The sequence below is a fragment of the Entelurus aequoreus genome, linkage group LG11, assembly GCF_033978785.1.
Source record: "Entelurus aequoreus isolate RoL-2023_Sb linkage group LG11, RoL_Eaeq_v1.1, whole genome shotgun sequence".
In the NCBI taxonomy this organism is placed as follows: Eukaryota; Metazoa; Chordata; class Actinopteri; order Syngnathiformes; family Syngnathidae; genus Entelurus; species Entelurus aequoreus.
Window position 1 is genome coordinate 42254976 of NC_084741.1, and position 144179 is coordinate 42399154.

The 144179-nt window shown below is 36.3% G+C and overlaps 3 protein-coding genes across 4 annotated transcripts; all 3 read right to left on the minus strand.

Moving 5' to 3' along the window:
• Nucleotides 1–3192: 3192 nt before the first annotated feature.
• On the minus strand, nt 3193–4472 carry lg11h11orf96 (linkage group 11 C11orf96 homolog). Its single transcript, XM_062064260.1, has one exon. The coding sequence runs from the start codon at nt 4360–4362 to the stop codon at nt 3982–3984; it is 381 nt and encodes a 126-aa protein (XP_061920244.1). The 5' UTR covers nt 4363–4472; the 3' UTR covers nt 3193–3981.
• Nucleotides 4473–26967: 22495 nt separating this feature from the next.
• On the minus strand, nt 26968–54728 carry alkbh3 (alkB homolog 3, alpha-ketoglutarate dependent dioxygenase). Of its 2 annotated transcripts, none has more exons than XM_062064261.1 (10): nt 54657–54728; nt 50958–51038; nt 50069–50178; nt 49955–49989; nt 49828–49875; nt 43669–43772; nt 37734–37822; nt 34646–34855; nt 32281–32379; nt 26968–27582 (listed from the first exon to the last, which is right to left on the minus strand). In XM_062064261.1, the coding sequence occupies exons 1-10, from the start codon at nt 54658–54660 to the stop codon at nt 27457–27459; spliced, it is 906 nt and encodes a 301-aa protein (XP_061920245.1). In that variant the 5' UTR covers nt 54661–54728; the 3' UTR covers nt 26968–27456. The 2 variants fall into 2 exon arrangements, with proteins under 2 accessions (XP_061920245.1, XP_061920246.1); XM_062064262.1 differs by lacking the exon at nt 54657–54728 and adding an exon at nt 54363–54519.
• A 1943-nt stretch (nt 54729–56671) lies between these two features.
• Nucleotides 56672–111777, minus strand: hsd17b12a (hydroxysteroid (17-beta) dehydrogenase 12a). The gene is made up of 11 exons (XM_062063320.1): nt 111430–111777; nt 73460–73506; nt 70882–70957; nt 70408–70515; nt 66899–66963; nt 66778–66822; nt 66520–66554; nt 61715–61796; nt 61570–61635; nt 59427–59576; nt 56672–57600 (listed from the first exon to the last, which is right to left on the minus strand). The coding sequence occupies exons 1-11, from the start codon at nt 111605–111607 to the stop codon at nt 57460–57462; spliced, it is 993 nt and encodes a 330-aa protein (XP_061919304.1). The 5' UTR covers nt 111608–111777; the 3' UTR covers nt 56672–57459.
• Nucleotides 111778–144179: the final 32402 nt, after the last annotated feature.

The window sequence follows — 144179 nt, forward strand, 5'->3', positions numbered from 1 at the left end:
AGTTTTTCAATCTAATTTAATTTTTTACACCTTACAATTTTAAGGATAGCTTGCTTTGAAATGAGCCGAGCAGATATTTAAATATTCATTTTTATTGTAACAAAATATTTTTAGAGTATAGTATAGTATATTTGTTCCATGATGAAATAATATTAAACTTTAAAATATGCAATTGCATGCAGTATATGTTTTTTTTTTTACTGCTTTAAAATGATTACATTTTCTAATCAGACTATTCATGATTAACTTAATTTATTACTTGCTTGTATAATTTAACTCAAGAAAAGACCCCAATATTTTGACAAAAATGCACTTATCTGCTTGCAGTTTATTTTTGGGAATAATCGCATGAGTTAACTCACATATATTTGACAGCACTCCGTTTTTTCGGTAAAAAATGAAGGAACAAACACTTTTAGTAAAAAAAAGGAAAGAGCTGTATTGACTGTATTATGTCCAAGCTTTTGCGGGCCAGACGTGGCCCCTGGGCCTTGAGTTTGACACCGGTGCTTACAAACATGGACACAAGACGTTGGTGAACGAAATCGTCTCATCAACACGACTCAAAAGTTCACCGGTAGAAGATCCCCACTGCATTTTGGAGTGTCATGCTGGGTTAATATTGTTTTTGTATGCACGTCAAACAAAAAGGCCTCTGGCGGGTCATTCAGATACAATTAGGATGTTAAGCGCGTGTTACCTTTTTGTTCTTCCCCCTGCAAGTGGAATCACTAAGCAGCTCCTTCCATCCATCCATCCATCCATCTTCTACCGCTTCAAAGCAAATATTATGTGAAGGAGAGCGCCGTGTGCAGTAATTGGATGTCAATAAAAGCGCAATGACCACAGACTGTTATGATTATGCATAAATTATGCACAAAAAACACAATGTACCACTCAGTATTTATTAATAGCTGTTGCTTCCTTCCTTTCTTCAGTATAATGAAATATCCTTTTTTTTTAGCTGTGTGCATGTGTGCTCCTGTGTACTTACTACTTCTACTGGGTAGAACAGGTATGGAGCCAAAACACACCCAGTAAAATTTGGTATCCCAACAAATTGACATTGTAGAAAAAGCCGTAATGGCACCGAAAAACAAGTTTTGGCAACAAATGTGAAGTGAAGTGAATTATATTTAGATAGCGCTTTTTCTCTAGTGACTTAAAGCGCTTTTACATAGTGAAACCCAATATCTAAGTTACATTTAAAGCAGTGTGGGTGGCACTGGGAGCAGGTGGGTAAAGTGTCTTGCCCAAGGACACAACGGCAGTGACTAGGATGGCGGAAGCGGTGATCGAACCTGGAACCCTCAAGTTGCTGGCACGGCCACTCTACCAACCGAGCTATAAGGCTATAAATACAAACACTGAAAAAATACATTTTTGGTGGATATAATTGTTTGTATCATGACATGTTTTCCATGCCAACATTCATATGTTTGTGCACTTTTGTAGTTTTTGTTTGTTTCACAGGTTTTTATTTTTAACTTTTTTTTTTTCCCACATTCGTCCACAGGCACCCCCGGCCCCATGTCAAAACGCTTCCATTAATTTGAAACCGTAAAAAAAAAAGAAGCAAAACTCTAAAAAAGAGAAGCGAATGTGAAAAAATTTAAACAAAACAAACTGAAACACAGAAACAGTAAAAGTGTACAAAAATAGGAATATTGGCATCGAAAACATGTCATGATACAAAAAAAAATATTGTACTTTTTCAATGTTTGTATTGGTTGCCAAAACTTGTTTCGGTGCCAATACAACACCCCCCCCCCCCCCCCCCCCCCCCCCCCCGATACCCAATCTTACTGGCAGTGTTTTGGCTCAATAAACAAGGAGCCTTTTTGAGTAAAGTGATCACTGCTGCCACCAAATGGCAGGTCTGTGTATCGTTCTAACATGAATACTAGAGAGTACACAAAAGATAATGAAAATCTCCCCTGCTTCTCAATTATTTTTTGTCAAAATACAGTCAGTACATGGCCTGCTTGCATCATACCTTCTATTCTCAGTTACAAAAACCATCTTTGTACTCCCACTGCAATCTGGGTATTAAATAGTATCATACGTCAATGTACTGTAAACTTGTGTTTAGGTTTTAAAAGCCCAAGATCATTTAAATGTTCCTTTGTATGCTGTGTAAATATTTACAATCAATGTGTACCATAAAGCATAACAGATAAAGGTAAATAGGATACGTAAGGAACGAGGTATTCTTGAATTTGAACTTTTAAATGTGGTTTTGTGTGCGTTATGTTCATACACAGTATATATTATTCCATCATTGGGTTATACCATCATACCATATACTATTCAGCCTACTGTCCTCAGTTTTGGTTTAGTTACAACAACCATCTTTGTACTCCCAACTGGGTGTTACGGCACCATGAGTCAAAGTAACCTTGTATATAGCTTTGAAAAGCCTAATACCATTTAATTATCATTACTTTGCCGTGTACACAGATCCAATTAAAATGTATTTTAAAGCATAGTAGAAGCAATAAATACATGAATTTTTGATGTAATAATAATTTAATATATAATAATAATATTAACTTTATTACAATTGTGTAATTGCATGATGTAGTGTGTCAAAAATTTTGCAAGTGTGAAAATAATGTTCAGTTTAACAGTGTTTATTGTTGTAATTTTTCAAATGACTGAATTACCAAGTTAGTATTACTTTTCTTCTGTATTGTGTGCTTTTTTCCTTTTTCTCTCTCTCTTTCTCTTTTAAATTGTAATTTTACTGCTTTTTAACATCATGGCCAGAGGACTACAGATGAAAACTAGCCTTCTGGCTAATTCTGGCTTTTTTAAACCATGTGTAGTCATGTGTTTTTATAAAATTGCATTGTCCCCTTTGAAATAAACTAATCTAATCTAATCTAATCTTATTTACAAACTACACTTTTTTTTTACACCATTTGATGCATACTGAAAAGTCAAAATATGCAAGGGGCAATTGTGATATTATATTATAATTTAAAAAAGAGGCTAAAAACTATTTTTTTACAAATATATATATAATGTAAGTTGTAGTTGACTAAGTATGTTATTATTAATCATTATTTTTAAAGTATCAGCCTTTACATTGCTATTTTTTGCTGTTTTTCTTACACTTTCACTGTTGGTATTTTGCTGCATGCCGACAAAACTCGGCCTGCGGGCCGCACTTAGGACACTCGTGGAAGTAAGGATACTTTATTGTCATCGCACAAGTACAACTGAATTTAATTTCCGGCCCAGACCCGTTCAAGAGCAGACATACATTGTACAGGGTGACAGAACAGGAATGCCGATGGGTCGCCACAAACAAATTTAAACCTTTCACTGTCATTGTCCATTTTTAGTCCTCAAATTCGTCGTGCAGAGCAGACAGCGTCTCCAAGATGTTGTCCAGTTTCCTGGTTTACATACATGGCGTTAACATTCATCTTTACTTGACTTTCCCATCTAATAGTGAAAGAACTCCAAATATTTATTCAAAACATTGCAATTAATACAAAGTATATTTTATATCAAGTACAGTACAAAGGTTACAGTTTGCTACAAGAGTCGAGACGACTCTGCGAGTCAGGAGCAGGATAAAAATCTACATTCCATTTGGTTACAAAGCAAAACAAAAGAATAAATATTTTTTTTTAGAAAGGAATCTTTTTCGTTTAATATTCACACAACAAGAGCGCAAACTCTTGTCAAAGTTTTGTCTCGAGTGACAGCCAGGCCACTGCACGTATTTACAACATTAGCGGAGCGGCTACTGGCGGCCCGGGACTTTAGGAATACAAAAAAACAAAACAATGTCCACTTTCAAGTGTGCCTCTACGGTAGAAAAAGGAATAGATTTAGGAAAGCTTGTTGCTACCACACTCCTCACGTCTACGCCGCAGTACTGGTGCACGTCCAACGTCGTGTACTGCAGGTGATGTGTTAGTAGGCACGCCGGAAGCTCGCTTCGGGGCGAGAACGTCCCCAGGATGCTCACTGGGTGGAGTCGGAGTCACTGGAGTCCAGGCCGGCCTGCGCGTGCGACGGGGCGCAGTGGCGGTGGGCGGCCGGAGAGCAGTGGAGGGTCTGGGTGCTCCTCCTCAGGTTCTCCAAGGACTGCAAGAAGGAGCGTCGCGCCCGCTCCTCCTCCAGCGGCGAGGAGCCCTCCTCCTCCACCTCGGCGATCTCGGCGAACGTGACCGGCTGGGTCTTGAAGCGGGCCTCGCGGGGCCGGCGGGCGCGGCTCTTGCCCCTGGACGGGCCCTTGGGGACGGGCAGCTGCTGGGGGAACTCCTCCATGGCGGAGGACATGAGGTGGGCTGGGAGGACGTGGAAGCCGGACGGCTCCATGGCCATATGACGCACGGCGGCCATTGCTTGGAAACACCAAACTTTCTCGGAAAAAAAACACAGTCCGGTAGGAAACCTTCAAGTCCGGCACACACAAGGTCTGAAGCGAGTCTAAAGCTTCCGGTCTGACTCGTCTTGGGTGAAATCCTGCAGCTCTCAGCTCCGGTTCTGTCTTTTATAGCAAGTCAACCCGCCCCCTTCCTCTCTTGCTCTCCATATATGTCCTCCGCACCGTCCCACCCACTCCCACCCCTTTGCCTCCTCACCCGGCAGGATTCAGTCAGCCCCCTCGAAATAAACACGTGGCTTTGAGGTGCGAGCATGGCAACTTTGATTTACGGCGAGCCAACCGGCCAGAACAGAAAAATATTGGCAAAAAAACCTGAGAAAGTTTGTGTGAGAAATGCTGACAAACCAGTTCTTGTGGAGTAAAAATGACACACACGCACACACACACACACACACACACACACACACACACACACACACACACACACACACACACACACACACACACACACACACACACACACACACACACACACACACACACACACACACACACACACACACACACACACACACACACGCACACACACACACAGGTTATCATTTGGAATGCGGACCAAGTTTTTGATCATCACTTGTGGGGACCACCCTTTCTACAGGTTGTGGAGGCATAACATTTTTTAGGTAAAAGGGCCACTGCACAGTTAGCTCTAGGGATGTCCGATAATGGCTTTTTTGCCGATATTCCGATTTTGTCCAACTCTTAATTACCGATACCGATATCAACCGATACCGATATACACTGTTGTGGAATTAACACATTATTATGCCTAATTTGGACAACCAGGTATGGTGAAGATAAGGTCCTTTTTAAAAAATTAAAATAAAATAAAATAAGATAAATAAATTAAAAACATTTTCTTGAATAAAAAAGAAAGTAACACAATATAAAAACAGTTACATAGAAACTAGTAATTAATGAAAATGAGTAAAATTAACTGTTAAAGGTTAGTACTATTAGTGGACCAGCAGCACACACAATCATGTGTGCTTACGGACTGTATCCCTTGCAGACTGTATTGATATATAATGTAGGAACCAGAATATTAATAACAGAAAGAAACAACCCTTTTGTGTGAATGAGTGTAAATGGGGGAGGGAGCTTTTTTGGGTTGGTGCACTAATTGTAAGTGTATCTTGTGTTTTTTATGTTGATTTAATAAAAAAAACAACAACAAAAAAACGATACCGATAATAAAAAAAACGATACCAATAATTTCCGATATTACATTTGAAAGCATTTATCGGCCGATAATATCGGACATCTCTAATTAGCTCATACACGTCTTTAAATCTGTGGATTGATGAAGTAATGTGCTGATCATTCTTACTGGGGACCCTGTAGAGTTAATATGGTTCATGGGGACCAAATTTACAAACCCCGTTTCCATATGAGTTGGGAAATTGTGTTAGATGTAAATATAAACGGAGTACAATGATTTGCAAATCATTTTCAACCCATATTCAATTGAATGCACTACAAAGACAAGATATTTGATGTTCAAACACAAACTTTTTTTTTTTTTTCAAATAATAATTAACTTAGAATTTCATGGCTGCAACACGTGCCAAAGTAGTTGGGAAAGGGAATGTTCACCACTGTGTTACATGGCCTTTCCTTTTAACAACACTCAGTAAACGTTTGGGAACTGAGGAGACACATTTTTTAAGCTTCTCGGGTGGAATTCTTTCCCATTCTTGCTTGATGTACAGTTTAAGTTGTTCAACAGTCCGGGGGTCTCCACTGTGGTATTTTAGGCTTCATAATGCGCCACACATTTTCAATGGGAGACAGGTCTGGACTACAGGCAGGCCAGTCTAGTACCCACACTCTTTTACTATGAAGCCACGTTGATGTAACACGTGGCTTGGCATTGTCTTGCTGAAATAAGCAGGGGCGTCCATGGTAACGTTGTTTGGATGGCAACATATGTTGCTCCAAAACCTGTATGTACCTTTCAGCATTAATGGCGCCTTCACAGATGTGTAAGTTACCCATGTCTTGGGCACTAATACACCCCCATACCATCACACATGCTGGCTTTTCAACTTTGCGCCTATAACAATCCGGATGGTTCTTTTCCTCTTTGGTTCGGAGGACACGACGTCCACAGTTTCCAAAAACAATTTGAAATGTGGACTCGTCAGACCACAGAACACTTTTCCACTTTGCATCAGTCCATCTTAGATGAGCTCGGGCCCAGCGAAGCCGACAGCGTTTCTGGGTGTTGTTGATAAACGGTTTTCGCCTTGCATAGGAGAGTTTAAACTTGCACTTACAGATGTAGCGACCAACTGTAGTTACTGACAGTGGGTTTCTGAAGTGTTCCTGAGCCCATGTGGTGATACCCTTTACACACTGATGTCGCTTGTTGATGCAGTACAGCCTGAGGGATCGAAGGTCACGGGCTTAGCTGCTTACGTGCAGTCATTTCTCCAGATTCTCTGAACCCTTTGATGATATTACGGACCGTAGATGGTGAAATCCCTAAATTCCTTGCAATAGCTGGTTGAGAAAGGTTTTTCTTAAACTGTTCAACAATTTGCTCACGCATTTGTTGACAAAGTGGTGACCCTCGCCCCATCCTTGTTTGTGAATGACTGAGCATTTCATGGAATCTACTTTTATACCCAATCATTGCACCCACCTGTTCCAAATTAGCCTGCACACCTGTGGGATGTTCCAAATAAGTGTTTGATGAGCATTCCTCAACTTTATCAGTATTTATTGCCACCTTTCCCAACTTCTTTGTCACGTGTTGCTGGCATCAAATTCTAAAGTTAATGATTATTTGCAACAAGAAAAAATGTTTATCAGTTTGAACATCAAATATGTTGTCTTTGTAGCATATTCAACTGAATATGGGTTGAAAATGATTTGCAAATCATTGTATTCCGTTTATATTTACATCTAACACATTTTCCCAACTCATATGGAAACGGTGTTTGTAAATGATTTTGCATAATTCACACAAATTTGAACGTGACTACTGAGGACCATTTAAATTTTTTTTTTTTAAAAGTTCAAATTAGATGTTAAACATGTTTACTTTTCAGTAAACATGTTTTATGGGCCAAAGCTTCAAAATCACTTAGGCATCTTCAGAATGGATCTGACTATCATTTAAAAAGGTTTCCCTTTAGGGGACCTGTGTTTTTGTCCCCATACCGTCAGAGGTCCCCTAAAGGTGACTGTGTAAACAGAGCGATGTCCCCATTAAGTAAGCATTGCTAGAACACACACACACACACACACACACACACACACACACACACACACACACACACACACACACACACACACACACACACACACACACACACACACACACACACACACACACGGTGATGTGAGCCGATGGCATCATCGGGAATGACGAGATGGCTTGAGCGTGGTTTGTGTCACACAACTCGGCCGTAAGTCGTATCACTTCGCCTCCCGTCTATTTTTAGGCGATCCGACGTCCCAGCAGCTGCCCGCTCACGTGACCTTTAATGACAGTCGTGTTTACGATACACGCCACATCCCCACAATTTGCAGATTTCTTGTCTAAAGAATGGCTTTTTGAATAGTCATCCATCTTGCTGTGGTCTGGATCGTCTGCTGATCCTGAGCCAGTGCAGGATGGATATATATACAGTCGCGGTCAAAAGTTGACATACACTTGTAAAGAACATAATGTCATGGCTGTCTTGAGTTTCTAATAACTCTTATTTTTTTGTGATAGAGTGATTGGAGCACATACTTGTTGGTCACAAAAAACATTCATGAAGTTTGGTTCTTTTATGAGTTTATTATGGGTCTACTGAAAATGTGACAAAATTGGTGCAGTTCAGCTAAATTTGTTGGTTTTCTGACATGGACTTGTTTCTTCAGCATTGTCCAAAGTCAGGACTTTGGGAAGGCCATTCTAAAACCTTAATTGTAGCCTGATTTAGCCATTCCTTTTACCACTTTTGACGTGTGTTTGGGGTCATTGTCCTGTTGGAGCACCCAACTGCGCCCAAGACCCAACCTCCGGGCTGATGATTTTAGGTTGTCCTGAAGAATTTTTCGTCGGGACGGACGGGTTGAGGTAAGGGGGGAGGGGGGGGGGTGTATATTGTAGCGTCCCGGAAGAGTTAGTTAGTGCTGCAAGGGGTTCTGGGTATTTGTTCGGTTGTGTTTATGTTGTGTTACGGTGCGGATGTTCTCCCGAAATGTGTTTGTCATTCTTGTTTGGTGTGGGTTCGCAGTGTGGCGCATATTTGTAACAGTGTTAAAGTTACGGTCACCCTCAGTGTGACCTGTATGGCTGTTGAGCAAGTATGCCTTCTTCACTTATGTGTGTGTAGAAGGCCGCATATACTGTATTATGTGACACGTTGTTTGTATGGAAGAAAAGCGGACGTGACGACAGGTTGTAGAGGACGCTAAAGGCACGCCCCCAATATTGTTATCCGGGTGGAAATCGGGGGAAACTCGGGAGAATGGTTGCCCCGGAAGATTTTCGGGAGGGGCACTGAAATTCGGGAGTCTCCCGGGAAAATCGGGAGGGTTGGCAAGTATGGATTAAAGGCCTCACCTTTTCTCCTCCAAACATAATGCTGCGTATTGTGGCTAAACAGCTCAATTTTTGTTTCATCTGACCACAGAACTTTCCTCCAGAAGGTCTTATCTTTGTCCATGTGATGTCAGATAAAACAAAAATTTAGCTATTTGGCCTTCATGCGGCCCCTGAGCTAAAATGACTTGGACACCGCTGATGTAAAGTATTACAGTAAATGTAACAGTTGCAGAAAAAAAAGGGCAGCTAAAAATATAGAGTAGATCAAGCAGAAAATGTACATTATGAACAAAGAGAAGTAGCTAACATAGAAGCGGTCGGACAAATAAAAAAAAAAAATTGAGACTTCCTGCGGGCCGGATTTTGGACGCTGATGTAGATAATCATATCTGCTGTACAGATTTACTTTAGAAAAGAGAAACAAGGTTTCCCCTTGATGTAATTGAATGTGGCGTGCCTCCAGAGTTTTTACATTACCGCCACACCTTGAAAATAAGGTTGTTTTTTTTAAACCTGAAAACAAATTAAAGTAATATAATGCATTGTAGCCCCCATGAGAAATCGCACAATATTTTTAACTTTTATTGCCAATCTTATGATAACCAACGGCACAATTTCAACAGGTTTTACCTCTAATGCAAACACTTTTGTCTCCAGACACACAAAAACACTTCCTCATCCTCCGCCAATCACCTTTCAGGCACGGACTGTGTGTTTGTAAACATGGGAAAAACTGACATCAAATCCAGACCACACGGACATAAAACATTACCACCAGCTGGTCGTTACAGTATTAATTAATATCTATATAGCCTATTATTTGTGCACTATTGACAAGTGATGTACCAAAAACTTGACCACCAAAAAAAGATGCCAACAAAACGCACACCATTGTCTGGAGCGTTGTCTGCGATGTGGATGTGATTTTTAGATATATTGCAGATATACCCGCAAACAAAATGTGCAAATATTAAGAGTACTTTTAAGAAGAGAAAGTGAAACTAGAGCAACAGCGCCAAGCAAGTGTGACGTCATGCTCGCTTCAGCCTTTTTAGTCCGAGACATCGAGGGACAGAAGTAGAGTCTCTAAACACGAGCACATTCTACAATAACACCAGAAGAAGATGCTACATTTGTTGATAGTTGTTTTTAATTAAAAAAAAAAAATAAAAATCATTAAAAATCTCAACAAAGTACATTGTACAAAAAGCAGCGACAATTGAACAAATGACAAAATAATAAAACACATTTGTTAATACTAATTATTATTAGCAGATTTATTTTTAAATGTATGTATTTTTGAGCCTCTTTAAAGAAAAAATATCATCATAGCAAATGATGCAAATTACATCACGGTGACCACGCCCAGGAATGTAGTTAATCATAGAACTGGCACCCGATGTTATTAAAAAATTACTGATTTTGAATCGAGAATCGTCTTGAAATGAGAATGAATTCTGAATCGAATCAAACGGAATGTGGCGCCGAAGAATCACAGCAAAGCTGATCTACTAAACGTGTGCAAAGTGGATTGCGTCTGTTAAGTGAGCAGAATAAGGCGTGCAATCCATTTTGTGTCTCTGTCTTCATTATTATGCAAAATATATACTGATCTTCAAAACGCCCACAATACTGGGAGCAGAAGATGCAAATATACGTAATGTGATTTATCAACATTTATCAGCGTTTTGCGGGCACTATTTTGCCTTTTATTTAGCACGTGTCAGAAGGAGGTGCAAACAACAGAAATGTGTGTCAACATTTTAGACGCCCATAAATAAAAAAATATTAGACATTTCGTCTATTCAGCAATTTCCTTTTATAATTGTATTGCTGCTAGATGACTTAAGGGGCTGATTCCTTTTTGTGTCTGCTGGCAATTTTTTTTTAATGTTGTTTTTCTTAAATTTAGGAAATATATATATATATTACTACATTATAGCGCCAACACGAAAATACATCTTTCATTGTGCATTTTTCATGTGTTTGAGTCATTCCAGACACTCGAACGCGCTGGTGATGCGATCCACAGTCTGGCACACAGAATTAAGTGTCAGTGTGCATATGTTTCTGCTGTCTGGATAAAAGGTGTTACAGCTTACAGGTAAAGTGGTAGAAAATGGATTAGAAAGGACACATTTCCAAAAAATAATAATTTAAATAAATAAATAAATATTTTGGGTTTTTTTTTTTACTTTAAAAAAAAAAGTGTAAATCATGTATTTTTTTAAATTTTTTTTAAAACTTTTTTCAAATTTTATCTTATTTTTTGTACTTTTTTTTAATTTTAGAAAAGACAGATTTGAAAAAATAATACAAAAGAAAGGACAGATTAAACTTTTTTTTTTAAAGTAAAATTAAAAAATTTTTTTAAAAAAAATTATATATATATATATATATATATATATTTTTTTTTTTTTGTATAACTTTAAAAAAATAGATACATTTGTTTTACTTTTTTATTTTATTTTAGAAAGGACAGATTTTTAAAAATAATCAAAAAGACTTCCCGCGGGTCAGATTTTGGACGCTGGCGGGCCGTATCCGGCCCGTGGGCTGTAGTTTGGGGACCCCTGATCTAGACACAACATATTTGTGGAATAAGAAAATGAAAGTTATATCTAATAATATATATATTTTTTTCTTCTTCAAAATGCTGAGCTGCAGGCTAAAAATGGCCGCCAAACTGCACTTCGGAAAAAAGAGAATAAGACAAAATGTTTACTTTGTTTTTTGTTTTCATTACATATCTTCTTTTTCAGCCTTGTGAGGGTTTGTGACCAAAACACGAGCGTAAACAAACGTGCGGTCCAACTTTCTAGGAAGGTTTGCTCACTATGTGCCCGCCGTGCAGGTAACCACGGTAACCCAAATGTCAGGACCAGGGCGAAGAAGACCCAAATTGGGAAGTCACAAATCTTCAGCACCTCGTTGTGGTGCAGGCACGCATACCGGCGTGGACCGTATGTTACAATTTATTGGCAATATAGCCAGTGGCAAAAAGAGCAGTGCAATTGTAGCACAGTGTACAACATTTAGTATTTAGGAGTCCAAATGTATTGAACCGTGTAAACATTTAAGCAGAAATATTGCAGTGTGGTTCACATCTTGGACAGCAAGGTGCAACCTGGGTGTTAAAAGCATTCAGCAGCCACACAAGCATTTTTTTTATTTATTTATGTTAAATTGTGAAAAAAACGTATGTCCTTTGTTGTAATAGGAAACGTAAAGACATTTCGGGAATTGCGCATGCCTGTATATAGCCAGTAATTGTCATGTCTTTTTCCGGGGTAAACAAATTTCCAAAAAGGTATGAGTATCGGAAAAAAAAAATCCAAAAAGTGATAAGTTTTGAATTTTTTTTTCAAAAAAGTAATTGACATTAAAAATAAAAATATCCAAAAAGTTTTCGGTATAAAATATATATATATTTTTTAATTGGTATTGTTAATAAAACAAGTACTCATATCGGAATAAAAAGAAAATATCCCACAAATCAGGTATCAGTATAAAAAGAAGTCTGAAAAGTAATTGGTATCGGAATTTAAAAAATATATTAAAAAGTAGTTGGTATCGTATTAAAAAAAAAGTAAAAAAAAGTATTTGTATCGGTATGAAAAAATATCCCTCAGAAATGACTGTTATCAGTATAAAAAGAAACATCCAAAAAGTAATAGGTATCGTAATGAAATATGTTCAAAAAGTAATGGAAATTAATATTGGAAAAAAAAATCCAAAAAGTAATCGATGTTACTAAGGAAAATAAAAGTCCAAAAAGTTATTGGTATTGCAAAAAAATTCTAAAAGTAATTGGTATCTTTTAAATAAATGTCCAAAAAGTAATCGTATTGGTTTAAAAAAAAAAAAAATCCCAAAAATTATTAGTATCAGTATACAAAGAAAAGTTCAAAAAGTAATTGGTATCGGAGAAAAAAAACTGTCCAAAAAGTAATGGGTATCGGTATCAAAATTGGTTTCCAAGAAGTAATTCATAATACAGGTAATGACAAAAAAATTTCAAAAAAGTAATTGGTATCAGTATTAAATTTTTTCATTTACATTGGTATTGGTAAAAAAAAGTCGAAAAAGTAATCAGTATCGTGTTGAATGAAAACATCTGGTATCGCCCATCACTCCAGTGCTGGAGTCAACAAATACAGATTTCCCCATACAACAAGCCCCCCGCCCCCGCCCCCTGAGAGATAGCGCAGGGAGACACGAGTTATTAATAAAGTTGGAGAGTGGGAAGTATGCACTGTTTGTACAGTGCAGCCAAAAAGATCAAAACAAGCCATGTTTATGCTTCTTATTATTCATCAGACCTATTTCACCAATCGTTGGGAGTTGTGCACATTAATGTGAGCCCAGTAGTTATTATCATCAATTAATTATGATGATTTATCCAATTGAATGCATACACTTGTGCAATATAATAATAATAATAATAATAATAATATATACTCATAATGTATATATGGATATCAAGGTGTGCAGAATTATTTAGCAGCTTCTGTGCTTGCTGCCGCACAAAATGATGACTGGGAAAAATAAAAGATCCAATCCAGTTTTTTCTCTGCGAAACGTCAACATGCCCTGATGGCGTGTCACATGACCTGAGTGGCAGCTGGCTGTCCTACGGCACGACTGAGGTCATCTTGTCCGTTATTCCAAAATTAGAAACGGGGCACCCTCTGATACCGGTACACGTTCAAGCGATGCTGCTTTTAAAGCCAAATTGGTCAACAGTCTCCAGAAGTCACTGAGCTCACGGCAAAAGCATCTCTTGTTCCTCCCCTTCATGACGATCGAAAAAATGAACTTTTATCTGGAGTTTTGACCTCTGCTGTACGCCGTTTTATTGGGGCAAACCCTCAATCTACTAATAAAAGTTTCAATCAATCAATCAAAAACCATCTCGCTAGCTTACTTGTTGTCACTTTGCTGATAATCTTATTAGCTTGTCTTGCAACTCATTGCAGCGTTTAGAGAGAAATGTTGATTAGATCGTAATTTTATTGATATTTCATCAAAAAAACGCGTAAGTGATTTTTTGACGCGGAAATTAAAGTTTAAAAATGCGGAAATTGCACATGCCTGTATACAGACAGTAATTGTCATGTCTTCTACTGGGGTAAACACATTTCCAAAAAGGTATCAGTATCGGAAAAAAAAATTCCAAAGAGTAATAGGTTTTAAATAATAAAATTAAATAAGTAATTGACATTGAAAATAAAAATGTCCAAAAAGTAATCGGTACCAAAAATGTCCAAAACGTTATCAGTATATAAAAAATAAAAAAAATTGGTTTTAATATTTAAAAAATGTCCAAAAAGTAATCGTATTGGAATGAAAATAAAATATCACACAAATTGTTGGTACCAGTATAAAAAGAAGTCTGAAAAATAATTAGTATCGGAAAAAAAAAAAATCTAAAAATTAATGGTTATTAGTATGGGAAAAATGTCCAAAAGTAATCATATCGGTATCAAAAAAAATTATGTAATAGGTATCGGTATCGAAAAAAGTGTCCAAAAAAAAAAAAATTGGTATCGGTTTGAAAATAAAAGTCCAAAAATTAATTAGTATCGGGAAAACAAATGTCTAAAAAGTAATGGTTAATGGTATAAATTTTTTCCAAAAAGTAATATGTATTGAAATTTTTTTTAAAAAGTAATTGACATTGAAAATAAAAAGGTCCAAAAAGTTATCTGTATAGAAAAAAACCCAATTTGAAATTGGTAGAAATATTTAAAAAATGTCTAAAAAGTAATCGTATCGGAATAAAAATAAAATATCCCACCCATTTTTGGTATCAGTACAAAAAAAGTCTGAAAAATAATTAGCATCGAAATTTATTTCGAAAAATTCATGATTATTAGTATCGGAAAAATGTCCAAAAGTAATCGTATCAGTATAAAAAAAAATATCCCAAAAATAATTGGTATCGGCTTAAAAATAAAAGTCAGAAAAGCAACTGGTATCGGGAAAACAAATGTCTTAAAAGTAATGGGTATGGGTATTGAAAAAATGTCCAAAAAGTAATCGTGTCGGAATAAAAAAGAAAATATCCCACACATTTTTGGTATCAGTATAAAAAGAAGTCTAAAAAATAATTAGCATCGAAATATATTTCGAAAAAGTCATGATTATTAGTATCGGAAAAATGTCCAAAAGTAATCGTATCGGTATCAAAAAAAATATCCAAAAAATAATTGGTATCGACTTAAAAATAAAAGTCTGAAAAGTAACTGGTATCGGGAAAAGAAAGGTCTAAAAAGTAATGGGTATCGGTATCGAAAACATTTACAGAAAGTTATAGGTATTGAAAGAAATGTTAAAAAGTAACTGGTATTGAAAATAAAAATGTCCTAAAAGTAATCAGTATCAAAAATGTAGAAAAAGTTATTGGTATGGAAAAAAAACCTAATTTGAAATTGGTATCAATATCAAAAAAATTTCCAAAAAGTAATCGTATCGGAATTAAAAGAAAATATCCCACACATTTATCAGTATAAAAAGAAGTCTGAAAAATAATTAGCATGGAAAAAATTTCTAAAAAGTGATGATTATTAGTATCGGAAAAAGGTCCAAAAGTAATCGTATCAGTATCAAAAAAAATATCCCAAAAATAATTGGTATCGGCTTAAAAGTAAAAGTCAGAAAAGTAACTGGTATCGGGAAAACAAATGTCTTAAAAGTAATGGGTACTGGTATCGAAAAAATGTCCAAAAAGTAATAGTGTCGGTATAAAAAAGAAAATATCCCACACATTTTTGGTATCAGTATAAAAAGAAGTCTGAAAAATAATTAGCATCGAAATTCATTTAAAAAAAATCATGATTATAAGTACCGGTAAAATGTCCAAAAGTAATTGTATCTGTATCAAAAAAAATATCCAAAAAATAATTGGTATCGGTTTAAAAATAAAAGTTCGAAAAGTAACTGGTATCGGGAATACAAATGTCTTAAAAGTAATGAGTATTGGTATTGAAAAAATTTCCAAAAAGTAATAGGTATTGAAAGAAATGTTAAAAAATAAATGGTATTGAAAATAAAAATGTCCAAAAATTAATCACTATCAGTATCAAAAAAAAAAATTGGAATCGGTATTAAAAAAATAACTCCAAAAAGTATTTATCAAGAGTAATGATGTCACACTTACATTAAATATGTTAGACAGTCTGTACGGTGTGGTACGAATAAATGTGTTACATCGGTCGAGATCGATGACTATTGGTATTCTTTATGACCTACCAAAAAATAAGGATTAGGAGAAAAATATGAAATGTAAACATTCTTATTTCCAATGTAACCTTCCTCTGAGTATAACCCCCTCAGCTTTCAAGACAGAAAGGATTCAAACAATGTAAACAAAATTGGAAAATCACATTGAACACTTAATAATCTCTAAACTGCAAAAGTAAAGAATGTGTTACACGACATCGGATCAGTTTTATCGTCTTTAATGCACAAAATGATTAATTGTTAACTTTTTTTTTTCCTAGTAATGAAGAAGAAGTGGAAGAGCACTGACGACACTGGCACACCCAGAAACTAAATCCACTCAGTCCACAGTATTTCATGGGAGACACAACACAATACAACCAACATGGCCGCTTCTTTAACAAGCTGTGTAAAAGAGGACAAGTGATGGTGACGGCACACAAAGGAGGAGGAGGAAGAAAAGGAGGGTCAGGTCCAAATCGGTCAGCTCGTTCTCAGGGAAACTTCTCAGCAAATCCCAGCGTGACTTCTCACGGCCCTTAACACACACTTTTACTGTCCAAACTGTTCTTGTTGACACCAACTTCTGTGTCCCCTTCCTAGAAGAGATCCTTCTAAACATCCTCTCGTTATCATAACCGATCTCTGACAAATTGAAAAAAAGCTTCCAATATTTATGTAACAGTCACGAGAGTGGTCTCCAGCCCAGCAACAGCTGGCAGAGGTAAGCGGACCAGGCAGGAACGCTGCGGGATTAAAGACTAAATTGGCCCTCCGGTAAATGGAAGTGTTTTCCAGCTCATGGCGGCAGCAGTCGGCAGCTGGAAGGCAAAATTTGGCTGCTGGGAAGCTTGTTTGCTTCGCTCTAAGCTGCTTTGCCCAAAACAGAAGCAGGACAGTGCTGCTGATACTGGAAGTCTATTACCTCCACCAAGGAAGTCCACCTATTCATTTGCTTGTGGGGAAACTTCCTGGCTGTCATATAGAGCAGTGGTCCCCCAACCACCGGTCCGGGTCCGTGACGCATTTGCTACCGGGCCGCACGGAAACATTAATTAATTTATAAACTACCGCATTTTATCCAACTGAACTTTCGTCTGTCCCTCTAAACCGAGGGTCGGCAAAGCGCGGCTCTCGAGCCACAAGCGGCTCTTTAGAGCCGCCCTAGTGGCTCCCTGGAGCTTTTTCAAAAATGTATGAAAATGGAAAAAGATGAGGAAAAAACTTTTTTTTTTTGTTTTAATATGGTTTCTGTAGGACAGGGGTGTCCAAACTTTTTCCACTGAGGGCCGCACACTGAAAAATCAAAGCAAGCGGGGGCCATTTTGATATTTTTTATTTTAAAAACCAATACAATAAATGTATAAAAAAATATACATTTAGGCCGCCACTCAGGCTTGATCCCGGTGAACTCAAAGAGTTTTGGTCAAAAAAATATAAAAAATGTGTCATTATTTAGTATTATTATAATTATTATTATTCAAAGTTTAAATCTCTAGATCAACATTAGGTCTATCTGTCAAAAAAACGTTTTTAAACATTTAAGTTGTATGCCCTTTTTGTCAAAGAAAACCCAGGTTTTTTATGGAAAAAACCCCACCAAATATGCAATATTTTCCCCCAATTAAATTTTAAAGTAGAATATTTGAGATTATAAAATAATTGGAGCCTTAAAAAGGTCAATAACTCATAACAACATTGAAATTTTTTGAGCAATGACACACGCAAAAAAAAATCCCACTAAAATTATTGGGGATCCAAAAGGGTCCTACTCAATAAAGTGTTAAAAAATAAATTATACTTTTTTTTTTTACTGATTACTTTTAGCACAATAATCTCGAGATCAGCTTCAGATCCATCCGTCAATTCTAAGTTTTATTGTTTATGTTTTTTGTTTGTTCGTTTTAGGCCCTTCTTTTAAAAAACAACAGCTCAGTTTTTTATATGGCAAAAAACAAAATATGCAACATTTTCCCGAAAGAATATCTCAAAGTGGAATATTTAATGTGACGTAATTGGAGCCTTGAATAGGTCAATAATTCATAATGACGTTGATTTTGATTAAATATTATTTTTTAAAGAAAGAAACAGCCTACATGGCAGCTTTGTGTTATTAGAGTAAACATTGCAATATTTTCTTGTTACATTTCATCTGTTTGCTCTTTTATACCACATTTGCTTGGGTTTTTTTATCGTATTTTTAGAATGTGTCGTGGGGCCCTTAAAAAATGACCTGCGGGCCGCAAATGGCCCCCAGGCCGCACTTTGGACACCCCTGCTGTAGGAGGACAAACACGACACAAACCTTCCTAATTGTTAGAAATCACACTGTTTACATTAAACATGCTTCACTGATGAGAGTATTTAGTGCGCAGCATTTTGTCCTACTAATTTCGGAAGTCCTTGAACGCACCGTAGTTTGTTTACATGTACACATTTCCTTGATGCTGCCACAGTAAGACGTGTTTTATCATATGCCACTCCTTCTTTGTCTCTATTTGTCCAACAAACTTTTTATGCTGTGCGTTAATGCACAAAGGTGAGCTTTGTTGATGTTGTTGACTTGTGTGGAGTGCTAATCGTGCATATTTGGTCACAGAATGACTGCAAGCTAATCGATGCTAATATGCTGTTTATGCTAGCTGTATGTACATATTGCATCATTATGCCTCGTATTTCAGGTATATTTGAGGTCATTTTATTTGCAGTTTCCGTTTCCTTCAACTTGAACACACGCATCTTTACCTTTGGCCCTTCTAAGCCAGTAATTTCCAGGAGTTATCTCACCCTCTGAAAAGCCTCCGTTTTAGTAATGTTTTCCAATGTTGTAAAAATGTGTAGAATAAATATCACATTTCAACATTTCTGTCAACAAAGATTTCCATCAGCCTGCGACACAGTCATTTTGATAGTAGGCTAATGTAGCTAATATAGACACTTACATCATGTGTTGCCTTCATTATAACACTTAAATAAAGCTTTAAATTTTTTGCGGCTCCAGACAGATTTTTATTTTTGGTCCAATAGGGCTCTTTCAACATTTTGGGTTGCCGACCCCTGCTCTAAACACACCAATAAGCTTGTTAATAGATGTATATTACAACTCCTGATAGGAAGTCGCCATTTGTTATAGTACATTAATGCACATAAATGAACATATAAAATGTTACACAAAGGCTAACTTCCATCTGCAAGGTCATTGTATATAGCAAGGGTTCTCAACCTGTTTGACCTCGGGACCCTACTTCTCAACTACAAAAGGGCCTGGGGACCACTCCAATATTAACACTGAATTAGTAATCTTACTCTTGATTTTGATCATATTCAATAACACAAAATACTTAACCTAACGTATTTTTCGGACTATAAGGCGCACTTAAAATCCTTTCATTTTCTCAAAACTTGACAGTGCGCCTTATAACCCGGTGCGCCTAATGTACGGAATAATTTTGGTTGTGCTTACCGACCTCGACGCTATTTTATTTGGTACATGGTGAAATAATAAGTGTGACCAGTAGATGGCAGTCAGACATAAGAGATGTGTGTAGACTGCAATATGATGGCAGTCACACATAAGAGATACGTGTAGAGGGCAATATGACTCAAGTAAACAAAACCAAAATGTTATATGTTCCATTGAAAATATAGAACGTTACACATGGCTCTCAAAAATCTATCAAAATGTTTTATTATGACTTTGGTAAGCTATGAAGCTGCACCGCTTGATGGATTGTACTGTGCTTCAACATACGAGTATTATTATGGTGTGTGTATAAGGTAAGATATATTATCTGTAGTTTTGTTTCGCAATATTATGCAAAAGCAACTTTTCTTACCGTCTGACCTGTATTTGGGATCTGCATAAGTCATGAAAATTTGCGCGAGTCCGCCTTTTTAGTCTGTGCTGACACCGTAGTCGATAATCTTCTTCTTTTTCTCAATCTTCTTGTTATGGGACATTCATCCTCTGCTGTTGCCATTTCTAATAGAAAGTAGTGTAAAGTTCTTACTTATATCTGTCAGTAAACTCACCATGAAAGCGCTAAAACATACCGGTGTAATGACTTTACATAATTCACCCAAGGAACTTTAGTTATGAGAGTTCTGGGCGGACGGTTTTTCACGGGTCACATTCCCGGCGTTGTTGTTGCACTAGTTATGCACAGATGAGGAGATGCTGCTCCGTTATTGATTGAAGTAAAGTCTGAATGTCATTAAAACAGTTAGCTCCATCTTTTGACACTTCTTTCACTGCCGTCCTTGCACACTACACCGCTACAACAAAGATGACGGGGAGAAGACGCTGCTGAAGGAAGGTGAGCAACGTAAATAAGACCGCCCACAAAACGGCGCATCCTGAAGGGACTGTCAGAAACTGGCTTTAAGATGATCTGTAAAACATAATCTGTGCAACATTTTGACCAAAGAACCACCATTACATGTTATGTAAACCACAAGGAAGTGTTTTCAATTTAGAAAAAAATATATATATATAACCCCCCTAATGCGCCTTATAATCCGGTGCGCCTTTTGTATGAAAATAGACCTGACTTGACCCGCTCATCGGCAGTGCACTTTATAATCCGGTGCGCACTATGGTCCGGAAAACACGGTACTCACAGTTTACTACCTTGTAAAATTATATAAAAGCATGTGTTAATCACAAAGATTATTATTAATATAACAAATAAACCTTGCGCTTAGGTCAAGCTGATTTGAAAAAGAAGTACTAACCAAATAAACAATACGTTTACATACAATATGTATTATGTTCTGCTAAAAGAAATAAGCTAAATTAATAATAAATATGTTTCAAAACCTGGGGCGAGGTGGCTCAGATGGTAGAGCGACCGTGCCAGAAAACTTGGCGGTTCCAGGTTCGACTCCAGCTTCCGCCATCCTAGTCACTGTCACCGTGCCCCTGGGCAAGACACCTGACCCACCTTTCTCCCAGTGCCACCCACACTGGTTTAAATGTATCTTAAAGGCGTAGATAATGCGTTTCACTATGTAAAGCGCTTTGAGTCTCTAGAAAAGAGCGCTATATAAATATAAAATTTACTTTACTCGTTAATTCACAAATCGTTGAAGTCAATCAAAACTTTTTTATTTTTTTATTCTGGCACATTGATGCACTTTAAAACTTTTCTGTTACAGACTAACAAGTTGATCTATATTTCTTTTTGGTTTTCTATAGCAATGATAAAGATACAATGGTATGCAGAGGTGTACTTATAACAGTTTTATCGACAAATGATACTATTTATAGTCGTGTTTTCTTTTTTCTAACAGAAAATAATTGAAAAGAACTGACACTTATTGCGTACTGTATGTCTAGCTTGTTTGCTATTGCGTGCTTTGCTGTTGTGCAGCTGCTAGCTCCTACCATGTTTTTTTTTGCAATCAAGCAGAAACACAACACGAGGAAAAACATGAAAACAAACGATAACACCCCAATGTCAAATAAAAAGATTTTTTTTTTTTTGCAGAACTTTGTCGTCGAACGTTTGCTCCGTCACACACAGCTCCGTAAACAAACCCCCACTCTGCTTTGTGCTTCCTGGAGCTGATGTCCCTACGATAACCGTAATGACTCGTAAAGCACGGAATATTTACCTTAAGAAACCATTGGAATGACTTTGATAGTTCAGGACTAGTTTGTCAGGGTTTTAAAAGATCGTATGTGTATACGCCTAGAACAGGGGTGTCCAAACTTTTTCCACTGAGGGCCGCCCACTGAAAAATCAAAGCAAGCGGGGGCCATTTTGATATTTTTTTATTTTAAAAACCAATACAAGATATGTATAAAAAAATATACATTTAGGGCTCCACTCAGGCTCGATCCCAGGGACCCCAAAAGGTTTTGGTAAAAAAAAAAATTAAAAATGTGTCATTATTCAGTATTATTATTTTTATTATTATTCAAGTTTTAAATCCATAGATCAACATTAGGTCTGTCAATATAACATTTTTAAAGATTTAAATTGTATGCTCTTTTTGTCAAAGAAAACCCAGTTTTTTTATGGAAAAAACACAAAATATGCAATATTTTCACCCAATACAATTTTTAAGTGGAATATTTGAGATTATATAATAATCGGAGCCTTAAAAAGGTATATAATTCATAACACCATTGATTTTAATTCATTATTATTTTTTGAGCGATGACACTTAAAAATAAATCACACAAAAATTATTGGGGAACCAAAAGGGTCCTACTCATTAAAGTGTTAAAAGATAAATTATACATTTTTTTTACTGTTTACTTTTAACACAATAATCTCGATATCAACTTCAGATCTATCCGTCAATTATAAGTTGTATTGTTGTTTATGGTTTTTGTTTGTTCGTTTTAGGCCCTTCTTTAAAAAAAAAAAACAGTTTTTATATTGCAAACACAAAATATGCAACATTTTCCCCAAAAAATACCTCAGTGTGCAATATTTAATGTGACGTAATTGGAGCCTTGGATAGGTCAATAATTCATAATAACATTGATTTTGATTCATTATTATTTTTTAAAGAAAGAAACAGCCTGCATGGCAGCTTTGTGTTATTAGAGTAAACATTGCAACATTTTGTTGTTACATTTCACCTGTTTGGTCTTTCATACCACTTTTTCTGTTTTAAATTTTTTTAATCATATTTTTTAAATGGGCCGTGGGGCCGTTAAAAAATTACCTGCGGGCCGCAAATGGCCCCCGGGCCGCACTTTGGACATCCCTGGCCTAGAAAGAACAGAATTGTGCAAGAATTGCCCTTAGAACCAAGAAAGGTTCTTGTCTGTGTTGAACAAAAGAAACGAGAGGACATGCTCTCATGTTCAGTGTTGTGTTCTCTTCCTGCACATGCGCTGCCAACCTGGGCTGCCGGTGACCCCGACATGAAAGAGTCATTAGAGGAACCGCGGGGTTTCTCACGCTCACCTCCACTGACAAAAAGACTGGCAACGATTACTGCTGCACCTCCTCATTAAAGCATTACCTTCACACTCCTTCAACTGCACACAGAAACTCAACCTGCCGCAACAAAATCTGCCTGGAGATTTCTTTTACTTTCATGTCAGGCGACCAACCGCAGTGTTCGATTCCAGCAAAACGACGTGAACAGAACTCGAGTTAGGAGTGACGTCTGTGTGCACACGCAGTATAAGGCGCACATCAACTCCACAGAGTAAACACATAAAGGGCATATTTCGGTCGTTTGTGGTCATTCTGGAAGTGACCATTCTTTAGCGAACAATTCTTATTTTTTGGCAGCCGGCCTTTACACGTTACAACACGCTTGGTCTGCTAGAGAATAAGAAGACAAAGCAGGAAGGATCAGTTGTTGCCAACGTAGCGTCTTTAGCCCTGTTTACACCATAGACATCTTATAAGTAGACGCAGCATCGACCGCTACTGCCTACTGGCGCTGACGAGATGCGGGGTCGCCATCTTGGAGTGGTGATCCGCTCCACTCAGTGCAATTCATTTGGCAGGAGCAATGAACTGTCAGCACATTTAATTAATCTTACCTCACTGAATACCACTGATTTTCACGCAGTTTTTTGTCATACGTGTAGCTATGATAAAGGACACATGTTTTGGCGTGTTTTATTATTCATAGTTTGCTTAACAGAAATAGAATATTCTTACATGCTATAAGTGACCAGACGTCCGAGATCAAAACTGGGAATATAATCCCAAAGAAGGGGAAAAAAACGGTGAGCTATTTTTAAGTTCAAGAAACAATATGATTACGTTTTTTATACATGCGTATATGCTACATAAACAATGTATGAATACATTATATATCTTAGGGACCTATAGACTGTATCTCTGTTGCTGCAGCAGCAGAGTTTATTCTGTCTTGACACTTTGTATTGATATTTTGTATTACATTTTTCCCTTAAATTATCATGTTTACAGTTATTGCTTTATATGTATTTTTTATGTATGTCGCTTTGGATAAAAGCGTCTGCCAAATACTTAAACATAAACATATATAAACACCTGAAAGTCTTTATATCAGCTAAAACCACCAATCTGTTTCACTGGATTCAGAATAAAACCAAATTCTGTCTTACAATCTTTATCTTCATCATTTATTTCAACTTTATGTTATTCAATATGACATTTTTAAATTTAATTAATTTCATTGACAAGTAATTCTATTATGGTCATACTAGTTTGCTAGCGGCTACGATTTCAGTACTATTGAAGATCTTTGCTCCTTCTCAACTCTGTGGTAATATTCTTTTCACAAATTAAAACCAATTGTACGTTAATGTTAAATCTACTTGTGAAAAGTAATCCCCTAATTCCTATTTTCAACAGTCCACTCATTTGAGCAGGAAAACGCTGAACACCATCTTTGTTTGTTTTCTACCTGTCAACTGTCAGTTTAGGCTGCTCGCCGGCTCCTCATCACCACTTCAAGATGGCGGCCGAATTTCTGGCGTCACAAAAGCCAATGCTGCGTCTACTTATAAGATGTCTATGGCTTACACTGCACACCAGTGGTAGCCATTTTTGTGTTATTTGAAGTTATCCAGTACTGCATATATTAATAAGTTACCGTATTTTCCGGACCATAGGGCGTACCGGATTATAAGGCGCACAGCCGATGACTGGTCTATTTTTTTTTAAATTCATATATAGGCCGCATTAAAGGAGTCATATTATTATTATTTTTTCCTAAATTGAAAACACTTATTTGTGGTCTACATAACATGTAATGGTGGTTCTTTGGTCAAAATGTTGCATAGATTATGTTTTACAGATCATCTTCAAGCCGCTTTCTGGCAGTCGCTACAGGATGCGCCGTTTTGTGGGCGGTCTTATTTACGTGGCTCATCTTCGACAGCGTCTTCTCCCCCTCATCTTTGTTGTAGCGGTGTAGCGTGCAAGACGGGAGTTCAAGAAGTGTCAAAAGATGGAGCTAACTGTTTTAATGACATTCAGACTTTACTTAAATCAATAACGGAGCAACATCTCCTCATCCGGAAACAACCACACCGGAAATGTGTCCCGTGAAAAACCGTCAGACCGGAACTCTAATAACTAAAGTTCCTTGGGTAAATAATGTAAACTCATTACACTGGTATGTTTTAGCGCATTCATGGCAAGTTTACTGACGGATATAAGTAAGTAATGGCATTCTGATTCCTGGGGTGACGATTCAATTCAGAATTGATTCTTGACTCAACACAATTCTCAATTCAATGCATTTTTTGCTATGATAATTATAATGAAACTTTTTCAAAAAGGGTTACAGGTTAGAAAAGCTCCTTCTGGTTGCATGGAGATGGCCTGAAAACGTCTTTATAGAAATTTATTTTTTGTAATTGACTTTTGAAATTTATAAATAGATTTAGAATCGGGATGAAGAAGACTCGGATGTGAATCGTTTTTCTTTTGTGCACCCTTAATAGACGTGTTGTATATGAAAGGCAGGGTGTCCCGCAGCGCTTTGTTGTAAAGGCGGCCGCCTTAACAATGAAGAGCCACCGCCTAAACTAAAGTCTTAACAAGCTGCTCCGCTTAGTTCTGCCTCTGTCAGTACGTCTCTGCAACACCCAGCATTGTCCCACCCACAGAACCATCTGATTGGTTACACGCAGAGCGGTAACAGCCAATCAGCAGTGCATATTCAGAGCGCATGTAACAGCCAATCAGCAGTGCGTATTCAGAATGCATGGCGTCAGTGCTCCTTTGGTGGCGTGAGCAGAAAGGTAAGCAGAAGGCAGCAGACTCTCACCAAATTATAATAAACACTTCCAAGTCAACTACCAGTAACATCACTATGAGCCCGTTGACGTTGTAGAAACATAAGCGGCAGCTCAGCTCGCTCGCAGTCCTTGAGGTGAAGGCTAATTAGCTTTTAGCGCAACGTTAGCTCAATGTGCGGTGTATGTGTGTGTGTGTGCGTGCGTGTGTATTATGGACAGCAAAGCCCCGTCTGTCTGAGAGAAAGACAAGCATTATTGACCTACAGTTAACAACCAAGTTATTTCACTTTACCTTTTTCTGTGTTGATTGAGCTGTGTTAAAGCAGCAAAAAAGGACATTATATTAAATGAAGTGTTTCCTGAAGCTGTCTCTGAAAGTTGATATAATAATGTAACTGCATTATAAAGCCTACATTAACTCCATGGTGTTCAGGGATGAATAGTCTCTCCTATTGCTATTGTACTATTTTTTCAGCTATAGTTACATTAATCATTAGTAATGTAGTAGCCTAGTTTTGAATGGCAGGGTCCCTGCTGTCACATGTTGATAAAAAATAACATTTACATAATAAAAATCAACTACAGGCTTCCCAAATGCTGTAATAAATTAAGCCTGATGAGTTGAACATACTGTATGTCAGCATGTGGCCCCACTTTTAACTCTTTTTTTCAAACACTTATTGCAAATGCTTACTTACAGTAAGTCATTAATTTAACTTTGTAAGTCATTATTTTAGCATCTCAGGTAACTAGGACTGTTTTGTTTTTACTTTACGGAAAAAATATCGCCATTCAGCAAATGGAGCGGAAAACACAACCAAAAGTTGTAGGCTTCTTCACGCGACGAAGCCGGCCTACGTCACCACAGTCTGTAGTCTATTGCCCCCCCAGGCTGTGGTGGCAGCGACGAGGTGGAGACATGATGACGACAGGCCGAGTTACACCGATCCTTACACCCACCCACCCCCCTTCCCCGGTCCTCTCCCCCTTAACTAACACATTTTCTGGGGGAAACACTGAAAGGTGTTCTTAAATTACTTCTGTTGTGTTCTGGAGCTACCGGTATATCAGATTAAAATTCCATTCAATTACCTTGACCTTCTAACATAACAGTAGAGGAAACATTAAAACTGCAAAAAAACAAAACAATTTTAGCCAGCTTTATTGCTTAGTGAAAACAAGGATTTTATAATTAAACAACAAACGTTATCACATCTTTAGTATACAGTTACAACAATGGTTGGCTAACATCTAAGCTGTTGGTAATCCTGGAACAAATGCAACTTGTGCAGATATTTAATATATCGTTCATTTTTTTGTTTTGTTTTTTACAACCTCACCACTTAGTTTTACCGCGCAGAACTTTGACACAAACTTGACCACACTTGATCGTATATTTGAAAATATCGTTTTAGATAAAGGTGTGGCACAAATGACATTGTATTCCACCTCCAAGACTTTATCAGCAATTGTTGTGTTTATAAAACAGCCCGTGTTGTGTTCACGGTTCCTTGCGGGGACGGAACAAGGGAAATGTGTCGTCACTTTTACCTGGAGGGCGAGAGTTCATTGCTGCTCGGCGGTGAACCTCAGCTTGGTGCCCGGCCGGTGACCCTCTGGCTCAGGGTGGATGCTTCTGAACGTCAAGTTGATGCGCGGGCCTCGGTCATGGTACTCTTTCGCCACCTGATGCTGAGACATATACCGGTACCAAAAAATTAGGGCGCTCCATTTTTACGTGCGGTCTCTCTAATTCTTGTTGGACAAACACTGTGTGCCTCAGAATTGCCAGGGGACGGTTGCGGTCATTTTCAGCTGGTTTAGCTGTGCTAGTTGCTGCGTTTCAATGGTTTACTGGGATGTCAAAATCTTCGAGTTCCTAGTCAGAGGTTTTACCTGGAACACACCTCGAAGTCGATCTTTCTACTTGGAAAGTCCTCACCATACTTGGCTTTCAAAGATGGCTGCTCTGAATGTAAACAATAATAAAAGCTCCTGTAATATCCGTTATTAGGACTTCTGACTAGTTTTTGCCACACAATGACTAGGGTTCAGATTTGAATCAATACCGGCAATCAAACCATTTTTGTGAGTGTTAACAAATGTTTGTTCGTAAAATAACATTTTTTACGTAACATTTAAAAATGAGTTGATTATAGAAACTGTGCTGTTCAGTTGTGATATTTCTTATTACATTTGAGTCTCACTTGCAATGCAGTTGCACTTTCAATACTTCAGATGGTAGTACTGTATAGGCCAGGGGTGTCCAAACTTTTTCCACTGAGGGCCGCACATGGAAAAATTAAAGCAAGCGGGGGCCATTTTGATATTTTTCATTTTCAAACCATAACAAAATATGGATTTTTTTTTTTTTACCTTTAGGGCTCCTGGGGACCATAAAGGGTCTCAGTCATTAAAATGTTAAAAATAAGTCAAATTATTTTTTATTTTAACGCTTACAGTAATTCTCTATATCAACTTCAGGTTGATAAGAAGTAAAAAAAAAAAAAAAAAAAGGTTTTATGTCTTTTTTGTCAAAGACAACTTGGTTTTTTATAGTAAAACTGAAATATGCCGTTTTTAGTAATTAGAGCCATAAAAGATCAATAATGCAGGACACCATTGATTTTAATTCATTATTATTTTCGAGTAATCACAGTGTAAAGATAAATAAAATCCCATTAAATATATTTGGGATCCAAAAGGTGCCCCACTCATAAAGTGATACATTAGTTGTTGTTTTTTACTTTCAACACTTAAGTTACGAGATCAACTTCAGATATACTGTATCTGTCGATTTTACGTTTGAACTTTTTTTATTGTTTGTTTTATGCTCTTTTGTCAAAGAAAACCTGATGTTTTTATATGGCAACCACACAATATATGTAATATTTTTTACAACACAAAACATTTTAAAGTGACATTTTTGAAGTAATTGGAGCCTCAAAAATAATTCATTATAACATTGATTTTTTTGTCTTTTTTTTGAGCAATGGCAAAAAAAGAAAAATTAAGAAAGACAAAAGAAAAGAAAAAAACAGCCTGCATGGCAGCTTTGTGTCAACATTGCAACTTTTCCTCGTTAGATTTCACCTCATTCCACTTTTTTAAAAATGTTTTTAAAAAAAATTGCAATAGCTGCTCGCTGTACATATCCTACGAAGTCAGACCTACACTGTTTCAATGTCCATTTCTCAGATTATATAATTGTTAATGACTGAAGTGCTGATAGCAACCAAACCTAAATCCCCCCCCCCGCCCCAACCCCCTCCACATCCCACCCCCCGGATTGTAAATAATGTAAATAATTCAATGTTTATACTCTGATGACTGTATTATGCTGATAGTATATATTTGTACCATGAATTGATTAACGTGGACCCCGACTTAAACAAGTTGAAAAACGTATTCAGGTGTTACCATTTAGTGGTCAATTGTACGGAATATGTACTGTACTGTGCAATCTACTAATAAAAGTTTCCATCAATCAATCAAAAGCATTTCCAGAATGTGTGGCGGGCCTGTAAGCAATTAGCTGCGGGCCGCACTTTGGACACCCCTGCTATAGGCCATCCATGGTATGTTGTCTAACTAGGAAGTAGCTTCTTCTAGGAAGTTGAATGTGTTATGTTACGCCCTATAAAGTGTTTATACTGTAAGTAATAGGCTTATTAAACACCAGCTGTTTGATCGTAACGTTCATCTTTGGAGGTGTTGAAATTGCCATTTAAAATCATGAATGCTAACAGTAGCCTCTCTATGGCAAATTCAATGTAAATTAGCATCAAGCTAGTGCATTTTGAAATTGGGCCTTACTTTCCATTGGAGCGTTTTCTACCAAGCGTACTTGCTTTGCTGGTGTTGAAAATTGAAACTTGAGTGATTGTTTACGTGAGCCGCTGTTTCGTGTGCAACTGAGGTATCGAAATAAGGCACCATTTCATATATATATATATATATATATATATATATATATATATATATATATATATATATATATATATATATATATATATATATATATATATATATATATATATATATATATATATATATATATATATATATATATATATATATATATATATATATACACTACGCAATCAAATGTTTAAATACACTTGTAAAGAACATAATGTCATGGCTGTCTTGAGTTTCCAATAATTTATACAACTCTTATTTTTTTGTGATAAAGTGATTGGAGCACATACTTGTTGGTCACAAAAAACATTCATGAAGTTTGGTTCTTTTATACATTTATTATGGGTCTACTGAAAATGTGACCACATCTGCTGGGTCAAAAGTATACATACAGCAATGTTAATATTTGGTTACACATCCCTTGGCAAGTTTCACTGCAATAAGGCGCTTTTGGTAGCCATCAACAAGCTTCTGGCAAGCTCCTGGTTGAATTGTTGACCACTCCTCTTGACAAAATTGGTGCAGTTCAGCTAAATTTGTTGGTTTTCTGACATGGACTTGTTCCTTCAGCATTGTCCACACGTTTAAGTCAGGACTTTGGGAAGGCCATTCTAAAACCTTCATTCTAGCCTGATTTAGCCATTCCTTTACCACTTTTGACGTGTGTTTGGGGACATTGTCCTGTTGGAACACCCAACTGTGCCCATGTGCTCCAATCACTCTATCACAAAAAAATAAGAGTTGTAGAAATTATTGGAAACTCAAGACAGCCATGACAGTATGTTATTTACAAGTGTATGTAAACTTTTGATTGCGACTGTTTATACACACACGTTTTTTTTTCTTCTTCAAAATCTGTCCTGTCCAGCCACTTTAGTAAATGTTTGAGTAGAATTTTATTAAACAAAGCCTTTAAGGAGGAATGTAGTTAATCATAGAGCTGGCACCCAATGTTATTAAAAAGGTATTGATTTTTAATCGAGAATCAATTCTGAATCAAATCGTTACCCCCAAGAATCGCATCAAATCAAATTGTGTGGTGCCCAAAGATTCACAGCCCTAATACTGACACTATCTCTCCTGTAACGCCCTTCCATCTCCACTTCTTAAAGTTTACTAAGCACTTATATCTTGGGGTTCTTTAAAGCTAGCTTAGCGGTTAGCTTTGCTAATAGCATGTCTCCTCCTGGCTTGCTCTTGGCGTGTAGCAGGTTTAGCCTTGTCCTCCAGTGATAATACTACTGTATTTTTCGGACTATAAGTCAGTGATTTTCATAGTTTGGCCGGGGGTGCGACTTATACTCAGGAGCGACTTGTGTGTGAAATTATTAACACATTACCGTAAAATATCAAATAATATTATTTAGCTCATTCACGTAAGAGACTAGACGTATAAGATTTCATGGGATTTAGCGATTCTGAGTGACAGATTGTTTGGTAAACGTATAGCATGTTCTATATGTTATAGTTATTTGAATGACTCTTACCATAATATGTTACGTTAACATACCAGGCACGTTCTCAGTTGGTTATTTATGCGTCATATAACGTACACTTATTCAGCCTGTTGTTCACTATTCTTTATTTATTTTAAATTGCCTTTCAAATGTCTATTCTTGGTGTTGGGTTTTATCAAACAAATTTCCCCAAAAAATGTGACTTATACTCCAGTGCGACTTATATATGTTTTTTCCTTTTTCATTATGCATTTTCGGCCGGTGCGACTTATACTCTGTAGCGACATATAGTCCGAAAAATACGGTACATGATATTGACATTCAAGATAAGCAATGCAGTTTATTTGCCACAATGAAGGTGAATATTAGTATCTTGGGGAAGCGGCTCCACACTGTGTGTGGAACCACGTAATTACCTGCTAGCGGCTTGGGACTGAAAATAAATACATCGTTGTGGGTCTGGGTTCTTACGGGTTAAGAGGTGTATCCCCACACTTTTATCAACATCAAGTGCGTGTCAAAATGAGGAGAGAGCTGAAACAAATGAAGTCCCGTCAGACTGAGTTAAATAATGAGCGGGGGCTAGTAAACGTCAGTGTGCGTTGCAGGTGTCTTTGTGAGGTGGGAATCATGGGCCGCGTGACCCCTCCCCCTCTCGGCGAGACCCTAAAAGCGGAGTTAAACTTTTGTTGCGACGCCGAGGGAGGCGCGCCATAAAACACCTGTGACCTTCTCCTTTTCTCTCGTTTCGACTCCCTCAAAGTGCAACCCTCTGTGTTCCCCCCTCGCTCGTTTTAATATTAAAGACAAGCGGTCGTGTAAATCCTCGTCGCTCAGACAGCGTGGCGGCCATTGTTGCGTGTGTGCGGGAGAATCAGGCCGCAAAAACAAACTCTTACATCACCTTTGACAGATTTTTCCAACAACATGTTCAGGATTGTTTGCCTTGGCGGAGGTCTGAGCGCGACTGAGTCAGGAAGTATGCTGAATCAGGGTGACAGGTGGAGCCTACCTGCCAATCGTCCTGTGTGGCTCCGTCCATTATGAGCAGCGTGCCGTGATCCAGAGGAACCCTGATCTGCTCCACGTACGTGTAGTCACCGTTCTCCTCCTGTAACGTCACAAATACGATGCATCCCACACACACACACACATAGATAGAATCATCATCATGTGTTATAGCACAAGCTATCAATTACGCAAGATGAACTGACACTTGTGCTTCTTATGCCTTCAAACAAAAACAATACACAGCGAGCGGCAAACAACTGTTAATGAGAATAAAGTGGGTGTCATGTTAAGTCACGTTACACAACTTAAAAGGTAAACAAAGGGAGTTAGTCATTTTGGGCTATTTCGGGACATGAATTAAACGCTCATACGAACAAAAACCTGGCTTATTGTCCTTTTTCACGGCAAAGTTGAGATGTATCAAGAGTGAACTGAACGTAGTGGTGGATATCTTGGCAACAGACAGAGGGTGGTCGTTTTGATTTTCCCAATGTAAAAAGATTCAGGCAAGGACAGAAAAAAAATCCCTTTTTCGCAAATACCTAATGCTTCATATTCATGAGGGACGTCTATTAGGGCTGTGAATCTTTGGGCACCACGTGATTCAATTGGATTAAAATCTTGGGTGGTAATTAGAGATGTCCGATAATGGCTTTTTTGCCGATATCCGATATTCCGATATTGTCCAACTCTTAGTTACCGATTCCGATATCAACCGATACCGATATATACAGTCATGGAATTAACACATTATTATGCCTAATTTTGTTGTGATGCCCCGCTGGATGCATTAAACAATGTAACTTTACCATGAATTGATTAACGTGGACCCCGACTTAAACAAGTTGAAAAACTTATTCGGGTGTTACCATTTAGTGGTCAATTGTACGGAATATGTACTGTACTGTGCAATCTACTAATACAAGTTTCAATCAATCAATCAAAAACAAGGTTTTCCAAAATAAGACAAACAGCTTCAACTCCAGTTACGGAAAAAAATGCCAACATGGCACTGCCATATTTATTATTGAAGTCACAAAGTGCATTATTTTTTTTAACATGCCTCAAAACAGCTTGTAATTTGGGACATGCTCTCCTAATACCCACTACAACTATGGGAAATACTATACTTTGACTTTCACAAAGTGCATTATTTTTTTAATTTTTTTAAACATGCCTCAAAACAACAGCTACAAAAACAATGAAGGCACACAGCTTCAGTCCAGAGTATACTAGAGCATACTTGCCAAACTTGAGACCTTGAGGTGGGGGGGCGGGGTTGAGGTGGGCGGGGTTGGGGTTTGGGGGGGGGTGTATATTGTAGCGTCCCAGAAGAGTTAGTGCTGCAAGGGGTTCTGGGTATTTGTTCTGCTGTGTTTATGTTGTGTTACGGTGCAGATGTTCTCCCAAAATATGTTTGTCATTCTTGTTTAGTGTGGGTTCACAGTGCGGCGCATATTTGTAACAGTGTTAAAATTGTTTATACGGCCACCCTCAGTGTGACCTGTATGGCTGTTGATCAAGTATGTCTTGCATTCACTTAGGTGTGTGTAAAAGCCGCATATATTATGTGACTGGGCCAGCACGCTGTTTGTATGGAGGAAAAGCGGACGTGACGACAAGTGTAGAGGACGCTAAAGGCAGTACCTATAAGGCACGCCCCCAATATTGTTGTCCGGGTGGAAATCGGGCAGCACTAACTCTTCCGGGACGCTACAATATACACCCCCGCTACCAACCAACCCCCCCCCATCTCCCGAATTCGGAGGTCTCAAGGTTGGCAAGTATGCAGATAAGAGTGTTTTGCATCTTTCCCATCATGCATTGCAGGGGATTTAAATGGGTGTAATTGTGCTTGAACATTTTTTATAATATCTACAATGTTCAGTGAGCAGGTTGTGTTACATGTGACCATGTGAGTGTTGACTTTTTGTGTTAGTTTATTTGCGCCATGAGTGGGAAAGGTTGTTAGGATTGGGTCATATACACAAATGCTGTACTGTAAACATATCAATGTGCAATTCATGGTCATTAACCTATATTACACAGGTTGTCCACAAGATGGCGGAAAGGTTGCAGCAATTATACTGTCAGGTATTTACAATGACCTAAGGTACCTCACGGGCCAGATTTTTTGTTAAACTCAAGATATTTCGCAGGCCAAAATAAACAGTGAGTCGCAGTTTGGACACCCCTGCGTTAGAATGTAGAGATGGTAAAAAAAAGTACTGTAGTGTTGTGGTTAAACAGACTCAAAACCTTCTTTTCTACAACAACAGTAACTTTGCAAAAGTTCACATGGTCAACGAAGAGTGCGAAAACACGTTAATAGACTTTGTGAGCGTTGAAGCAAAGACGAGACTGACCGGAGGCGGCTGCTTGCGGAGGGAGAAAACTCTGGTGTCGCCCAGACTCAGCGAGGCGATGGTGGGCTTGGCACCCAGCGAGGCCTCGTCGTCGCTGTGCCAGCCGATGCTGTCGTGGCCGTCCCGATACAGGTTGCACAGCAGCGAGTTGAAGAGGCGGCCGCTGACCTTGGTGACTGCTTCACGAAGGGTTACCAGCAATGGATGCCACTGTGGGGGAAGGAGAGATGATGAGAGATGTGTGTGCATCATGGCGTGCACTGGGAAAACTCACAACCTAATCAAGTAAATATATTTCTAATTTCTAGTCAAAATATCGAAACCAACTGAAAACAAGTCACAATAGTAGTAGTAGTTTTTTTGGACATGTTCAAAACAAATAAAAATAAATGAAATAAAATAAAATAAATTAAAAACAGGAAATAATCTTGATAACATTACAGTAAAGTACAGGAATATAAAAAAATACAATGAAAACACAAACAAATGAAAACAATACACTATTGTTAGGGGGTTATGTTTTTTTAATTTTTAAAGAAATACAATCATGTGTGCTTACGGACTGTATCCCTGCAGACTGTATTGATTTATATTGATATATAATGTATATATTGTGTTTTTTATGTTGATTTTATAAAAAATAAACAAATAAAAAAAACAATTTTTAAATTTTTTTTTAATTTCTTGTGCGGCCACGGCCACGGACCGGTACCGGGCCACGGACCGGTGGTTGGGGACCACTGCTTTAGCACAAAAATACAGTACAATATACACATATATAGTCACATGAATAAAAGTACTAATTGACGGTAACACCAACCAACAACAAGTAAATACCTACCCAAATGATTGTAATAATAATAATTATTATTATGTCAACATTTTGTGGTTGTTAGGAACCCTCATTCTTGTACATATTGAAAACCATGTCTTTGTATCACTTTTTAATATAGAATTAAGGTTGGTTATTCTTTTAACTCAGCATTCAAACTTTTCCTGAATAGTTTTTTTTTCAGTGAGACATAAGAACTTGTTTTTAAGCAATAGATCTTCTGAAGGGAAAAAAAGCTACTTTTCAGCATCACATGTTTGTTATAAGACACAAAACTTCACAATACTAGCAAGTAGAGCCAATAATACATTTTAATTGTTTTTAAAGCTTAAATATAAAGTCTAATTTCAAGAAATTTACCAAGGCAATTTTGACTTTAACTTTAACTTGACTTGTTGCATTGGTCATTTTTTTTGCTCAATACAAGCAAAAATAACTTGTTTTAACTCTCTTTAAAGGGCCATTTTTTCCAGTGTGACTGCTTAGTGGAAGTTTTTTTTTTTAAACGTATACTGCGTACGGAAATTTACAAAATAAAATTAAACGATGCAGTGGCCACATTGATACATTTTGTACATTTAAGATGCTTGAATCCAATGTAAGTCAGTAACATGCTAATCTATCCAATGAAAACATTTTAGTTTCATGTTAGGGCGATTTTTATATTTTGCATTTAGTGAACAGCTAAAAACGAGCCGTGCGATAGAATTGTGCAAAATTAAAATTTTTGATTTTTTAAGTCTATTCATTTTGAAGAATAGACTTAACTGGAATTTAAACTGAATTGTCTCCGCCCCAACAGGATGTGGCATTGGAATGACAGGAAGCACAATTAAATTGATGGCAATTCAGAGAAATTCACAATAGCTCAGTGACAGAAATAATTTGTCACATTTAACAAAGTTTTAGACTTTAATACTAGTACACAATTTATTTATATTCTATTACTATTTACCCATGCTATTTATAACCGACTCTACATCCTATTTTATTTACAGTATATGATTATGTACATAATATTACTATTGTAGTACTTATTGGGCAAAAACTATGGTGGCCTGGAAGTGCAAAACACTTTGACATTTTGTGAAACAACTTACAATTTCAGAAACACACACACAAAAAAAATATATATATACAGTATATGAAATTGTGAGTCGTTTTGGCTTTTGTTTTTGTATTTTCTGAAATTCTAAAGCATTTTGTTTTTTGTTCATTTGTTTTCTGCAATCGTATGTTGTTTTGTGAAGTGAATTACATTTATATAGCGCTTTTCTCTCTTGACTCAATGCGCTTTACATAGCGAAACCCATTATCTAAGTTACATTTTTAAACTAGTGTGGGTGGCACTGGGAGCAAGTGGGTGAAGTGTCTTGCCCATGGACTGTGACTAGGATGGCAGAAGCGGGGATCAAACCTAGAACCCTCAGGTTGCTGGCACAGCCGCTCTACCAACCGAGCTAAGCTCGGTTTTGGCTTTTGTTTTTGTGTTATTAAATTTACCAAGTGTTTTGTTTTTTGTAAAATTGTAAACTCTTGCGTCTTTTGTTTATGTTTTTTCCGTAATTGTAATTTGTTTCATGAAAAGTTAAAGTGTTTTGCACTTCCAGGCCACCGTAGAAAACTAGGACGTCAGGCACTGTATTTTGTGCCATTCATGTGTGCTGCTATGACAATAAAGTTCCTTGAATCTTGAATTGCCCACCGTTTTGAATTATTGGATAAAGTGAAGCATTCCGAGAAATTAGGTATTTTTTCCACCATATTCCATAATTAAAAAGTTACAAAAATATAATGTGTACAAGAGGTTCATGGTATTAATATTTATAATTAAAAAATGTGTAAAACAGTCATGTATGGAAGTGGTCTCGAACACCTAGGTTTGGACCAGGCTGCAAAAAAAAAAAAAATGTATTTGTTGTTTTCCGGGTATGTTATTTTGAAAAAATTCCCACTTCCACCTATGCATCACTCTAGTGCACTCTAGAGCCTCTTCCATCATTGCGTGGTTACGGTAAGCTTGCACTAACGAGTTGCAAGGACAAGGGTCCCACTGAGTTTATTTTGCTGTGATACTACTGTAGTAATTGGTCTGACACATGTACACTGTAATAGTTTTAGTCAGATTATTACATCACTTTGGACACCCTGCCTCGTGCAACGCAATGATTAAACAGGGGAACAAGGCAGCAAAAGATATGTCTTGTTTGGTTCGTGAATGGTGTGAGACGAGGGCGTGTCCAAGCCATGTCATACCTTTGTGTTGGCAGCCATGGTGGAGCGGGCGTACGTGTACGGCAACTCCCCGAACCAACAGGTCAGCCTTGGCTCCATGTAGGCCTCGCCTGATGTAAACACACATTGAAAACACATTATGGAGGAGTGCGAGCGAAACAACAACTTGAACTTTCTTCACATCAGGGGTGTCCAAAATGCAGCCCGAGGGTCATTTGTGGCCGGCAGCAAAACATTTTAAGAGCCTGCAGTACATTCAAAAAATACTCTTACAAAAAAAAACATCAAAAAGTGGGAAAAAAAGGGCAAACTGGTGAAATGTAACGAGAAAAAGTTGCAATGTGGACTTTAATAACACAAAGCTGCCATGCAGGCTGTTTTTTCTTTAAAACTATCATGGCTCCAAAAATAATAATGACTCAAAATCAATGTTGTTATGAATTATTGACCTACTGAAGGCTTCAAATACTTCACATCAAATATTAGAATTTGAAATTATTTTTTGGGGGAAATATTACATAGGTTTACCATAAAAAACAATGTTTTCTATGCCAAAAAGGGCATAAAACAAACAAAAACATAAAAAAATAACAAAAACTTATAATCGACAGATAGATCTGAAGTTGATCTGGAGATTTAAGTGTTGAAAGGAAACATTAAATAATTGTTGGAATTTTGCCTATCCTTCACAATCTTTACGAGACAAGAAGACAAAAGGGTTTTAACTTTTTTCCCTTTCTAAATTATAAAAATTGGCTCATTCTAGGTATCTAGCAATGCAGCTAATGGGAGCGATGAATTCCACCTCTAAATCACTTTAAACATGCATACAAAAACCGTCAACAATACTTCATTTACGTTCTGTAACCTGTTTAATACCCAAACTGTAGCGACATTGATATTGTAAGAGCAAACAATGAGGAACTTTTTTTATAGCGTAGTAACACATCGGCAAGAGATAATCTAGCTTCTACAGCAACACGAAATGCGTTTGAGTTTGTAATGCACAACACTGCAACAGGACACCAACCTGTACCGAGTGAAAAACATGAACAATCATATAACAGTATCTGTAAAGTATTAGCCCGCATTTCATGTTTTCTTTGTACACAGCTAGCAAGCCAGACATGTATGTACCGTACTGTAGTTGTAATAACACGCAATGCGTGCTGCGTTAATCATGGTCTGTTTGGTCTAGGTGGCCGGGGACGTTTCCTGTTGATTTTGGGTAAGCACTCCATTTATGTCGAAATAGCTTGTCTCCAAGTTCTATATTTATAGTGTCAAAATTGCTTTTATCCCCCTCTCCCGGCTTCCGTCTGCTCCAACTTCTCACTTTACCATGAATTGATTTACGTGGACCCCGACTTAAACAAGTTGAAAAACTTATTCGGGTGTTACCATTTAGTGGTCAATTGTACGGAATATGTACTGTACTGTGCAATCTACTAATAAAAGTTTCAATCAATCAATCAAAACTCTTCCTTCGCGCTCACTTCTCTCCTGAAGGAATCAATAAAGTACTATCTATCTATCTATCTATCTATCTATCTATCTATCTATAAGTGTATGGTTGTGAATCCTCAGTTCCCCAAAAATAGTCGTCTTTGTTGTGTGTTACCAAGTCTGCCATGATTAGAACACACTCGTGTTTGATTCCGGAAGTCCAACCAATGTTGCCAGAAGTCAGACGTGCGCTGCTATGGAAACAGAAATCAATGCGCGGAAAAAATCAGTTCCGGAAATGATTAAAATGATCAAATTATGGTAAATATTGTACATATTACATATTGTTGTGAACGTGCCTGTTACTACATGATATATATACTTGCAGTGTGTATAAAACGTAGGAAGGTTTTGAAGTTGTTTTAGAGGGCTGTGAAGGCTACAATGAGGAGTCCTGTTAGCCAAATCTTTCAAGCGTTTTTTTTATCATCTTTAAGTCGTAAAAAAATAAGACGTGTGTTCTTGTCTCTCATAATGATTGTGAACGATAGGCAAAATACCAAAAAAAGTGCAGTTCCCCTTTAAGTCTCCAATTACTTCACATCAAATATTCCGCTTTGAAAAATGTTTGGTGGAAAATGTAGCATATTTTGTGCTTTTCTTTCACTCCTTTTTTTCCTTTCCCCATAAGGGCATTTTAAAAAATACATTAAAAAAATCTAACTTTTTATCAACAGATAGATCAGTTTTAAGAATTGGAACAAAATCAATTAATATATGACTTGTTTTAAACATTTTTATGAGTGAGACCCCTATGGGTCTTCTGGACCAAACTTGAGGGAAGCCTTAAAAGTTAAACAAATCGATATATTGTATTGGTTTTGAAAATGAAAAATATCAAAATGGCCCCTGGATGCATTCGTTTTTCAGTGTGAGTCCCTTAAAAGTTTGGACACCCGTGATTTACAAACCCTCTTTCCATATGAGTTGGGAAATAGTGTTAGATGTAAATATAGATGGAATACAATGATTTGCAAATAATTTTCAACCCATATTCAATTGAAAGCACTACAAAGACAAGATATTTGATGTTCAAACTCATTAAACTTTTTTTTTTTTTGCAAATAATAATTAACTTAGAATTTCATGGCTGCAACACGTGTCAAAGTAGTTGGGAAAAGGCATGTTCACCACTGTGTTACATGGCCTTTCCTTTTAACAACACTCAGTAAACGTTTGGGAACTGAGGAGACACATTTTTTAAGCTTCTCAGGTGGAATTCTTTCCCATTCTTGCTTGATGTACAGCTTAAGTTGTTCAACAGTCCGGGGTCTCTGTTGTGGTATTTTAGGCTTCATAATGCGCCACACATTTTCAATGGGAGACAGGTCTGGACTACAGGCAGGCCAGTCTGGTACCCGCACTTCTTACTATGAAGCCACGTTGATGTAACACGTGGTTTGGCATTGTCTTGCTGAAATAAGCAGGGGTGTCCATGGTAACGTTGCTTGGATGGCAACATATGTTGCTCCAAAACCTGTATGTACCTTTCAGCATTAATGGCGCCTTCACAGATGTGTAAGTTACCCATGTCTTGGGCACTAATACACCCCCATACCATCACACATGCTGGCTTTTCAACTTTGCGCCTACAACAATCCGGATGGTTCTTTTCCTCTTTGGTCTGGAGGACACAATGTCCACAGTTTCCAAAAACAATTTGAAATGTGGACTCGTCAGACCACAGAACACTTTTCCACTTTGTATCAGTCCATCTTAGATGAGCTCAGGCCCAACGAAGTCGACGGCGTTTCTGGGTGTTTTTGATAAACGGTTTTCGCCTTGCATAGGAGAGTTTTAACTTGCACTTACAGATGTAGCGACCAACTGTAGTTACTGACAGTGGGTTTCTGAAGTGTTCCTGAGCCCATGTGGTGATATCCTTTACACACTGATGTCGCTTGTTTACGTGCAGTGATTTCTCCAGATTCTCTGAACCCTTTGATGATATTACGGACCGTAGATGGGGAAATCCCTAAATTCCTTGCAATAGCTGGTTGAGAAAGGTTTTTCTTAAACTGTTCAACAATTTGCTCACGCATTTGTTGACAAAGTGGTGACCCTCGCCCCATCTTTGTTTGTGAATGACTGAAAATTTCATGGAATCTACTTTTATACCCAATCATGGCATCCACCTGTTCCCCTGTGGGATGTTCCAAATAAGTGTTTGATGAGCATTCCTCAACTTTATCAGTATTTATTGCCACCTTTTCCAACTTTGTCACGTGTTGCTGGCATCAAATTCTAAAGTTAATGATTATTTGCAAAAAAAAAACTTATCAGTTTGAACATCAAATATGTTGTCTTTGTAGCATATTCAACTGAATATGGGTTGAAAAGGATTCGCAAATCATTGTATTCCGTTTATATTTACATCTAACACAATTTCCTAACTCATATGGAAACGGGGTTTGTACATCAACGCTACAGTGGAGCACATTGCTCATTCTGACAGCCTGTGTCCATTTTAGGAGAGAGCAACTGTGTCTCCCACCGCTGGGATGTTGTCCACACTCGGTGTACTTTGGCCAGCCCACATGTACAAGAACATGAAGAAACCCAAACAAACACTTCCAAGCAGACGTCACGTTTTTTTTCTTTCTTTCTTTACTACTCCAGGCCTCTTGAGATAATACGTACAAACATTCGCGGTCATTTATCAGCGGACAAAAGCCCCCAGTCTTTCCATAAAAACACGATTGGGGCTCCAATTTAAAGCTGCGATGGAAAATGTGAGTCAGCGTGCAGGAGAGTCTCTCAGAGCCAAGCAGGACAAGAGATGCACAGATTTAACTGTTGACTTCTTTTTACATGACAAAGTCACAGCCTTGTGCAAACTTTAAGCGTAAGCCGTGTTGACGCATCTACTTTTTTTACTGCGGGGTTTTCCACTAAAAACTACGACACTCAAATACTAACACAAATTACTCATCTTACTCTTGATTTTAATCGTATACAGTAATTATATATAACCTACTTACGGTTTAACAGGATAAACCATGTCAAACGATATGAAAGCATGTGATAATAACAAAGATTATTATCAAGGCTTATTACAAAAGCAAACACTAACCAAATATACTCCAAAAGAAGGGACTCATGAACTCATGAAGAAAAAATGTACATACAAGAATGCAGTGCTAATATAAAAATAAATATAAACTAAATGCATAAGAAATAATAATTTGTTTCTCGAAACAAACTGTCAATTAAATGTAAGTGCTTGACCAATTTAGTAGAGATGTTCGATAATGGCTTTTTGCCGATATCCGATATTCCGATATTGTCCAACTCTTAATTACCGATTCCGATATCAACCGATACAGATATATACAGTCGTGGATCTAACATATTATTATGTCTAATTTTGTTGTGATGCCCCGCTGGATGCATTAAACAATGTAACAAGGTTTTCCAAAATAAATAAACTCAAATTATGGAAAAAAATGCCAACATGGCACTGCCATATTTATTATTGAAGTCACAAAGTGCATTATTTTTTTTTAACATGCCTCAAATCAGCAGCTTGGAATTTGGGACATGCTCTCCCTGAGAGAGCATGAGGAGGTTGAGGTGGGCAGGGTTGGGTGGGGGGGGGGGAGGGGGGAGGTCGCGGGGTTGAGAGAAAGGGGGGGGGAGGGGGGTAAGGGGTAGCAGGGGGAGTATATTGTAGCATCCTGGAAGAGTTAGTGCTGCAAGGGGTTCTGGGTATTTGTTCTGTTGTGTTTATGTTGTGTTACGGTGCGGATGTTCTCCCAAAATGTGTTTGTCATTCTTGTTTGGTGTGGGTTCACAGTGTGGCGCATATTTGTAACAGTGTTAAAGTTGTTTATACCGCCACACTCAGTGTGACCTGTATGGCTGTTGACCAAGTATGCATTGCATTCACTTGTGTGTATGAAAAGCCATAGATATTATGTGATTGGGCCGGCACGCAAAGGCAGTGCCCTTTAAGGTTTATTGGGGCTCTGTACTTCTACCTACGTCCGTGTACCACTCCGTACAGCGGCGTTTTAAAAAGTCAGAAATTTTACTTTTTGAAACCGATACCGATAATTTCCGATATCACATTTTAAAGCATTTATCGGCCGATAATATTGGCAGTCCGATATTATTGGACATCCCTACAATTTAGTCATAATTCTTGCGCTTAAAAAACTTCTCTATGACTTTAGCTCCAGACTTCTTCTGTTTATTATCGTCATTACTGCCACAAGTGGTGAAAAAGTGAGTACCATGCTGAGAAACACTGGGTAAAAGTATTTATTAAGTGACCTCAGTCTAAGTGTATGTAGATACGTGGACTGTGCACTGTGAAATCCATCAGCACGACTATCCAACTCGAGTGTAACTGCAGTATAAAAATATCATGAGCGCGAGTTTGCGGGGGCTTCACGTTTCAGCGTCTTGTTTCTAACGTCTACTTGACCCCTGAGGCCTGAGCGCCCACCTTGTCTAACGTTGGTCTTCTGGGACCAGGGAAGCTCTGCCAGCAGCTTACTGAACATCCAGTCGGCTTCCTGGGCGGGAAGAAAGCCTGGCAGCAGCCGCAGTCTGGACACATGATGTACAGTGTACACACACACACACACACACACACACACACACACACACACACACACACACACACACACACACACACACACACACACACACACACACACACACACACACACAGTTCAAGAAAGACGGCCTGAAAAAGTAATACCCTTCAAAAGATAGAAAAGTGTGTTGACACATCTTGTAAACATTTTGTATAATTTGTTTTTAAAACTTGGGACAGTTTAAAAAGGAAAACAACACAGGTGACCATCTCGGACTGGAAGCCATTTTTTAATTCATAGCGTTCTTGCTTTGTGATTATAGATACCGGTACTTTTGTGTGTGTTCAACTAATAATATGTGGGCAGTGGGCGCGGCGCCGCTGCTGCCCACTGCTCCCCAAGGGGATGGGTCAAATGCAGAGGACAAATTTCACCACATCTAGTGTGTGTGTGACAATCATTGGTACTTTACTTTAAATGTTTAATTGTATAATAATATAAGCCCATTTTTAAATGTAACATTTAACATTGAGCTGATAATGAAATTAGTGCTTTACAGTTGTTATATCTTGTTTTCTTACTCGTATGAGTCTCATTTGCAAGTATTATATAGTGGACTTTGCATGCAGTTGAAATTCAAAGAATTCAAAGACAATAGATGGCAGTAGTGGTGTGTTTTCGTCATCAGGAAGTAGTCTTTGCCATTAAAGGTTTTTTTTTCTACATCTAAAACACTTGTGGTCTACATAACATGTAATGGTGGTTCTTTGGTCAAAATGTTGCATAGATTATGTTTTACAGACCGTTTTTACGGTACTTTCTGACCGTTTCTTCCGGATGCGCTGTTTTGTTGGCAGTCTTATTGACTTGGGGCGGCGTGGCTCCGTTGGTAGGGCGGATACGCCAGCAATTTATGGGTTCCAGGTTCGATCCCCGCCTCCGCCATCCTAGTCACTGCCGTTGTGTCCTTGGGCTAGATATTTTACCCACCCGCTCCCAGTGCCACCCACAATGGTTTAAATGTAACTTAGATAATGGGCTTCCGTATGTAAAGCGCTTTGAGTCACAAGAAAAAAAGCGCTATATAAATGTAATTTACTTCACTACAATGGCGAACTCGCACAAAGCACTTTGGGTAAACATATACCATATATGGATAATCCGCTGACGTCACCAATGGCAAAAACTTCAACAAATGGGGCAAATTCCAGACGGCTCGTTTCTTGGAAGAATGAAGGAAGGCACGATTGTTTTGTAGATATCTGCGCCATGCCCCCACGGTTTGATTTCAAATTTGCGGAACTTAAGCAGATCTTAAATACGACAGATACCAATAGGTAGGAAAAGTTAGTTTTGCATAATGGAGTACTTTAAATTGAATGTGCAAGCATTGTCTTGTCCTACAAAGTGTTTATGGATAGATGGATGGATGAATGGATGGATCTTTATCGTCATTGCACAAGTACAATGAAATTTTACTACTCTAGGGATGCACAATAACGAAAATGTTAACCTATTCCAATAATTTCCAGACCTTTACAACTGATATGTATTTATATATATTTACACAAGAAATAATTCAACAGTTCACCCTTATGCCCAAAATGTATTCACTCTACCAAAAATATACATTCTATTGTAGGGAATATGATAATGTCAACTGACATTTCTGTAGATAATTAACTATATTTTGAGTACGAATACTCTTATCAAGGCATTCAATCCATCGCAACTTGACTGTTTGGTTTGTCTTTGAAAACAATTTGCCTCTCATCTGAGTAGGCTTCATCAGTTCACGCTCATCGACTTAGATTGGTCAGATTTAGTCTAGCGGCTGGTGCCAAAACCCCAAATTTATACTCCAAAACCAGGAGGGTGTGCCTGGGCAAGGATGGTTTCGCCCTATCATAGTGAGAAAAACAACTGTTTTGATGCAAACAAGCAATCCTACTGTCAAAGCTAACGACAGTCGTTGAAGTGTAAATTCCCTTTGTTAGCATTGAGGTATTGTGTGGCAGAACGATCGCTGTGGATCAACTACTACCAGTCCAAAAAAGTCGGAATCATTGACATTAGCATTCCATTCAGTTGTAAACAAATGGCACACATTTGTTGGAGGCTAAATCGCAGAGTCTTTTAGGAATGTTTGAAAGGACAGTGTTGTATGTGGGAGACAGGTGGTGTCGCAGACCGCCTCTTCTGTTCAGGGATGGTTTCTCAATGTTGACATAGATGGCTTCCCTCACTCCTCTTTCGTACCATCCGTCCTCCCTGTCCAGAATCTGTACATTTTTGTTCTCACAGGAGTGCTGTTTCTTCCTGAGGTGCAGGTAGACAGCTGAGTCTGGGCCTGAAGAGTTTGCCCGTCTATGCTGTGCAATGCGTCGGCTTAGTTGTTGTTTTATTTCCCCAATATATGAATCAGTGCATTCATCATTACACTGGATAGCATACACCAGATTGTTTTTGTGGGTGTGGGGTGTCCGGTCTTTAGGATGCACCAGTCTCTGTCTCAGGGTGTTGCCTGGTTTGAAGTGTACTGGGATGTTGTATTGGTTAAAAATTATTCTAAGTTTCTTAGATAGACCTGATACGTATGGAATCACAATATGTTTGCGTCTGTCACCTTTTTCCTCCTCATCCACTCTGTTCTTGTTATTTCTGGAACTGGATACACTTTTCACAAACGACCAGCTAGGGTAACCACAGGTTTTTGAGGGCTTCTCTCAAATGCCTATGCTCTTTCTCTTTGGCCCGTGGGTTGGTATGAACATTATCAGCTCTGTGTTGTGGGGTTCTGATAACGCCCAGTTTGTGTTCCAGTGGGTGGTGTGAGTCAAAAAGTAGGTATTGATCGGTACGTGTGGGTTTTCTGTAAACCCCGGCAATGGAGGCCCCTGTTCTCTCCAATGTGGACATCACAGTCCAAAAAAGGCAACTTACTGTCTTTAACATCCTCTTGTGTGAACTTGATGTTTTTGTCCACTGAGTTAATGTGCTCGGTGAAGGCTTGCACTTCTTGGTTTCTGACTTTCACCCATGTGTCATCCACATATGTGTACCATTGACTTGGTGCTTTCCCCTAAAAGAGCTCAGAGCTCTCTCTTCCATGTCCTCCATGTAAAGGTTTGCTACAATGGGGGATACAAGTGATCCAATGGCACAACCATGGTTTTGTGGGTAAAACGTTCCCACTTCGTATCAAGTGTTAAGGCGAAGTTCCAGCAAAGTTCTATAATTTTGAGTCGTGCAAACAATTAAAATCATTACATAAAGCAAAACTATTTTGGAATGTGTTAATATTTCAACCTGTGAATTATTTTATTGATACAAGCAACTCAAACATTCTGAATTTGATTTTATAAAATAAAAATAAAAACTCCCTCTCCAACACAACATACATAAATGAGGCCACCAAAACATGTGGAGTCACATGTCTTATGGACAAAAATAAAATAGATCAATTCATACTTGTCCCTGACAGTAATAGAATGGTAAAATAGTGCAATAAGTGCTTGCTCTTTCGAAAGCTAACATAAAGAAATCATGGTTCAAATAGTAAAGTGCATTTTCTCCACTAAGAAATCATAAAAAGTAACAAACAGTTACTTGTGCCTCCAGATAAACCATGAAGTTAAACATAAACAATTACTCATTTTGTCATCAAGTTCTTTCGCCCTGTTGTCTCTTATTTCAAACGGTTGCTTTTTTTCAAACACTTTCTCATCAGTCCTATGGCTTTACGTTTGCTGTGGTCGCCGCTAATAACTATGGGTCTAGGTAGAGCAGCACAGACAGCTTTGTTCCTATTCAAAAAACCTTCACGGTGATGAATTTTGAGGTGATTTATCAGGTTTGTTATGTTGAAGCTCATCTTTTTGAATCTCCCGGTGGAATATTTTGAACAACACATTTTGCAAACTTCGAGTGAAATGTCTTCTTCCGACAAAATAAAGAAAGCCCACACCAGTGACTGCCGCGCCATGATATTTGTTTTTGTACACGACAGGCCGCGCACACGACCATACCGTAGGGGAGGAGAGGCAAAAGCCACAACCAAGAGAACAACGACAAACAGGAAGATGATAACCCTTTGTTATAATCGGCTCATTTTACCGGTTGATTTTTCATTATCGAAATGATCGATGTGACATCATAATTGCCTAGTATCAGTCGCCGTTATTATCGTGCATCCTCAGTTTATATTGTAAGTATTGCACTTATTACACATCAGCTGTTTTAATTGTACCGTGCATCTTAGTTGTAGTGGTCAATACCAAATTCGGAGATGTTAAAATAAAGAGTATGAAATAATGAATGCTAATCAATAGCATGTTTGTCATCCACCCTCACTATGTGAAATACAACTTAATTCAATATTTAGTATTTATTCTTTTAGAATTCTAATATTTATTAAGTAAATTGTAAACAAATTGAGAACAGGAAGTGAACAAAAGCGTTAGCAATTGCTATGAAATGGAAAAAGGGTAGGATTAAATGAGCTCTGCTTCTTCCCACTCCTTTTCAAACATGTTGAAAAGAGAAACTGGGAATTGTGATGTATCAGGTTGTAATTGTATGCAACTATTAGGGCTGTGAATCTTTGGGTACCACGCGATTTGATTAGATTCTTGGGGGTAACGATTCCATTCATCAGAATCGATTCTCGATTCAAAATCTATAATTTTTTAATAACATTGGATGCCTTTTCTATTATGATCTACATTCCTCCATAAACTAGATAAGCAGCTCTGATCAATGTCTATATAGAGAAAACTGGTTTTGTTTCATAAAATTCTACCCAAACATTTAATAAAGTCAAATACAAATAAGGCAACAAGAGAAGTATCCAACTCTTCTCTTTTCTAAAATAAATCTGTACAGCAAAAACGCATCAATAATATAATTTGCCGGATTGGCTTGACAAACTAGATTGGAGAAAAATTTTAAAAAAATGCATTTTTGATTTTTTTTATTGATAAAGAATCGCACTCAATCTGAAAATCGCCTTAGCAACTATGTATGTTCGAAATAAACTTAAACCATAAACCCTAAGTGGGTAACAATTTATAAATACATGCTAGTAAAGCAGTCCTTATCAACGGTACGATACCTTTGCCCTACAAGAATATGATGAAGTGTAAGTAGCCCTTGGCTTTACATTAACTACAGTGGGACACGAGGAAAGATTGGTGTGTTTTCTTTAATGTTGATAAGGATACAATGTTATGCAGAAGTGTACTTATAACAATTTTATAGACTACTGATACAATTTATTGTCGTGTTGGAGAGTGGTGGGGCGAAATACTTTCTTCTTCTAAGGGAGGGCATAACAGAAAATAACTGAGAAGCAGTGTAATAAAGCATAATAATATAGCTGCATTCATGTACACAACGGCGTGGTGTAGGTGTAAAATGGCGCTGACCTGTGGGCTACCGAAACTTGTTAAAATATAATGATCATGTGTCATGACCGGAATGACAAGAGGCACGCACTGTGGATGATGTCGACGCGCCATTGCAGGACCACCTGCCTCATCTGAGACTGTTGGTCGGGATGACCCAGCAGACGGAAGTGTAGTTGTCACGGTAGCCGGACGACCAGGCTAAAGGCTAGACTGTGACTTTACTTCCATCTGTTCCATCAATCATCTTTCATTTTCATTCATTCAGTACGTTTAAAAAGTGTGTCAGGCGTATTACGGGACTTGTATCAGAAATAGGCATTTTATGAGTAACACTAACTGTAAACTGTATAGTCCCAGATGTTTAAACAAAATGCCTATTGTTTAATAACGGCATATTTTGACCTGCATTGAATTGTTTTTGCATGTAATTAAGGAAGCCAAAGGTGAAGAATAATAAATAAAATGGCATTCGGATTCATTTTGTGTGTTGACACCCCTGGCCTACACAAACTACAATCAATGTGTGTACACTGCCATCTACAGGCCATTAAACACAACTACCTCTCCCTGATGTGTAGTTTACACTTTATTCCCTTCTTTCGACTAAAGTCTGAGTGCCATTTTTTTTATATTGTTAGTGAAATTACTTTTACTGACCTGGAGACTCCTGATGGTCCATGGCTGATCTCATAATTGCCTTCTTGGCTGCGTGAAGAACAAATAGTATTCCTCCTGAGAGCAGTGTTACAGAAAAGTGACGAGCTCGGTTCAATCGGGCACTTACTCGATAACTTTCTCAGGTGGAACCTCTCGAACTGGCTGTGAGGAAGGAATAATTCCTTGTCAATCCCAAGTAAGTATTATGATTTTCTCATGTTGTTTAATGATAAAGGTCGACCTTTATGGGCTGGTGAAACTCAACATTTCCAGAGGTTGCCTGCGGACGAACTCCCCAAGAAGCGGGAGCCGGAATGGCACTTTGGGAACGCTCCGTGTTCGGAACCACACCTGCATGAAAAGGATAAATGTGAATGATGTGTGGTTGGATGTGTCGAGGAAAGAGATAGGGAGCATATTTGACACGGATAATGACATAACAAAAAATAACACAAACTTTAAAACTAGGGATGTCCGATAATGGCTTTTTGCCGATATCCGATATTCCGATATTGTCCAACTCTTTAATTACAGATACCGATATCAACCGATACCGATATCAACCGATATATGCAGTCGTGAAATTAACACATTATTATGCCTAATTTGGACAACCATGTATGGTGAAGATAAGGTACTTTTTAAAAAAAATAATAAAATAAGATAACTAAATTAAAAAAAAATTCTTGAATAAAAAAGAAAGTAAAACAATATAAAAACAGTTACATAGAAACTAGTAATTAATGAAAATGAGTAAAATTAACTGTTAAAGGTTAGTACTATTAGTGGACCAGCAACACGCACAATCATGTGTGCTTACAGACTGTATCCCTTGCAGACTGTATTGATATATATTGATATATAATGTAGGAACCAGAATATTGATAACAGAAAGAAATGGGGGGAGGGAGGTTTTTTGGGTTGGTGCACTAATTGTAAGTGTATCTTGTGTTTTTTATGTTGATTTAATAAAAAAACAAAAAAAAACAACAAAAAAAAAAAAAACGATACAGATAATAAAAAAAAACCGATATCGATAATTTCCGATATTACATTTTAACGCATTTATCGGCCGATAATATCGGCAGGCCGATATTATCGGACATCCCTATTTAAAACCCTTAAATGACCTGCTGGTCTTGGTTGTCTGGGTGGTGGTTTGGCCCAGGAGCCCTGGACTCTGGCACGCTGACGTTTATCAGACATCACATCTGCGTGAGGAGTTTACAAAGGATGAGACTTCCACCTCCACATAAGACAAAACAAAAGTAAGCTCTCATGATAATACATATAATAACTTGTGATGTAACGGTATTGGAGACACCGCGGTATTGCGGTTTCAAAGTCTTTACAATAACGCCGTGATGTGTAACGGTGTCAAACCAAAACGCCGTAAGCAGGAACTGAAGTGTTCATAGTAGATAAGAGGAATTGGTTGGGTTTTTTTTTGGGGACATTTCCTGAAGATTTCATCAAAATTTGTCCAAAACTGATAGTTATGTTGCTGACAAACACACAAACAGACCCTGGTGAAACCATAATGTTTTTGGCGGAGGTAAGAAAGTGCGTTCTGCAAGACAAAGCGCGCCACTTTTGTCTTGAGCCTTTCCACGGCGACACAGCGCCAGCCGGTCACGTCGCACTGAACGAAAGGAAATCACCCCAAAAAAATTACACTACAGGAAATATGCGGAAACTGAAAAATTACTTGATAAATCCTCAATCTATCCATCCGTTATCCACCGCTTGTTTCTCTCAATGTCGCAGAACCTATTCCAGCTGCACTTGAGCGGATGGCCGGGTACACCCTGGACAAGTCGCAACCTCATAAATTGTCACCCACAAAAGATATTTGAAGCCAGGGAAGCCAAACATAATAATAATAATAATGGAATAGATTTATATAGCGCTTTTCTATCAACTCAAAGAGCTCATAGCACTCCACATTCACACTTAGGTGTTTCGGTTTGTGAGGTATTTACATTATTAAAAGTTATATAGTTAGTTAACTTTTCTGAGAAACACTAAGGGGAACATTATCGTTTTACACTGAATGTTTACATTGACACTTTAAAGACATCAACTGTAAGTCTTTTTTTATATTTGCTTGAAACAGTGGATGTCCCTGCACAATTGTTTTGTTTTGCACAAAAGTGTTGGTTGCACTTTATTCAAATAAGATGCATTTGTCATTAATAATTGTTTATTTGCTTCTACCCAGAATTCATTTATATATAATGCCCTTACAAGAAATAACCGGACGACAGGAAACTTCACCTGCAGTGTCCAGTGTACGGTATGGTATCTATTTTACAGTCACGCTGGTTGATTTTTTGGGCTAAAAAGTTACTGAATCGATTTTAACTCACTGAATTGTTTTGTATCGTATCGTTATCAATGGCGTCCCTGAATCAGCAACCTCAAACTATGATTTGAATCGAATCATTACAACCCCAGTGCAAGAGTTTGTTTATGTATGTATGTATGTATGTATATGTATTGCTTTTGCACTATCTTGTTCAGCTCATTAATTTTTTATGTTCTTTGTTTTTTTGCTCTATGCTTTTTTAACCTGTAATGCACTTTGGTTCAATTTAAAAGTTGTCGTAAACGTGCTATATAAATAAAGTTGACTTGACTATTCCAGCAATTAGATTTACAGGGTGAAACTAACATATGAAATAGGCTCATAACATGCAAATCGAGTTATTTCAAGACTGATTTTGATATAAATGATTTTGATTATAGTTTACAGCTTATGAAAACCTCAAATTGAAAATTTCAGAAAATGTTGGGCTTTTAAAAACTAAACCATGATCATCAAAACTATAACAAATTCAAGTTTGACATATTTCACTTCGTATGTAATGAGTTTAATTACACTATATTGCCAAAAGTATTTGACCACCCATCCAAATGATCAGAATCAGGTGTCCTAATCACCACAGGTGTATAAAACCAAGCACTTAGGCATGGAGAGTGTTTCTACAAACATATGTGAAAGAATGGGCCGCTCTCAGAAGCTCAGTGATTTCCAGCGTGGAACTGTCATAGGATGCCACCTGTGCAACAAATCCACTCGTGAAATTTCCTCGCTCCTAAATATTCCAAAGTCAACTGTCGGCTTTATTATAAGAAAATGGAAGACTTTGGGAACAACAGCAACTCAGCCACCAAGTGGTAGGCCTTGTAAACTGACAGAGAGGGGTCAGCGGATGGTGAAGCGCCTTGTGCAAAGACTTTCTGCACAGTCAGTTGCTACAAAGCTCCAAACTTCATGTGACCTTCCAATTAGCCCACGTACTTTACGCAGAGAGCTTCATGGAATGGGTTTCCATGGCCGAGCAGCTGTATCTAAGCCATACATCACCAAGTCCAATGCAAAGCATCGGATGCAGTCGTCACTGGACTCTAGAGCAGTGGAGACGCCTTCTCTGGAGTGATGAATCACGCTTTTCCATTTGGCAATCTGATGGACGAGTCTGAGTTTGGAGGTTGCCAGGAGAACGCTACATTTCGGACTACATTGTGCAGAGTGTGAAATTTGGTGGAGGAGGAATTATGGTGCAGGGTTGTTTTTCAGGAGTTGGGCTTGGCCCCTTAGTTCCAGTGAAAGGAACTTTGAATGCTTCAGGATACCAAAACATTTTGGACAATTCCATGCTCACAACCTTGTGGGAACAGTTTGGAGCGGGCCCCTTCCTCTTCCGACATGACTGTGCACCAGTGCACAAAGCATGGTCCACAAAGACATGGATGACAGAGTCTGGTGTGGATGAACTTGACTGGCCTGCACAGAGTCCTCAGCAATGCGTTTTCGGAAGAATGGTCGAAAAATCCTATAAACACACTCCGCAATCTTGTGGACAGCCTTCCCAGAAGAGTTGAAGCTGTAATAGCTGCAAAAGGTGGACCAACACATGATATTGAACCCTATGGATTGGGAATGGGATGGCACTTCAAGTTCATATGTGAGTCAAGGCAGGTGGCCAAATACTTTTGGCAATATTGTATTTTTAACATATTAGTTTCACATTTGAAATTGAATTGCTGAAATGAATAGATTTTTACACGATATTCCAATGTTTTGAGTTTCACTTGTAGCTGGAAAAGGATGAAAGCAAATTGAAAATATTCTATGAAACAGCTTGTCAGGCAAAGCCAACCGATGCCAGCATGTTCGATCACTCACCTACCAAACTCATTGGCGTTCGAGTTTTCTGGCATCTTTATTGATCCCCCTTGCCTGCCACAGCTTGCTAGCTAAATAGCAAACTCGCCAGATATATCCGCCGAGCTTCTGCTTTCCCCACTAAATGACTTTTTACAACAATGACATTAAAAAAAAGAAGCAATGTGGTTATGGACTAGTCCTCAAAGGGACACAATTATCACCCTTTAACAGCCTGAATATATCTGCTATTATTTTTTCTTGAAGGGATTAGTTACAATTAAGTAGGTGACACTATGGCTGTGTTTCAAATTATAGTTTCAACAAAATCGTTGTAAAAGTGTGAATATTAAAAAGTACTTACCTATCTTTACATATAAACATTATAATACTGCTGCTGGAAAAGAGGTAAGTTTAGTTCGAGAACATGAGGACCCGCAGCCATGACAGGCGGCGTGTTACACCAAAATAAACACCAACCGGAAATGAGATTGTGGTAATTGGTTCCGGTTGTATCCTATAAATGCAATTTATTTCTTGCGCCTGTTATGGCTAAAACTGTTTATAAAAAGTGCCCAAATAAAAGCACAAAGCCTGTGCGAAAAATTGTTACAAAAGTGTAAATTGTCACAACCACTCGTTATTAAAATGTACTTACTCATCTGGACAAATTAACATAAAAATGCTGCCAGAAGGCAGGTTAGTTTAGCTCGTTAACCTGACAACACCAGCAGCCATGACAGGCGTGTTATACCAAAAATAAATAGCAACCGGAAATGAGATGCGGATTTTTGTTTCCGGTTGTATTTTTAATTTTTCTTTCTTTTTAAAAAAATTTTATTTCCCGCGCCCGTCACTGAAGTTACCATTTTAAATGAGCAAAGTGTGTGCCTTCAAAATACGTCTCAAAGGGCACTTGAAGCTGATATGAGATGAGCGCAAAATTAAGACATAAAATGCAGACTATTATCTTACGTTTCTATAAATGTAACATTAACATGAACATCCTGTATTTTAACTCCATCCATCCATTTTCTACCGCTTGTCCCTCGCAACTCATCTGTACATATTTACTATATCAAAGTAACTTTACGTTTTAATAGAAAACCACTTTATTATGTACTACAGCAATGCATACTGCACATTTTAGTTTTTTTTCTCCAAATAAGGTCAAAGTGAATTAATGACAATATGTAGTGTACAATTCAGACTGGTATCGGCGATACAGACCCAATATCAATACTTTGTGAAAATATAGCTAACTTTTCTGCCAAATTTGTTAATTTGTGTTTTTCTCAAATAATATCTAACTCAAAACAATTGTACACACGTAAGAAAAAAGAGCAAAAGCTGACACTTTTAAACTAATGATTAATAATAATATACTTAGACACCTCAGACATAAAGTTTTGTCTTTTCATATATATATTTTTAATTAATATCAAAATACCCGCCCCCCATACTTGACTTCTTCAGTATGTGGCTCTTGGTGGAAAAAAATTAGACACCCCTAATGTAAAATATTAAAAGCTCTCCAGATAAAAAATCAAATATACTTAAAATATAAACAAAGTTTAGTTAGTTAATTAAAAAATAAATAAAAACATAATTCAAATTTATGAATTAATTAAAAAAATTACAAAACCATAATAAACACTGTTAAATGTGTAACTGAACATCAATAATTTCGTACAGGCAGAATTTGTTGACACACTAAATTATGCAGTTACACGTTCATAATTCATATATATATAGTTTTCTGTTCTTACATGGGAAAAAAACAACAGTAAAAATGTAAGAAAAAAGAGGAAAAAATTGGTATTTATGAAAAAAAGCTGACATTTTTAACTAATAATTAATAATAATATACTTAGTCACTTATACTATAAAGTTTTGTATTTAAATATATACAATACCTGTTTTCTAGCAAAAACATTTATAAAAAACAAAACAAAATACCTGCCCTCCCATATTTAACTTCTTAAACCCAACCCTTGGCTGAAAACGTTTAGACACCCCTAATGTAAAATATTAGAAGCTCTCAAAATTTAAATAAAATATACCTAAAATATAAACAGTTAATTAAAAAATAAAATACAAACTTATTAATTAGAAAAATTACAACAACCACAATAAACACGGTTAAATGTGTAACTGAACATTAATAATTTCATATAGGCAGAATTCTTTGACACCAGGACAGTTATAAAGGCAAACATCTGTAATAATATTTTGAATCTATTCTTACATGGTAAAAAAAAACAGAAAAAGAAAGCAATGAGAATGTAATGAGAGGAAGCTCAAATGTTCTAATTAATAATGTACTTAATCACCTATAATATATAGCTGATACAATACCTGTTTATGGCATTTTAAAAAATAGGCCTTGCATATTTTGACTTTCCAGTATGTGGCCCCTGGTGGAAAAAGTTTGGACACCCGTGAAATAAAGTATCAAAAGTAACAATAAAACAAATTATATATATATATATATATATATATATATATATATATATATATATATATATATATATATATATATATATATATATATATATATATATATATCTGGTATGGATTTTCAAAATCCATCCTCACATCACTAGTTTCTGCTATTAACCTGAAAATACAGAACTATACAACATGCCATAATGTAAAAAAACGCCCAAATAGTTGAATGTATATGCATTTTTTTATTAACAAACAGTAGAAAAGAAGCTGGAATGTGAAGTCAACAGCATAATACATTAAAAAAAAACTGATTCGAGGCACTGACCAGTACATTTAATACCCTGGACGTCGTTATCATGAACGTGGACAAGAACCGTCACTTTGAGGTCAATAGTTGCATTATATCTGTATTGTGAACCTCCCAGTGTTTGAAGGGATCATTTATGTACAGGAGAGACATTCAAAAAAGGCAACGCTGTCAGAATTCCAGCATCAATCTCCGTGAAAAGGCACCGGTGTTTCATAGCTGGTCAAATACATCGACTGCGACAGCCTCCCACCACAAGGGGTCGCTACAGAAACCGTGTCTGGACTGATGGCAGCTCATTGTTGTGTAAACAGGACTAGTCTTCAAGATTAGGGTGTGTCATGTGTGTTTATACAAATATAAAATAAATAATTTGACATATATAATATATATATAAAAAAGCCCGCCACCAGTTGTCACTGCTTACAACAGCAGGGTTAACAAAACCACTCTTTATTTTTTGTCTTTTTGGTCGTACTAACATCCACCATCAGTGTCCAGTCACAGGTCCTTTAGGCGGGAGCGGCAAGCTTCAGCCCCCAATGTCCTCGGCCTCGTTTCAAATCAGGTTTCCTTTTGGAACACACGTTTCACACACGCAGGCCAGTTCTTAATGTTACACACACACACACACACACACACACACACATCTCACTCGCTCGCTCGCTGGTTTTCTTCCACACTGCATCAGGTCAAAGTCTTCTCATTCCGACTTCAGACCGGTTCCGTTCCTTTGCTCCCGCAGCTTCCTCCTCTGCAGGTACCCCGTACGCTGGAGGCGGTTCATCCTGGCGCCCAGGAAGATGACGATGCTGATGGGCACCATCTTGGTGGTCACCCAGCCCTGACACCAGGACAAAAAAAAAAGAAGAAAAAAAAGCGGACATTAGCAGAATCTGGATTGTGGAGGGTTTAATAAAAAGTCCTCCTCTCTTTCCAACACCGCATGAAAGTGGTTGTTTTTAGCTTTTTATTTGTCCACCTTCCACACTCGTTTTATACCCTTTACAAGAAATACAAAACCACATAAATGGTAAATAAAAACAAAATACAATGATTTGCAAATCCTTTTCAACTTATATTCAATTGCATAGACTGCAAAGACAAGATACTTAACGTCCAAACTGGAAAACTTTTGTTATTTTTTGCAAATATTAGCTCATTTGGAATTTGATGCCTGCAACATGTTTCAAAAAAAGCTGGCACAAGTGGCAAAACAGACTGAGAAAGTTGAGGAATGCTCAAACACTTATTTGGAACATCCCACAGGTGAACAGGCTAATTGGGAACAGGTGGGTGCCATGATTGGGTATGAAAGCAGCTTCCATGAACATATGTACTTTATATAAGTACATATTTTTTATTTACTTTTTTTATGTATATATGTTTTATACATATCTTAAAAAAAAAATTATATATATATATATATATATATATATATATATATATATATATATATATATATATATATATATATATATATATATATATATATATATATATATATTTTTTTTTTTTTTTAAATATATAAAACATATAGAACTTCCTGTTTGTGCGTACGACAACAAAGCGTTCATCCCCAAGCCTGCTGTGACTTGTCGTGTTGGCAACATTAAGTCCTAGGGCTGCGAATCTTTGGGTGTCCCACGATTCGATATCGATTCTTTGGGTCACGATTCGATTCAACGCGATTCTTGATTCAAAAACGATATTTTCCAGATTCAAAACGATTCTCTATTCATTCAATACATAGGATTTCAGCAGGATCTACCCCAGTCTGCTGACATGCAAGGAGAGTAGTAGATTTTTGTAAAAAGCTTTTATAATTGTAAAGGACAATTATTGCAATCAACTGATTGCAATAATGTACATTTGTTTTAACTATTAAATGAACCAAAAATATGACTTATTTTACCTTTGTGAAAATATTGGACACAGTGTGTTGTCAAGCTTATGAGATGCGATGCAAGTGTAAGCCACTGTGACACTGTTGTTCTTTTTATTTTTATTTTTATAAATGTCTAATGATAATGTCAATGAGGGATTTTTAATCACTGCTATGTTGAAATTGTAACTAATATTGATACTGTTGTTGATGATATTCATTTTTGTTTCACTACTTTTGGTTTGTTCTGTGTCGTGTTTGTGTCTCCTCTCAATTGCTCTGTTTATTGCAGTTCTGAGAGTTGCTGGGTCGGGTTTGGTTTTGGAATTGGATTGCGTTGTTATGGCATTGCTGTGTATTGTTTTGTTGGATTGATTAATTTAAAAAAATTAAAAATTAAAATAAAATAAAAATTAATACATTTAAAAAAAAAGAAATTGAAATTTTTTTTAAAAATGTAAAAAAAAATTTTTTTAAATTAAAAAATATATACATATTTTTTAAAACATTAAAAAATTTAAAAAAACAAAAAAACAAACTAAAACAATTTTTTTTTTAAAAAAATAAAAAAATAAAAATAAATCGATTTTTTAAAAATGAGAATCGATTCTGAATTGCACAACGTGAGAATCGCGATTCGAATTCAAATCGATTTTTTCCCACACCCCTATTAAGTCCCTTCCGCCCTCTAGTGGAAGGTGTTGTCATTGCTCTGCCTGTCACGCACTTTGCAAAGATTCGCCGTGCAGAAATATTTGTCCGGTGACCTGCGGCGCGGATCTTACCATGACGGCGTGGGGGAAGTACCCGTTGGTCTGACTCTGCAGGCCCACGGTGCTGAGCTCGGCGGCCACGTAGCGCTCAGGGGTGGGCTTGTCCAGGGTGGGCTTCCTGATGCGGGTCATCTTGGTGACCACGAAGAAGGGCAGCACGCTCTGCGGGAGGACGACAGCAGGCGGCTCAGTGTTTTTGCACAAACTCTCTGCGGCGTAACTTAAACATGGGATTGTTGTGACAAAATGTATAGTTTTTTTTTAGTCGAACAGTCATGTGATTTATGTTGTATTGCTTCTCTTCACTATGTTAGCCTGTCCAAAAGATGCCACTCTTTTTTTAGCCCCTCCCACCAGAAGACGTCTATCGTGACGGGACGCACGGTAAAGCCTCAAGAGTCCATATCTGAAAACAAACAGGAAGTCGGACATCTTGGTTTCCGTCGGCCGTTTTTAGGTCAAAAACAGGGAGGGGGCGGTACTTTAACAAACTCCTCCAGGGGACTTTGACCCATTGAGTCGCGGTTGAAATGACAGATACTGGACATGGAGGTGATTTTTGACAACGCAATAAAATGTGGGCGTGGCATGGCGCCACAAAACACATTAGCACGCTAGTATGCTAACTTGTATTGGCTAATTTTGCAGCCGTACGCCTCAGAGTCATTTAACTTGGCACTTGACACATGCTAACTCTTAGCATGTGCTGAAAAAAAAGTTTGGGCGTTAATGTTAGTATGCTTGCATTTTAACATTAGCGTGCTAACTTTTTTCCTCTCATTTTGCAGCTGTACACAGTCATTTAACTTGGAACTTGACATGTCAGAATGTTAGCATGCTAACATTAACATGCTAACTTTTTTCACAAATTTTGCAGCCACACACTTGAGTCATTTTACTTGGTACTTGACATGCTAAATTTTAGCTTGCTAACATTAAGATGCCAACATTAGGGCGCTAACTTTTCTTGCTAATTTTACAGCCGTACACCTCAGAGTCAAGTACTTGATACTTGACACATGCTAACTGTTAGCATTAGCTTGCTAACTTTCTTTTCACAAATTTTTCAGCCGTACATTTCAGAGTCATTTAACTTGGCACTTGACTAAGCTAACTAGCGTGCTAACATTAGTGCCCTAACTTTTATTTGCTAATTTTGCAGCCGTATACCTCAGACGCATTTAACTTGATACTTGACACATGCTAACTTTCTTTTTAACAAATTTTGCAGCCGTACATTTCAGAGTCATTTAACTTGGCACTTGACTAAAGCTAACTAGCGTGCTAACATTAGTGCACTAACTTTTATTTGCTAATTTTGCAGCCGTATACCTCAGAAGCATTTAACTTGGTACTTGAGACATGCTAACTGTTAGCATGATAACATATTAACATTAGCATGCTAACTTTTTTTACCCACTAATTTTGCAGCCCTACACCTCAGTCATTTTTTACTTGGTACTTAACATATGCTAAATGCTAACATTAAGATGCTAACATTAGCGTGTTAACTTTTTTCTTCACTTATTTTGCAGCCGTACACTTCAGAGTCATTTAACTTGGCACTTGACTGCGCTAACTAGCATGCTAACGTTAGTGCTCTAACTTTTACATCTGTACATTTCAGAGTCATTTTACATGTACTTGACACATTCTAATATTAACATGCTGGCTTTTTTTCCACTAATTTTGCAGTTGTACACCTCAGTCATTTTTAAATTGGTACTTGACATATGCTAAATCTAAACTTGGTAACATTAAGATGCTAACATTAGCATGTTGACTTTTTTCCCCAATAATTTTGTAGCCGTACACCTCAGAGTCATTTAACTTGGCAGTTGACACATGCTAACTGTAAGCACGCTAAATTTAGGATGCTCGCATTCCTGAAATTTTCAGCATCGGGAAGGATGAGACCGCAAGCGCCATGCGTGCCCGCGGACTCGCGTGTACGGGGGTTGCACGGGGGTGAAAGGGCTCATTGAACGCTACTCGCTGGTTGAATTCATTTTGTAATTGTCCTTTGGTCAAAGGTTACGCTCCAAATTGTTTTTTTGTGTGATTGATGCTGTATTACTGCCTTTCCCAGTGTTTAGCTAAATCAATCGATTTTTTAAAAAATTAAATAGTAAAAAAAATACACAACGAGACTCACCTGGATGATGACGCCCTTACGCCTGTACTCCTCCTGGAGGCCGCGGGAGAAGAAGTCCACAAAGGCCTGATGGGAAAAGGAGACGTCAAATAACTAATAAAAAAACAAAAAACAACAGTCATAGTTTGGGAGATGACACACGCACTTTGGTGGCGGAGTAGACGGTGAGCAGAGGGAGGGGGTACATGCCACTGGCTGACGAGATGTTCAAGATTACACCTTTGGATCTGAAAAAGTCGCAAGAAGATTCAAGAAAGTAAAAAAAAAATGTTGCTTGTCCAACCACAACACAGCGAGCAGAAGTTTGAGCAATCAGCAGCGTGCGCTCTGACTTCATTTGACAAAATAGTACAAACCCCGTTTTCATATGAGTTGGGAAATTGTGTTAGATGTAAATATAAAACGGAATACAATGATTTGCAAATCATTTTCAACCCATATTCAGTTGAATATGCTACAAAGACAACATATTTGATGTTCAAACTGATAAAAAAAAGTTTTTTTGCAAATAATCATTAACTTCAGAATTTGATGCCAGCAACACGTGACAAAGAAGTTGGGAAAGGTGGCAATAAATACTGATCAAGTCGAGGAATGCTCATCAAACACTTATTTGGAACATCCCACAAGTGAACAGGCAAATTGGGAACAGGTGGGTGCCATGATTGGGTATAAAAGTAGATTCCATGAAATGCTCAGTCATTCACAAACAAGGATGGGGCGAGGGTCACCACTTTGTCAAACGCGTGAGCAAATTGTTGAACAGTTTAAGAAAAACCTTTCTCAACCAGCTATTGCAAGGAATTTAGGGATTTCACCATCAACGGTCCGTAATATCATCAAAGGGTTTAGAGAATCTGGAAAATCACTGCACGTAAGCAACTAAGCCCGTGACCTTCGATCCCTTTAGGCTGTACTGCATCAATAAGCGACATCAGTGTGTAAAGGATATCACCACATGGGCTCAGGAACACTTCAGAAACCCACTGTCAGTAACTACAGTTGGTCGCTACATCTGTAAGTGCAAGTTAAAACTCTCCTATGCAAGGCGAAAACCGTTTATCAACAACACCCAGAAACGCCGTCGGCTTTGCTGGGCCTGAGCTCATCTAAGATGGACTGATTCAAAGTGGAAAAGTGTTCTGTGGTCTGACGAGTCCACATTTCAAATTGTTTTTGGAAACTGTGGACGTCGTGTCCTCCGGACCAAAGAGGAAAAGAACCATCCGGATTGTTATAGGCGCAAAGTTGAAAAGCCAGCATTTGTGATGGTATGGGGGTGTATTAGTGCCCAAGACATGGGTAACTTACACATCTGTGAAGGCACCATTAATGCTGAAAGGTACATACAGGTTTTGGAGCAACATATGTTGCCATCCAAGCAACGTTACCATGGACGCCCCTGCTTATTTCAGCAAGACAATGCCAAGCCACGTGTTACATCAACGTGGCTTCATAGTAAAAGAGTGCGGGTACTAGACTGGCCTGCCTGTAGTCCAGACCTGTCTCCCATTGAAAATGTGTGGCGCATTATGAAGCGTAAAATACGACAGCGGAGACCCCCGGACTGTTGAACGACTGAAGCTCTACATAAATCAAGAATGGGAAAGAATTCCACTTTCAAAGCTTCAACAATTAGTTTCCTCAGTTCCCAATCGTTTACTGAGTGTTGTTAAAAGGAAAGGTCATGTAACACAGTGGTGAACATGCCCTTTCCCAAATACTTTGGCACGTGTTGCAGCCATAAAATTCTAAGTTAATTATTATTTGCAAAAAAAAATAAAGTTTATGAGTTTGAACTTTAAATATCTTGTTTTTGTTGTGCATTCAATTGAATATGGGTTGAAAAGGATTTGCAAATCATTGTATTCCATTTATATTTACATCTAACACAATTTCCCAACTCATATGGAAACAGGGTTTGTACAATTATTGGCCCTTTTGAATCCTTAATCTGTTTCTAAGCCAGGAAAAATGTATTCTAGAAATGTAGAGGAGAAAAACGTACTATGGCGACTAGAGATGTCCGATAACGGCTTTTTTGCCGATATTGTCCAACTCTTAATTACCGATACCGGTATCAACCGATATATACAGTCGTGGAATTAACACATTATTATGGCTTATTTTGTTGTGATGCCCCGCTGGATGCAATAAACAATGTAACAAGGTTTTCCAAAATAAATCAACTCAAGTTATGGGCAAAAATGCCAACATGGCACTGCCATATTTATTATTGAAGTCACAAAGTGCATTATTTTTGTTTAACATGCCTCAAAACAGCAGCTTGGAATTTGGGACATGCTCTCCCTGAGAGGAGGTTTAGGTGGGCGGGGTTGAGGTGTGTGTGTGTGTGTGTGGGGGGGGGTGTTAGGGAATGGGGGGGGGGGTTAGGGTGTAGCGGGGGTGTATATTGTAGCGTCCCGAAAGAGTTAGTGCTGCAAGGGGTTCTGGGTATTTGTTCGGTTGTGCTTGTTGTGTTACAGTGCGGATGTTCTCCCGAAATGTGTTTGTCATTCTTGTTTGGTGTGGGTTCACAGTGTGGCGCATATTTGTAACAGTGTTAAAGTTGTTTATACACGACCCTCAGTGTGACCTGTATGGCTGTTGATAAAGTATGCATGGTTTATCGGTATCGGTTTTTATTTTTATTACATTTTTTTATTAATCAACATAAAAAACACAAGATACACTTACAATTAGTGCACCAACCCAAAAAACCTCCCTCCCCCATTTACACTCATTCACACAAAAGGGTTGTTTCTTTCTGTTATTAATATTCTGGTTCCTACATTATATATCAATATATATCAATACAGTCTGCAAGGGATACAGTCCGTAAGCACACATGATTGTGCGTGCTGCTGGTCCACTAATAGTACTAACCTTTAACAGTTAATTTTACTAATTTTCATTCATTACTAGTTTCTATGTAACTGTTTTTGTATTGTTTTACTTTCTTTTTTATTCAAGAAAATGTTTTTAATTTTTTTATCTTATTTTATTTTATTAATTTTTTAAAAAAGGACCTTATCTTCACCATACCTGGTTGTCCAAAATAGGCATAATAATGTGTTAATTCCACGACTGTATATATCGGTATCGGTTGATATTGGTATTGGTTGATATCGGTAATTAAGAGTTGGACAATATCGGAATATCGGATATCGGCAAAAAGCCATTATCGGACATCCCTATTAGCAACACTAAATTGTCCCGAGTGTGAATGTTGTCCATCTGAGGTGGTGACTTGTGTACACTGCCTTCCGCCCGAGGTCAGCCGGGATAGGCTCCAGCCGACCCGTGACCCCAAAAGGGACAAGCGGTAGAAAATGCGTGGATATTTTACATTCTCCTTTACAACGCATTGAGTTTAGTTTTAAAGTACATTATAGATAAAATGCATCATTATTATAAATACAAATCATTTGTCCTTTTGGATGCAGACTTGATTTCAATGAACAAAAATAGTTATAAAAATGCTAAAAAATACAATGTTTTTCCTTAACACTTTATGATTTTTTTGGGTTGATTATTTGTAAATTAATAAATACGTCTGTGCAATTTAATGTATTATTCCATGATTTTTTTTTTGTTATCAATTACCAATTATTTTATGTTCTCTTTTGAAGCCTTTTCATGTAAAATATATTATAAAGTGTAATATTATTCTTTTAGAGAGACTTCAGTTTAATTTATTCTAAATATTGTATAAATAACGTTTTATTTTACATTATCTTCTGAAGCGTTGAGATTTTTTTTTAACGTAAAGTAAATTAGAATGCTTTATTATAAAATCATATGTCCTCAGAATGCAGTTTCAGGTGTTTAACCGGTTATCTTTTCAAATCTATTTTTGGTTCAAATCCCATCAACAGTTTTTCAGCTGAGTGGAAACCCTGCGTCTACATGCACGCGCACGCACGGATCGGCAGTGTGCGTTGCCATGGCAGCCTGTTGCTGCAGTGATGTAGACGAGAGACGCTCCGGCCTCACACGGCTCCAAAATGTGCCTGCGCCTTCATTGGCCGACAGCGGTCACGTGGGAGCGGCTGGACCAATCGGGCCGCGGGCACTTAGTGTGAATTGAAAGCTTGTTTGTGTGTTTGTGGACAAAAAAAGCAGGGGGAGAGAAGGGTTGTCGTGTGGCGTGGAACTCACTCAGGGTTTCCAGCATCTTTTAGAACAAAAATAATACATATATATATATTAAAAAATAAAAAATAAATACAAATAAATAAAATATGAAAAATATATTTTTTTAAATATATAAAAAATATATATAAATATATATATAGTGATAAAAATAATATATACATATTGATAAAAAGGACACATATATTTTTAAAAATATATAAAAATATATATAAATAATACATATATATATATATTGATTAAAATTTTAAAAAAATATATATGTATTTTGATAAAAATAAAAATATGTATATTGATAAAAATAAATACCAAAACATATATATTGATAAAAATATATAAAAACATATTGATAAAACAAATATATAAAAAAATAAAACATATACATAAAAAAAATATATAAAAAATATGTACTTTATATAGGTACATATTTTTTATATATTTTTTTAATGTATATATGTTTTTATATATATATATATATATATATATATATATATATATATATATATATATATATAAAAGATATATATAATAAATATATCTATATATATGTATTTATTTTTTAAATATATATATAAAACATACATAATATATATAAAAAATATGTACTTATGTATATATATATATATATATATATATATATATATATATATATATATATATATATATATATATATATATATATATATATATATATATATATATATATATATATATATATATATATATATATATAGTTTTTATTTATTTATTTATTTCCCTTTTCTCCGTAATGACAACAAAAAACCTCCAACTCACCTCTCAGCCATTCTGGGCAGCACTAAGCGGGTCATCTGGGAAGCACAAAAAAAGCTCAATGAAAAGTCATCACTTCAACACACAAATGAAAGTCAGCAATGCAGTTGGGGGAAGAAGTAGGAAAGTAGAAGAGGCAAAAAGGAGGGAGTGTTCTGCGTGGGCGGCGGGTGCAGACAGCGTTGGCGTCGTCCACCGTTGCTTTGGGAACAAGTGAGACACTGCAGGTAGCGCAGCGGCGTGAGGAGCCCAGGATCTTACCTGGCACACCGACGTCATGTTGACGTTGATCATGTTCGTGACGAACTGAAACACACGTGCAAAAAATGTTTAAAAAAATGGTGCAAAAACACCCAAATTGACAAAAAGTAGCACCGCTCACGTTGTCCAGGTCTGGAATACAGAGGTAGTACTCTGGGTAGGCGTAGGACACACCAACGTTGTTGACTGAAATAAACAACCACCAAACAATAAAGCTTGACAAGCAGCACGCATGGACGCAAGGGGGCAGCAGAAACAATCAGGAGCGCAGTAAGTGCATTTCATTTGAAAAAGTGCACATCAAATACGATTAATATGCTATAGAGCGGTTTATGTTTTGGCCCATGCAAAGTGGAACGTGGCTAAATAAATAAATAAACAGAGCAAAAAGTGTAAAGAGGAAGAAGCTGAAATGTTGATAAAAAAATGTGTACATGTATTTAGAGCCTTTTTTTTGGAAAAAAATAAAAAAATAAAAAAGTAAAACCAGCAACTCGTTTATTGCATCATTTAAAAAAAAGACGAAATCAAATTAAAAATGTTTTAAAAACTAAAATAAAAAGAATACTAGCATTGCTCAACTTATCTTGCATAATATTTGCCCTTCCTCTCCAGGGTGTCCCTAAAGCCTATACAAGACATTAATCGTACATTTCATTCTATTTAAATTTTTGAGAAAAAGCTGAAATGTTGATATCTACATGTTTTTAGCCTATTTATGGGGAGGGGGAAAAAAAGATATGAAATATACTTGTTTGCATTGCTCAGCTCGTCTTGCATGTTATTGCCCTTAACATATTTTTAAATAAAAATAACTGTTAGCATTGCTTAGCTCGTCTTGCATGTTATTTGCCCTTTCTAACCCTCCAGAGACATAAATAAAACATTGTATTCAATCTTAATGTTGAGAAAAATCTGCATTTTTGATAAGAAATTTATACTTTTGGTTTTTTTAGCCTTTTTATGGGGGGAATAAATACAGGCGCATGCACATATACATACATATATACACACATGTACATGTAATATATATATGTATACACACACACACAAACGTGTACATACATACATACATATACACACACACACATACATATGTACTGTATATACATACACACATACATACATATACACACATAACAGATATATACATACACAGTATATATACATACACATACACGTATATACACATACATACATACATACATACATACACACACATATATATACACACATATATACATACATATATATACACACACACACATATATACACATACATACATACATACATATATATATATAGACACACACACACACACACACATATATATATATGTGTGTGTATATGTATGTATATATATATATATATATATATATATATATATATATATATATATATATATATATATATATATATATATATATATACATATACATATACATATATATATGTGTGTGTGTATATATGTACACATACATACATACACTGTACATACACAAAAATACATACACACACACACGCACACATATATATATATATATATATGTATATATATATATACACATATACATACAGTATATACTTATATATGTACGCACTCATGCACAATTTCCCTTCCTCTACAGCAGTGCTTCTCAAATAGTGGGGCAAGCCTCCTTGGGGTGAGCGTGGTAAGGTTTTTTTGGGGGAGGGGACGGGGAGGGGCAGTGAGAGACAAGGGTCTTGCAGTATTAGCGTCTTTTTTTTCATTCTTGAACGTTACACAAGCCTCCAGCTAGGTGGCAGCACTGCTGGATTTAATGAACAGGCCTGGGCCGATATTCGATTAGTCAATTAACCAAGGATAAATGAAAATTAAAGTTGGTAAGTTTTCCAGCCTCCATAAATCGTCATGTGCATGCTTCAAGGGCATTCGCCCCTTTCCTCGCTTTTAGCGGCTCGGCGCGTTTGTACCATAGCGGAATGAAAAGAAGCGGGTGAATTATCTTGTCCTCATTAAGTGTCTTTGACTCTTTGTGGCCCGCTAGCATCACACAGTGCAACTAGTTAGCATGTAGCAGCTAACATGGACAAAGGGGGTGAGAAAAAAAATGATATGCTTAAGGGGGGGAATGACAAAAAAAAATTGGGAAGCACTACCATACAGTGTGTTCTAAAGCCTACCAGAAGCATAAATGCACCTTTTGAACATGTTGTAATATGAACAATTAACACCAATATGGTTCCTGGCAGCTGGGTTGCACTTAAAGGCCTACTGAAACCCACTACTACCGACCACGCAGTCTGATAGTTTATATATCAATGATGAAATCTTAACATTGCAACACATGCCAATACGGCCGGGTTAACTTATAAAGTGCAATTTTAAATTTCCCGGGAAACTTCCGCTTGAAAACGTCTATGTATGATGACGTTTGCGCGTGACGTCAATGGTTGAAGCGGAAGTATTCGGACACCATTGTATCCCAATACAAACAGCTCTGTTTTCATCGCAAAATTCCACAGTATTCTGGACATCTGTGTTGGTGAATCTTTTGCAATTTGTTTAATGAACAATGGAGACTGCAAAGAAGAAAGCTGTAGGTGGGATCGGTGTATTAGCGGCCGGCTGCAGCAACACAACCAGGAGGACTTTGAGTTGGATAGCAGATGCGCTATCCGACTCTAGCCGCCGACCGCATCGATGATAGGGTGAAGTCCTTCGTCGCGCCGTCGATCGCTGGAACGCATGTGAGCACGGGTGTTGATGAGCAGATGAGAGCTGGCGTAGGTGGAGCGCTAATGTTTTTATCATAGCTCTGACGAGGTCCCGTAGCTAAGTTAGCTTCAATGGCGTCGTTAGCAACAGCATTGCAAGGCTTCGACAGGCGGCACAGCATTAATTGTGTAGTTACAGGTCCAGTGTTTGGTTCGGTGTCTCCTGATAGTAGTATTGTTGACTTTCTGTCTATCCTTCCAGTCAGGGGCTTATTTCTTTTGTTTCTATCTGCATTTAAGCACGATGCTATCACGTTAGCTCCGTAGCTAAAGTGCTTCGCCGATGTATTGTCGTGGAGATAAAAGTCACTGTGAATGTCCATTTCGCGTTCTCGACTCTCATTTTCAAGAGGATATAGTATCCGAGGTGGTTTAAAATACAAATCCGTGATCCACAATAGAAAAAGGAGAAAGTGTGGAATCCAATGAACCCTTGTACCTAAGTTACGGTCAGAGCGAAAAAAGATACGTCCTGCACTGCACTCTAGTCCTTCACTCTCACGTTCCTCATCCACGAATCTTTCATCCTCGCTCAAATTAATGGGGTAATCGTCGCTTTCTCGGTCCTAATCGCTCTCGCTGCTGGTGTAAACAATGGGGAAATGTGAGGAGCCTTTCAACCTGTGACGTCACGCTACTTCCGGTACAGGCAAGGCTTTTTTTTATCAGCGACCAAAAGTTGCGAACTTTATCGTCGATGTTCTCTACTAAATCCTTTCAGCAAAAATATGGCAATATCGCGAAATGATCAAGTATGACACATAGAAGGGATCTGCCATCCCCGTTTGAATAAAAAAATGTCATTTCAGTAGGCCTTTAACGACTACACAACAAGTCGTGTGCTTGAACGCTTCACGACAAATTCTCACCCAGGACGCCAATCTCCAGACCCGCCAGCCCCGCCTCAATGGTGGGGTAGACGTCGGTCTTGCCGAAGTCCACCGCAATGGTTTTGGTCTCCACTCCAAACTGATCCTCTGGGAGGGACAAAAAAATATATACTTTGCAGTTCAGAGCAGGTGGACGCCATTCATGCAAAAAAAAAAAAGTGTAGAGACAGAATTCAACTGTAGAGGGCGCTGCACACCAACAAACCAGCAGAAAGACGTCAGCTAGTGTGTGTGTGTGTGTGTGTTGATGACGTGACATTAATTATTAGAAGACAACAGAAAGAAGTGTGATAAAGGAGGCTGTGGTTGCCAGATAATAAATTAGTGTTGCCAGGTAGAAGGACTATTGGGGACAGACGGGTTCTCCTGTTTCTGTTATGTCTTTGTTATGATTTGTCTTTGTTTGAGTGGGTTTATTGTGCTCCTTTCTCTCTCACACACACTCTTACTTACCAAGTGACATGGCTACGTCATCCAGCTTGTCCTGGGAGCGGCTGATCAACACGATTGCAAACCCTCGAAGAGCAAGCTGGAAGTCAAACCATCACATTAGTGCCACTTCCCACTAAAATAATAATAATAATCATCATTATTATTATTATTATTATTACTATTATAAAACATTCAAATAGCCAAAATTATTTAAATTAAAAAAATGACATTTTCAGCTAAAAGTGATTATTGAACAGTAGTAATATTGCATCCATCCATCCATTATGTACCGCTTGTCCCTTTTGGGGTCACTGGAGCCTATATCAGCTGCATTCAGGCGGAAGGCGGGGTACACCTTGGACAAGTCGCCACCTCAGATGGGCAGACAACATTCACACACTAGGGCCAATTTAGTGTTGCCAATCAACCTATCCCCAGGTGCATGTCTTTGGAGGTGGGAGGAAGCCGGAGTACCCAGAGGGAACCCACGCAGTCACGGGGAGAACATGCAAACTCCACACAGAAGGACTTTCGTATTGTGAGGCACATGCACTAACCCCTGTTCCACCGTGCTGCCCAGTAAAATTCTAATAATTTCTTAACGTTTGTACTAACATAATAAAATCATTATTCTAATCTTTAGTTGTTTTTTTTTATTCATTCTTATAGAAATAAAATACTATTGAATAATAATATAATAATATTTAAATAACACTATTCCTATTTATAATTCATATTCTAATGTAAACTTGATGTGTTTTTCAGTTGGATTGTTTATTACCATTAACAATATAATTATAAAATAAAAATATATTAAATATAAAATTAAATAGTATTATTTTCCTCAACATTTGTAATAATAATATAATCCCATAACAATTATTCTAATTCAAACTTTGTGTTTTTATTTTTTTTTATCATACCAAAGAAACAATATTGTGAAAAAGAGTAATAATAATAGTATTATTTTTCGTCACGTGATATTTATTGCAGTGTATTTACTTTGAAATTGTGATGACAAATAAAAAGAAAACAATGTTGGACAAGACAATATGTAATTATCACTACAATAAAGTAATCCAAATAATATCAAAAAGTACGTAAAATGTAATTAAAAATAATACATCAAAAATATTTTTCCAATTAAAACTAACTACACATTTTAGTAAATTGTTTGTGTTTAAAAAATAAAATTAAGGCTGACACTTTTGTGAATAATAATATTACGTCTTTATTTGTTAAATACATGACATTTATTACTGTTTATTTACTTTGAAATGTTGATAATTACAAATAAGCAATGTTGTTGGATAAAACAATATGTAATTATCACTATAATAAAGTAATAACATTAAAAAGTATATAAAACATAATTCAAAAAATAATAAATCAACTCAATTTTTCCAATTAAAACTAATTTTCCCTTGTTCTTATTTTTTTTAATCATAAAATAGAAATAAAGAAACACTACCGTGAATAATAATAATTGTCTATTTTTTTAATTTAAAAAAATAAATAACATTTATTGCAGTTTATTTACTTTGAAATGTGTATATATATATATATATATATATATATATATATATATATATATATATATATATATATATATATATATATATATATATATATATATATATATATATATATATATATATATAATTATTATTTAAAAAAGCAATTTTGTAGGACAAGCCAATATGTTTTTTTTTTTAAATCACTACATCCTAGTAATAAAAATAATATAAAACAAGTACATAATATAATTTAAAAAATAATACATCAAATCAATTTTCCAATTAAAACTAACTTTATCATATAATAGAATTACAAAAACACTATTGTGATCATTTATTGTAATAGTCTTTTTTTTAACATATGAAATTTATTGCAGTTGTTTATTTAATTGTGAAATTGTGATGGTATAAATAAAAAAAGAGCAATATTGTAGGACAAGACAATATGTAATTTTGTAAAATCACTAAATCAAAGTAATAAACATATTCAAAAGTACATAAAATATAATTTAAATAATACATCAAATAAAATGTTCCAATTAAAATGAACACATTTTAACATTTTTTTCATTGTGTTTTTTTTAAATTAATTTTTTTTATCATATAGTAGATTTCATAAAATACTATTGTGAACACTAACAATTGTCTTCATTTTGTTCTTCTTTTGAATACATGACATTTATTGCAGCCGTTTATTTACTTGACATGATGATGCTATAAATAAAAACATAAGCGATGTTGTAGGACAAGACAACATGTAGTTTTGTAAAAACATTGCAATAATGTAATACAAATTATGTACATAAAATATAATTTAAAAATTATTAATAAAAAAACCCAACATATTTTAGCGTTTTTTTTTTACTTTTTAATTTGGTGCTTAAGAAGTAGACTTGATTGAAACAACTATTTATGAAGGCATGGTGTTTAGAGCTTAAACACAGGGCACAGCAAAGCAGCGGCTAATCGTGGCGTTGACAGAAAGAAACGCTGCGGCCTGTGAGAGGTGATCACATGACTCACGGGCTCTCTGCCAGAAAAAAATATGTTTCACTCGAAAAAGACGTTTCCAGGAGACTCACCTCCTCTGCGTAGGATTTCCCGATGCCATCAGTGGCTCCCGTCACAACTGGAGAGAAGAAGAAGAAGAAGAAAAGGTCAGCCAAGGGTTATCATAAACACTCGCAGTATATTTGACCAATAGTGCAGATTATTCTGATGTATTATTACTCGCTCTACACCAGTGATTCTCAAACTGTGGTATGGGTACCACTCGTGGTACGCATGCTCCATCTAGAGGTATAGGTGTTGTATTTTTAAATATTAAAACAAAGTGTTACTATTCAAACGGTGTGCAATGCTACATTAGCCAAAATGTTAAAATTTCGACGACTGAGCTGCCATTTTACCATAAAATGTTTTTTATAGTGAATTTTTTTTACAGTTTTTTTAGACAGAATTTTAACAACTGAGCTGCCAGGTTTTTTATCAGTTTTTTTTATCATATTACATTTTTATCATATTACATTAAATTGAAAAACAACTGTACAGTTTTTTTTTAGCGGTAAAATTCTGTTTGTACAGTGCATTTTTGTTAATAAAAAAAATTGTATTTTTACGGTGAAATATTGGCGACTGAGCTGCACGTTTTTTGTTTTTTTCCCCCCATAAAATAAAATTTTATTTTACAGTGTTGTATTGTAAATTTCAAAAACGTGGGATGGGCTCTCGGGGAGGCTGGGGCCGTACTCTGGCTCCCGCACACACTGGGAGTCAAATGTATTGTACATGCAAATTCATATATACTCACACACATACATAGGTACCTACGCTCCCACATACATATACAAATAAATACAGTACATATTTACACACTCAAAGTTCGTATATCCACACGCACATTCATTATACAAACATACTGTATACACATACTGTACATATACATTCACTGTAAAAACATACATATACACATACTGTACATATACACTCACTGTACAAACACACACATACACATACTACACATATACATTCACTGTACAAACACACACATACATATACTGTACATATACATTCACTGTACAAACACACATATACACATACTGTACATAGACATTCACTGTACAAACACACATACTGTATACACATACATTCGCTGTACACACACACATACACATTCTATACATATACATTCACTGTACAAACACACATATACACATTCTATACATATACATTCACTGTACAAACACACATACAGTGGGGCAAAAAAGTATTTAGTCAGCCACCCATTGATTGTCAATGGGTGGCTGACTAAATACTTTTTTGCCCCACTGTATACACATACTGTACATATACATTCACTGTACAAGCACACATATACTACACATACTGTACATATACAAGTACATATGCACACATACACTCATGCACATAATCACGTTTCATCAAACATATATTAACGTTGTTGCCCTAGGGTAAACTGGGTATAACACATGGCACACTGACAAAGCTTAACCTATTGTTACTATAACAATCTACAAGGTTAATGTAGGTTGCTTCTCTTTCTTCCCCTCCATTTTTCTGCATTCTTTCGTATCTCAAGTTATCATTACGTATATGTATTGTTGCATTTGAACAATTGTATTGTTGATAATAAAGGTAAAGTATTGGTATTGTTTATTATCAATAGCACTATTTCTATTGGTATTCATATTGCTCCATTTTTAGTGCAATAATGCTCATTGTCATTTCTGTATTTTTTTTTTTTCCGCTAATTGCTTATTTGCTATTACTTTTACAATCATATTTGTACACGTCGTATTTGCTGATGTTGCTCTGTTGTTGTTGTTGTTGTGTTTGCTGTTGTTTTTGTCTCTCTGTCTAATCCCCCTCTTGTCCCCACAATTCCCCCCTCTGTCTTCCTTTTTCTCTCTTTCTATCCCCTCCTGCTCCGGCCCGGCTGCACCAAATGATAATATAAATACATTTTATAAAGTCAAAATACAAATAAGGCAACAAGAGAAGTATCCTACACTTCTCTTTTGTAAAGTAAATCTGAACAGCCGATATGGGCATCTACATCTGCTATATGATTTGCCCGAGAAGCTGGGCAGGACATTATTTAAAAATAAATAAATAAATAAATAAAATAAAAAATAAAAAATGAATAAATAAATTCAAAAACGTTACTACTCATATTTTACGGTAAAATTTTGACGACGGAGCTGGCATTTTACCATAAAAATTGTTTTGTTTTGTTTTGTTTAATAGTGTTTTACTGTAAATTGGAACACATTGAAGGTTTTTTTTTGGTAGAATTTCGGAGACTGAGCTGCCAGTTTTTTTTACCAAACAAATCTATAGTTTTAACAGTACATTACACCAAATTCAAAAAACTATCGCTTTTTTTTCAGCTGTAAAATTCTGGCGACCGATCGGTCAGTTTTTTTTAATTAAAAAATATCTGTCGTTTTTACAGAACATTACTGAAATGGAAAAAAATTTGCCCCTGTAATTTTACGTTAAAATTTTGCCGACTGGGCTGCAAGTTTTTTTTTTTTTTTACCATAAAATGGTTTTTTGTTTTGTTTTTTACAGTGTTGTATTGTAAATTGAAAAACATTACTAAGCTTCTTATACGGTGAAATTTTGACAACTTAGCTGCCAGTTTTTTTTACCGTAAAATGTCAGTTTCTGTTTATAGTTTTTTTTGTTTTTTTTTACTGAAAATTGAAAGAATATCACCAATGTTTTATGTGGTAAAATTCTGGCGACAGAGATGCCAGTATTTTGTTTTTTTAACCATAAAACCTACGGTCGTTTTTACAGTCATTACTGTAAACGGAAAAACTTTACCATTGTTATTTTTGTGGTAAAATTTTGGCGACTGAGCTGCTAGTTTTTTTTTACCATAAAATGTAATTTCATTTACAGCGTTATATTGTAAATTGGAAAAACGTTATTACTCTTTTACAGTAAAATTTTGGCGACTGAGCATCCAGTTTGTTTTTTTACTGTAAAAGTTTTTAAAACATTTTTTTTACAGTATTTTACTGTAAATTGGAAAAACATTACCACTGTTTTTTACGGTCAAATTTTGGCAATTAAGCTGCATGTTTTACCCCAAAAAATGTTGTTGTAGTTTTTTTTCAAGTGTTTTGTTGTAAATTGGAAAAACGTTACTACTCTGTTATGTAAAAAAAATGGCAACTGATCTTCCAGTTTTTTTACCTTAAAATCAAAATGTTTTTTTACAGTGTTTTACTGTAAATTGGAAAAACATTACCACCGTTTTTTATAGTAAAATTTTGGCGACTGAGCTGCCAAACCTTTGGCCGTTTTGACAGTTATCAGAATCAGAAATACTTTATTAATCCCCAAAATGAAATTGTCTACAGATTCTACATATTAGATTCTCTAATCTAAGGTTTTTTGTTTCGTTTTTTTACAGTGTTCTACTGTAAATTGGAAAAACTTCACCACTGTTTGTTTACGGTAAAATGCCAGTTTTGTCTGTAAAAAATCCGTAGTTGTTTTTACAGTGCATTACTGTAAAAAATCTGGCAACCGAGCTGCCAGTTTATACAGTGTACAGTCGATTCTTGTTTTTTTGATACAAGCAGTAAACTCTGCGTGACCCGTCAGCAAGATGGCCGCCAGGGCGCCACAGCCTGCGCCGTGTTTGTTCGCGTTGCAACCGAGCAAAGACGACACGCGTGAGCCGCTTTTGTTGGAGACGCTCCCTCAATTCAGGTTGGACCGCTCGCGTCTGTCGTCGGGTAAAATAACGTCCACCCGGGCTCGTTGCGGGGGAGATAAGACGCTGGTGTCATCACGGCGGGACGGGAGGAGCTTTTCAAAGTTTAGCGGGGACAAAAGAGGCGATATGGAGGGCGAGCGCCGTCAATGGTACCCGACGTGGACTCGAAATGAACCCAGACAGGATCGGAAAGGCGACGTGGAGCGAAAGGGCAGGACTGACTCTTGGTCACCTTAGTTGTTGCTAGGCAGAATTCTGCTGCGAAGGACAGGAAGAGCTGGCTTTGCAACAATGAGAGGTCACGACACTTGGAGTGTGTTCAAATAGGTCCGATACTGCTTTGTGCTTGACTTGAACTCGTGAAGCCCCTCTGTGACGTATGTGGTGGTCATGTGACTGTCATGGGACTATCCAAGCATACCACTATAACCCAAAATGGCCAAAGTCAGGTCAACCCTAACTCCTGACCAAAAAAAACCCAATATTTTCTCAGCCATTTAACAATTGTCCATCGATGCAATACACATTCACTCAGTGGCAGGTGATATCGGTACGATATCAGCAGGAATCATACGTACTTGTATCATTTTGTGGTGTAAAATGAGTCAAAAAGAGAACAATGCTAGGTATGAAAAACACTACCCTATTTATTATTAACCGACTGGAATGGACTTATGCTGTCTTTAAGTTGAAGTGGAGGGGTAAATGTTTTTTTGGCGACACCTTGTGCAATAATTCATGAAGCCAGGCTCATGACGCAGTAAGTTGAACAATGCGGACACGTTTGTTCCTGGATACTTTAATACGCCTCTGCCTTGGAGTAATACGCAACTATGATTATTTGATACTTGTTTGTGTTGACAAATGTTCTCTTTTACACTGCAATATTGCTCAATGTTTATATATAGCTTGTGTGCTATTCTGTGCTTAGCTGTTGTGTAGCCTATAGTAGGGCTGGGCGATACGACAATATCAATATAGACGGCGTGGCGAAGTTGGTAGAGTGGCCGTGCCAGCAATCGGAGGGTTGCTGGTTACTGGGGTTCAATCCCCACCTTCTACCATCCTAGTCATGTCCGTTGTGTCCTTGGGCAAGACACTTCACCCTTGCTCCTGATGGCTGCTGGTTAGCGCCTTGCATGGCAGCTCCCGCCATCAGTGTGTGAATGTGTGTGTGAATGGGTGAATGTGGAAATACTGTCAAAGCGCTTTGAGTACCTTGAAGGTAGAAAAGCGCTATACAAGTATAACCCATTTATCATTTATATCACGATAGACACTTAATCAATAGCAATTAAACGTTTGATATACACTACCGTTCAAAAGTTTGGGGTCACATTGAAATGTACTTATTTTTTAAGGAAAAGCACTGTACTTTTCAATGAAGATAACTTTAAACTCGTCTTAACTTTAAAGAAATACACTCTATACATTGCTAATGTGGTAAATGACTATTCTAGCTGCAAATGTCTGTTTTTTGGTGCAATATCTACATAAGTGTATAGAGGCCCATTTCCAGCAACTATCACTCCAGTGTTCTAATGGTACAATGTGTTTGCTCATTGGCTCAGAAGGCTAATTGATGATTAGAAAACCCTTGTGCAATCATGTTCACACATCTGAAAACAGTTTAGCTCGTTACAGAAGCTACAAAACTAACGTTCCTTTGAGCAGATTGAGTTTCTGGAGCATCACATTTGTGGGGTCAATTAAACGCTCAAAATGGCCAGAAAAAGAGAACTTTCATCTGAAACTCGACAGTCTATTCTTGTTCTTAGAAATGAAGGCTATTCCACAAAATTGTTTGGGTGACCCCAAACTTTTGAACGGTAGTGTACATATTTTTCTATAACTCATTATTGATCTACAAATTGCTGATAAACAATATTCTTGGCAACATTATTTTGAGACCAAATTAAGCATTGATTTAATGACAATACATAATGCAAATACATCCTTTCAAATGCAATAAATGTGTATTTGTCGTATATTTTAAAATTGAAATTGGAATGTAAACTTTTAAATATCCAAGTAAAATAAAACAAATAATAAAAATGTTGCACTTGAATAAAAATCACAACCAAAAGCAATGAAAGAAGGGGGTGGGATCCCTCAAATATAAATATTAAAATGGCTAAATAAAGTTATCAAGGTTATTATTATTATATGTGCTCAAAAAGTACTTATACACACACATTAAAATATTTTAACAAATTGAATTGTTTTAAGAACTAAAATAAATATAAAATAAATATACTTTCTTTGCAGAGAAAACATTAAATATTGTTCTGGCTTCATAAGAGCCATACAATGTTTATTTGTCTGTTTAAATATGATTATAATATTCCAGTTTAATTTGTAATAGTTTCAGAAAGGTTTTTTTTTTTTTAATAAATGCAAATTGGGTGATGAGTTTGTGTCACTTCCGGTTTATGTGACGTTACGTGAGTTCACTTCCTGTGGAAGGGACGTCCGTCTGTTTCAACAGATCTGGCCCGCCACATCATTTTATATGCACACAATTAGCGCAAGTACTGCACCTTACGAGTTTAGAGCAGGGGTGCCCAAACTTTTTCCACTGAGGGCCCCACACTGAAAAGTCAAAAGCATGCGGGGGCCATTTTGATATCATTCCTTTTTTTAACCTTTAGGGCTCCCCTCCAGTTTGGTGCCGCGGATTCAGAAGGGTCTCAGTCTTAAATATATTAAAAATAAGTCATATATAATTGACTTTTCAGCGCTTAAATCTTTAGATCAACTTCTGATCTGTCAGTCAATATAAAGTTTTTTTTTTTTATGTTTTGTGCCCTTTGTGGCAAAACCCTGTTTTTTTAATGGCAAAAACACTAAATATGCAATATTTTACCACCAAAAAATGTTCAAAGTGTTTAATAGGTCAATCATTCATAACAACGTTGATCATTATTACTTTTTGAGCAATGAAAGTGTTTCTTAAATCCCACTTGATAAAAGTGTTATAAATAGGTTGTACTTTTATTTATTTTTTTTAAGAGCAATTTCCATCGACTTAAATGTTTTAATTATTTTTTCATGTGTTTTTTTTATGCCCTTTCTGTCATAAGAAAAACAACTTAGTTTTTTGGTAAACACAAAATATGCAATTCTTTTATTTATTTATTTCAAAGTGGAATATTTGATGTGAAGTCATTTGAGCCTTTAATAGGTCAATAATTCATAACATTGATTTTAATTCATTATTATTTTTGAGCAATGAAAGTTGTTTTTTTTAAATCCCACTTATAAAAGCGTTAAAAATATTTTTTTTCCCACTATAAAGAGCAACTTCCATCGATTTATAAGTTTTATTTTTTCCATGTGTTTGTATTATGTCCTTTTTGTCATAGTTGGTCTTAGTTTTTTTGGCAAAAAAAAAAGAAGATTTTTTTTTATTTCAAAGTGTAATACTTGATTTAAAAAACAAACTATATATTGTATTGGTTTTAAAAAAGGAAAAATATAAAAATGGCCCCCGCATGCTTTGATTTTTCAGTCTGTGGCCCTGAGTGGAAAAAGTTTGGACACCCCTGCCTTAGAGCGTAGGGTGAAACTGTAACTGAGTGTACAGCCCAATACGTCTCTCCTCATGAGTAAAATTCAACTCTGTCTCTGCTTGATTCCTTCTTCTTGTCTTGTGTAATATATAGTTCGGTGTTTGAACCTGACAGTAATTTGTTGTGAGTTCATGCACTTTGTTGGTTTTGTTCTTGGAACAAGGTGATGTTCATGCACGGTTCATTTTGTGCACCAGTAAATAAACAAACTGTCTTGAATTTAAAAAATATATATATATAATAATATTTTTCACTAAAGAAGGGTTCGATGAAATAAACTGGTGGGGTTCGGTACCTCAAACAAGGTTAAGAACCACTGCGTTAATGTTTTACGTTTTTGTGTTAGCATTTAAGTTAGCTCGCAAGCTAATGCTAGTCCTTTCATAAGTTAGTCAAATTGCATTTATTACTCACAATTTTTAGATTGTTTCAATTTAATACGGTAATACCGACCATCAAGAGTTTTACAGCGGTTATCATTACTGAAAACAAAGCAAAAGAGTGAACGCTCTTGTTCATGTACCGTTTGGTTAATTAACTTTTCGAACATCGACCCGGGCATAATTGGACACAACAAATGACATGAAAAAGTGTCTTGATACTCTTTGCCTGTGTTAGGCAATGATCGCTTAAAGATATAATGCCAAATTAAGTCAACCTCCTCAATCACCCGGCCAAACTTGAGGTGGAAATGAACAAAAGCGTCAAAAAACCGACGCCACACGATGTCGGCGGCTTGATGAGCGATGAATGGAAGCAAAGGACACAAGGAGAGGAGACAAGATGAGGGAGGGAGAGGGTGATGACGAACATGCGGGAGGAGAAGTGGGGTTGGGGGTTTGGGGGGATCCTGGGGCGGCTAAAAATAGAACTGGAGCGAAGCAGGAGAACGAGCGTGTGAAGGAGAAACAGAATAAGGGAGGAAGGAGGGAAAGAAGCAAGGAAGGAAGCACAAAGTCAAAAAGTCAAAAAAAAGAAAAGGTGGACACTTATTTTTTAGACCTCCCCATGGTGTTAAGACTGAAAGCATCCCCGCACAGAAAAGCCTCAATGGGCGAGGCTGGCACAAAGGTGAGGTCCAACATGGCCGACGAGGACAGCGAGCACTTCATTGGGTACAGCGGAAGACAAAGATCGGGTTTGAATTTTTGCGACAACTTTTTGTCCCCGCTTTGCCGCGTTGTCCACGGCGGCCGCTTGTAAGATTTTGGGTCGAGCGTGACGCAGTGCGAGGAAAGCAAAAGTGCATAAAAAAATTTTTAAAAAAAGAGAGAAGACGGGAGGAAGCTGCTCAGTGAAGTGTGGGCGACATGGCTGGAAATCCATGATAGTGTAAACTCCGGGCTAAAGCCTACACTTTGAACTCTGCGGGTTATAAAACGGTGCGGGTAATTTATGGATTTTTCTTCGCCGACGGCCATATTGTTTTGTGTTCAATAGTTTTCATTAAACCCAAACAGACACACTGAATAGGTGGGAATCTTTAGGCGCCTCACGATTTGATTACGATTCAGCAGCTACGATTCGATTAAAAAAACGATTGATGCATCTTTAATTTATTTGTATTGATGCAGTTTTACATTTCCTTTCGTTTCACTAAATAAGCGTTTATCAATTGCAACTTTAAGAAAAACAATTCATTTGGAATAAGAAACAGTTAAAATAATTAGAGATGTCCGATATTATCGGCAGATAAATGCTTTAAAATGTAATATCGGAAATTATCGGTATCGGTTTCAACCTCCCGATTTTCCCGGGAGACTCCCGAATTTCAGTGGCCCTCCCGAAAATCTCCCGGAGCAACCATTCTCCCGATTTCCACCCGGACAACATTATTGGGGGCGTGCCTTAAAAGCACTGCTGTTAGCGTCCTCTACAACCTGTCGTCACGTCCGCTTTTCCTCCATACAAACAGCGTGCCGGCCCAGTCACATAATATATGCGGCTTTTACACACACATAAGTGAATGCAGGGCATACTTGATCAACAGCCATACAGGTCACACTGAGGGTGGCCGCATAAACAACTTTAACACTGTTACAAACATGCGCCACACTGTGAACCCACACCAAACAAGAATGACAAACACATTTCGGGAGAACATCCGTAACACAACATAAACACAGCAGAACAAATACCCAGAACCCCTTGCAGCACTAACTCTTCCGGGACGCTACATTATACACCCCCCGCTATCATCTCTAAAAATAACTCCCACATGTGTTAAGGTAATGCAAATGTGTATAAAACTGGACCATAAGTGCCTTAAAATAAAGGCGCTAGTTGGATCTCTCAGTGAGGTGGCTCGCTGCAGTCAGCCACATTTTAGAATAATAATGATAAATGGGTTATACTTGTATAGCGCTTTTCTACCTTCAAGGTACTCAAAGCGCTTTGACAGTATTTCCACATTCACCCATTCACACACACATTCACACACTGATGGCGGGAGCTGCCATGCAAGGCGCTAACCAGCAGCCATCAGGAGCAAGGGTGAAGTGTCTTGCCCAAGGACACAACGGACGTGACTAGGATGGTAGAAGGTGGGGATTGAACCCCAGTAACCAGCAACCGTCCGATTGCTGGCACGGCCACTGTAATACTTTATTTACAATAAATCGATTATCAATTATTAACGTTCACTAATGATTTTATATTCGTTTTATAATCTGTAGCACTGCTGTTTGAAAATGTACTTCCTGTTTGAATGCCTTGAACCGAAGGTAAAACCGTCCATAGCGCTTCTGCTCGAAAAGATTATTCGTTCATCACTCCAAGCAACATTTGTAACTTTTACAATGCAACTAAAACAATTTTTCCTTTTGTGATGTTTGTAGGAGTGCTTTCACGCACATTTGTACGTGCTATCGTAATGTAATGACGCCAGCGTTGTTAACATTAGCTAATATGCTAACACATCTACAAGTGTCTGTGTTAGTATTATTAACGTACAAAGGCATTCATTTTGTATTGTTTCAGTTTCACAAATTCTTCAGTAAATTCACCATAACGTCACCGTGGAGTGATTGAGTCTGTTTAGCTGATTGGAGAGCTAGCTTCCGCAGCTAGTGGGTCCATGACGATGACCTCTGTTTTGTTTGATCAGCAGTTTTACTGCTATGTTACAGACACCAATTGGAAACAATAAAAGGTGTGTGCGCTTAGCATATCCTTCCAAGGTGTGTAGCGTAGCATGTTTAGCTCATCCTCCAGTGATAATAAAACTTGGGAGAAAGTTTATTTGCCGCCATGGAGACGAGGATTGCGGACTAGGAAGCGGCTTTGCACCGTGGAGGGAAAGTGGCCGCTCGCAAAAATGCTACAGTGCATTAATTGTCGCGGTCAAATTTGCTGACACAGCTAGAATGTGTCATCAACATGCATTATCAGGACATAACGACGGTAATAAAAACTATTTATATTGTTTGTGTAGCGATACACACACTAAAAAAGCCATTTTAAAGCTTTTCGTGTTATAAAAAAAACCCTAAAAAATAAATTTTCAAATCAACATTTTGTGTTACGGTTGACAAAGAGCATACTAATTAGTGTTTTGACTTTTTCTCGAAACATTGTGCTTTATTTCTCCTCCCCCTTGGTAAAACAATGTTGCTTAATGTTATTCCTACAATATGACACATTTTTTTCAAAACTTTCGGGCCACACTTTGAACACTCCTGATGTACAAGAGCTCATTTAGGATGTGTACCTAATGTTGTGGCTGCAGAGTTGAAAGTCACCACCACCTTTCACCTGCATGCGTGTGTCTGTGAATGTCTGTGTGTGTGTGTGTGTGTGTGTGTGTGTGTGTGTGTGTGTGTGTGTGTGTGTGTGTGTGTGTGTGTGTGTGTGTGTGTGTGTGTGTGTTTGTGTGTGTTTGTGTCTGTTTGTGTGTGTTTGTGTGTGTTTGTGTGTGTTTGTGTGTGTTTGTGTTCTGGCAATGCTTACTTAATGGGGACATTGCTCTGTTTACGCAGTCACCTTTAGGGGACCTCTGGCGGTATGGGGACAAAAAAACAGGTCCCCTAGAGCAGTGGTTCTCAAATGGGGTACGTGTACCCCTGGGGGTACTTGAAGGTATTCCAGGGGGTACATGAGATTTTTTTTAAATGTCTGTCAAAAAGAACTGTGAAAAGAAATGCAACAATGCAATATTCAGTGTTGACAGCTAGATTTGTTGTGGACATGTTCCATAAATATTGATGTTAAAGATTTCTTTTTTTGTGAAGAAATGTTTAGATTTAAGTTCATGAATCCAGATGGATCTCTATTACAATCCCCAAAGAGGGCATTTTAAGTTGAGGATTACTTCTATGTGTAGAAATCTTTATTTATAATTGAATCACTTGTTTATTTTTCAACAAGTTTTTAGTTATTTTTATATCTCTTCTTCCAAATAGTTCAAGAAAGACCACAACAAATTAGCAATATTTTGCACTGTTATACAATTTATTAAATCAGAAACTGATGACATAGTGCTGTATTTTACTTCTTTATCTCTTTTTTTCCAACCAAAAATGCTTTGCTCTGATTAGGGGGTATTTTAATTAAAAAAATGTTCACAGGGGGAACATCACTGAAAAAAGGTTGAGAACCACTGCCCTAAAGGGAAACCTTTTTAAATGATAGTCGGATCCATTCTGAAGATGCCTAAGTGATTTTTAAGCTTTGGCCCATAAAACATGTTTAGTTTGAGTGTGAGACATTTGCACAGCAGCCCCCTCATCGGGCTGTAGCTGGTACTGCACTCGCTGCTCTGCTCACACTTCTTCCGTGTATAGTTAATCACTTCCACCTGTCCTATAAGAGGACAGCTGTAGTGCTGTATTCTGAGGATCATGTCATATTTAATTTGAACTTTTTTTAATTTTTTTTTATAAATGTCCTCAGTAGTCACGTACAAATTTTAAATTAACCATATTAACTCTTTTTCCCCAGGGTCCCCAGTAAGAATGATCAGCACATTACCTCGTCAATCCAGAGATTTAAAGACGTGTATGAGCTAACTGGGCAGTGGCCATTTTACCTCATTTTTTTACGCCTCCACAACCTGTAGAAAGGGTGGTCCCCACAAGTGATGATCAAAAACTTGGTTCCCATTCCAAATGATAACCAGTGTGTGTGTGTGTGTGTGTGTCTGTGTGTGTGTGTGTGTAAGCCTGTTGTGCACATACACAGCCTGACAGAGCACCTGCAAGAATGAATGCCAAATATGCCAAGTATTTTATCTTAAGTCGAGGGAGTTCAAACTTTTCTCAACACATAAAGAATGTAGTGTGTGTGTGTGTGTGTGTGTGTGTGTGTGTGTGTACGTTTTGGACCAATATGGACTTTAAAAAGTCTTTACCTTCTTGTTTATTACACACACACACACACAAATGTAATTCCAAAGTTGTTCAAGACATTCCGCACAGTTTGGTATTATTAGTGTGATTAGGGTCAGGTACCAAATTCGGTACCTGTCTATAACAGGGGTGCCAAACTCGTTTTAATTGAGGGCCATATCGCAGTTATGTTTGCCCTCAGAGGGCCACTTCTAACAGTGCATTTGATGTTTTGTTTTTTTAAGTAGAATGTAAAAAATGTTTTGTAGATTTTACAGTAAGAAACTGACAGGTCGGTCGCAAAAATGTTACCGTAAAATCGACAGTGTTTTTTTCCCAGCATGTTACTGTAAATGGAAAAAACAGCGCCACTTTTTTTCACGGTACAAAACTTGCAGCTCAGTTGATAGAATTTTACTGTAAAATGTACAGTGTTTTTTTTTACTGTAAATATAAAACTGCATTTTTACAGTAAAATTCAGGCAACTTATCTGCCAGATTTTACCGTAAAAAACGACAACTGTAGATTTTACCGTGTACTCGGGTTCTACGGTATACCGGTATTGGTATAGTACCGCGATACTAATGAATCATATTCGGTACTATAATCGCCTCTGAAAAGTACCGGTCCGCCACCCCCTTCCACCCCCGTCGTTGTCACGTCGTGTCATTGCTGGTTTTACGAGCATGTTCGGCAGTGCACAATCACTGAGTACTTACAAGCAGACACAGTGTGTAGACAGAAGTTAAAATGAAGCCAATACGGACATTTTTTGTGGTCCCCTTTATTTAGAAAAGTACCGAAAAGTATCGAAATTATTTTGGTACCGGTACCAACACTAGTATTAACTATCAAATTCGGTTGCGCCATCTTGTTGTCTGTGATTCTTTGCATGGAGTGAGTGACAAGAGAAAGTGAAAAAGTTGTTACTATCAGCTCACTGTTTAATAAAATCTCAATGTTTTTATTGTACATTTAACAAAGTAACATTTAATATTAACACAGGTGTTTTTTTTATGTGGTCTTAAAATATAACCCCTTGTCATGCTCTGATGGGGTTCTCAGTTCATTTGATTTTGGGAATTAGGACATCAGCCATTAACAACAACAAAAAAAAGCAAAAAAATTAAGAAATTAAAAAGCTGCAGGCCGCGTGCAAATTCAAGCCTGTTATTCAGAAACATGTCAACATTTTTTCATCCATAACGTGTGCACGTTAAGAACGACGAACGAGAAAAATGTTTTCTTTTCAATGGTGATTTTCCACTTTGCATTCGGCTACACCCCCTCCCCCCCAGGCAAGATGATCATGCCCACCCTCCTCCCTTTAATGCTCATCTCCATATCCTCCTGCTGTACTTATGAATGACGACTCTCCCCCTCCACTCGTTATATAATAGCACCATTCTCTTAGTAAACCTAGCTTGTGTGTGTGTGTGTGTGTGTGTGTGTGTGTGTGTGTGTGTGTGTGTGTGTGTGTGTGTGTGTGTGTGTGTGTGTGTGTGTGTGTGTGTGTGTGTGTGCACCAAGCACGAAAATCTCCCTTCACATCTACAGCCACAACATTAGGCACACCCGCACAATCCAACACGAGAATGATGCATTCCCTTCATAAATTTAGCCAGCATTTATTTACAAATTGTGCCTTCCTGCCAACATTTGTACTCCGGTATATTGTATTTATTAATTCATTTATACCATCTTCACTTTTTATCATCAAGTCCTTTTTATCACCTTGTTTTTCCCCCCTTAAAACAGGCACAGGTAAAATGTGTATTAGTGGCGTCGAACCGCCATCTAATTTATGATATGCGATGAAATGCATGTCGAACGTTTCATGCCTCCCAGGTGTTCCTAATAAAGTGGCTCTCATTTGGCAGCATCCCGTGAGACCAGAGGTACCCCGCCCCTCCCTACACACACACACACACACACACACACACGCACACACACGCACACACACTCGCGGGGCTGAGTAGCGCCTCCGCCCGTTCACTACAGCCGCGCGCTAAAAAAAGCAGCAGGAGGAGTAAAAATAGCAGCGAGCCTGCACTTTCTCGTCTGGTAGCCGACCCCCCCAATCTTCTTGCATGCAGCAGCACCTGAATACCAACAAGATTCCCCATCGCCGTCATCACCATGACAACCAGGCTGCAGCATCCTCAGCTCCGATGCACACAAGGAAAAAATTCAAGCAAATTTGTTTGTTTTTTTAAAACATGAGATGACCCCCCCCCCCCAATATCACGATGATAAAAGGTGGCCGTGTTTTAACTTTTAAAGAGACTGCACACCGAATCCTCTCCATTAGGATTCTCAGTGAGGGGAGACTGCGGTTCTCGTATGCCCCGCTCTTCTTCTACGCACTCTTATGTAATCTGTCGCACCCCAAACTCGCCTACCGACGAGCAGATCCTCCCATTTTCCGTGAGGGAGGGGGTGGGGGGTGGGGGGGGAGCACACTTTAAATAGCGAGGGAAAAAAAAAAGTCAGACGGGTGATGTAAAAGTCCAAAAAAATAAAGCTTAATAGAGGGGGAGGAAAGTGTACTTCACAGCATCCATAGATAGATCCGTGTCTATATTTGGATATGCAGCGAAAAATAAATATAGCATCGTTCAAAAGTCAATCATTTAAATTCGGCCCGTAAGGACGAGGTGACGATTCTTCTGCAAAAGGAGCACGCTAACGTCAGTGCATGAGTACAGCAAAGCGTAACGGTGGTGTTGCAGAGAGATAAGCCCTTCTCAAATTACAACCGATACGGTACCAATTCCTGGTACCAATAAACGTTACTTTGTTTAGAGTCTTTTAAAATTTAACATTCAACAGGGAGTTGATAATAACTGCGGTGTCCAGTTATTACATCTTGTCTCATTTGCAAGTACTGTATGCGTTCCTTTTTGTTTGTCATCGGTGTGTTGCTGCAGCCAGGAAGTAGTCTTTGCCATTACTGTGGATCATATTAGGATTTTATTTTTTTCAACATTATGTGTTATGTAGACTATATTAGATTATATGTAGATTATATTTTACATATTCAAATACATAGTTGTAATAATTATTATTATTATTAATAATATTCATATTGTACAAACATTGAATCAAATGTACAAAATATATATAAATATATAATTATAAAAATATAATGATATAAAGGGACATGGGGGAAATTTTATTTTTTATAATTTTTGTATTTATTATTATTTTTTTAGACATGTATCTCGTGCGCACGAGAAACTTTTTATAAAGTCATAAAAAAAAAAAAATGTATATATATATATTTTTAAGACATGTATCTCGTGTGCACGAGAAACTCTCGTGCGCACGAGATACATGTCTGAAAAAAATAAAATAAAATTTTTATTTTTTATTATTATTTTTTTAGACATGTATCTCGTGCGCAAGAGAGATTTTCTCGTGCGCACGAGAAACTTTTTATAAAGTTATAAAAAAAAAATGTATAATTTTATTATATATTTATTATTTTTTTAGATATGTAGTCTAGTTTCTTGTGCGCACGAGAAAATGTTTCTTGCACACGAGATACATGTCTAAAAAAAATTGTAAATTTTTTTTAATTTTTTTTTATAACTTTATAAAAAGTTTTTGGTGCGCACGGGTCTAAAAAAAAAAAAAAAAAATAAAATTGTATTATTTTTTTATTTTTTTTTAGACATGTATCTCGTGCACACGATAGACTTTCTCGTGCGCACGAGATACATGTCTAAAAAAATAATTAATAAATAAAATTGTATCATTATTATTTTTTTAGACATGTATCTTGTGCGCACGAGATACTTGTCTAAAAAAAAAAAAAAAAAAAATTATAATTTTTTTTTCCCCCCCACCCATGTCCCGTACGATATAAATAATCATAAATATAATTAATATTATAAACATTTAAAAAAAATTAAATAGTGGACATATTTATAAAACAATCTTGCCTTTATCCAAACTTGCTCTAAACTAGATGTTTGAAATTTGAGACTGAAGTGACGTATTTGGCCTAAAATATATCAGTGGATATCTCCATATATGGTAAAGGTTTACCCAAAGAGCTTTGCGCGAGTCTAACATTTTCATCTAGTTGAAGTCCGACGTGGTCAATTAGTTAGTTCTTTTTCACTATCCTCCTGTTGTGGGGTAGACTGGCCTGTGCAAGCACATGCACGCTAAAATCCCGCGTTGTTGCCATTTCTAATACAAAGTAGCGTACAGCTCTAACTTATATCCGTCAGTAGACTCCATATGGAAGCGCTAAAAACGACAAAAATGACGGGGAGAAGATGCTGTCGAAGTGGAGCCACGTAAATAAGACCGCCCACAAGACAGCGCATCCTGAAGAGACGGTCAGAAAGCAGCTTGAAGACGGTCTGTAAAACATAATCTATGCAACATTTTGACGAAAGAACCATCATTACATGTTATATAGACCAGTGTTTTTCAACCTTTTTTGAGCCAAGGCACATTTTTTGCGTTGAAAAAATCCGGAGGCACATCACCAGCAGAAATCATTAAAAAACGAAACTCAGTTGACAGTAAAAAGTTGTTGTCGCAATTGTTGGATATGACTTTAAACCAAAACCAAGCATGCATCAATATAGCTCTTGTCTCAAAGTAGGTGTACTGTCACGACATGTCACATCACACCTGACTTATTTTGACTTTTTTGCTTTTTTCCTGTGTGTAGTGTTTTAGTTCTTGTCTTGCGCTCCTATTTTGGTGGCTTTTTCTCTTTTTTTGGTATTTTCTGTAGCGGTTTCATGTCTTCCTTTGAGCAATATTTCCCGCATCTACTTTGTTTTAGCAATCAAGAATATTTCAGTTGTTTTTATCCTTCTTTGTGGGGGTATTGTTGATTGTCACATCATGTTCGGTTGTACATTGTGAACGCCGTCTTTGCTCCACAGTAAGTCTTTGCTGTCGTCCAGCATTCTGTTTTTGTTTACTTTGTAGCCAGTTCAGTTTTAGTTTCGTTCTGCATAGCCTTCCCTAAGCTTCAATGCCTTTTCTTAGGGGCACTCACCTTTTGTTTATTTTTGATTTAAGCATTAGACACAATTTTACCTTCACACTGCCTTCCGTTGTTTCCGACATCTACAAAGCAATTAGCACCGGCTGCCACCTACTGATATGGAAGAGTATTACACAGTTACTCTGCTGAGCTCTAGACAACACCGACACTCAACAACAACACATCATTTGCAGACTACAATTACTGGTTTGCAAAAAATATATTTAACCCAAATAGGTGAAATTAGACAATCTCCCACAGCACACCAGACTGTATCTCATGGCACACAGTGGTTGAAAAACAATGATATATATATATATATATATATATATATATATATATATATATATATATATATATATATATATATATATATATATATATATATATATATATATATATATATATATATATATATATATATATATATATATATCAATCAATCAATCAATCAATCAATGTTTATTTATATAGCCCTAAATCACAAGTGTCTCAAAGGGCTGCACAAGCCACAACGACATCCTCGGTACAGAGCCCACATACGGGCAAGGAAAAACTCACCCCAGTGGGACGTCGGTGAATGACTATGAGAAACCTTGGAGAGGACCGCATATGTTGGTAACCCCCCCCCTCTAGGGGAGACCGAAAGCAATGGATGTCGAGTGGGTCTGACATAATATTGTGAAAGTCCAGTCCACAGTGGATCCAACACATCAGCGAGAGTCCAGTCCATAGTGAGGCCAGCAGCAGGAAACCGTCCTATATATATATATATATATATATATATATATATATATATATATATATATATATATATATATATATATATATATATATATATATATATATATATATATATATATATATATATATATATATATATATATATATATATATATATATATATATATATATAGAGGTTTATTTGAAATAGGGACAGATATATAGACCACAAGGAAGTGTTTTAAATGTAGAAAGAAATCACAATATGAGGCCTTTATGAGATTTGGTACAGCACAGACGGTCAAAATAAGTGCACTCAGGAACTAAGTACGTACACAGAGCACATTGCATTTTTATAGCATTCTAATTTGAGACTGATAGTTCCAACAGTAAACGGAGTCTACGTGATGCTTACACTGGACCACTGAAGTGAAACTCACCATTCCAAAAGGCATCCAAAATTTTATCTGAAAAATCTGCCTCGAATTCGAGGCCACACACAACTTGTACGAAGTCACAAGCCGGCTCAGCTCAGTGAGCGTCAAAGGGTTAACACCTTAGCGCATTTTCCTTTGGATTTTTTTTTTACGCGACTAAAGTAAGTAAGTAAGTAAATTTTATTTATAAAGCGCTTTTCACAGATAAAATCACAAAGCGCTGTACAAAACATAGGCGAAGTAAAACAACAATTCAATTAAAACAACAAGGGCAACATCATAAAAAGGATACAAAGTGGATTAAAATTGATCGTTAAAAGGTGCATTAACTAAAATCTTTACTAAAAAGAGAAGTTTTCAAATCTTTCTTAAAAATTTCAACATAGCGGCGGGACTGGTGCGAATTGTCCCAGGGTCTGGGAGCTATAACCTGGAATTCCAGGTCTCCACGGGTTTTAAAACGAGTTTTTGGGATCTTTAGAAGACCCTGGCCTGAAGACCGGAGGCTGCGCCCTGAATAGTAGGGGCACAGCAAGTCAGTGATGTACAGAGGGGCCCCACCATGCAATGAACGGAATGTCAGGTCTAAAATTTTAAACTCAATGCGGAATTTAACTGGAAGTCAATGAAGACTGGATAAAACGGGGGTAATATAGGCTGTTCTGGGTGAACCGGTCAAAAGTCTGGCAGACGCATTTTTTACCGTCTGAAGTCTCTTTAGCGTTGACTTGTTGAAAAGAGTGAAAAGAGAATTGCAATAGTCAATATGAGAGGAAATGAACGTGTGAATGATCTAAAAAAGAGAAAGTGAGAAGAGAAGACGACAGACAGGAAGTTACATCACATTCAAAGTAGGGGTGTCCTGATACGATACCGGCAAAAAAAAAATTAAAGTATCGGATTACATAAGCTTAAATGTAAAATCGCACTGATGTCATTTTTATTTTTATTTTTAGCAAATTATGACTGTAACAAAACATGTCAAGGAAAGAAAATAAAAGCAAATACAAATAGAGTATTAAAAATAATAATATGATAAAATACAAAATTCAAAGACAAAAAAGGGGCTAATTTAATTAACTTTAAAAAAAAAATCAATAAAAGGCTTTTGTATTTAACCATTTTCCAAGATTTAATTGATCATTTCAAACCATTAAGCCAAGTAGAAAATGTAGTTTTTACATTCAGAAATCGACATTTATGTAAAAAAAAAATGTTGCATGCAGTATAATAATGTTGACAAACATTTCTAATTTACCATCATTTATAAATATGCCAAATATATCATTTTAAATTTATTTTATTTTATTTATTTATTTTTTTAAACTTGGGACTTCACGCGGGCCGGATTTTGGATGCTGGCGGGCCCACGGGCCGTAGTTTGGGAACCTTTGACATACCGTATTTTTCGGACTATAAGTCACAGTTTTTTTCATAGTTTGGCCGGGGGTGCGACTTATACTCAGGAGCGACTTATGTGTGAAATTATTAACACATTACCGTAAAATATCAAATAATATTATTTAGCTCATTCACGTAAGAGACTAGACGTATAAGATTTCATGGGATTTAGCGATTAGGAGTGACGGATTGTTTGGTAAACGTATAGCATGTTCTATATGTTATAGTTATTTGAATGACTCTTACCATAATATGTTACGTTAACATACCAGGCACGTTCTCAGTTGGTTATTTATGCGTCATATAACGTACACTTATTCAGCCTGTTGTTCACTATTCTTTATTTTTTTTAAATTGCCTTTCAAATGTCTATTCTTGGTGTTAGGTTTTATCAAATAAATTTCCCCAAAAAATGCGACTTATACTGCAGTGCGACTTATATATGTTTTTTTCCTTCTTTATTATGCATTATTGGCCGGTGCGACTTATACTCCGGAGCGACTTATAGTCCGAAAAATAGGGTACAGTATATGCTGTAAAAACACTAATGGTGATATAAGATCGACTGTGTTGTTCCAGTTATATCTTTAAAATACAAGTGGACGACGTAGACATTTAAAGGGTAAAATAAATCAAATTTCTAGGGTGAAATATTAGATGATAAAATGAAGTGGAAATCGTATATAAAAATAAACATAAGGTGGCACGACATGCATCGATAATGAATAAAGCTAGATAAAGTATGTTCTGGGCCAAAGAACACTCCATATTCTCTACTAGTGTTACCATATATTAGGCCACGTTTACACTGCACGCCAAATCAGATTTTTTTTGCCCTCAAGTGACAGATCTGATTTTTTTGGCCAGTCTAAACACTCCAAAGTGCTTCCAATCTGATATTTTGGCATCAGATTCAGGCCACATCAGGGAGTAGTCCTGAATCCGACTGGAATCGGATCTTTATTTGATGTAATTAATTGTATTTATTTCATTGTTTGTGTTGCAAATTGAGTAGAGGAAGTGAAAAAATGTGTTCATAATTGCTATTAAAAATGGAAAAGGGGTTGGATAAGCTCTGCTTCTTCCTACTCCTTTTCAGACATGTAATGAAAAATTGGAAATATGTGCTGCGCCATATTGTAACTGTATGCATGTTCCAAATAAACCAATTCCATAACCATAACTTTGGACACCTCTGCTGGAGGACGATGTCTTTAAAAAAACACAACTTTAATAGTAAAACCAGGACAATGAAGAAGACAGCACAATAGTGCGCGTTTGTGTGTGTGTGGTGTAAGGGAAGACAGCAGTGGATTTTTTTCTTCTACCCAGCATTCCCGGCGCTGGCACATGTCGCTGAGCGTGTTCCCCACATGAACGCGCGCACACACACACACACACACTTATGCACAAAGCACATTGACAAGGATGAAAACATTGATATGTGCATTCATTCATTCATTCAAGGATGTGAATGAATGCAGTCTGATGCAAGAATAGAAATGAATCACAAGCAGAACATCTAATGGCAAACAAGAGACTTAATATTTACTCGGGCGTTCTGTAAGTGATGAATGGCGCCATCTGTCTTATGTAACGCTGCTGTTTTCTCAATAGAGTCCCAATTTAGCAGTGGGAGGGGCTTGGTTAACCCCCCCCCCCCATCCACCCTCCTAAATCTCAATTTGGCCTTATTTACTATGATAGACATTAAAAGGGGAACTGCACTTTTTTGGAGTTTTGCTTATTATTCACAATCCTTATGTAAAACTAGAACACATTTCTAATTGTTTTAGGCATTTTAAGCCGTAAATTCCGGCAAGTGTGAGGTGGCTAACAATGCAGCTAATCGGAGACATCTATTGCGCCCATAAAACCCTCTGAAGTAAACTGCCCACAATACTTCGTTTACATGTCCTGACCTGAATATTCACCCAGTAGTAGCGATATTGTTATTAGAAGCGCCAACGCTGAGGAACTACTTTTAGCGGCGCCGTGATCACGGAGCGCTAACTAGCTTATGCTCAGCTGCTGCTGTTGGTGAAAGTTGATTCTAGATTATAAACCGTGCCTCTCACCGGGATAGAGAAGGTTGTGGACATAGACCAAGAAGTTGGTCAACTTTGACATCCAACTTAACACCCACCTCTTTTTTTTACCTGCGCGTTGATAATGATTAGTTATTCATCAAATCGAGAAGATACAAACATCCCATCCCAGTGAGAGCAGACATTGTACAGTAAGTGATTGTATTATGTCCGTAGTTTGTATTTCTTGTTTAGCACTAAGCAATAGTGCTACTTGCTGGATCTGTTCATCACACTTTAAAATTTGTAGCACATCCTTCTTATTTCAGGCTAAAAAATATAAGGTTCTGGATAATATTTTGTTCCAAAAGTAGTCTTTGTTGTCTCTAATAACATTTGCCATGATTAGTAGTGTTGCTTTTGAATGAAATAGCAAAGGTTGTGATGCATTTGTGAAATTAATACGCTACCTTAAGCTTGAAATGAACAAAATACGTAAACATTACATGTTATTATGAATGTTACTACATTACATATGTACTTACAGCATGTACTAAGTGTTTTTTAGAGCGCTTTATAGGCGGAATAGAGCGAACTCCAATACCTCCATCGTTAGCTATCTTTTGCTAACGTTTATTTACAATTTAGAATGCATAGAAAAAAGCAAAACACGTGTTCTTGTCTCACATAAGGATTGTAAATTATAGGCAAAATTAATACACAAAAAGAGATGCTGGGCTTTCATTATACATGTTTGATGCTAAAAACAAGTCATACTATTTAAAGGCCTACTGAAATGAATTTTTTTATTTAAACGGGGATAGCAGATCCATTCTGTGTGTCATACTTGATCATTTCGCGATATTGCCATATTTTTGCTGAAAGGATTTAGTAGAGAACAATGACGATAAAGTTCGCAACTTTTGGTCGCTGATAAAAAAAAGCCTCGCCCCTACCAGAAGTAGCGTGACGTCACAAGCTGGAGTGCTGCTCACATTTCCATATTGTTTACACCACCAGCGAGAGAGATTTGGACCGAGAAAGCGACGATTACCCCATTAATTTGAGCGAGGATGAAAGATTTGTGGATGAGGAAAGTGAGAGTGAGGAAAGTGAGAGTGAAGGACTAGAATGCAGTGCAGGACGTATCTTTTTTCGCTCTGACCGTAACTTAGGTACAAGGGTTCATTGGATTCCACACCTTCTCCTTTTTCTATTGTGGATCACGGATTTGTATTTTAAACCACCTCGGATACTATATCCTCTTGAAAATGAGAGTCGAGAACGCGAAATGGACATTCACAGTGACTTTTATCTCCACGACAATACATCGGCGAAACACTTTAGCTACGGAGCTAACGTGATAGCATCGTGCTCAAATGCAGATATAAACAAAAGAAATAAACCCCTGACTGGAAGGATAGACAAAAAATCAACAATACTATTAAACCATGGACATGTAAATACACGGTTAATGCTTTACAGCTTGGCGAAGATTAACAATGCTGTTGCTAACGACGCCATTGAAGCTAACTTAACAACGGGACCTCACAGAGCTATGATAAAAACATTAGCGCTCCACCTACGCCAGCCAGCCCTCATCTGCTCATCAACACCCGTGCTCACCTGCGTTCCAGCGATCGACGGAAGGACGAAGGACTTCACCCGATCATCCGTGCGGTCGACGGCTAGCGCGTCTGCTATCCAAGTAAGTCCTCCTGGTTGTGTTGCTACAGCCAGCCGCTAATACACCGATCCCACCTACAACTTTCTTTTTTGCAGTCTTCATTGTTCATTAAACAAATTGCAAAAGATTCACCAACACAGATGTCCAGAATACTGTGGAATTTTGAGATGAAAACAGAGCTTTTTTGTATTGGATTCAAAGGTGTACCAATACTTCCGTTTATCTAGTGACGTCACTCGCATACGTCATCATACAAAGACGTTTTCAACCGGAAGTTTAGCGGGAAATTTAAAATTGCACTTTATAAGTTAACCCGGCCGTATTGGCATGTGTTGCAATGTTAAGATTTCATCATTGATATATAAACTATCAGACTGCGTGGTCGGTAGTAGTGGGTTTCAGTAGGCCTTTAAATTACTATTAGAATAATAAATCAACTAGATTTTGTCAACTCTGTTCAAATGAATGGACTTCCCCGATATTCCTATTTGTTCCAGTGTATACCAATTTTTTCTCCCACAGTCCTTTTTCGTAAATTAGATATAATTTATTTGCATTAAAAAGACTCACAGGTTACGTAAACAATATTTGCAGATACCCAAATCATCAGGAGGATTAGCACTACCAAACTTTAGATTGTATTGCTGGGCCACCAACATTAGAATTTTTAAATATTGCCTGCAATATGAAGCATTTGATCCTCCTCTATTACGGCCTGGTTATGGAGGCTAACTCAACTAATCCGGTATTTCTTAGGGCTCTGGTTCACTCTCCTATTCACTCTTCAACTTCCGCTTTTACGAAAAATCCAATCATAAAAACCTCATTCAGAATTTGGGTTCAGTTTAAGTGCTATTTTGGTTGACAGACTATTACTTGTCTTGTCGATGGTCAAGTCTGGGGATCAACAGCATTAAAGAGTTACACATTGACAACACTTTTGCTTCTTTCCAGCAACTTTCTGTTAATTTTCCATTCCCTAATCAACACTTTTTTTGTTGTTTTAGTTTTGTTTGTCATTCTTTCCCTCGGTTTCCAGATTCACCGACTGACAGTTTGAAGAGTTTCTGACACCGCTTCAAACTTTAGGATGTCGTTGTGGCTTGTACAGCCCTTTGAGACACTTGTGATTTAGGGCTATATAAATAAACATTGATTGATTGATCAATTACACTTATTCATAATCACATTTTTCATTCATGCCAGAGTCTCTGAATGTAATCAAGTCACTTTGGGAGGTTGACTTAGGAGTGGCCCTAACTGAGGAGAGCTGGACAGAGTTTTTAAGTAGAGTTTATAGGTCTTCTAAGGTCCGGCTGACAAAGATGTATGACAGAATATCAGTATCATGTGATCGGTGTCAACACTCTCCAGCTAACTTAATACATATGTTTTCCTTGTGCAGTTATTGGATGGATATTTTTAATACTTTGTATTTGGTAAGTGGCGAAAAGATTGAACCGAATCCTCTGAGTGGATTATTTGGGGTAGCCCATCTGTCATTTTCTCTGAGTAAATCCGAAAATAATCTTTGCTACTTTGTTGCCTCGAAGACTCATTGTGCTTAATTGGAAGGCAACAGTGCCTCCTTGCCACACCCGCTGGATTTAAGATGTTCTTTATTTTGTCAAACTGAAGAAGGTTAGGCTGACATTAACCGGTTGGTCTTTGAAGTTTCAGGAAGTATGGGGTGGTTTTGTAAAATATGTAAAAGACTGATATCAAATTTAACCCCGGTTGAAAAGTAATTGAAATGTAGATTATAGCTGGGTTGCATATGACGTCACATCTGTTTTTCTTCTTGGCGGCTTGATTTACACGATGGTTAAGCAGCTTGAGTTCAGCATTAAAACAAGTGAGAGTGTGCGTAGAGTTTGAGCAGAAAATTTTGTATCGCTGTTCTGTTCTTGGGTGTTCCAGTCGTTTCAATTGAAAGATAGGAAAGAGCTTTCATAGAGTCCCGAAAGAAGTGGTTCATAAAAGGTAACAAAGTCAGGAAAATAAACAAAAGTGCCTTGAAGAAAATGGCTCTTAAAAATATCACTTTCATCATGCTCGTGTCTGCAGTGATCACTTTGCAAAATGTTTGTTTGAACATTTGATCTGTTTGAAAAACTTTCTGTGATGCAATGGAGTTTATTCTCTACTATATTAGTAGTGTTTGAGAGCAGAACTAAACGTAAAAAAAAAAGGACAAGAGATCGCATTAGTTTGTGTTTGTGGTGGCTGTGCCTAAATATAACTACAAAGACCTGCTTGTGCAAATAAACTAGCGTCATGTTAAGTTCTAGTGATAAATCTTTTAACTCTTGGTCCTATCCACCGTATTTTCTTTCTCGATTTTAATAACAGAAACTAAAAGCTTAGTTGTTGTGCAGGAAAGCCAAGGGCTTCATTCGACACGGATGACCACATTATAACTCCTTTGGTGATATTTGTTAGCATGAAGAAAATATCCTTAATAGTATTCATAAACTAGATGAATACATCTCTGGTAGACTCAACAGTATGTACTGAATCTTGATATCGCTAGCAAACATTGCTGAACAACAGGGACATCTATAGCCAAATAATGACAAAATATGAACTTTACACCATAAAAACAACTGCAGACATCAATTGTAGACTAGACTAATATTTGTAGCAGGAAATCAACTGCAAACAAACTTATCCTTTTTCTCATTAGTGTCACAATCACAGCAGCACCGCACTCGTTATGTCAACCAAATATGTTACTTAGCGATGCACGAATAAGTCCAACTTTGTCTTTTACGGATTAATGTTTAATTTGTGGACCCCTCAGATGTAAAGACATGATGTTTTCTTCTTTAAATCCTTGTGAGTGTCTAATGAAGTGAGGTCGTAGCGGGCAGTAACGTCTTGCTGATGATAAAAGGTTTAAATCTTTCAAAAATAAATTTTTCTTAAGCGTGTAAAGGGATAAGCGGTAGAAAATGGATGGATGGATGGATGGATGGATGGATGGTGTATAAATCCTCTACATTCTATTTTAAATATTTGTTTTATGATCGCTTTTATATTTGCCTCTAAACCAGCGGTGTCCAAAGTGCGGCCCGGGGGCCATTTGCGGCCCGCAGCTAATTGTTTACCGGCCCGCTACACATTCTGCAAAAATTGCAAAATTGATAATATTGCAAAAATTTTTAAAAAAAATTTTTAAAAGTGGAATGAAGTGAAATCTAACAAGAAAAAGTTTCAATGTTGACACAAAGCTGCCATGCAGGCTGTTTTTTTTCTTTTGTCTTTGTTTATTTTTCTTTTATTTGCCATTGCTTAAAAAAAAAAAAAAAGACTAAAAATCTATGTTATAATGAATTATTAGTTAAAAAATATCACTTTAAAATGTTTTATGTGGAAAAAATATTGCATGTATTGTGTGGTTGCCATATAAAAACATCAAAGTTTTATTCGACAAAAGAGCATAACACAAACAAAATAATAGTTCAAACGTAAAATCGACAGATACATCTGAAGTTGATCTCGTAATTTAAGTGTTAAAAGTAAAAAAAAACTAATAAAAATGTATCACTTTATGAGTGGGGGACCTTTTGGATCCCAAATATATTTAGTAGGATTTTATTTAACTTTTCACTGTGATTACTCAAAAATATTAAAGAATTCAAATCAATGGTGTCCTGCATTATTGATCTTTTAAGGCTCTAATTACTAAATACTGAATATTTCAGTTTTACTATAAAAAACAAAGTTGTCTTTGACAGAAAACCTTTTTTTTTTTTTTACTTTATATCAACCTCAAGTTGATATAGAGATTTACTGTAAGCGTTAAATAAAAAATAATAATAATAATTTGACTTATTTTTAACAGTTTAATGACTGAGACCCTTTATAGTCCCCGGGAGCCCTAAAGGTTAAAAAAAAAAAAAAATCCATATATTTTGTTAAGGTTTGAAAATGAAAAATATCATAATGGTTACATTTTTCCGTGTACGGCCCTCAGTGGAAAAAGTTTGGACACCCCTGCTCTAAACCTTTCAAAATACGGCCAAATCTGCACCGATTCGGGTAAATCAACAGTAGCCTAATGAGGCTCTAGACCGGGGGTCGGCAACCTGCGGCTCCCGAGCCGCATGCGGCACTATAGCGCCGCCCTAGTGGCTCCCTGGACCTATTTCAAAAAATGTATGAAAATGGAAAAGATGGTGAAAAAAATATAATTCTGTTTTAATATTGTTACTGTAAGAGAGCAAACATGACACAAACCTTCTTAACTGTTAGAAATCCCATTGTTTATATTAAACATGCTTCACTGATGAGGATTTGGTGAGCGCCGTTTTGTCCTACTAATTTTGACGGTCCTTGAACGCACCGTAGTTTGTTTACATCAGGGGTGTCCAAAGTGCGGCCCGGGGGCCATTTGCGGCCCGCATGTCATTTTTTAACGGCCCCATGGCACATTCTAAAAATACGATTAAAAAAAATTTAAAAACATAAAAAGTGGTATAAAAGAGCAAACAGGTGAAATAATAATAACACAAAGCTGCCAAAAAATAATAATGAATCAAAATCAATGTCATTATGAATTATTGACCTATTCAAGGCTCCAATTACGTCACATTAAATACTCCACTTTGAGATATTCTTTAGGGAAAATGTTACATATTTTGTGTTTGCCATTTAAAAAACTGAGCTGTTTTTTTTTTTAAAAGAAGGGCCTAAAATGAACAAACAAAAAACAAACAATAAAACGTATAATTGACGGATGGATCTGAAGTTGATCTCGAGATTATTGTGTTAAAAGTAAACAGTAAAAAAAAATTATAATTTATTTTTTAATGTTTTAATGAGTAGGACCCTTTTGGATCACCAATAATTTTAGTGGGATTTTTTTTTTGTGTCATTGCTCAAAAATAATAATGAATCAATGTTGTTATGAAATATTGAAATTTTTAAGGCTCCAATTATATAATCTCCAATATTCCACTTGAAAATGTTATTGGGGGAAAATATTGCATATTTTGTGTTTTTTCCATAAAAAAACAATGTTTCTTTGACAAAAAGAGCACACAACTTAAATCCTTAAAAACGTTATACTGACAAATACAACTTATGTTGATCTAGAGATTTAAACCTTGAACAATAATAATAAAGATAATACTAAATAATGACACTTTTTATATTTTTTTGACCAAAACCCTTTGGGGTCCCCGGGATGAAGCCTGAGTGGAGGTCTAAATGTATATTTTGTATACATATATTGGTTTTTAAAATAAAAAATATCAAAATGGCCTCCGCTTGCTTAGATTTTTCAGTGTGCGGCCCTCGGTGGAAAAAGTTTGGACACCCCTGGTTTACATGGACAACATTCTCCGACACTGCCACAGTAAGATGTGTTTTATGCCACTCCTTCTTTGTCTCATTTTGTCTAACAAACGTTTCATGTTGTGTGAATGCACAAAGGTGAGTTTTGTTGATGTTATTATTGACTTGTTGGAGAGCTAATCCGGCATATTTGGTCACTGCATGACTGCAAGCTAATCAATGCTAACATGCTAGTTAGGCTAGCTGTATAGAATAGAATAGAATGGACTTTATTGTCATTATATTTGCATGTAACGGATTAAGGACTCCAATTTAAGGTGCGGTAGTGGGAACAAATATGGGGTAAAAATAAATTACACAAGAGGTAATAAAGAAAAAAAAACAACTAAGAATTGAAATAGACTACTGTCCAATAAAAATAAGCAATCCTGTACAATATACAAAACATTATACAATGTACATATTGCATCATTATGACTCGTTTGTGGGTATATTTCCATCCATTGTCTACCGCTTGTCCCTTTCGGGGTTGCGGGGAGTGCTGGAGCCTATCGCAGCTGCATTCGGGCGGAAGGCGGGGTACACCCTGGACAAGTCGCCATCTCATCGCAGGGCCAACACAGACAGACAGACAACATTCACAGTCACATTCACACACTAGGGCCAATTTAGTGTTGCCAATCAACTTATCCCCAGGTGCATGTCTTTGGAGGTGGGAGGAAGCCGGAGTAGCCGGAGGGAACCCACGCAGTCACGGGGAGAACACGCAAACTCCACACAGAAAGATCCCGAGCCCGGGATTAAACCCAGGACCTTGGTATTGTGAGGCCCCTGTACCACCGTGCTGCCCGTGTGGGTATATTTGAGCTCATTCAATTTCCTTTACTTATGTCCTCTGTGTATTTCATTTATATTTGCATGTCTCATGACACATTATATGTATGTAATATTGACTGCATGTCTGATAGTTGTTTGTGTGCCATGTTGTTCCAGACCACAGCAAACGTTACCCAGCTTGCCAAAGATTGTAATAAATCCATTAGAAGAAGACCGCCTGCCGTTTCCTTTAACTTGGCCACACACATCTATACCTTTGGCTATTCTAAGCCAGTCATTTCCAAGAGTTATCTCACCCTCTGAGAAGCCTCTGTTTTACTAATGTTTTCCGTTGTTACAAAAATGTGTAGAATAAATATTACATTTCAACATTTCTATCAACAAAGATTTGCGTCAGCCTCCGAAACAGTCATTTTGATAGTAGGCTAATAGAGCTAATATAGACATCATGTGTTGTCTTCATTATAACACTTATATAAGGCTTTTCCTTTTTTGCAGCTCCAGAAGGATTTTTTTATATTTTTTGTCCAAGCTGACTCTTTCAACATTTTGGGTTGCCGACCCCTGTTCTAGACCATCGCCCGAAACCCGAAAGTGCCCGGATGTGACTCTGGGTCACGTGATTGCAACCCAGCTATTGATGAGCCTTTTGTGTATTGCTGCACCGTGTTGGGAACATTCAGCAGTGGCTTCATGTCAATATTCACCTGTACTTATTCGACTGATGCAGGTTTTTTGTTTTTGTTTTTTTGTGGGCGGAAAAAAAAACATTTGACACGTGTTGATTGTGTATTTTGAAAAAAACTCAAATAAATGTTAAAAAAAGAAGAAGTCGACTAAATATCTACACCAGGGGTCCCCAAACTTTTTGACTCGGTGGCCACATTGGGTTAAAAAAATTTGGCCGGGGGCCAAGCTGTGTATGTATGTATGTACACTACCGTTCAAAATTTTGGGGTCACCCAAACAATTTTGTGGAATAGCCTTCATTTCTAAGAACAAGAATAGACTGTCGAGTTTCAGATGAAAGTTCTCTTTTTCTGGCCATTTTGAGCGTTTAATTGACCCCACAAATGTGATGCTCCAGAAACTCAATCTGCTCAAAGGAAGGTCAGTTTTGTAGCTTCTGTAACGAGCTAAACTGTTTTCAGATGTGTGAACATGATTGCACAAGGGTTTTCTAATCATCAATTAGCCTTCTGAGCCAATGAGCAAACACATTGTACCATTAGAACACTGGAGTGATAGTTGCTGGAAATGGGCCTCTATACACCTATGTAGATATTGCACCAATAACCAGACATTTGCAGCTAGAATAGTAATTTACCACATTAGCAATGTATAGAGTGTATTTCTTTAAAGTTAAGACTAGTTTAAAGTTATCTTCATTGGAAAAGTACAGTGCTTTTCTTTCAAAAATAAGGACATTTCAATGTGACCCCAAACTTTTGAACGGTAGTGTATGTATGTATGTATGTAATAAATAAATAAATGAGTAAATGGGTTACCATAGCTTTTCTACCTCCAAGGTACTCAAAGCGCTTTGACAGTATTTCCACATTCACCCATTCACACACACACTCACACACTGACGGAGGGAGCTGCCATGCAAGGCGCTAACCAGCACCCATCAGGAGCAAGGGTGAAGTGTCTTGCCCAAGGACACAACGGACGTGACTAGGATGGTAGAAGGTGGGGATTGAACCCCAGTAACCAGCAACCCTCCGATTGCTGGCACGGCCACTCTACCAACTTCGCCACGCCGTATATATATATATATATATATATATATATATATATATATATATATATATATATATATATATATATATATATATATATATATATATATACATTGTCTTTATAATCCGTTTTGTCATTTAACATCAATTAACATTGATGTTCATCAACATTTAACATGGTCACGTTATCAATGGGAAAATTCATTTTTAGACAATATGATTTGCCTGAGCGAATTTTTTTTTTTTTTTTTTTTTTTAACTTGGGACTTCCTGTGGGCCGGATTTTGGATGCTGGGGGGCCGTATCTGGCCCACGGGCCGTAGTTTGGGGACCCCTGATCTACACAAACATGCAAGAGACACACAGATGGTGTGTGTGCGTGTAGCTGGGGGAAGCCGCCTTGACTCATGCTGCAGTACTACGGTTTGACCACTGGGAGTCGCCTGGGGTAAAAAAGGGGAAGGCTAAGGAAGGAAAATCCTTGCTGTTCATTGCTGAGCTGCAACACACACCCACACACACACCCACACACCCACACACACACACACACACACACACACACACACACACACACACACACACACACTTAAAGACGTGCTGACAAACCAGTTTGACTTGTGTACACTGACGTTATGCAGTCAACATCTAACGACAGAGTGCATTTGTGTAAGCGTTGCTGGTGTGAAGCAGAAGAATGTTTGAAGGCATTAATGCCAAGAATGTGGTTTCTAAGCCACATTGCCACAACGCAGTGTGGATGCCACAATCAGGGATTATTCTAGGTTTGGGTCCTCCTTTTTTGGGCCGTTGTGCAACCACAGACAGAAAAGCTGGAGTTGCACAGCCAGCATGTTTACTAATCAGGAAGGAGTAGGTGGAAGAAAGCATCCCTTGACCTCCACGACAAGTCGCGCCAGCGTTCTGACAGGACAAACTGGTGCGTCAGGTCCGACCAGGCGCGACCAGAAAGCCCGTTGCCTTCCCAGCCTCTGATGGCGCTTCCTGTCTGGGCCTGCCGGCAAGTCTTTCCCGGTTTCGGCGAGTGGCGTTTGAGCTTGACTAAGGTTAACGACCACCACCACATCCACCATGGATCCACTTTTGTTCACCTTGCTTGAGCCTGTTTTCATTCAGCCATGAACTGAATTCAGAACAGCTGTGGTGTTTTCGCCCCACATTTTACACACCCAAATCAATCCAAATTGATTAGTCAGCGGGTTTTTTTGCACATGCGAGGACTTTGTCATGAAATCCCCTCAGGTAATGAGCTTGTTGACGCGCTATGTGAACACAAACCTCAAGTGGATCAAAAAAAGAACTGGATACAGTCTCACATGAAATCACAATGCGAATGCACAACGAAAGGAGAAATGTGCCTCATTTGAAAAGTAACTCGAAGCCAAAACACACTTACAGCCTGTTTATAGTTGTTCACATTGTGAATTCACTTGAAACTGGAGCCAATTCTGTTCCTGGCTCAAAGTTCAAAACAATTAAGGCAAAGTGAATCCAGACTGCTTTGTGCTCATATTGGATATCAGAAGTGGTTTGATTCACTACTGTACACACTGTATTCCAAATAGACTTCAAGTGGATCAGAAAAAGAACTGGGCTCTGTTTCACATGAAATCACAATGTGAATGCACAAAAAAGATTGTATTCCATGTTTTGGTCATTTTGTGCCCATTTGAAAAATAAGTCGAAGCCAAAACACACTTAAAGCCTGTTTATATTTGTTCACATTGTGAATTCACTTGAAACTGGAGCCAATTCTGTTATTGGGTCAAAGTTCAAAACAATTAAGGCAAAGTGAATCCAGACTGTTTTGTGTTCATACTGAACATCAGAATTGGTGTTAATTGCTACTGTAAACACTGTATTCCAGCTAGACCTGAAGTGGATCAGAACTACAACCGGATTGTGTTTCACATGTTTTGTGCCCATTTGAAAAGTATCTCAAAAGCCAAACCACACTTAAAGCAGCTCCAAAGGTTAACAACGCCTGAGCCAGTTTCATTTCTATTTTATTTTTTTAGGGGCCATTTAAAAAAAACGTATTTAAAAAGTCACTTAAAGCCTGTTAAAATGTGTTCATGTTATGAATGCACCAATTCCGTTTGAGTCAAAGTTCAAAATAATTAAGGCAAAGTTAATTGAGACTGCTTTGTGTTCATATTGGACATCAAAAATCGGTGTGAATTGCTACTGTACACACTGTATTCTAATTTGACCTCAAGTGGATCATAACTAGATTCTGTTTCACATGAAATCACATTGTTAATGCACAAAGAGATTTTTGGGGGTTATTTTGTGCACATTTGAAAAGTATTTCAAAGCCAAACAACACTTAAATCGGCCCAAAAAGTTAACACTTGAGCTAGTTTTGTTTCTTGGCAAAAGTTTAAAACAATTAGGGCAAAGTGAATCCAGACTGCTTTGTGTTCATATTGGAAATATAAGCGGTGTGAATTGCTTCTGTACACAATGCATTTAAATAAGACCTGAAGTGGATTATAAAAATAACTGAGCTCTTTTTTCCCCCAAAGTAAATCACAATGAGAATAATTTTGAGCGAATTTGATAAGTAATTCACAGCCAAAACACGCTAAAAGTGGACCAAAAAGTGACAAATTATTTATATTTGTACACATTATGAATCCATTTGTAACTGGAGTCAACTTGGTTTCTGGGCCGCAATTCAAAATGTGGATGCACACGAGAAATGTTCCTTTTTCTGGTCATTTTGAGCTCAATGGAAAAATATCTACAAGCCGAAACACCTGTAAAGTGGACCAAAAAGTGAACAAAGACCATTTTTATTTGTTCACATTGTGAATTCACTTGTAAACAGAGCCAAATCTCTTTCTGGACCCCAGGTCAACCAATACCAGGCAAAGTGGATCCCAAACTGCTTTCATATTGGGACATCAGAAGCGGTGTGAATTGCTTCTGTCCACACTGTATTCCAAATCAGATCTAAAATAGATCAGAAAAGGGGATCAATGTAAATCCCACTTTTTTTTAATTTTTGGAGCTGATTTGAAAAAAATCACTACATGTGAAAACACCCTTAAAGTGGACCAAAAAGTGAACAAACAGCCAGAAAAGCCAGTTTCTATTTGTTTTACATTGTGAATTCATACGTAATCAGAACCCATTCTGTTTCGGGTCCACGAGTCAATACAAGGTGAAGTGAATCCAGACTGTTCATTTTGGACATCAGAAGCAATGTCAATCTCTTTCTGGATCCCAGGTCAATCAATACCAGGCAAAGTGGATCCAAACTGCTTTCATATTGGGACATCAGAAGCAATGTCAATTACTTCTGTACACATTGTAGTCCAAATCAGATTAAAAAGGTGATCCTGTTGTATAAAATCATAATGTGAATCCCAGCTTTTTTTTTTTTTTTGCAGTTTTTAGAGCTGATTTGAAAAAAAGCCTGTTTCTATTCTTTCACATTTCTAATTAGTTTGTAAATGGATCCAAGTCTCTTCCTGGTCCATGAGTCAATACAAGGCGAAGTGAATCCAGACCGCTTTGTGTTCATTTTGGACATCAGAATCATCAGAATTAAATAGTAGTCCAAATCAGATTAAAAAGGGGATCCTGTTGTATAAAAAACCACAATGTGAATCCCAGCTTCTTCTTTTTTTTTTGGAGGTTTCGGAGCCGATTTGAAAAAAAAAGCCAGTTTCTACTTGTTCACATTTTGAATTAATTTGTAAATGGAGCCAGGTCTCTTTCGGGTCCACGAGTAAATACAAGGCGAAGTGAATTCAGACTGCTTTGTGTTCATTTTGTACACATTGTAGTCCAAATCAGATTAAAAAGCGGATCCTGTTGTATAAAATCACAATGTGAATCCCAGCTTCTTTTTTCTTTGCAGTTTTTGGAGCTGATTTTAAAAAAAAACCCTGTTTCTATTTGTTCACTTTTTGAATTATTTGTAAATGGAGCAAAGTCTCATTCTGGTCCACAAGTCAATACAAGACAAAGTGATTTTGTGTTCATATTAGACATCAGAATCGGGATTAGACCAGGTTTGGAAATAAAAAAATTTTTTTAAAAGATGACTACCCACTTTAAGTTCTAATTCTGAATGTTTTAATGTCTAAAGTCTTTAGAGTCATTTTGTCCTGATTACACCAATTGATGTTCCAATTCCATCCCTTTTCTACCGCTTGTCCCTTTCGGGGTCGCGGGGGGTGCTGGAGCCTATCTCAGCTGCATTCGGGCGGAAGCGGGGGTAGTACATGGTAAATGGGATTTGTTATATATTGTATATATTATCTAAAAATATAATATATCAGTGTATATTATATACTGTATATAATATGTAAACATTAGATATATGTTATATTGCTACTATGGCACATTTTGAGTCTACTGAATACCTGCATTACCCTTTCCATACTTTGAAACTGAGGTACTGTGTGGAACAATTTCCTTTGTGGATCAATGAAGTTTGTCTAAGTCAGGGGTGTCCAAACTTTTTCCATTGAGGGCCGCACACGGAAAATGTAAAGCATGCGGGGGCCATTTTGATATTTTTCATTTTCAAATCATAACAAAATATATAAATATAAAAGGGTCTCAGTCATTAAAATGTTTTAAAAAAGTCAAATTATTATTATTTCTTTTAATTTAATGCTTACAGTAAATCTCTATATCAACTTCAGGTTGATATAACGTTTAAAAAAAAACGTTTTATGCCTTTTCTGTCAAAGACAACTTTGTTTTTTATAGTAAAACTGAAATATGCAGTATTTTCCCCACGGCCCAAAACATTCAGAAAGCAATGTTTGATGTGAAGTAATTGGAGACCTAAAAAGATCAATAATGCAGGACACCATTGATTTTAATTCATCATTATTTTTGATTAATCACAGTGAAAAGATAAATAAAATCCCATTAAATATATTTGGGATCAAAAAGGTCCCCCACTCATAAAGTGATACATTTTTATCATATATTTTTTTACTTTCATCACTTAAGTTACGAGATCAACTTCAGATATATCTGTCCATTTTACGTTTGAACTATTATTTTGTTTGTTTTATGCTCTTATGTCAAAGAAAACATTGTTTTTATATGGCAACCACACTATATGCAATATTTTCCACGTAAAACATTTTAAAGTGAAATATTTGAAGTAATTGGAGCCTTGAATAGGTCAATAATTGATTATAACATTGAATTTTTTTTTTAACTTTTTTTTTTGAGCAATGGCAAAAAAAGACAAAAGAAAAACAGCCTGCATGGCAGCTTTGTGTCAACATTGCAACTTTTCCTCGTTAGATTTCACCTCATTCCACTTTTTTTTAATGTTTATTTTAAATTTTTGCAATAGCATTTCCAGAATGTGTGGTGGGCCACTAAACAATTAGCTGCGGGCCGCAAATGGCCCCCGGGCCGCACTTTGGACACCCCTGGTCTAAGTCTAATATTTTGCACTTTCTGCCCAATACTTTATTTCAACTAACTGGGGAAGAACCATGTGACTTCTCTTAGCCAATCAGAGAAGAGTACAGAGTGAAAACACAATTAAATAGCCTATTGAATATTATGCAGTAATGGAGTGCAACAATATAGGCATCTTCAATGACGATGATGAGTTCAAGTGCAGTGGGAGAACGGAGAGGCGTGTGCGTGTTCAGCGCTCCTATCAGGCCAACGGATGACGAAGCGATAAAAAAGTGCATGACTCATCGATGTGCGCAAAATCAGGGACATTACAAAAGAATGCGCATTCGTTAATTCGGTCTCATTCACGCAAGATCTGCTACGAAATGTGCACATTTAAAAAAAAAATAATTATAACATATCACAACGTTTCTTGTCTCTACAGTCAAAGACCACGTCAGAGGATGATGGAGGTAAAAGTGCGCACTATTTTCTCCTGTGGAGAAGTGGGTCAAACCCTCAGCCGCAAAAAAAAAAAAAAAAAAAGTAGCACATTTAAATTTGACTTGAAAAATATGAAAATTAAATGTAGGTCAGGTTTTTACAGCAGCAGCAGCAGCAGGTGACTGGCGACCAACGTGAGGACTTCATGGGGGTCAAAAGTGCGCAATTTGGGAGCTAATGAGGGCTAACAAGTGCACCGAATGACCATCATGTTGCCAGCCAATCAACTTCCGGTACGAAACAACAGCAAACACACACAATATTCATCACAAACTCACAAGTTTGTGGACATTTACAGTGCACCTGTGGGGACTCACCTGCCCACTTGCCCAGCCCGGGCGAGACGAGCTGGCCGTTGCCCAGCACCCAGATCCTGAAGCCGGAGAGCAGAGCGTAGAGGAGCCACAGCAGCACCGCGGCCACCGTCAACGCTCCAACCCAGCAGAGAGGCACCTCGGCCCCGCGGAGCACGTCCCCTACGCCGGTTAACGTCATTGGCCGGCGGTGTGTCTGTCGGTCTGTCTCAAGAGTTCACGTCCGCGCCGAAGTCGTGTAAAACACGCCTGTAATTTCCGCGCCTTCGCCGTGGGAGAGTGGCTTTATAAGGAGGTTGTAGCATCGCGCTCCTCCACCTCCCACCCCCGCCGACACTGGCGGAGCATAATTTTTTTTGGGGGTGGGGGGGGCGGCAAGACCCCGCCCACTTGCCCTCTCCCGGCAGCGCCTTCTCCACGTCTTATTGGCCGTGCGAGCCGCCTGTCAAGCATGTCCTGGCTTCTCATTGGCGCGCTGGCACGTCGCTCAAAACCGCACCGATTTTTTTCCCAATCCCGAGCCGGGCGAGTCTTAAGAGGCCGGGACGCGCCGCCATTGGGCCGTCTCCCCCCCTCCTGGAGCATGGTCATTGGCTGACGCCGGAACAGGTTTGCCGGTTTCTGTCCGGTTTACGAAACCCTCCCGAAGCACCTTTATGAATGAAAGCAGGCTTCCCAGCGCTGATTGGCTGGAGATAGCCCGTCAGTGATGACGTCACTGAGCTACCCGGACATGAGTCACTCTCTTATTATTGCAGTTATCTGGTACTGCATCTAAACATGATGTACAACACAGCATGTGGAATATGATGACGATATATCATGAAATCATGCACATACTGTACAGCAGTGTCATGATAATACAACGTTAAACAAAGGGGTTGGTTGGGGCGGTGTAATATGTGTGTGTGCGTGGGGGTGGGCACATACAGATACATTATAAACATTAACTTCGAGGGGGGGCGTGAAAAAAATGATGTGCCCGATAAATATTTAACTGTGAGCAAGTTGCAAACAGCCCCTGTAATGCAGTGCTTCTTAAATACTGTAGCGGGCGCCCCCCTAGGAAGGGGGTGCGTGAGAGGCTATAGCACAGGGATGTCCAAAGTGTGGCCCGTGGGCCATTTGCGGCCCGCGGCTAATTGTTTACCGGCCCGCCACACATTCTGGAAATGCTATTGAAAAAATAAAAAATAAACATAAAAAAAAAGTGGCCCTGTGATGAGGTGTCGACTTGTGTGTACGCTGCCTTCCGCCCGAATGCAGCTGAGATAGGCTCCAGCACCCCCCGCCACCCCAAAAGGGACAAGCGGTAGAAAATGGATGGATGGATTAAAAAAAGTGGAATGAGGTGAAATCCAACTAGAAAAAGTTGCAATGTTGACACAAAGCTGTCATGCAGGCTGTTTTTTTCTTGTGTCTATCTTTATTTTTATTTTTTTGCCATTGCTCAAAAAAAAAATCAAAAAAAAAATCTATGTTATAATGAATTATTGACCTATTCAAGGCTCCAATTACTTCAAATATTTCACTTTAAAATGTTTTATGTGGAAAATATTGCATATATTGTGTGGTTGCCATATAAATACATCAATGTTTTCTTTGACAAAAGAGCATAAAACAAACAAAATAATAGTTCAAATGTAAAATCGACAGATAAATCTGAAGTTGATCTTGTAACTTAAGTGTTGAAAGTTTAAAAAAAACTAATACAAATGTATCACTTTATGAGTGGGGGACCTTTTGGATCCCAAATATATTTAGTGGGATTTTATTTAACTTTTCACTGTGATTACTCAAAAATATTAAAGAATTAAAATCAATGGTGTCCTGCATTATTGATCTTTTAGGGCTCTAATTACTAAATACCGCATATTTCAGTTTTACTATAAAAAACAATGTTGTCTTTGACAGAAAAGGCATAAAACCTTTTTTTATTACTTTATATCAACCTGAAGTTGATATAGAGATTTACAGTAAGCGTTAAATAAATTTAAAAAATAATAATTTGACTTATTTTTAACATTTTAATAACTGAGACCCTTTATGGTCCCCGGGAGCTCTAAAGGTAAAAAAAAAAAAAATCTATATATTTTGTTATGGTTTGAAAATGAAAAATATCAAAATGGCCCCCGCATGCTTTAATTTTTCCATGTGCGGCCCTCAGTGGAAAAAGTTTGGACACCCCTGCTATAGCAGTATTGGGTCTTTAGTGTTAGTAAACAACTATCTGGACACACACAGATAAATAATAAACATTACATTTAAGGGAGGGGAGGGTGAAAAAATGATGTCCCGTAGAAAAGTGTAACTAGAGCAAGGTGGGGGAGGGGGGGGCGTGAGAGGCAATCGCGTTTTTGATGTTAGTAAACAGCTATCATTGACACATAGTGATGAATAAATAAACATTAACTTCGGGACGTGACAAAAAATAACTGAGATCCACTGAATGAATGAATTTTCAAATAGCCTTTCTATTAAGTGATCTGGCACTCATTTAATCTATCTGTGAACTATTCTTGACCTTACGGGGAAAAAAAAAAAACTTGCCGTTTCGTCGCTAGAAGGTGTGTGTGTGTGGGGGTGTGTGGGGGGTGCCGTGAGGTGTCGGGGAAAAGGGGCGTGAGAGGCAATAACGTCTTTGATGTTAGTAAACAACTATCATTGACATATAGTGATAAATAAATAAACATTAACTTCGGGGGGGCGTGACAAAAAATAACTGAGATCCACTGAATGAATGAATTTTCAAATAACCTTTCTATTAATTGGGAGGGGCTTGAGAGGCAATAGCGTCATAGCATCTTTAGTGTTAGTAAACTACTATCCAGACGCACACAGATAAATAATAAACATGATATATGATAATAAACATGAAAACAAATGATGTCCTTGCAGCTCTGTTGCCAGAATTTTACTGTAACATTGTTTTTTACAATCTTACTGTACGATTTTTACAGTGCATTACTGTAAATTGAAAAACAGTACCATTGTTATTTTCACAGTAAAATTCAAGTTTTTCAACCCGAACCCAGTTTTTTGTATTAAAATGTATTGATATTTGATCCATGTACCTGTAGATCTGTGTACTTGAACAATGTGTAACAACGAAGCCCATACGATAAAAAAACAAAAAAATCGCAACAAACACGGCGGCTCGTCACACTCGTTAGACCCTCATCATTGTCATAATCATCGTCAGTGGAGTAAGTTTGTCGTCCATAAACAACAAAGAGACAACATGGTTGTTTAGGGGATTTTATTTCACTATTTGTACATTCTTACAAAGGTTGATTATGTTAACGCATGTTTGTTCCTCTCTGCCACACAAAACACTTTTTACTTGTAAATGAAATCATGTTCAAAAAGACATTTTTGCTTGCTGTAAACTAAGTTAAGTTGTGAATCAAGTTAAAAGGACATTTTACTTGCAAAGCAAGTTTAAAATTGACATTTTACATGTAAACTAAGTGGAAAAATAGACATTCTACTCGTACACTAAGACACATTTACTTGTAAGTCAACTTAAAAAACACATTTCACAAACCAAGTTTTACTTGTAAATCAGGTTTAAAAAATAAATTGTACTTTATTAATTCAGTTAAAAATACATTTTACTTGTAAATCAAGTTTAAAATTGACATGTTACTTGTAAACTAAGTTAAAAAACAATTTCTTTGTTAATCAGCTTGAAAAAAACACATTTTACAAACCAAATATTCCTCGTAAATCAAGTTTAAAAATAAATTTTACTTGTAGATCAAGTTTTAAAAATCCATTTTACTTTTTTAATCAAGTTAAAAAGACATTTTACTTGTAAATTAAGTTAAAAAACTACATTTTACATGTAAATCAAGCAAAGTATTGATACTGAACAAATCATGTTGTACTTGTTAAAGTAAAAAAAAGACATTTTACAAAAAAATTATGAAAAAAATATACATGACAAAAAATATGTATATATATATATATATTTGAATATATTTTACTTGCAAATCAAGTAAAAATTATACAATATTTTACATATTGTACTTGTAATTCAAGTTTAAAAATATGTTTTACTTAAAAAAAATACTTGTAAATTAAGTTAAAAAAAATATTTAAATTTTCATCAAGTTAGAAAATTACATTTTATTTGTAATTTAAGTTGAAAAACTATATTTTACTTGTTAATCAGGTTTAAAAAAAGACATTGTACTTGTAAATCAAGTAAAAATACATTGTACTTGTAAATCAAGTAAAAAGACATTGTACTTGTTAAACAGGTAAAACTAAAATACATTTTACTTGTAAATCAAGTAAAAAATATATTTTTCTTGTAATTTAAGTTAAAAAAAAATATATATATATATATATATATATATATATATATATATATATATATATATATATATATATATATATATATATATATATATATATATATATATATATTTGACTAGTAAATCACGTTTAAAAACTATGTTTGACTTGTTAATCACATTTAAAATACATTTTAGTTCCACAGTTGCCAGTAAGAGTCCACCTTCCCTCCGACATCTGAAAACACACAAAAATGGTTTATTTTAACACAATATTTAATTGGAGTAAAATTCCCTTTTTTCCACAGCCACAACATTTATAGTTTTGTATCTATTTTTTATCATTTCAAAATTAAAAAAATGCGATCAATAATTCAGCTTTAACCAACACCATAATGTTTACTTTTGACTCCCACTTTCAGCCAACAATATTTTTTTTATTGTTCTGCTTGTACTGAAAAGTGTTTCTAATATTTTGGATAAGAAGCTACATTACGTTTAGAACTAGTTCTCAGATACTGCCCTACATACGATATCTAAAACATATAAATACATGCACACACACACACATATATATAAGCATTAGACAAACACACACATCTATACGTATTATACAAACATATACACACGCGTATATAAGCATTAGAAAAACACACACACACATACAGTATATATATATATATATATATATATATATATATATATATATATATATATATATATATATATATATATATATATACACTACCGTTCAAAAGTTTGGGGTCACATTGAAATGTCCTTATTTTTGAAGGAAAAGCACTGTACTTTTCAATGAAGATAACTTTAAACTAGTCTTAACTTTAAAGAAATACACTCTATACATTGCTAATGTGGTAAATGACTATTCTAGCTGCAAATGTCTGGTTTTTGGTGCAATATCTACATAGGTGTATAGAGGCCCATTTCCAGCAACTATCACTCCAGTGTTCTAATGGTACAATGTGTTTGCTCATTGGCTCAGAAGGCTAATTGATGATTAGAAAACCCTTGTGCAATCATGTTCACACATCTGAAGACAGTTTAGCTCGTTACAGAAGCTACAAAACTGACCTTCCTTTGAGCAGATTGAGTTTCTGGAGCATCACATTTGTGGGGTCAATTAAACGCTCAAAATAGCCAGAAAAAGAGAACTTTCATCTGAAACTCGACAGTCTATTCTTGTTCTTAGAAATGAAGGCTATTCCACAAAATTGTTTGGGTGACCCCAAACTTTTGAACGGTAGTGTATGTATATATATATATATATATATATATATATATATATATATATATATATATATATATATATATATATATATATATATATATATATATATATATGGCCAAACAGCTACATTTTTGTTTCACCTGACCACAGAAGTTTCCTCCAGTTTCCTCTTATCTTTGTCCATGTGGTGTCAGATGAAACAAAAATTGAGCTGTTTGCCCACAATACCCAGCAATATGTTTGGAGGAGAAAAGGTGAGGCCTTTAATTCCAGGAACACCATTCCTACCGTCAAGCATGGTGGTGGTAGTATTATGCTCTGGGCCTGTTTTGCTGCCAATGGAACTGGTGCTTTACAGAGACTAAATGGGACAATGAAAAAGGAGGATTACCTCCAAATTCTTCAGGACAACCTAAAATCATCAGCCCGGAGGTTGGGTCTTGGGCGCAGTTGGGTGTTCCAACAGGATAATGTCCCCAAACACACGTCAAAAGTGGTAAAGGAATGGCTAAATCAGGCTAGAATTAAGGTTTTAAATGGCCTTACCAAAGTCCTGACTTAAACGTGTGGACAATGCTGAAGAAACAAGTCCATGCCAGAAAACCAACACATTCAGCTGAACTGCACCAATTTTGTCAAGAGGAGTGGTCAACAATTCAACCAGAAGCTTGTTGATGGCTACCAAAAGCGCCTTATTGCAGTGAAACTTGCCAAGGGACATGTAACCAAATATTAACATTGCTGTATGTATACTTTTGACCCAGCAGACTTGGTCACATTTCCAGTAGACCCATAATAAATTCATAAAAGAACCAAACTTCATAAATGTTTTTTTGTGACCAACAAGTATGTGCTCCAATCACTCTATCACAAAAAAATAAGAGTTGTAGAAATTATTGAAAACTCAAGACAGCCATGACATTATGTTCTTTACAAGTGTATGTCAGCTTTTGACCACGACTGTACATATTATACAACATTAACACACGCTTATATAAGCATTAGAAAAAGAGACACACACATACACAGTATATAAGCATCAGACAAACACATTTTAGGTGTAACACAAACACATACATAAATACTGTATATACAAAGATACATTAGACCAGGAGTCACCAACGCGGTGCCCGCGGGCACCAGGTAGCCCGTAAGGACCAGATGAGTAGCCCGCTGGCCTGTTCTAAAAATAGCTCAAATAGCAGCACTTACCAGTGAGCTGCCTCTATTTTTTAAATTGTATTTATTTACTAGCAAGCTGGTCTCGCTTTGCCCGACATTTTTAATTCTAAGAGAGACAAAACTCAAATAGAATTTGAAAATCCAAGAAAATATTTTAAAGACTTGGTCTTCACTTGTTTAAATAAATTCATTAATTTGTTTTCTTTGCTTCTTATAACTTTCAGAAAGACAATTTTAGAGAAAAAATACAACCTTAAAAATGGTTTTAGGATTTTTAAACACATATACCTTTTTACCTTTTAAATTCCTTCCTCTTCTTTCCTGACATTTTAAATCAATGTTCAAGTAAATTTATTTTTTTTATTGTAAAGAATAATAAATACATTTTAATTTAATTCTTCATTTTAGCTTCTGTTTTTTCGACAAAGAATATTTGTGAAATATTTCTTCAAACTTATTATGATTAAAATTCAAAAAAAATATTCCGGCAAATCTAGAAAATCTGTAGAATCAAATGTAAATCTTATTTCAAAGTCTTTTGAATTTCTTTTAAAATTTTTGTTCTGGAAAATCTAGAAGAAATAATGATTTGTCTTTGTTAGAAATATAGCTTGGTCCAATTTGTTATATATTCTAACAAAGTGTAGATTGGATTTTAAACTATTTAAAACATGTCATCAAAATTCTAAAATTAATCTTAATCAGGAAAAATTACTAATGATGTTCCATAAATTATTTTTTTAATTTTTTCAAAAAGATTCGAATTAGCTAGTTTTTCTCTTCTTTTTTTCGGTTGAATTTTGAATTTTAAAGAGTCGAAATTGAAGATAAACTATGTTTCAAAATTTAATTGTCATTTTTTTCGTGTTTTCTCCTCTTTTAAACCGTTCAATTAAGTGTAAATATCATTCTTTATTAATAATAACATAGAGTTAAAGGTAAATTGAGCGAATTGGCTATTTCTGGCAATTTATTTAAGTGTGTATCAAACTGGTAGCCTTTCGCATTAATCAGTACCCAAGAAGTAGCTCTTGGTTTCAAAAAGGTTGGTGACCCCTGCATTAGACAAAGACACACATTTATAAACATCTGAAAAACATATACTGTACATACATACTGTATATAAGCATAATACAAACATAATACACACATTTATGAGCATTAAGCAAAATATATATACACATATATAAATGTAATACTAGTATGTACACACATTTATAAGCGTAATACAACCATATACCAGCATATATATACATAGAAAGACAAAAACATATATATACAAAACCCAAAACCAGTGAAGTTGGCATGTTGTGTAAATGGTAAATAAAAACAGAATACAATGATCTGCAAATCCTTTTTAACTTATATTCAATTGAATAAACTGCAAAGACAAGATACTTAACGTTCGAACTGGAAAACATTGTTATTTTTTGCAAATATTAGCTCATTTGGAATTTGATGCCTGCAACATGTTTCAATAAAGCTGGCACACGTGGCAAAAAAGACTGGGAAAGTTGAGGAATGCTCATCAAACACTTATTTGGAACATCCCACAGGTGAACAGGCTAATTGGGAACAGGTGGGTGCCATGGTTGGGTATAAAAGCAGCTTCCACAAAATGCTCAGTCATTCACAAACAAGGATGGGGCGAGGGTCACCACTTTGTGAACAAATGCGTGAGCAAATTGTCCAACAGTTTAAGAACAACATTTCTCAACCAGCTATTGCAAGGAATTCAGGGATTTCACCATCTCCCGTCCGTAATATCATCAAAAAGTTCAGAGAATGTGGAGAAATCACTGCACGTAACATTGAATGCCCGTGACCTTCGATCCCTCAGGCGGTACTGCATGAAAAAGCGACATCAGTGTGTAAAAGATATCACCACATGGGCTCAGGAACACTTCAAAAAACCACTGTCAGTAACTACAGTTGGTCAGTACATCTGTAAGTGCAAGTTAAAACTGTCCTATGCAAAGCCAAAGCCATTTATATTTTCATTTAAGAGTGCGGGTACTATACTGGCCTGCCTGTAGTCCAGACCTGTCTCCCATTGAAAAGGTGTGGCGCATTATGAAGCGTAAAATACCACAACGGAGACCCCCGGACTGTTGAACAACTTAAGCTGTACATCAAGCAAGAATGGGAAAGAATTCTGCCTTAAAAACTTCAAAAATTGGTCTCCTCAGTTCCCAAACGTTTACTGAGTGTTAAAAGGAAAGGCCATGTAACACAGTGGTAAAAATGCTCCTGTGCCAATTGTTTGCAATGTATTGCTGCCAATAAAGTCTAAGTTCATGATTATTTGCAAAAAAAATTACGTTTCTCAGTTCCAACATTAAATATCTTGTCTTTGCAGTCTATTTAATTGAATATAAGTTAAAAAGGATTTGCAAATCATTGTATTCTGTTTTTATTTACCATTTACACAACGTGCCAACTTCACCGGATTTGGGTTTTGTATAAGCGTAATACAAACATATACACATACATAAATATATATATATATATAAAGACACAAACATATATATATATATATATATATATATATATATATATATATATATATATATATATATATATATATATATATATATATATATATATATATATATATATATATATAGAAAGACACATAAGCGTAATACAAAAATATACAGACATATATATATATATATACATATATATATACATACATATATATATATATATATATATATATATATATATATATATACATATATATATATATATACATATATATATATATATACATATATATATATATATATACATATATATATATATACATATATATATATATATATACATATATATATATATATACATATATATATATATATATATATATATATATATATATATATATATATACATATATATATATATATATATATATATATATATATATATATATATATATATATATATATATATATATATATATATATATATATATATCAATCAATCAATCAATGTTTATTTATATAGCCCTAAATCACAAGTGTCTCAAAGGGCTGTACAAGCCACAACGACATCCTCGGTATATATATGTGTATATTTTTGTATTACGCTTATATACAGTATGTTTGTGTCTTTCTCTCTCTCTATATATATATAGAGAGAGAGAGAGAGAGAGAGAAAGACACAAACATGCTGTATATAAGCGTAATACAAAAATATACACATATATATATACACATATATATATATACATATATATATATATATATATATATATATATATATATATATATATATATATATATATATATATGTCTTAATTAGATTATCCAAAAAATAGTGCTCGATACTGTGGTAGAGCGTAATATGTATGTGTGGGGGAAAAATCACAAGACTAGTTCATCTCTACAGGCCTGTTTCATGAGGGGTTTTCCTCAATCCTCAGCAGATTTTTATTTTATTTTTTTCCTCCTGAGGATTGAGGAAAACCCCTCATGAAACAGGCCTAGTCTTGTGATTTTTTTCCCACACATACGTATATATATATATATATATATATATATATATATATATATATATATATATATATATATATATATATATATATATATATATATATATATATATATATAGAAAGACACAAACATATATACAAGCGTAATACAAAAATATACACATATATATAAGCATAATACAAACATACACACATTTATAAGCATCAGACAAACATATACACACTTATAAGCATAATACAAACATATACAGACATATATTCAAACACACATACAAAGACACACACACATATAAACATTACACAAACATACACACATTTATAAGCATAATACAAACATTTGCACACATACATATATACAAAGACATACACACATAAACATTACACAAACATACACACATTTATAAGCATAATATAAACATTTGCACACATATATACTGTATATACAAAGACACACACGCATATACTGTGTTTAAGCGTAATACAAACACATACACACATTTATAAGCGTAAAACAAACATATACACACATTTATAAGCATCATACAAACATACAGTATATAAGCATAATCAATAAATCAATCAAAGTTTATTTATATAGCCCTTAATCACAAGTGTCTCAAAGGGCTGCACAAGTCACAACGACAACCTCGGCTCAGATCCCACAGCACACAAACATATACACACATTTATAAGCATCAGACAAATATACACAATACACACATTTATGAGCGTAATACAAAACATATACGCACATTATACAAAGACACACACACACACATATGAGCCTAATACAAACATATACACACATTATACAAAGACACACACATTTAATACAAACTTATACGCACATTTATAAGCATCAGATACATATATACACACATTTATAAGAGTAATAAAAACATATACACACATTTATAAGAGTAATACAAACATATACACACATTATACAAAGACACACACATTTAATACAAACTTATACACACATTTATAAGCATCAGATACATATATACACACATTTATAAGAGTAATAAAAACATATACACACATTTATAAGAGTAATACAAACATATACACACATTATACAAAGACACACACATTTAATACAAACTTGTACGCACATTTATAAGCATCAGATAAACATGTACACACATTTATAAGTGTAATACAAACATATACACACATTATACAAAGACACACACATTTAATACAAACTTATACACACATTTATAAGCATTAGATAAACATATACACACATTTATAAGTGTAATACAAACATATACACACATTATACAAAGACACACACATTTAATAAAAACGTATACACACATTTATAAGCATCAGATAAATATATACACACATGTATAAGTGTAATACAATCATATACACACATTATACAAAGACACACACATTTAATACAAACTTATACACACATTTATAAGCATCAGATAAACATGTACACACATTTATAAGTGTAATACAAACTGTGGCTTGTACAGCCCTTTGAGACACTAGTGATTTAGGGCTATATAAATAAACATTGATTGATTGATTGATATACACACATTATACAAAGACACACACATTTAATAAAAACTTATACACACATTTATAAGCATCAGATAAACATAAACACACATTTATAAGTGTAATACAAACATATACACACATTGTACAAAGACACACACATTTAATAAAAACTTATACACACATTTATAAGCATCAGATAAACATATACACACATTTATAAGTGTAATACAAACATATACACACATTATACAAAGACACACACATTTAATAAAAACGTATACACACCTTTATAAGCATCAGATACATATATACACACATTTATAAGCGTAATGCAAACATATACATACATATATACTGTTCAAAGACACATTAGACAAAGACACACAAATAAGCATTAGACAAACACATACAGACATATATACAGAGACACATTAGACAAACACACACACGCACATTTATAAGCATTACACAAACATATACAAATGTATAAGTGTAATAGAAACATACACAGACTTTTATAAGCGTAATGCAAACACATACACACATTTATAAGCAACAGACAAACATATACACACACATTTATATATATGTTTTTTTTTCATTTATTTATTTATTTCAGGCAATGACATAAAAAATAATAACAAAAAAAGTACAAAGTTGACAACACATAATAATATAAATGAATATAGAGCAAAAGGTAATATACAGTATGTAATGCATGATTGTCCAGTTTTGCCTGAAAGGGAGTGGGAAGAAGATCACTTATTTAATCCCACCCCCAGTTCTCCAGTCAGTGATTATTCACATGAGTTTCACTTTTACTTTGTTCAAGGATTATAATACAAATGTTGTATCATAGTGGCATTACCACAGGTAACAATCATTATTACACTGTAACAATAGTTTGTATCAACAATGGTAATCGACAAAATACCAACAATGGTAATAGACAACATAGCAATAATGGTAATATATAAGCGTAATACAAACTAAACACCTTTATAAGCGTAATACAAACATATACACACATTATACAAAAACACACACACATATAATCATAAGACAAACATATACACACATTTATAAGCATCAGACAAACATATACACACATTTACAAGCGTAATACAAAGTATATACAAACATTATACATAGGCACACACACATAAGAATAAGAAACATATACACACATTTTTAAGCACTAGACAAACATATACACACACATTTATAGGCGTAAAACAAAACACACACACACACATATTTAAGCGTAATACAAACATATACACACATTTATAAGCATCAGATAAATATATACACACACTTATAAGCGTAAAACAAACATACACACATGTATATATATTGTACAAAGACACATCAGACAAAGACACACAAATAAGCATCAGAAAAAAACATATACGCAACCATTTAAAAGCTTAGTAAAAACATTTACACACACATATATACAAAGACACACACACACATTTATAAGTGTAATACAAACATATACACATGTATATAATCTGTACAAAGACACATTAGTCAGAGAAACACACAAATGAGCATGAGACAAACATTTACACAACCATTTATAAGCTTAGTACAAACATATACACACACATGTATATACAAAGACACACACAAACACACACACATGTGCAAAAGACAAACATACACACATTTATAAGCTCCAGACAAAGGTATACACACATTTATAGGCGTAAAACAAAACATATACACACATTATACAGAGAGACACACACACACACACACACATATAAGCGTAATACAAACATATACACACATTTATAAGCATCAGATAAATATATACACACACTTATAAGCCTAAAACAAACATATACACACATTTATAGGCGTAAAACAAAACATATAGACACATTATACAGACACACACACACACACACACACACACACACACACACCCACATATAAGCGTAATACAAACATATACACACATTAATAAGCTTCAGATAAATATATACACACACTTATAAGCCTAAAACAAACATATACACACATTTATAGGCGTAAAACAAAACGTATACACACATTATAGACACACACACACACGTATAAGCATGATACAAACATATACACACATTTATAAGCATCAGATAAATATATACACACACTTATAAGCGTAAAACAAACATATACACACATGTATATAATCTGTACAAAGACACATTAGACAAAGAGACACACAAATAAGCATCAGACAAACATATACACAACCATTTATAAGCTTAGTAAAAACATATACACACATATATACAAAGACACACACACACATTTATAAGTGTAAAACAAACATATACACACATATATATACTGTACAAAGACACTTTAGACAAAGACACACAAATAAGCATTAGACAAACATATAGGTATCCATTTATATGCTTAGTACAAACATATACACACACATATATACAAAGACACACACACACACATGTATACATGTAATACAAACGTATACAAATGTATATAATCTGTACAAAGACACATTAGACAAAGACACACACAAATAAGCATTAGACAAACATTTACAAAACCATTTATAAGCTTAGTACAAACATATACACACACATATATACAAAGACACACACAAACACACACATTTATCAGCTCCAGCCAAACATATACACACATTTATAGGCATAAAACAAAACATATACACACATTATACAGAAACACACACACACACACACACACACACACACACACAGACAGACACACACACACACATATAAGCGTGATACAAACTTATACACACATTTATAAACATCAGATAAATATATACACACACTTATAAGTGTGAAACAAACATATACACACATGTATATAATCTGTACAAAGACACATTAGACGAAGAGACACACCAACAAGCATTAGACAAATATATACACAACCATTTATAAGCTTAGTAAAAACATATACACACATATATACAAAGACACACACATACACTTATAAGCGTAATACAAACATATACACACATGTATATATACTGTACAAAGACACATTAGACAAAGACACACAAATAAGCATTAGACAAACATATAGGTATCCATTTATAAGCTTAGTACAAACATATACACACACATACTGTATATACAAAGACACACACACACATGTATAAATGTAATACAAACATATACAAATGTATATATACTGTACAAAGACAAATTAGACAAAGACACACACAAATAAGCATTAGACAAACATTTACACAACCATTTATAAGCTTAGTACAAACATATACACACACATATATACAAAGACACACACAAACACACACACACACATATATATATATATATATGCATAAGATAAACATACACACACATTTATCAGCTCCAGCCAAACATATACACACATTTATAGACGTAAAACAAAACATATACACACATTATACAGAAACACACACACACACACACACATAAGTGTGATACAAACATATACACACATTTATAAGCATCAGATAATTATATACACACACTTATAAGCCTAAAACAAACATATACACACATTTATATAATCTGTACAAAGACACTTTAGACAAAGAGACACACAAATAAGCATTAGACAAACATATAGACATCCATTTATAAGCTTAGTACAAACATATACACACATACATATATACAAAGACACACACACTTATATATATATGTATATATATATATACTGTATATATATATATATACATGCATAAGACAAACAAACACACATTTATAAGCGTAATACAAACATATACACACATTTATACAAAGACACAGTAGACAGACACACACACACACACACACACACACACACACACGTATTAATGGCATAAGAAAAACATATACACACAATTTTAAGCACAAGACAAATAGACACACACATAAGCATACAAAAGGCACATACATACAGTATATAAGCATTTGAAAAACATACACACACACATACAGTATAAACATTAAACACATGCACACACACAAGCATGAGACAAACATACTGTGAATACACATATGTATAAGTATGAGATCAACATATATATATATATATGAAATCACAAAAAAAATATCCAGTACACACACACACACACGTATATAAGTATTAGATAAAAAATATATTTGCACACATGTAAGCAGACAAACATGATACAAACATATTTTGAATACACACATATTTAAGTATTAGACATATATATATATATATATATATATATATATATATATATATATATATATATATATATATATATATATATATATATATATATATATATATATATATATATATATATATATATATATATATATATATATATATATATATATACATACACACATTTGTAGTAGAAAAACAAATATATAAGCATCCGACCAACACACACGTGCACTGTGCATGTATAAAATATACAATACAAATAGAAGCACTCACGTATTATATTAATATTAATATCAACATTAGTGATCTGCTTGCTGATTTGTGCAGTTTGTATTTATTATTTGGCCACAGCAATATGACATTTTTCCCCATTAAAGTGACATGAATATTTCACCGTCAAGCTAATGTAAACGTATGTGGGACCTAACTTATTAACGCCAATAACACCAGTTGACTGTTACACATGTGATGATAATGTACAAAAAGTACATTTATTTTTACATTTTACAACATTTCTGCCACACACACTCACACACACACACACACACAGACAAAATATTTATTGGAAAAATATGTAAATATTTTTTAAATAGCCAAATATTATATGTTTGTGTACATTTATTTATTTATTTTTAATATTTTTAATCATGACAACAATTGGTCGTTTTTGGCTCGGTCAGTAACAACGTGAAATGAACAAAAGTGGTGAATGATAACAAATGAAAACAAAAATAGTTACATGTTCATGCACACAAAACAACCACACTGATATTAATGTGCACAATTTTCATGTTGTTGCTTTTTCCTAAATGAACCGCCATGCTCCTAAGGGGGGGAAACATAATAAGTGTGTGTGTGTGTGTGTGGTGGAACTGAACATTTGAATAGAATCACACTGAATTAACTCACTTAACCACTTTTATTATGTCATACTCTTAATTATTCATCGTTTGTGCGCAATATAACAATGTACAATATGACCATAAATAATTTAAGGCAACTTTAGACTGGTTCATACTTATCTCTTTGCACAAAATAGAAACATGTCTATCAAGCGTCTTATGTTGTCCCATATATTACATCACTTTATTACTAATAGGGCTGCATATTGTTTTTGGATACTTCTGACTGTATTTATGATATTATGTTCCCCACATTGACTTGAATGCATGCTTGAATGTTCATCAGAATCAATAAAGGATATCTGTCACACACACACACACACACATGTGTCAAACACTCCTAAAAAGCACCAGGACTCTGTTGATTGATTGATTTTTGTGTAACAAACACCAAAATGCATATAAAAAAAACCAAAACAATAAAAAACAATGATGGCATTTTTTTAGTCGTATTTCTGCCCTCTAACACATCAAATCACAGCAACGTCGTTTGGTCTTAATTCTTCTTAAAGACACAAAAATTACTTCACAAAAAAATATATATATACATTTTCTCTGTGTTATTCTTACTTTTTTGGGAGGCGAGGGACAGATTAAAGATCAATTTTAGTCATTTTATTCACACAGGATGTGAACACACACACACACACACACACACACACACACACAAGCAGAAAATAATCTTAAATGAGTAAATTATTGCTATTATTTAACACAAATTCTCCATCCTGAGTTAAAGTTAGAGGGTTAAATACCTATATATACTGTAATTTACTTATATATATATATTATATTGTAAATATAGTAGACACACACATAGAAGATTAACTGTATGATTATGTCTTGTTTTATATGTTAGTAACATTTTAAACCACTAGTTATTTCACACATAAACACACACACAGAGAAGATAATTTTAGTTAAAATCAGTTTTAAATGAATAAATTATTGCCACAATTTAACACAAATTCTCCATCCTGAGATAAAGTTAGAGGGTTAAATACTTATATATATACTGTATATTTACTTATATATATTTTATATTCTAAAGATAATAGACACACACATAGAAGATTAGCTAAATGATTATGTCTCGTTTGATATGTTAGTAATATTTTAAACCACTAGTTACTTCACTCACACACAAGCACACACACACACACACACACACACACACACACACACACATAGAAGATAATCTTAGTTAAAATCAGTTTTAAATGAGTAAATTATTGCCACAATTTAACACAAATTCTCCATCCTGAGATAAAGTTAGAGGGTTAAATACTTATATATATACTGTATATTTACTTATATATATGTTATATTCTAAATATATTAGACACACACACACATAGAAGATTAGCTGTATGATTATGTCTCGTTGTATATGTTAGTAACATTTTAAACCAATAGTTACTTCACACACACACAAGCACACACACACACACACATAGAAGATAATCTTAGTTAAAATCAGTTTTAAATAAGTAAATTATTATCACAATTTAACACAAATTCTCCATCCTGAGATAACGTTAGAGGGTTAAATACTTATATATACTGTATATTTACTTATATATTTTTTATATTCTAAATATATTAGACACACACATAGAAGATTAGCTGTATGATTATGTCTCGTTTGATATGTTAGTAACATTTTAAACCACTAGTTACTTCACACACACACACACACACACAGAGAAGATAATCTTAGTTAAAATCAGTTTTAAATAAGTAAATTATTATCACAATTTAACACAAATTCTCCATCCTGAGATGACGTTAGAGGGTTAAATACTTATATATACTGTATATTTACTTATATATATGTTATATTCTAAATATATTAGACACACACATAGAAGATTAGCTGTATGATTATGTCTCGTTTTATATGTTAGTAACATTTTAAACCACTAGTTACTTCACACACACACACATAGAAGATAATCTTAGTTAAAATCAGTTTTAAATGAGTAAATTATTGCCACAATTTAACACAAATTCTCCATCCTGAGATAAAGTTAGAGGGTCAAATACTTATATATACTGTATATTTACTTATATATATTTTATATTCTAAATATATTAGACACACACATAGAAGATTAGCTGTATGATTATGTCTCGTTTGATATGTTAGTAACATTTTAAACCACTAGTTATTTCACACACACACACAAGCACACACACACACACACACACATAGAAGATAATCTTAGTTAAAATCAGTTTTAAATGAGTAAATTATTATCACAGTTTAACACAAATTCTCCATCCTGAGATAAAGTTAGAGGGTCAAATACTTATATATACTGTAAATTTACTTATATATATTTTATATTCTAAATATATTAGACACACACATAGAAGATTAGCTGTATGATTATGTCTCGTTTGATATGTTAGTAACATTTTAAACCACTAGTTATTTCACACACACACACACACACACACACACACACACACACACACACACATAGAAGATAATCTTAGTTAAAATCAGTCTTAAATAAGTAAATTATTATCACAATTTAACACAAATTCTCCATCCTGAGATAAAGTTAGAGGGTCAAATACTTATATATACTGTAAATTTACTTATATATATTTTATATTCTAAATATATTAGACACACACATAGAAGATTAGCTGTATGATTATGTCTCGTTTGATATGTTAGTAACATTTTAAACCACTAGTTATTTCACACACACACAAGCACACACACACACACACACACATAGAAGATAATCTTAGTTAAAATCAGTTTTAAATAAGTAAATTATTATCACAATTTAACACTAATTCTCCATCCTGAGATGACGTTAGAGGGTTAAATACTTATATATACTGTATATTTACTTATATATATGTTATATTCTAAATATATTAGACACACACATAGAAGATTAGCTGTATGGTTATGTCTCGTTTTATATGTTAGTAACATTTTAAACCACTAGTTACTTCACACACACACAAGCACACACACACAGAGAAGATAATCTTAGTTAAAATCAGTTTTAAATTAGTAAATTATTGCCACAATTTAACACAAATTCTCCATCCTGAGATAAAGTTAGAGGGTCAAATACTTATATATAAACAGTATATTTACTTATATATATGTTATATTCTAAATATATTAGACACACACATAGAAGATTAGCTGTATGATTATGTCTCGTTTTATATGTTAGTAACATTTTAAACCACTAGTTACTTCACACACACACACAAGCACACACACACACACACATAGAAGATAATCTTAGTTAAAATCAGTTTTAAATAAGTAAATTATTATCACAATTTAACACAAATTCTCCATCCTGAGATAAAGTTAGAGGGTTAAATACTTATCTATACAGTATATAAAAGTATTTAACCCTCTAACTTTATCTCAGGATGGAGAATTTGTATTAAATTGTAGCAATAATTTACTCATTTAATACTGATTTTAACCAAAATTATCTTCTATGTGTGTGTGTGTGTGTGTGCGTGTGTGTGTGTGTGTGTGTGTGTGTGTGTGTGTGTGTGTGTGTGTGTGTGTGTGTGTGTGTGTGTGTGTGTGTGTGTGTGTGTGTGTGTGTGTGTGTGTGCTTGTGTGTGTGTGTGTGAAATAACTGGTGGTTTAAAATGTTACTAACATATACAATGACACATAATCATACAGCTAATCTTCTATGTGTGTGTCTACTATATTTAGAATATAAAATATATATAAGTAAATATACAGTATATATAAGTATTTAACCCTCTAACTTTATCTCAGGGTGGAGAATTTGTGTTCAATTGTGGCAATAATTTACTCATTTAAAACTGATTTTAACTAAGATTATCTTCTATATATGTGTGTGTTTATGTGTGTATGTGTGTGTGTGTGTGTGTGTGAAGTAACTAGTGGTTTAAATGTTACTAACATATAAAACAAGACATAATCATACAGCTAATCTTCTATGTGTGTGTGTGTTTAATATATTTAGAATATATTGTATATTTACCTATATATATTTTATATTCTAAATATATTAGACACACACATAGAAGATTAGCTGTATGATTATGTCTCGTTTTATATGTTAGTAACATTTTAAACCACTAGTTACTTCACACATAAACATACACACACACACAGAAGATAATCTTAGTTAAAATCAGTTTTAAATGAATAAATAATTGCCATTATTTAACAAATTCTCCATCCTGAGGTTTAAATACCTATATATACTGTATATTTACCTACATATATTTTATATTCTAAATGTATTAGACACACACATAGAAGATTAGCTGTATGATTATGTCTCGTTGTATATGTTAGTAACATTTTAAACCACTAGTTACTTCACACACACACAAGCACACACACACACACATAGAAGATAATCTTAGTTAAAATCAGTTTTAAATGAATAAATTATTGCCATTATTTAACACAAATTTTCCATCCTGAGATAAAGTTAGAGGGTTAAATACCTATATATACTGTATATTTAGTTAAACATGTTTTAAATCCTAAATATATTAGACACACACATAGAAGATTTTCTGTATGATTATATCTTGTTTTATATATTAGTAACATTTTAAACCACTAGTTAATTCACACACACACACACACACACACACACACACACACACACACACACACACACACACACACACACACACACACACCATAGATTCACTTGAATATGTGTGTGTTACAAAACAATAATTTGCTGTTTGATAAAGACATTGTGAAATAGCGCGCGCACACACACACACTCACTCTCACACACACTTCTTCATCGAATGTTTTCCTGATCTGAAAGTACAACAATGTGCTGCATTTCCATTGTTCTCCCTCATATTACACCACACTACATTGTGTTGTTGTTGTTTGCGTTGTGTGTACAAGATCTATAAATGTAATTATTTTACATGTGATTAAAACAATTGTACGTTCCATATATAAATTATTCAACTATAACTGGCCTCTCGTGAATGAAGTGTACTTTTAGAATCGGTGCACAACAACGCAGGTATGCTAACACCAAACAACGGTACAGACTCTGCAGGGGCATTTTTAGGTCAATTACTGTCTATTTAAATAACATAACTTTGTTTATAAGTTTTTATTCCACCATATTTTTATTTCAGTGGTTTTCATGACTTCCAGGAAGCAGTGATGTCATCTGTCTTTTATATATAGATTGAACAGTGGTGGTCCCAGAAATGACCCCTGGGGTACTCAACAAACACGTCCAAACACTCGGGTGTGTGATCTCGTCTAGCGCATTGCTTCCTATCGGTTAAGTCGCCTTTCTGTCCGATTCCGATGGTTGACGACTCGATTCAGAATCGATTCAAACCGATTCTCGCAATGTATTATTTGGTGTGATATGTCAGCACCTCTCACACCAGGCCTGGCTTTATTTTGTATCATTTCCTAGTTTCTGTATGAAGTTCCTGTTTAATTTGACTTCCTGTTTGGCAATCTGGACTCACCTGTTCCACGCTGCCAACCAGGCTCAGGGCTCGATTCCTTGTTTCTCGCTGTAACTGGTTTTGCGTATGACAAGCCTTTTCTGTGCACTTCCCGGGTGCCCTATTTTGTTACTTTGTTTTTGGACATTGGAGTCATGTTTACCTGTCTCTGTTCAAGCCAACAGAAACTAACATGATAATTAGAAAAAAAACCTTTTTGAAATAAAAACAAAAAAACCAAAAAAACATTACAGGTTAAAAAAAAGCTCACTTTGGCTGCAAAAACTCCTTTTTAAAAATGTATTCTTAGAAAAAAAAAGTTAACATTTTTTGATTCATCCTTTTTCATCTTTTCATCAATAAACCACCCCAATAATGTCGTATCGCTCTAATTTGTTGATTTAGATATCGTGATTGGTCATTTCAAACGCTTTTGTAGAGCCATAAATACTGCAGCTGCACATCGTTTACCATCTATCAGGGGAATAAAACAATACGTAATCAATATCAATACAATTTATTCGATTAAACTTTGTCTTTTTTAGCGGTTTTGGGATTTTTTTTTATTTTTAAAAGGACCGTAGTCAGACCAATGTGGTCTGTAGATGATGTAAGGCCTTCGTCCCCACTTTAGCCGCGCTCACCCTTTAGAGCACAGCTGTAACGTCCTGGCACTAGCAAATAGTTATTCTCAGGTTTCTCTATGTTTACATTTTCAGACTATGTTGTTACACTTTAATAAACATTTCTTACATATTCCTTATTTTTGCACCTTCATTTTTAGAAGTTATTATTAAGTGTTCAATGTGATTTTACAAATGTATTTACATTGTTTGAGTGCCATTTCCTTTCCTTGCTGCCTTCATAGGTGAGGGGATTACAATCTGAGGAGTTTACATTTGAAATAAAATTGTCCAAGCTTGATAAATTATTCTTTTGGTCCTTATTTTTCAATAGGTCATTGAAAAAATATCGATAATTAGCAATCATGACTGATATAAAACACTGGTGATACAGTTTTTAGCCATATCGCCTTGCCTTATTTCAGAGGAAGACATTTCTTGTAGTGCACGCACCAAATTTTAAAAGCAATATACATAGTTACGTTTTTGGCATCAGTCTTGAGAGGACCGCTAATACCACACCACCTTAGCCTTGCTCACCCTTTAGAGCACAGCTGTAACTTCCTGGCACTAAACAAGCAGAAAATAGTTCTTCTCTGGTTTCTCTATGTTTACATTTTCACACTTTGCACCATTTTCTTACACTTTATTAAACATTTCTTACATATTCCTTATTTTTGCACCGTCATTTTAATAAGTTATTATTAAGTGTTCAATGTGATTTTACAATTTTGTTTACATTGTTTCAGTGTTTTCAATGCTTGTGTTGACATTTCCTTTCCTTTCTGCCTCGATAGCTGAGGGGATTATAATCAGATGAAGGTTACATTTGAACTAAAATTCTTTAAACTTAATATATTCTTCTTTTGGTCCTTATGTCATGAATCGATAATTATCAATCATGACTGATATAAAACACTGGTGACACAGTTTTTAGCCATATCGCCTTGCACTATTTCGGAGGAAGACATTAAAAACAATATACATAGTTAAGTTATTGGCATCAGTCTTGAGAGGACCGCTAATACCACACCACCTTAGCCTTGCTCACCCTTTAGAGCACAGCTGTAACTTCCTGCCATTAAACCTGCAGAAAATAGTTCTTCTTAGGTTCCTCTATGTGTACATTTTCACACTTTGCACTATTTTGTTACACTTTATTAAACATTTCTTACATATCCCTTATTTTTGCGCCTTCATTTGAAGGTTTTTGAGGTTACATTTTAAACAAAAATGTTTACAAATCTGCCACGAGGCGGCGACTTGTCCAGGGCGAACCCCGCCTACCGTCCGAATGCAACTGAGATAGGCTCCAGAACCCCCCGTGACCCCGAAAGGGATGGTTGGATGGATGTTCACAAATATATTTTTCTCCTGGTTCTCATTTTCGATAGGTCAAAAAAAAAAATCAATAATTATCAGAAGCTTATATCGTGATAGTTTTCAGCCAGAAACGTGAAACCACACAACATTAAATATGACAATAGGGCAGTCTTTTTCCCTGCTATGTGAAGGGCTCGAGACCGAGAGGGAGATCGTGAGGGACGCACAGGCGTGTCTCGCCACACGAAACACGCACGACAAATGGCGAGGCGATGACAACACGCCAATGCATTGGTCGCAACAATATGGCCGACCTCTTGCGCCTCAAGCCAACGCTGACTGCTGCACATTTCAAGCCATGGTTCGCATGCTGGTGCCGACACAGGCGTCCAATGAGGTCGAACGTCCACGCCCGGTCCTGTGACGGACTTTGTTTACCAGCAAAGCCCCCTGGCGGGCCCCCACCGCCCCGTGAAAGCACGGAGGTGCACTTAGCCGCGCGCACTTCAAGCGAACGAGTGCATTGAGAAAGTAGTCCATTAACATTGTTGACGTAAGCCATGGCCACCAGACAGACGCAAGGAGGAGGACGCGCTTTGCTCGAGGAACACTTTTGACATTTTACGACAAAACAAATGTTCGGTCGCGGGGCCGTCTTCCACAAAGTCAAAATACATTTGTTAGTCGCTGACCTTGCGCTTTTTGTATCCGCGAACAAGAATGGAGCATTCGACTGCGAGCTTGATCATCCAGTCCGACTCCAAGTTGACCATTCTTATGCAGTCATAATAATAATCATTACATGTAGAGATGTCCGATAATGGCCTTTTTGACGATATCTGATATTCCGATATTGTCCAACTCTTAATTACCGATTCCGATATCAACCGATACCGATATATACAGTCGTGGAATTAACACATTATTATGCCTACTTTTGTTGTGATGCCCCGCTGGATGCATTAAACAATGTAACAAGGTTTTCCAAAATAAATCAACTCAAGCAGGGGTCGGCAACCCAAAATGTTGAAAGAGCCATATTGGACCAAAAATACAAAAACAAATCTGTCTGGAGCCGCAAAAAATTAAAAGCCATATTACATACAGATAGTGTGTCATGAGATATAAATTGAATTAAGATGACTTAAAGTAAACTAAATTACCTCAAATATAGCTACAGATGAGGCATAATGATGCAATATGTACATATAGCTAGCCGAAATAGCATGTTAGCATCGATTAGCTTGCAGTCATGCAGTGACCAAATATGTCAGATTAGCACTCCACACAAGTCAATAACATCAACAAAACTCACCTTTGTGCACTCATGCACAACGTTTAAAGTTTGGTGGACAAAATGAGACAAAAAAAGAAGTGGCATAAAACACGTCCTAGAAAGTCGGAGAAAGTTATACATGGAAACAAACTAAGGTGAGTTCAAGGACCGCCAAAATTAGTAGGACAAAACGGCGCTCGCCAAATACTCGAATCAGTGAGGCATGTTTAATATAAACAGTGTGCTTCATAACAATTAGGGAGGTTTGTGTCATGTTTGTCCTCCTACAGAAACCATATTAAAACAAAAAATATATTTTTTTCCCCTTATCTTTTTCCATTTTTCATACATTTATGAAAAAGATCCAGAGAGCCACTAGGGCGGCGCTAAAGAGCCGCATGCGGCTCTAGAGCCGCGGGTTGCCGACCCCTGAACTCAAGTGATGGAAAAAAATGCCAACATGGCACTGCCATATTTATTATTGAAGTCACAAAGTGCATTATTTTTTTTTAACATGCCTCAAAACAGCAGCTTGGAATTTGGGACATGCTCTCCCTGAGAGAGCATGAGGAGGTTGAGGTGGGCGAGGTTGGGGGGTGGGCGGGGTTACAGGGGGTAGGGGGTTAGCGGGGGGGTGTATATTGTAGCGTCCCGGAAGAGTTAGTGCTGCAAGGGGTTCTGGGTATTTGTACTGTTGTGTTTATGTTGTGTTACGGTGCGGATGTTCTCCCGAAATGTGTTTGCCATTCTTGTTTGGTGTGGGTTCGCAGTGTGGCGCATATTTGTAACCGTGTTAAAGTTGTTTATACGGTCACCCTCAGTGTGACCTGTATGGCTGTTGACCAAGTATGCCTTGCATTCACTTGTGTGTGTGGAAAGCCGTGGATATTATGTGATTGGGCCGGCACGCAAAGGCAGTGCCTTTAAGGTTTATTGGCGCTCTGTACTTCTCCCTACGTCCGTGTACACAGCGGCGTTTTAAAAAGTCATACATTTTACTTTTTGAAACCGATACCGATAATTTCGGATATTACATTTTAAAGCATTTATCGGCCGATAATATCGGCAGTCATATATTAACGGACATCTCTAATAATAATCATTACATGTCATATTTGCAACCTCAAAAATGCAACCAGGCGTGCCATGTCGCGTAATTTGCATGTCGGGCCACTAGTGGGCGATGTCACTGGATGGTGTAATCAAACAGACACATTACTGGTGGAGAGCAAATCTGTTCGTTTTTATTCCCCTAACATCATTTTTTGCTCAATAACTGATGGGGCTGTGAATCTTTAGGCACCACTCGATTCGATTCTATTCATGGGGTAACGATTCGATTCTCGATTCAAACCGATTCTCGCTTCAAAATCCATACTTTTTTAATAACAATGTGTGCCAGTTCTATGATTAACTACATTCCTGCATAAAATAGATAAATAGCTGTGATACATTTCTATATTACTTAAAAGAAAAATGATTCTGTTTAATAAATTCCTACCCAGATATTTATCCATCCATCCATTTTCTACCGCTTGTCCCTTTCGAGGTTGCGGGGGGTGCTGGAGCCTATATCAGCTGCATTTAATAAAGTCAAATACAAATAAGGCAACAAGAGAAGTATCCCACACTTCTCTTTTCTAAAGTAAATCTGTACAACAGACATAGATCATCTACATCAGGAGTCCCCAAACTACGGCCTGCGGGCCGCATTCGGCCCTCCAGCGTAAAAATCTGGCCCGCGAGAAGTCCCAAGTTAAAAAATAAAATAAAATTATAATTTTTTTTAAATTTTTTTTTTATCTGTCCTTTCTAATCCATTTTCTAGCGCTTGTTACTCTCGGTGTCTCATAACCGTTCAGGCAAATAATATTGTCTAAAAATGTATTTTCCCATCGATAACATGACATCATCGCGCTCTGATTATATATATATATATATATATATATATATATATATATATATATATATATATATATATATATATATATATATATATATATATATATATATATATATATATATATATGCAATATCTTCCCCAATAAATATTTTCAAGTGCAATATTTGATGTGAGGTTATTGGAGCTTTAAAAAGGTCTGTAATTCACAACAATATCGATTTTGATTCATTATTTATATTTTAGCAAATAGTTTAAAAAAAAAAAAAAATCCTACTAAAATTCTCACAGGGATCCAAAAGGGCCACACTCACAAAAGTGCTAAAAAAATATTCATAAATAATGTTTTATACTTTCAATGCTTAAATCTTCAGATCAACTTCCACTAAAAGTTTTTATAATTTTTTTGATGGGTTTTTTTGTTTGTTTTATGCCCTTTTTGCCACTGAAAACTGTGTGTTTTAATGGCAAAATCACGAAATATGCAAACATTTTCAAAGTGCAATATTTGATGTGAGGTAATTGGAGCCTTAAATTGGTCAATAATTCATAACAACTTTGATGTCTTTTAAGCAAAGACAGTTAAAAAAATAAATCCCACACATTATTTGTTTTACTTTCAACACTCAAATATGTAGACCAACTTCAGATCTATCCGTCCATTATTAGGTTTTATTATTTGTTTAATGTTTTTGTTTGTTGTATGCCCTTTTTGTCACTGAAAACTGTTTTTATGGCAAAAAAAAACAGTGCAAAGTGCAACATTTGATGTGAGGTAATTGGAGCCTTGAATAGGTCAATAATTCCCAACAACATTGATTTTGAGTCATTATTGTTTTTTTTAACAATGGCAGTAAAAAAAAAAAAAAAAACACTAAAATTCTCAAAGGGATCCAAAAAGGCTCCCACTCATAAAAGTGCTAGAATAAGTCACACATTATTTTTTATTGTTTTAATTTCAACACTTAAATCTCTAGATCAAATTCAGATATGTCCGGCGATTACAAGTTTTTGGAGCTTTGAATAGGTCAATAATTCCTATAACAACATTGATTAAGGTGGTAAGTCCTCATGTCCACCACAGAGGACATGAAACAATGTGTTGTTGTTATTTACAATTTATGTGTAAATGTTGACTAAAACCACCTCCGGCTGTCGATAAAACACTTAATTCGTACCTGGCAAAAAAAAACAACACAAAAACTGCATCATTGAAAGACATCAAAACATGCTGGTGGGGTACAGCAGCCATTTTGGGAAGACAGATGTTTCATTGCACAAACTCCAACGTTCTGGAATGTATTTTTATTTAATTTTTTTGCTGAGAGTTTTGCATGTGAAATAATAATAAATATTGATAATGATCCCTGACAGAGGACACACATGCATTGCTGGGACTCAGGAGGATAGACGGTATTTCAGTGTGTGTGTGTGTGTGTGTGTGTGTGTGTGTGTGTGTGTGTGTGTGTGTGTGTGTGTGTGTGTGTGTGTGTGTGTGTGTGTGTGTGTGTGTGTGTGTGTGTGTGTGTGTGTGTGTGTGTGTGTGTGTTCAATCTATGGAATATAAACTGTTTTTCAATGACACTTTTCCAAACAAATATGTATTCACTGACGTACAATTATATTATTATATTATTATTATTATTATTAGTCATTCGAAGGAGCCACTTTGATACATATATATATCTAGTATGTTATACAGTGTGTTTCACCGACTCACAACTGCCCGATGATACAGTGTGTTTCACCGACTCACAAGTGCTCAATGAGAAGGCAAGCTTCACTGACTCACGACTGCTCGATGATACAGTGTGTTTCACCGACTCACAAGTGCTCGATGATACAGTGTGTTTCACCGACTCACAAGTGCTCGGTGATACAGTGTGTTTCACCGACTCACGAGTGCTCGATGATACAGTGTGTTTCACCGACTCACAAGTACTCGTTGAGACAGCAAGCTTCACTGACTCACAAGTGCTCGATGAAACAACAAGCTTCACCGACTCACAAGTTCTCAATGAGACAACAAGCTTCACCGACTCACAAGTGCTCAATGATGCAGTGTGTTTCACCGACACACAAGTGCTCAATGAGACAGAAAGCTTTACTGACTCACAAGGGCTCAATGAGAAGGCAAGCTTCACTGACTCACAACTGCTTGATGATACAGTGTGTTTTCACCGACACACAAGTACTCAATGAAACAGTGTGTTTCACCGACTCACAAGTGCTCAATGATACAACAAGCTTCACCGACTCACAAGTGCTCGACGATACAACAAGCTTCCCCGACTCACAAGTGCCCAATGAGACAACAAGCTTCACCGACTCACAAGTGATCAATGATACAGTGTGTTTCACCGACACACAAGTGCTCAATGAGACAGCAAGCTTTACTGACTCACAAGTGCTCAATGAGACAGCAAGCTTCATTGACTCACAAGTGCTCGATGATACAGTGTGTTTGACCGACTCACAAGTGCTCAATGAGACAGCAAGCTTCATTGACTCACAAGTGCTCTATGATACAGTGTGTTTCACCGACTCACAAGTGTTCGTTGAGACAGCAAGCTTCACTGACTCACAAGTGCTCGATGAAACAACAAGCTTCACCGACTCACAAGTGCTCAATGATACAACAAGCTTCACCGACTCACAAGTGCTCGACGATACAACAAGCTTCCCCGACTCACAAGTGCCCAATGATACAGTGTGTTTCACCGACAACAAGTGCTCAATGAGACAGCAAGCTTTACTGACTCACAAGTGCTCAATGAGACAGCAAGCTTCATTGACTCACAAGTGCTCGATGATACAGTGTGTTTGACCGACTCACAGGTGATTTTTGAGACAGCAAGCTTCACCGACTCACAAGTGCTCAATGAGACAGCAAGCTTCATTGACTCACAAGTGCTCCATGATACAGTGTGTTTCACCGACTCACAAGTGTTCGTTGAGACAGCAAGCTTCACTGACTCACAAGTGCTCGATGAAACAACAAGCTTCACCGACTCACAAGTGCTCAATGAGACAACAAGCTTCACCGACTCACAAGTGCTCAACGGTACAGTGTGTTTCACCGACTCACAAGTGCTCGATGATACAGTGTGTTTCACCGACTCACAAGTGCTTGTTGAGACAGCAAGCTTCACTGACTCACAAGTGCTCGATGAAACAACAAGCTTCACCGACTCACAAGTGCTCGATGATACATTGTGTTTCACTGACTCACAAGTGCTTGTTGAGACAGCAAGCTTCACCGACTCGCAAGTGCTCAATGACACAGCAAGCTTCATTGACTCACAAGTGCTCGATGATACAGTGTTTGACCGACTCACAAGTGATTTTTGAGACAGCAAGCTTCACCGACTCACAAGTGCTCAATGAGACAGCAAGCTTCACTGACTCACAAGTGCTCGTTGAGACAGCGAGCTTCACCGACTCACATGTGCTCAATGAGACTGTGCGTTTTATCGACTCACAAGTGCTCGTTGAGACAACAAGCTTCACCGACTCACAAATGCTCAATCAGACAGTAAGCTTCACTGACTCACAAGTGCTCATTGTAACAGTGAATTTCATCGACTCACAAGTCCTCAACGAGAGAGGGAGCTTCACTGACTCACAAGTGCTCAATGAGACATTGAATTTCACCGACTTACAACTGCTCGTTGAGACAGCAAGCTTCACTGACTCACAAGTGCCTGTTAAGACAGCAAGCTTGACTGACCAACAAATGACTGATGATGCAGTGAGGTTCACCGACAAACAAGTGCTCAATGAAATAGCGAGTTTCATCGACCCACAAGCGTTAATGAAACAGTGAGCTTCACAGACTCAAAAGTGCCTGATGAGACCACAAGCTTCACAGACTCACAAGTGTTCAATATTACAGTGAGCTTCACCGGCTCACAAGTGTTCAATGTTACAGTGAGCTTCACCGACTCACAAGTGTTCAATATTACAGTGAGCTTCACCGACTCACAAGTGTTCAATGTTATAGTGAGCTTCACCGACTCACAAGTGTTCAATATTACAGTGAGCCTCACCGACTCACAAGTGTTCAATGTTACAGTGAGCTTCACCGACTCACAAGTGTTCAATATTACAGTGAGCTTCACTGACTCACAAGTGTTCAATATTACAGTGAGCTTCACCGACTCACAAGTGTTCACTATTACAATGAGCTTCACCAACTCACAAGTGTTCAATATTACAGTGAGCTTCACCGACTCACAAGCGTTCAATATTACAGTGAGCATGTCCTAGAAAACGTTCTAAAACACGTTTTTTACAACACAATGGACAATGTGGTCTAGTATATGTTCTACAACACATTCTACAATATGTCCCAGCACACGTTTTGTACAACACAATCTACAACGTGTTCTAGTACATGTCCTAGAAAACGTCCTGAAACATGTTTTATACACACAATCTACAATGTGGTCTAGTATCTGTTCTACAACGCATTCTACAATATGTCCTAGCACACGTTTTATACAACACAATCTACAACGTGTTCTAGTACAAGTCCTAGAAAACGTCCGGAAACATGTTTTATACAACACAATCTACAATGTGGTCTTGTACCTGTTCTACAACACATACTACAATATGTTCCAGCACACATTTTATACAACACATTCTACAATGTTGTACTAGTAAATGTCCTAGAAAAAGTTCTAAAACACATTTTATACAACACATACTACATACATGTCCTGCAAAATGTTCTAAAACATGTTTTATATAACACAAACTACAGTGGGTTCTAGTACAAGTCCTAGAAAACGTTCTAAAACACGTTTTATACAACCCAATTTACAATGTGTTGTAGTACATGTACTACAACAAATACTACAATATGTTCTAGAATACGTTTTATACAACACATTTTACAATGCGTTCTACTACCTGATCTCCAACACATACTACAATATGTTCTAGCACACGTTTTATACAACACATTCTACAATGTGTCCAAGTACATGTGCTAAAAAACATACTAAAACACGTTTTATACAACCCATCTACAATGTGGTGTATTACCTGTTCTACAACACATACTACAATATGTTCTAGCTCACGTTTTATACAACACATACTACAATGTGTCCTAGTACATGTCCTAGAAAACGTTCTAAGACACGTTTTATACAACACAATCTACAATGTGTTGTAGTACATGTTCCAATACACATTCTACAATATGTTCTAAAACACATTTTATACAACACATTGTACAATGTGTTCTAGTACATTTCCTAGAGAATTGTCTTAAAACACGTTTTGTACAACACATTCTACAATGTGTAGT

What these genes read in the sequence shown, in the direction of transcription:
- lg11h11orf96 (XM_062064260.1), bottom strand. Translation starts at nt 4,362, where the DNA reads ATGGCCGCCGTGCGTCATATGGCCATGGAGCCGTCCGGCTTCCACGTC.
- hsd17b12a (XM_062063320.1), bottom strand. Translation starts at nt 111,607, where the DNA reads ATGACGTTAACCGGCGTAGGGGACGTGCTCCGCGGGGCCGAGGTGCCT. An exon ending in GTATTCCAGACCTGGACAAC is followed by an intron (nt 66,823 to 66,898) that starts GTGAGCGGTGCT and finishes CGTGTGTTTCAG; the next exon opens with TTCGTCACGAACATGATCAA. An exon ending in CCGTCTACTCCGCCACCAAA is followed by an intron (nt 61,636 to 61,714) that starts GTGCGTGTGTCA and finishes TTTTCCCATCAG; the next exon opens with GCCTTTGTGGACTTCTTCTC.
- alkbh3 (XM_062064261.1), bottom strand. An exon ending in CCACCTGAGAAAGTTATCGA is followed by an intron (nt 49,876 to 49,954) that starts GTAAGTGCCCGA and finishes TTCTTCACGCAG; the next exon opens with CCAAGAAGGCAATTATGAGA. An exon ending in TCCGCAAGCAGCCGCCTCCG is followed by an intron (nt 32,380 to 34,645) that starts GTCAGTCTCGTC and finishes GTGACGTTACAG; the next exon opens with GAGGAGAACGGTGACTACAC.